A 144,179-nucleotide genomic window follows, 5' to 3' on the forward strand; every position below is an offset into this window, starting at 1 on the left:
ACCTAAAAACCTCCAGAGGACATAGTGAAACTAGGTCTCTGGGCTTCCAGATGCATTTAAAGGGGAAATAACACCAGACAAAATACAGACTAAAATAATAAGTAAAACACATTATCATGAATAACTATGTGGTAATAAAGCAGATAACAAGAATACATTTTTGTAAACATATAAAATCCCAAACTGGCACAATAAAAAATAGAATACTTACACAAAAAACCACAATAGAAATAGAAAGTAAAATTATCAGAGAATTACATATAAGCAATGAGTTTCTCCCTCTATCAACATGAAAAAATACAGTTCTCTATATAAAGTGACAAAAGAAAGTTGCAGAACTATTTAACATGATGCTAAAATATACGTGTGTGTATACACATATGCATGCTCACATGTTCTCAGAAAGAACAATCTGAAAAATTATACACCGTATTGTTAAAAGTAGTTTCTTCCTGGGTACTAATTGGAGCAGGAATTAGTTCAAGTTTATAGACCCTATATTTGTTTCAAATTCTTACTTTTATTAATTTTAAAAAGTCTAGATAAAAACAAAACTTGATGAAATATAAGGTCAAATTTAAAACAACACTGAAAATAATCAAGAATTTAGCCTTTCCAGATCCCAAGGAAAGCTTCTAGAACGTATAGAAGAAAATTGTCTGGATTCAGTCATATGTAGTGACAAATTCATGCTTTGATATCTAAAACAGGACTGCATAGTCAGCTGGGAAGTAGGCAGAAAAAAGATTTTGGTCCCTTTCTGTTACCTCCAAGTAGCTAAGGCACAGGATCTACACCAATTTTAAATCTGGGCAGCCAGTACCCTAATGGGTGAAGATGGCTTTTTTAGGTAGACAGAGGTATAGTCAGCTTCTTCTAGTCCGTCAACATCAGTCTTTCTATAATCATTCAGAAACAATTTCCAACTTACAGCATGAGCAGGGGTAAAAAGAAATGAGGAATGATACATTGTATATTGGCATGTATAGTTCCCTCAAATACAGCAATATAACTGAAGGTGGCCCAGAAAAAGCCTGCAAGTAGCGTGTTTCTCATTGCTACATCCAGATAAAGAATAATGGACTGTCTCAGATTTTTCTAAGACATACATTCTAAGAACAACACAGGGACAGCATGAGTTAATCCAGTAGTGTCTTAAAAAATGGATGCTGCAGAAAGTGGAAACTGAGGCTGAGTCTGTACAAAAACCTCTTTCTTAAATTTATGTAATTTAAAATCTGACAGGAAGATTCTATCAGTGTTTACAGAAAGGGGCAGGGATCAAATTGGGGCACAATGAACTACCATTTAGTTGTTGCTCCAGAAATAAAATTCTCCTAACTCTCTGGGTTCCGGATTAGCATAAAGTGCATACATCATCTCTAGATAAACACTAGGTGTTGATGGACTAATTCTTGCTAAAAACTGAAAAGTTTTTAAAAAAGACAAGGACAAAACCCCACAATAAACCAAAAGAAATCATGATAATGTGGATGTTTATTTAAAACAAAAATAAAAAGAGACATCGCCTATCATCACGAAGATTCATAGGAAGAGTTTTCCTTTGTTAATGTGGAGATCTTGCAGGCTCACAGTGTGAACCTATGGCACCTTTGGACCTCTACTCTTCTAGATTGAGTGCTTCCTGAAGGCAGAAAAAATGTTTATCTCACCTTTGTATCCTGAGCACATCATTAACACAAACACACCTGTTCAACTGCAAGGTTTTAAAATATTTTTCCTGAAAATGTTTTGAACCAGGAGTCTATATTCCTGAAAATAAAATCAGTCTTTCTCATTGTCTCAAACAAGCTGATAAGTCGATAATGGGGGACATTGGTAGTTAGGTATAGAGATGTGTTAATGTACTCAGGAACTAGAATTTAGAGTTATTACGAGCAAAGAATATCAGTTATCCAATCCTTTTTTGACAATAAATGTTAAAAGTATTTTGAAACTACAGAAGAACACACTGACTCCTCTTACAATCTATTTCCAATGTTATTTCAGATATTTAAGTCAAAGACTCGTTGCAGAAAACTGTTAGCTTCTGTTCCAGAATCCTTGAGTGGTTAACAGTACAGGCTCTGAATAGAGATTATGTGAATTAAGGCACAGACTCTAGCATTTAAAAACTGTATGAACTTAGTCAAGTCAGCTTATCAATCAAGCCTCAGATTTCTTATCAGAAAAACGGGTTGCTGTGAGGATCAAATACATGTTTAGTGCTTAGCACAGTACCTGGGATGTAGACAGCCCTAAACATCTGCTGTATTGCCACACCTGTTTCGATTCTTTGCCTCATGTCATTTTTCGGCTCAACTTAGGGCAAATAAATGAAACAGTTGAAATGTGTGCACTTATTTATTCTTCACTAATATTAAACCAGGTAATTTATATCTGTCTTTGGGAAATAACATACACAAATCTATACATATATATAAATGTTTGTATAAAATTGAATATTCATGATTTTAAATTTGACAAACACTGTCAGGTAAAAATCAAACTATTTTACTAAGTTAACATCTCATTCAATTAGTTGTAAGTTGTCATACCAGCATATTTTACATGAGACTATTAGAAAAGGATAATATTAAGTCATTAACATTATAAATCTGACTACTTTATTAGGTTGAGGTGAAATAGAGAAATCTCTAGTATCCTGGAGAGAAACAAGCAATAAAACCATGTATTACAAGTTTAAAGAAATGAATTTATCCTAAAATCATCAGTATCAGCACCCCAACAAAGCAACTTTGCCATTTCTACTTAAAGTACACTGTAGCTTGATCAGACAAACACTTATCTCAGCAGTACTTGTTTAAGCAGGTCTCTTTGTACAAAAGCAAAACAGAAAGCAAAACAAAATCCATAGCCATTATTTACCTTGCACCCAGTAAAAGCCAAGAGATTTAAAGTAAGGACATTTTCTAATCCCATACCCATGCTAACATCATCAACATTGCTGATATAAAACTCAGGGCAGGAAAAGAAGCTCAAACAGGGAAGGTGAGTGGCAACATTTTATGTATGCTAAATTGGATGGCAATATTAGATTACATCTTCTGCAACTGTGGTGTCAAAAATCTGATAGCAAATTTGATTATCCGTTCCATTTGTGACATTGTATGACTTGATGAAGCATTCCAACCACGGATATGCATCTACAAAAACAAAAACAAAAAAAGCTATTTAACCATTAAAACAAAATAAATAACTCTGAAATAGGTACCTAAGCTTACCACTGAGCTAGAAAAATCAACATTTATTTTGGCTTGAAAAGTAAGTAAATGTCCCTTCCAAATCTAACATTATTCTCTCTTCAAAATACATACTAGATTCATGTTATTGTTTTGGAGCAACTGTGACTAATTTGAATTTTTTGCCACAAGCAGGTAACAGTGATTACATCTTGGGTTTCAAAATGGTTGGTATATATTTTAAAAATCTAAAATAGTGGTTAAAGGCCCATGCTTTTGGATATAAAGATTTACTTCTAGAAATCTATACAAAAGAATCCAAACAGCTAATACAAATTAAAACTGACAACAAATAAAGGTATTCAAGTTAAACTTTGTTAGAGACCAACACAAATTCCTATCATTATGTAACTATTATAAGATGCAAAGATTGACCAGGGAGAGTAAAGTCTGATTAAAAATAATATATAAAAATTAAACCAGCTGCTAAATCTGCAGCTGGTAAAATTTCCTACAATAAAAAATTGTTAGAAAAATCAAATTGTCTTAATACGACTTAGATCTGCAAGTTTCAACATAAGTACCAATATGGTCACAGATGGAAAATTCAGTGGCAGCAGATATAAGCAGTACAGTTTGAAATGAGGAAGATCTGGTTTATTAATCAAATGTTTATGCAGGAAACAAAGCTCATAAAAAATCGGTAAAACAAAAGCTTGTAAAATCTGAAACTAGTTAACAATAAATAAAAAAATTCATCCATGAATTAAATTGGATAATTGGAGTTTGTTACAGAAAATGTTTACTGCCAACAATTTATCACTTTTGGTCTAATTTCAAGTAAAATGCTTGTAGCATGACAATGTCAAATGTGCTTGTGATCAAAACTAACTCCCTTTCCTATATTTAAAAATATTTTAAAAATCTTTTGACTGCAAGAACTATATTTAAAAATATTTTAAAAATCTTTCAACTGCAGGAATTATGATTCATAACTATTTTATCCCTGCCACTCTCTTCATCAAAGGTTGATCATACAGTAATCACTCACTACTTAGTAATTCATTTGGAAGCAAAGCTTTCAGACTTCTAAAAGTCCACAGAGTACATATATGTTAGTGCTATCTCAAGTAAAAGAAGTGTGGAATTGTTAAAATATTCTTGCCTACCAATTTTTATTCCTGGAGGACAAAACATATCCATGATCATATCCATACTTTTCTGAAGGTCATCATCCATTAGAACTTCTGATGCTGGAATCTGGAAGAATTTGTCCTTAAAAATGTTTCATGAGAGAAAAAAAAAGGAAATAATATTAATCCTTTTTAATGTTATTATTAACACATATTTCAATATTGTCCAATTAAAAGATAATCTAGACAGTTTCCTTCTATCAAGATTGTAGAATTCATAAACTAGAATGCTGGTCTCAACTCCAAAATCTTATTTACTATTTAATCTTAAAATAGCTTTGAGATACACATAATCAAGTAAATTGCTCTGATTTAATAATGACGATTGTAATAATGATTTAAAAACAATGAGGCTGACTATTCTGTTTGTGCATACAAAAAAACTTGTGCTAAACTTAAATGAATATAACATATATGTATTATATAGTTATTTAATTTTTCTCTTCCCTACTGTATTATAAGTTTCAAGAAGGAAGGAATTTTTACTTTGTTCATCGCTGTGTCTCCATCACATAGGATAGTACCTACTACACAGCAGGTGCTCATTAAATATTTAATGAAAAGTTAAATGAATTGTGCAGGTGGGAGAAAAATTCTCCTCTCAACTATACCTCAGATCTTTTCCAATCCACGTAGTAAACATTTTAACTTTACCCTAAGAGAGGTCTGGGCTTTGACCCTAGCTTGTGGAACGTAATCTCTAAGCCCTTTCCACGTCACACTTGACAGAAGTATTTTTGCTTGGAAGCCCTGGGTCACTATGAATAGTTTAACAATATGATGTAGGGTGGGAAGTTTGGAGCATGTGGTATCAGCTTGATCTCAAGAGGGGCTGAAGACTATGATCAGCCATATGGGCAGTCAACCATACCTACATGATAGAGTCCCACGAAAATCTTTTAGCAGAGCTTCCCTATCTGGCAATATATTATGTATATTGCTACACACTGTTGCAGGGAAATTAACAGTCCACAACTCTGTGGGGAGAGGACAACCATAAGCTCCATGTCTGGAACTTTCATGGACTCTGTCCTGTACATCTCTTTCATTATCTGATTTTAATGTACAACCTTTAGCTATAATAATCTGTAACTGTCAGTATAATAGTTTTCAGTGAGTTCTAGGAGTCTTGTGAATCATCAAATCTAAGAGTGGCCTTGGGGACTTCCAATTGCAATTAGTGTCAGAAATGAGGAAGGTTTTGTAGACTGCCTCAAAACTTTATACAATAATATCTATCTTCCCTGTTAAAGTAACTTCATTCCTCTAATATAAAATGTGGAGGTTTAAAAAATATGATCAAGGCTGGGCGCGGTGGCTCACGCCTGTAATCTCAGCACTTTGAGAGGCCAAGGGCGGGTGGATCATGAGGTCAGGAGTTCAAGACCAGCCTGGCCACGATGGTGAAACCCTGTCTCTACAAAAATACAAAAATTAGCCGGGTGTGGTGGCACATACCTGTAATCCCAGCTACTTGGGAGGCTGAGGCAGAGAACTGCTTGAACCCGGGAGGCGGAGGCTGCAGTAAGCCGAGATCATGCCACCGCACTCCAGCCCGGGCAACAGAGCAAGACTCCATCTCAAAAAACAAACAAACAAACAAAAGTACGATAAAATGTTTACTACAAATAATGCTTCCATAGTGTAGCCATATCTCTGCATTTTGGCCGTGGTATAAGGAATGGCTCTTTAAATCCCTGTTCCTTAATTTTTCACTATTCAAATGTTAAGATTTAGTGTCAAATAAAAAAAGAGATACATACACAGATGATTCAAGATTTATGTGCTCATATTTTACTTATATTTTTAAGTTGCCTTAAGTCCTTTTAGGAATAAAGCAGGTATGAATAAATGTATTCAATTTTTTAAATATTATTTTTTAATTAAAAATATCTTTACTACCTCTAATACTTACAGAATCCATGAGATAGGCTTCTAGTACTCCTGTTCCATCATCAAGTGTAAAGGTCATAACAAACACATATTGGAGGGGTACAATACCCAGTACTAGTGAAGGAAAAAAAGATCAAACCATATGAGTCTGCTATTCCTTATTATCAAGGTAAAGTTAAAATTGTTTTATGATAGTATAGACCTGTAAATTTTATTTACTAAAATAACTCAAGATATAAAGAAAAACTTGGCATTATCTCCAGGTAGATAGTGTTAGAATTGAATTAGTGGACACCCAGCTGGTGTCTGCTGAGGGATTGCCTGCTTGGTGTGTGGGTGAAAACCGCTATGCATTTGGTCACATAAGTCTTCTGTGGTGTCAGAGCAGAGAACAGTTTGTGTTTTTAACTCCACAGATACTCAACCTATAATTAAGCTCATTTAGCAGAGTCATTTTGGAATATTTCACTATACCTACATAGGGAGAATATCTTATGATAAGCAATTTCATCTTTTTGATTAAATATTAACGTATATTTAAAATGAGTTGACACCCTCACACCTGGATTCTCAGCACTTTGGGAGGCTGAGGTGGGTGGATCACCTGAAGTCAGGAGTTCAAGACCAGCCTGGCCAACATGATGAAACCCTGTCTCTACTAAAAATACCAAAAAAAATAGTTAGGCATGGTAACATACACCTGTAATCCCAGCTCCTCTGGAGGCTGAGGCATGAGAATTGCTTGAACCTGGGAGGCGGAGGTTGCAGTGAGCCGAGATTGCACCACTGAACTCCAGCCTGGGCGACAGAGTAAGACTCTGTCTCAAAATAAATAAATAAATAAAAATAAATAAAACAGTTGATAGCCTCCATAGAAACCATAAAAAATGATTCCTGAAATGTAACTCATTGCATGTTAGTTTTATGAAAGATAAAATTAAAATACAGAATATTCTAAAAAATAGCATGCAGTTAAATATCGTTTTAGCATGCCTCTCTACTATAAGCTAGGGGAATAATTTATAACTTTAAAAAAGAAAAAAGGGATATCATCTGGTTGAATGGACAAGAATGTCAGAATCTGAGATTTAATAATTTGGTAAGATGAGGAAGAAATAAGAAATTAGAGATACCGGGTAAAATGAAAATTCACAGGTTAAGATAAATATCTTCTTGTTTGGAATTGGAAGATACTCAATTTATAGAATGTTTTATTAGCTTCTATCTGTGGAACTCATATTTAAACAGTAGGACTAATTAAGAGGGCAAGTTAAGAATAAATTAGGACATACAGACATGCACTAGGGCATACAACAGACATTAATACAGGGCAACTGATTTTTAGGCTTCAAAAGGTCTCAATAGGTTAAAACTGTGAACTCAAACAAAGAAAGATGAACTTAGCACCTACTCCCAGGGACCATAAAAACAAAAATATTACATTAAGAATAGAACGAAGAGACCAAGTTCAAGAAGTTCATGTGACAGAAAAAAAAATTACATTCAGAATAGAATGAGGAGACCAAGTTCAAGAAGTTCATGTGACAGGAACCTAGGATTTCACTGGACCACAAATAAAACATGAGATGGCTGTATTAAAAAGGAAAGAAAACAAAACCAAATGTACAAATAAATAGCTATACAATGACATTTCAGGCTAGCAGAAGCTGAGTGTCCAGTTTTAGGTAAATAATAATTTCACTCTATTCTGAATTGGCCAAACAACATCTGCAGCACAACGTCCAGCTCTGAATGCCAAATTCTGAGAAGAGCACTGGTAAAGTGGAATGCTTACTGAGGAGGAAAAACAAAATAGTAAGGTATAGGGGAAAGTACAAACAAATGTGACAGTGCCTGCTTGAAGAAATACAGACTGAAGGAAGGCTTGGCAGATATCTTTAAATTTACAAAGTCTGTTTATCTTACAGAAGAAGGAATAGGTATACAAAGAATGAACAGGTATACTTTCAGGTATACTGAAATATAAGTAGGTGAATAACCTTGTATACAAACAGTTAAAATTGCAGGGCATGGAAATTTAGCTAACCTTCTGCCACAGAAGAAGGAATCCACGATGTTTTATCAACCAAGGAATTTAGATTTTGTATGGATCTCAAACTAGAACACTGTTTACATCTGAAATTTATAAAAGAAAGAACCATAAATATTTAAAAATAATTTAGCTTGTTTAATTGTTATAACTTTTTACTGCTCAAACATGTGTAGTTTTAAAATATAAATTATTAAACACAAGAATACCGCATCCCTATATTGTAATGTGCTTGCTTGTTTCACAAGAGAATTATGAAAGAGTAAGCTTATTACATAAAGCCAATAAAAAGACAGTATAAGATTCAGAATAAACAACTCTAAATTGAGAACAGGGTGCTCGGTTCCAGGTCCAAATCATTAATTAATTTTGCTCTCAATGTCCTTCTTTGTTAAAATGAAAAGTTGAAGAAAGTGATCATCTCTAAGAATTCTCTGATTCTATGATCTATCTATCTATCTATCTATCTATCTATCTATCTATCTATATATATATATATTTTTTTTAAGACAAGGTCTCACTCTGTCACCCAGGCACTGTCACCTCTGCCTCCTGGGCTCAAGTGAGCCTCCCACCTCAGCCTTCCAAGTAGCTAGAACCACAGTTGCACACCACCATGCCTGGGTAATTTTTGTAATTTTGTAGAGACTGGGTCTTGCCACAATGCCCAGGCTGGTCTCAACTCCTCAGCTCAAGCCATCTGCCTGCCTTGGCCTCCCAAAGTACTGGGATTACAGGTGTGAGCCACCATACCCGGCCTCTGTAAGTAATATCTCAACAAATTCAAAGTGTTAATAAATATGGCCAATAGAGAAAAATTACTAAACAGTCAGAACATGCAAGATTCTAGATAATTAATATTTTTAGTAAGCACATATCCAGAGGTTTGTAGTTTATGATGCCTAATTCCATAGTTAACTTTTGAAATGTATATATATCTAAGACTACACAATACACTAAAGTTGTGCACTGTGTAGTACAGGTATTCTGCTTTACTTGAATACCAACATATTTTAACTATGAGTAATTTATTTTTTATTATGCATCATCATAATGTTTATGAGATGTTGATAAGAAAACATACTTGAAAAGATATACTTGAATAAAAATAAAAGTTCAAAAGGTCCATGCAATTTGTTTTCATTTGCACTTTGAGGAAAACAAGAGGGTAACCACATTACATCTTATCCCTTTCTATTTATCAAATATATAGGTGTTTCTTTTCTAATAAAAGATGTTAATTTAACGAAAGAATATTATTGCCTAAGAAAAAGACTATGATATTGATTAGCGTTAGACATTATTAAAGTATAGTATAAAAATTAAAAATTAAGGATATTAAGTCAAAATTAAATACAGAACTACTTACTTCCAAAGCAGTGAAAGGGGAAACAGAAAAAATTAGAAGCATAAACTAAATATATCAATAACTTAAGAACATATTTAAACTCAACTATTAAAACTAAAATTTAGCCATAAGCTTTTATTTATGAGTGACATACAAAATAGAATGCCAGAAACTTTAAAGCAAAGGGATGAGAGTAACCTATAAAGCAAATACCAAACAAAAATTTTAAAAAAACCTACAAAACACAAAACCATAAAGTTAAAAAGGCATGGAATACACTAGAAGTATGGATGAAACTGACAAAAGATTAGTATCTCTAACATGGAAAGAAACCTTACAATCAATTACACGTATGTGCGCTCACATATGAACCAAAAAAGAAATCAGTAACCACATAGAAAAACAGGCAAAAGATGTGAACATGGAATTCATAGAGTAGGAAACCTATGTAGCTGATAAACACGGGGGCTGCTTAAACACACTAGACATCTAGGAAATACAAATAAAAACATCATGAATACCATCTGATGCTCACTGGCCTGACAAAATTACAAAATTAATGCCAAGTATCAGACAGAAATAGACTAATACCAAGTGTTGGAGTGAACTTGGTAGAAACTAAAATTTTATACATTACTGATGGGACCACACATTGTTAAAACCATGGGAAGAACAATTTGGTATTTCTTCCCATAAAGCAAAACTTATATATACCTTATAATCCAGTAATTCTAATTCTAGGTAAACACCTTAGGAGTAACTTTCAAGCACTTTTGTTAAGGACTCACAGTAAGAAATTCATTTAATATCATATCTTAGTAATACACACATACACATACAATTGAAATGAAAGTTTAGGGAACGACACTGACCCTTACTGTGTAAACTGTTCTCTGTTATCCATTCCCTCTCATTCCATTTGTTACTACAACCACATCATATAATTAAAAAAAAAAAAAACTGTTTATGACCCACTGAACTCATTTTATGACAAGGGAAATACACAAGAAAACATATAATGTGACTTCAGTATGGTCTGTAAATGAAACAAAAAATAACACATATCCATTAATAGGAAAATAGGCTAATAAATTCTGATATTTCATAACATACTCCATAGATGTTCAATAATCTAAATCTACATGCATCAATAGGGGTAAATCTTGAAAATTATAATGAATCAAAAAAAGCAAGCTGCAAAAGGCTTGGCATAGTACAAAACAGTTTATATAAATTTAAAAAACGAAAAACACGCCATACTGCTTAAGAGTTCACACATATAATGAAGGCATAAAAACATTGATGAGAAGGATTTAATTCAAGTTCGGAAAAGTAGCTACCTCTGAGAAAAAAGAGTTAGAGAAGGGATTGATATGGGGTTGTACTACTTCTCTGTAACATTTAATTTCTTAAAAATAAAAGTTTGGAGGCCAAGGCAAGCGGATTGCTTTAACTCCAGAGTTCAAGACCAGCCTGGGCAACATGGCAAAACCCCATCCCTACAAAAATTAGCCAGGTGTGGTGGTGTGCACCTGTAGTCCCAGCTAGTTGGGAGGCTGAGGTAGGAGGATTGCTTGAGCCCAGGATGTCAAGGTTACAATGAGCTGAAATCATGCCACTGCAGCCTGGGTGTCAGAATGACACTGTCTCAAAAAAAAAGAGTCTGAAATAATGTTAAAACGTTAAGACTTGTTAAATCTAAATGGTGGATACATAATTGTTGTGATGTTACTTTTTATATTTTTCTATAAGTTAAAATTATTTCATAACCCAAAAATAAAAAGAATCAATTAAAAGATATACTGGCTTTTGATGATGAAACTCAAGTAATAAAACATGTAAAAATGTCTTAAAATCTGGAGTGTGAACAGCATTTGCCTTAGTTTTGAAGCAACTAGTAAAAAGTCGACAGCCTTGGTTGGGCACAGTGGCTCACGCCTGTAATCCCAGCACTTTGGGAGGCCGAGGTGGGCAGATCACCTAAGGTCAGGAGGTCAAGACCAGCCTGGCCAACATGGTGAAACCCCGTTTCTAATAACAATACAAAACAATCAGCTGGGTGTCAGTGGTGCGTGCCTGTAGTCCCAGCTACTTGGGAGGTTGAGACAGGAGAATCACTTGAACCTGGGAGGCAGAGGCTGCAGTGAGCCGAGATCATGCCACTGTACTCCCACCTGGGCAATAGAGCAAGACTTCATCTCAAAAAAAAAAAAAAAAAAAATGGGGGCCTTAAGGTAATTTTTTTGAGACTTCTAGTAAAAGAAGAAGTAGTATTTCAGAGTTTAAAATGAATATGAATATTTCCTTTCCTGGTTTAGACTCGTCATGGTGCCCAGTACTGGCAAGGCAAAATAGAGAGAAAGGGGAAAGAACAAAAGCAAGTGAACGAGGATGAGCATGCAAAAAGAGAAAGCTCAGTGACTTATTATACAAGAAAAACAGAATTTTATGAGTTTTAATTTTTTAATTAATTGGCTTAATTAAAAATCATTTTATTTTCAAAAAAGATGGACTTTCAGATCATGAGTCTAATGAAAGGGGGAATTAGACACTGAGTATATCAGAGTAAAAACAGCTTTAACACAGAGATTTAAGTCAGTGGCATACAGTTTCGCTTTATGGCTAAAATTTTATGATATGTTGGAAGAACACAGGGCAATGCCTAACAGTGACTTTACCACACAATTAGGGAGGTATCATGCTTACAGTATAATATTTTTCAACCAGTACATAATTTTTCAATCAGGATTTACACATTATGACAATGACTACTAATTGCTACAAATGTAGAAGTCGGAAAGAAAGAGGAATAGGATGATAAAACATATACTATAATCCAAGGTTTCTCAAATCAGAATGTATCCAGGGTGATTGTTTCATCAAGCAGTAGAGGAGATTTTATCCCTACCCCCTCCTTCTAAACGTAGAAATCTGTTTATAGCTCCTAATGAATTCTTTTATATTCCAATTTTCAGTGGCAGCAAATTTGTAATTTAGTGGCTCAGAAATTCTGAAATTGAATCACTTAATTTTTACTAGGTTTGCAGCTCTGAATTTTTCTCTGTAACTGGTATCTAAATCCTCACTGTTGAAGAAAACAAGTAAGTACCAGCCTCTGGCTGAGGAATCAAAAGATGGCAGCCTTATGCCTCACACACTGTGTATACTCTCACTATATATGCTTATCAAAAGAACAGCTATATGCCAGAAAAACCTAGTACATATAAGTTGATACACTGTAAGTTTCTGTTGAACATAAAGTAACCAATGAAATAAACTAATAAAAATTACTCTTAAACAGTTTTTAATTCCAAAAGTTTTCTCAGTTGAACCATCTGATCTTTGACAAACCTGACAAAAACAAGCAATGGGGAAAGGATTCCCTATTTAATAAATGTTGGGAAAACTGGCTAGCCATATGCAGAAAACTGAAACTGGACCCCTTCCTTACACCTTATACAAAAATCAACTCAAGATGGATTAAAGACTTAAATGTAAGACCTAAAACCATAAAAATCCTAGAGGAAAACCTGGCCAATACCATTCAGGACATAGGCATGGGCAAAGACTTCATGTCTAAAACACCAAAAGCAATGGCAATAAAAGCCAAAATTGACAAATAGGACCTAATTAAACTAAAAAGCTTCTGCACGGCAAAAGAAACTATCATCAGAGTAAACAGGCAACCTACAGAATGGGAGGAAATTTTTGCAATCCATCTGACAAAGGGCTAATATCTAGACTCTACAAACAACTTAAATTTAAAAGAAAAAAACAACCCCATCAAAAAGTGGGCGAAGGATATGAACAGACACTTCTTAAAAGGAGACATTTACACAGCCAACAAACATATTAAAAAAAGCTCATCATCACTGATCATTAGAGAAATGCAAATCAAAACCACAATGAGATATCATCTCACGCCAGTTAGTATGGCAATCATTAAAAAGTCAGGAAAGAACAAATGCTGGAGAAAATGTGGAGAAACAGGAATGCTTTTACACTGTTGGTGGGAGTGTAAATTAGTTCAATCTTTGTGGAAGACAGTGTGGCAATTCCTCAAGGATCTAGAACTAGAAATACCATTTGATCCAGCAATCCCATTACTGGGTATATACCCAAAGGATTATAAATCATTCTACTATAAAGACATATGCACACGTACGTTTATTGCAACACTATTCACAATAGCAAAGACTTGGAACTAAACCAAATGTCCATCAGTGATAGACTGGATTAAGAAAATGTGGCACATATACACCATGGAATACTATGCAGCCAAAAAAAGGATGAGTTCATGTCCTTGCCAGGCATATGGATAAAGCCAGAAACCATCATTCTCAGCAAACTAACACAAGAACAGAAAACCAAACACCACATGTTCTCACTCATAAGTGGGAGTTGAACATTAAGAACACATGGAGACAGGGAGGGGAACATCACACACCAGGGCCTGTCAGGGGGTGGGAGGCTAGGGGAAGCATAGTATTAGGAGAAATGCCTAATGCAGGTGACGGGTTGATGGGTGCAGCAAACCACCATAGCACGTGTATATCTATGTAACAAACCTGCATGTTCTGCACATGACCCTAGAACTTAAAAGTATAATAAACAAAACAAAACAAAAAAACATACCCATAGTGATGTATTGTTCCTTGTATAAGAAATGGTGCTGAAAGGTCCAAAAGTTCCAGGTCTTCGTGGCCAGATCTCACAGGAATTACACTATTAAACTTGTTCGAGAGTTTGCAAATTTCACTGAGCGTACCTCCTGTTAAGAGAATAAATAAATCCTTCAAGTAGTGCAAATAAAATGTAGACAAAGTACAGTCCTATTAAATAACATGTGAGGTATAATAAAAGACTAAAGGAATTGACAGAAAAAGAAAATGAATGTATGTGAAAAATATTAATTTGTAAATGTACGATCCTATACATTGATTAAAAAAATCAATGCACAAAAATGCTGAGACTTGGGTAAAATATAAAGCTTGTGAAATTTTAACCAACTTCTTAAATTTAAACAAATTGCTCTTCATGCCAGGAACACTTTGGTTCAAATAACCAAAAGAGGGAATATAAGTTAAAAGCTAAGTTATGATCAGATTCTCACTAATTTGCTATATACTAATTAATATCTGGGCAAATTTAGAGTTTAAATCTCAATTTTCAGGTCAATATTTCATTTAAATATAGATATGAGTAGTTCATGTAATATGAACTCACATATAAAATTTGTTCATTTTTCCTGGGAAAATTATCACAGTTAATTCTATGACAGAGTAAGCATTCAAATGACCAAGCTGGCTGAGAAGTATTGCCCAATGGCATGCCATTATTAGAAGGCAGTGACCTTTTTACTTAGCTTATAATGCTTCCTCTCTCCAGGCAAAATGAATAGGATTTAAAAAATACCTCTGTGTATTTCCTAAAATTTGGGTAGAGTTTGTAATGTCAACATTCAATTATAAAGCAGAAGCACTTCTGGTATAACAGAGTGAGGACATCCAAAGACACACTTGACTATAACAGCAGTAAGAATATTGGCAAAAACTGTAAAACCTTTTTTAGAACTCTGGAAATTACCAGAGGCCTTCAACAATCCAAGGAGTGTTTGCTCCAGAAAAAGGGCTGAATTTTGGCAAGAACAGTGAGCTCTGTGGCATTTTAACTTGCCCTGTTCCCATCCTCCTTCCCCGGAGCTCTTTGTTATTGGAAGACACAGTTCTGCTATATCATATTGCAGTTAGATAGAAACTCTCATTATGCATACTTAAAAACTCAAAACAATATTCCCTAAGCACGCTACTTAAAAGTTTCACAGCCCAAAAGTCAGTCTATCTTTTGGAGATGGATACCTAGCCCTTATGAAGAGACTCCTGCCTACTGTTCAAAACTGCAATAGGTGACCATTCACTAACCCTTTTCTCAATTAGTTCCTCCCCAAAAATACTATTTCAAAGAATCTGGTGAGAGCTCATCTAGTCATTCACACTGGCCAGTCACACGAGTTTGGCTCTGGCACATAAGCTGGACAACCTTGGTCAAGTTACTTAACTCTGGTATAAGTTTCCCCATTTGTAAAACTGAGAATAATGTTACTCTGTAAGATCATTATAAAGATTAAATGAGTTAATATTTGTAAAGCACTTAGAGCTATGAGTGACTATTACTATCAATATTTTAGTGATTTCCTCTTAATATAAAGTCCATGAAAGGAAGTACTTTGTTGTGTTTGCTACATTACCACTAATGCCTAAATCAGTGTCTGGCACACAGTAGGCATTCAATAAACATGTGCTGAACAAATGAATGAGTAAAAAGACGGACATTTACGTGTATATATGTGCATACTACGTTTCTCAAGGTTTGTATCTGGAGACATCCTAACCGAGAGCAATTTATTTGCAATCAGTAGAAATATCTAACATGGACTATGGAGACAGAAAGGCCTAAGCTTGAATTTTTTTCTGACATTTATTGGGTCTTTAACCTTGAGTACTTCACCATTTTCTCTTGGTCTCAGTTTCCTCATCTGTTTACAAAGGGGATACATCTAGCTTACAAAAGAACTGTTATGAGAGTTAAAATACTAAACTAGTAAAGTGCCTGACACAGTCTATTCAGTAAATTATAGGTATTAATAATAAATATTATGATAAAACGATTCAGTGACATTAGAGTTCCATACAAATTATGTTTCAGAGGAAGTTAAATATTATGCAGTTTAAAATATAGTGTTAATAATAAATAAATATTATAAACAATTCTATACCCACAAGTTTGACACCTTAGATAAAATGGTTCCATTTCTTGAAAGGCATAATCTATCAAAACTCACACAGGAGAAATAGATAATCTGAATAGGTCTATGTCTATAGAGAAATTAAATCAATAATAATAATCTTGAAAAAAGTCACCAGGCTCAGATTGTTTCAATAGATAAGTCTACCCAAACACTGAAATGACACCAATTCTTTAATATGTATTCCAGAAAATGGAAGTAGAGGGAATGTTTCCTAACTCTCACGAGGCCAGCAATATTCCAATACATAACCAAATACATTACAAGAATGAAAACCTATAGATCTTCTCTTATGAAAACGCATACAAAAGTACTCAAAAAGTATTTAAAAATCGAATCAAAAAAGAAAATAATTATTCACCATGACCAAATGAGATTTATTTGAGGTATGCAAGGCTGGTTAAACACCTCAAAATCAATTAATGTAATTTATCACATTAATAGGGTAAAGAAGAAAAATTGATCGTATTAATAGATGCAATAGAAAAAGCATTTGATAAAATCCAACATCATTAATAATAAAAATTCTCAGCAAACTAGGAATATTGGGGAACTTCTGCAACTTGATAAAGAACATCAATAAAATAGCTACAGCTAAAATTACATTTAATGGTGACACTTTCCACCTAAGACTGGGATAAAAGCAAGAACATTTCCTCTCATTGCTCCTATTCAATATTGTACTGGAAGCCCTATCTAATGCAGTAAGAAAAGGAAACAAAAGGTATACATATTAGGAAGGAAGAAATAAACTGTCTTTGTTTACAGGAAATCACAATAAAAAAATTCCTGAAATAATAAGCAATTATAACAACGGTAGAGGATACAAGGTTAATTTAAAAAAAAAATCAATTGCTTCCCTATGTATAAGCAATAATCGGAGTTTGAATTTAACATTAAATAATTAGCACCAAAAAAGAAAATACTTAGATATAAAGCTAACAAAATGTGATGTATATTTTGTTGGATTTACAAGATTTATCTGAGTAAAACTATAAAACCCTAGTTAAAGAGATCTAAGAAGATCTACACAGAGAGATAGTCCATGTTCATCGTCAATAACATCAAGATGTTAGTTCTCCCTCTCCAGCTTGACTTATAGATTATGGCAATCTTTTTTTTTTTATTTGAGATGAAGTTTCGCTCTTATTGCCCAGGCTGGAGTGCAATGGCGTGATCTCGGCTCACCACAACCTCCGCCTCCCAGGTTCAAGCCATTCTACTGCCTCAGCCTCCCAAGTAGTTGGGATTACAGGTATGCACCACCACGCCTGGCTAATTTTGTATTTTTAGTAGAGACAGGGTTTCTCCATGTTGGTCAGGCTGGTCTCGAACTCCCGACCTCAGGTGATCTGCCTGCCTCGGCCTCCCAAAGTGCTAGGATTAATGGAGTGAGCCACTGCACCCAGTTGGCAATCTTAATAAAAATCCCAGCAAGTTATTTTTGGATATTGACAAACTGATTATAAAGTTTATATGGAAATGCAAAAGATTTACAATACCCAACACAATACTCGAGAAAAAGAAGAAAGTTGCAGGACCAACACTACACAATTTCAAGAATTACTATATAGCTTTAGAAATAAGGATGGTGTGATATTAGGAAAATAACAGACCAATAGATTAAAACAGAATAGAGAACAGAGAAACAAATTCACACAAATAAACTGGTTTGACAAAGAAGCAAAGACAATTCAATGGAGAAGGAACAGTCTTTTAACAAATGATACTGGAAAACTGGACATCTGTATGCAAAAAAAAATCTGGACACAGATCTTAGAGCTTTTACAGAAATTAACTGATACTGTTTTGTATGAGACTCTAATGGTGGGTACATGGTATTCTGCATTTGTCAAAGCATAAAGAACTGTAAAGCAGAACGAGTGAACCCTAATGTAAACTATGGTCACAATAAAATAGTATCAACTGCATTAACTTGGCATGAATATATCAGTGAATACTGCTGCAGGTCCTTAAAGTCTAAGAATGACTTTGTATTTATATCGTTTTCTTTGGTTCATCTCTAAGTCCAGGTCAGTTTTTGATTTTGTTACCTCCTAACCAGAACAGTGCCATACTGCATGCAGTAAGACCCTAGCCCTTGGTCCAGGTTATAATACTTGGAAACATAAAATAAAAATAGCTCACATTTCTTATATTCCTTTTACATTTCAAAGTGCTTTTACATACATTCTCATTTTTTTTTTTTACCTTTTTTTAAAAGCAGTTTTAGGTTCGCTGCAAAATTAAGCAAAAGTTACAAAGTTTCCCTATGTCCCCTAGCCTCTTCCCCATTATCAACATCTTGCACCAGAGTGGTAAATTTAGTCAATCAAGAAACCTATTTTAACAAACCATTATCACTCAAAGTCCACAGTTTACATTAGTAACAAACTATTATCACTCAAAGTTCACACTTTACTAACAAACCATTATCACTCAAAGTCCAGTCTATATTAGGGTTTACTCTCAGTGTTGTACATTCTATGTTTTGTTTTTAAGATTTTTTTTTTTTAAGGAGCAATTTTAGCTTCACAGCAAAATTAAGAGCAAAGTACAGAGATTTTCCGTGTCCTCTTCTACCATTCATGCTAGCCTCCTCCAGTATCAACATCCTCCACCAGAGTGGTACATTTGTTAAAAATGAACCTATAGTGACACATAATCACCCAAAGTCTATAATTTACATAGAATTCCCTCATTTATTAAAAATAAAGCTAAATATTACTCTAATGCAAATTAAAGAAGGTATTTTTCTTCTATTACAAAAGGTTTCAAGGGAAGGAAAGCCTTAAGAAAAACAATGAAAAGGTTTCAAGGGAAGGAAGGTCTTAAGAAAAACAATGAAAAGGTTATAAGGGAAGAAAAGCCTTAAGAAGAACTCTAAATTTGCCATGAAAAAAATCTACAGTACATATTTTAGATAAATATGAGATAAAAATTAGATGAAAATGAAAACGAAAAAACAAACATGATAAATTTCATTTAAAACTTGTCAAGTTATCTTTAGTTGTTTCAATGGTCTCTTCTGATTTTGATACAATACATGACTTTCACCCTATTTCTATGAAACAGTGATATCCACAGGCCAAGAAAACAGCAATGGTACATAAGCAATCAGCCTCTTTATTATTACTTAACTAGACAATCAGCTTAGCATTGACAAAATAAAATGCAATCCAACAATATAGTTAAATGTTAACACTTGAGTCTGAAGTACAATTTCAAATGTAATTAAATTTATGTACGTGTGCGTATATGTATTTGAACCTAGTTAACATATATATTCAATTTTGTAAAATTTAAATACTATTTTTACTTAATATATACTAGGTTGTCTGTAAAATGTATTAAACAATAATTAATTAGGAAAAATATGCAAAAGAAGTATTCTAACAAAACAGTGACTTAAATATCTTACCTTCTATCAAAAGTAGACATTCATTTGAAAGTGGGAGAATACCGTTATTTTTCACAAAATGAACTGCTACTTTTCGTCCTTTTTGATTTTTAGTGGTCCAGATTTTTGAATCATATAATGATGTATTTTGTAGCTTGACATCTGGGGTTTTAGTTGCACCATCCTGAAAAATTATGTCCAAATCGCCCTCATGTGGAACTTCTTGCCTAAAATTATTGACAATGAAATGATAGAAATCGATTTTGGTATAAGCGTGAAGATTTCAATTTAACAAGTTATCAAATTAAAAAGTATCATTCTTATATGTAGATGAGTCACTTTTTCTTAAATTATGTAAATTATGGAGATAATTCACTTTGCAGAACAAATAACTTTTATTCAATAGATAAATATTTGATATTTTGTGGGTAAGTATATCCAAATCATACTTACTTTAATTACCAGTGATTTCTATGCCTGGTTTTGTGATACAAACTTACTCATAATTATTTCTAGTATCAATTTTTTTCTCCTCTGTAAAGAATGCTAAATTTCTCAGTAGGAGAAAAAAAATGCAGTGGCCCCATCTTCACTCCAGTTAAATATCCACTTACCACACTTAGGGAAAAGGGCACTTCTAAACTAATAATATTTCCAATTCTGTTTAATAATTAATAATTTTAAGAAGTCATATGGTTAAGTATCATGTAGCAGAAATGGCATCATTTGGAATCAAAAGGTGTATGGCTTTATTCTGGTTCTGTTGCCAATTAACTGTGTAACTTTAGATAGTTTCTGTTAATTTCTGAGATAATATCCTTATTTGTTTAAAAAATGATCGCAGAGAGTGGTTTTATTTTACAAAGCTATATGATTTTACAAAATTTAATAAACAAAAATTTGATAATACTTGAAGAATTATCTAAAATCCTTATATATACATTTTAATCCCAACCACCATTTCAAGCTCAAATGGGTAAAAACAGTTCCCTCACATTTTATTTAAAGAGATTTTAAAATAAAAAATTTCTTCAAACAAACCCATATTTTGGATTGGAAAATATATGTATATTAATGAACACAGATACTCACAATTTATAAGCACACAAATACATGGCGATGTACATATATATTTACACATTGTAGCACATTTTAGTGAAAACTCAATTTAGGGCATTCAAATGCATATAACCATCAATTACCTACATTTTCCAAAACATTTTAGATATTCGGAGGAAAAGTAGGCAAATTGCAAAAAGATGAGGAGCTTTTAAAAGTGATTTTCAGAATACGTCTTGAGCCGATTATGTAGTAAAAGGATTACGAAACAGTTATATACATTTATTACATATTTATAAAATCACTGATGTTCAGAGTAAAGGCACTGAGAAATTCTCAATTAATAAAGAAAATTCAAATTATATTTATTATATTCTAGTTATTAAGCAGGACAGAAGTTTACCAACAAGGCTCTCTTTATCACTTAATTAGATATTTCAAGTAATTACAACTATTTTCAAAAATTTCAGTTAATAAAGGTTTACATTTAAGAAGATACTTCTGTGACAAATGAGTCTGCCCAAATATATTCATCATTTATTATTTCTCATTTGCCTTTATCAGAGTGACTAAGCTGAATCTTAGATCTGAAAATAGCATCCACTTTTATTACTATCAGAATAATTTATTCTCTAAGAATTTAGCATTTTACCTAAAAAATTTACCACTCTTGCAAAATATAATATATATATTAACCATTTACTTATTCCTAAGACACAAAATTATACATATGTGCACATATACACACAAATAATATGAAAACGTTTGTTTTATTATGGAAAATACTCACAGTAAATGACATTTAGGGCAATGAAGTTTAACAGACTGAAATAGTCTTCTGGGCTTATATGACCTCAATTTTGCTCGGATGCGGTATTGTTGCGGAGCTTTTTGTTTCAAAATGGCACATAGTGGTGTCCTCTCCAAATATTGATGATCTGTAAGTACTGTAAAGAATTTTTATATTAAATCAGAATAACAAGAATCATATTTATGACATGCATCCTCCTGAACCAAATACATACTATAAAATCTAATTAATTTAAGCTCCATTAAGTGTCACTCCATGAAAGCAAAGGTTATGTCTTTATTCCCTGATGTATACCCAAGGCCCACTAGCATAGTGCCAGGCACACAGTAGGTACTCAACAAATGTGTACTAAATAAACGCTGGATAATTTGGGGGAAGAAATAACTTAATTGCCTAGTAAGCATTCAAAAAAGCAAGGTTTATTTAGCTAAGAAAATATTATGCTAGGCAACCGTTTAAGTTCTAAGTGGTGTCTGCCACAAAAGAATGTAACAAAACACACTTGCAAAATATTATTTGCAAATATTATTTGCAGGCTCTTGGATGTTTCAAATCAGTTACTTTTTATGGAACCACCATTTATAAAATCAGATTAAGAATAGGAAGGGACATTAAGGGTGATCTAACTGTCACGGGAGTGGTGTAGTAGTGAAGAGGAAGTTTGGGGAGTTGGAAGGAGGGAGTGGAGGAGGAGGGAGAGGAAAAGTAAGAGGAAGTTGAATCAAACTGGAAAAAAAAAACTCAGACAAAAGCATGAGGAGCAATTGCCTGGGAAATAGGTACAATAGGTCTCCTCAGCTACTTGTGGAAAGATGGCCTGGGATTGTAGTGATCAGTTTTTACTGGGAAAAAGTATAAAATTGCTGGTGACCCTTAGCTTAAGGCAACAGCTTGCTATACACTCTAGCTTAACACTTTCATGTGTTTTAGAAAATGGAAATGATGTACAAATCTTATTAACCTCAATGGCGAAGACAATTCCTTTCAGTACTGAGCTTTAATCCAATGAAATTATTGTTGAATTAGTTTTCCTTCAAGGAGCAAATGGCCAAGAAGGACAGAAGTTTACCAACAAGGCTCTCTGTATCACTTAATTAGATATTTCAAGTAATTACAACTCTTTTCAAATATTTCAGTTAATAAAGGTTTATATTTAAGAAGATACTTCTGTGACAAATGAGTCTGCCCAAATATATTCATCATTTATTATTTCTCATTTGCCTTTATCAGAGTGGAACATTTATTACATCAGAGTGGAACATTTATTACAGTGGAACATTTTGCTGTGGTGGCGGTTGTGTTTTTTGTTTTTTTTTTTTGGAGACGGAGTTTCCCTCGATGCCCAGGCTGGTGGAGTGCAATGGTGCGATCTCTGCTCACCACAACCTCTACCTCCCAGGTTCAAGCGATTCTCCTGCCTCAGCCTCCTAAGTAGCTGGGATTACAGGCATGCGCCACTACACTCAGCTAATTTTTGTACTTCTAGTAGAAACGGGGTTTCTCCATGTTGGTCAGGCTGGCCTCGAACTCCCGTCCTCAGGTGATCTGCCCACCTCGGCCTCCCAAAGTGCTGGGATTACAGGCGTGAGCCACTGCACCCAGCTGGCGATGGTTTTAAAAAGGCCATTGGCAGACCTGATCAATTTAGTGTAAATTGCTACACAGTGATAAGAGCAATTGCTTCAAACTCATATTTTAACCTAAAGTTTTTAACTTTTCATTTTAAAATGCTTTCCAACTTAAGGAAAATTGCAAAAACAATACAAAGACCTTCTGTATAATCTTCACCAAGATTCACCAATTGTTAACATTTTTGCACATTTATCATTGTCACTGTGTCTGTCTTTATCTGTCTCTCACCACATAAATATTATTGAATCATTTGAGAATAACTACCAGACATTATGTCTCCTTTCCTCTAAATCCTCCAGTACGTATTTCAAAAGAAGACATTTTATTGACATAATTACAGGCAATTTTCAACATTAGAACATTTAACTGATTTATTACTATAATCAAATTAACAAACATTACTCAAATTTCTACAATTGTCCTCAAAATGTTCTTCTTAGCATTCATTTTATTTTCAAGTCTAAGATCCAATTCTGGATCATGTATTATATTTAATTCTCATGTCTCTTTAGACTTCTTTAATGTAAAGTAAGTCCTCGGCTTTTCTTTATCTTTCCTGACACTGATATATTTGAAGAGTACAGCCATTTATTCTATAGAATAAACACCAATTTGGGTGTTGTCTGGTTCTTCCTCAGGCTCAGATTTAGCTTATGCATTTTTGGCAGGAATAATGCATAAGTGATACTGTATGCTTCTCAGTGCATCACATCAAAGGGCATACAAAGTGAGTGTTTCTATTACTGTAGACCTAAACTTTATTCAGCTGGTAAAGGTAGTGTCCAATCACTTCTCTACTAAAAACTTACTGTTTCTCCCTTGTATTTAATAAGAATATACTAGAGAAAATGTAAATATCTTATTTTTCATCAAATATCCTGATAGTTGAAGCCACAGATTCACAACTAACTCAACCATGACTATCATGGTTACAAAATGGTGATTTTTTTTTCTAATTTCATTATCCCTTTTATATTTGTTATTTTGCTTTAAGAAAGATATTTCCACTTAACCCCATATATTTTATTTTTCCTTTATCATCATCAACATGGGCTCATGCATTCCTGTTTTACTTAATTAGTATTAATATTATTTGTTTTGATGCTCAAATTGTTCCTAGACATGTTCTATCCTAAGCCATTTGACGAGTTTCATCATTAACTGAGAACCGCCTTAACTTTCTAGTACTACAAGATTACTCCATACTAATCTTGTAATTCCCTTGTTCTAGTTCTGAAATCTGCTGTTTCACCAAGGAACTCTGATTCCTTTAGAGAGAAATATTGTTTATAAACCAAGATCTGAGCACTAGGTGGGCTTATGGCAACTGGAGTGCTGCTGCCTCTATGCCTTTTCATGGAAAGAGAGGGTACATATGAACACACATTCATACTGACACACACACACGCACACACACACACCCATAATATAAACAAATGTGTATATGTGTGAATACATATGTATCATACATACACATGGCTACATCGACTTCTGTATTTACCTAGAAAACATGAGTACATAATGGCACCTCCAATTACAACACAACATTAAAAGCTTTCATCAATCCTTCTCCCATTCATATTTGTATCTTCCTTCTCCAATTTGAGAAATTAAAATTTTTAAAATAGCAAATTTAATAAATTTGTGGTTAAAAATACTTTTCTGAAAAATATTTTTTAATCTTAGCTGATTTAACAGAAGGAGGGTACTTGATAGACACACTATCATTACTAACATTAAATTAAAATTTTGAGGCATATTGCAAGGAGCTCCTTTATGGTACACTGTTAAATGAATCATGTGACAAGATAACTCTTCATGTAATAGTTTAATGATACGTGTCTTTACATTGCATATTTTAAGTCATGTAACTCTAACAGAGATACATGACTTCAAATACATCATGTATTTAATGTTTAAAACATATATCTGTTTTAAACATTAAGTCTGTTAGAGATACATAATTTAAAATATGCAATGTAAAGACACGTATCTTTATGGGTTCCATTCTTTGCCAACAAGACACGGTAGAAGAAGAAAGTTAAATATGGACATATTTTAGCTTTAAAGGATATGTGTTCTACTATTAGAAAGAAATGGATTAGTTGGTAAGTGTAGAGGCAGACTTTATTATGCTCATTACTGTGCCCATCTCAAAACCGATACATAGTCTTACTTGTAGCAGATAGCTGTTGACATCTTTCTACCTCGTATAATGATACTGATCCAGAGCCTATAAAAAGGAAAAGGCAAAAAAATTAGGTCCATTACAACTTCAATGCAGCACTGAAAACAATGGAGCGTTGCTGACAGAAACTGAAGAAAATATAAATAAATGGTGAGATATGCCACATTCATGATTTAGAAGGCTCAATATTGTTAAGATATCAATTCTCTCCAAATTAATCTGTAAATTCAGCATAATCCTTCCAAAATAGCAGAGGCTGGGGTGGGCACAGTGGCTTACGCCTATAATTCCAACACTTCGAGAGACTGAGGTGGGCAGATCACCTGAGGTCAGGAGTTAGAGACCAGCCTGGCCAACATGGTGAAACCCCTTCTCTACTACAAATACAAAAATTAGCCAAGTGTGGTGCAGATGCCTGTAATCCCAGCTACTCAGGAGGCTGAGGCACGAGAATCACTTGAACCCAGGAGGCGGAGGCTGCAGTGAGCTGAGATTGTGCCATTGCACTCCAGCCTGGGCAACAGAACGGGACTCTGCCTCAAAACAACAACAAACAAACAAACAAACAAATAGCAGAGGCTTTATTGTAGAGATTGCAAAGCAGATGCTATCACTTATGTGGAAGTGCAGAAAATCTAGAATATTAAATAACATTTTATAAAATAACAAAGTTGGAGAACAATGTACATGACTTCGAGACTTACTATAAATTTACAGTAATCTAAGACAATATGGTACTGGCATGAGGATTGAAAAATAGGTCAACTGAATTAAATTAAATAGAGAGCCTGGAAATAAACCCACATTTACACTGTATTTTGATTTTTTACTAAAGCAGCAAAGCAATGTAAGGAGAATGCAAATGGTGCTGCAATAACTGAAAATTTAGTATGGGGAAAATGTATACTTCACACTATATTAGTAAGCACTGAATGGGAAGCCTAGACATAAGCCCACATTTATACTCGATTTTTGACAAAGATATTGAAGCCATCTAATAGGAAAAAGGAAACAAATGATGTCATAACTAGAAATTCCTATCTAAAGAAAAAATGTCTACTGCATATCATGTGACTACACATTAAAAAGGAAACAAACTAATGATATATGCAACAATGTGATTAAATCTCAAAAACATATCGTATGTACAAAAAGAGTACATATGATTCAATTTTTTCAAAGTTCTAGAACAGCAAATCTAGAGGGATTTGGGTTACACGTTTATGTATTAGTCAAAACTCATGGAGTGGTTCATAAAATGGAAGGTTGTCCATTTCACTGCTAATTTTACCTCAAAAATAAAAAACTCTAAATAACTACTAAACTCTAGCTAATTATGTTCATACCACAGTGTTTAGAAAATATACTTATGTCTGCAACTTACTTTGAAATGTATAAAAAATATAAATTAATGAATGAAGAGGCACATAGGCCAGGCACAGTGGCTCATACCTGTAATCCCGGCACTTTAGGAGGCCGAGGCGGGCAGATCACCTAAGGTCAGGAGTTCGAGACCAGCCTGGCCAACATGGTGAAACTGTGTCTCTACTAAAAATACAAAAATTAGCTGGGCATGGTGGGGGGCACCTGTAATCCCAGCTACTTGGGAGGCTGAGGCAGGAGAAGCTTGAACTCAGGAGGCGGAGGTTGCAGTGAGCCGAGATCGTGCCACTGAACTCCAGCCCGGAGGTTCCGAAGCGAGACTCCATCTCAAAAGAAAAAAAAAATGAGACATATAGAAATAAATACACGTGATGGAGCAAACAAAGTAAAATAGTTATTGGAGAGTCTAGCTGGTAGTTATTTGAGTATTCATTGTACAACTGTTTTAACTCTACCATGTATGAAAGTTGTTATTATGTTGAAAAAATACAGTGTAGAGGAAATAAAAGCGGAGATGGATAAAATAGTAAAACTTATGAAATTTAATAGAATGACCAAATGAACATCAAAAATAGGATTTTACTCTAACAAGAAAGCAAAAGTAGTAGTCATAGCATTAAGGTTACAAAATGCTTTCTAAAAAGAAGAATTTAAGACTTTAAAAACGTGTATTTTGTAATCACTTTAGCTTACAATCTATTATACATAACAGTACACTGTGTTTTTATAATTTATTTTATAAAGCATCATACACAAACATATCCTCAATATTGCTAATAAGTGGTATAAAAATCCAAGTCAAGAGGACTTGAATGGACATCTCAAGTTGGCATGGTATAATTTCAATAAATCTAATTTAGTAATTAATACTGGCCATTACAACATGAGATGGAAATAATGGCAGAAACCATAAAAGTAGTCAAATAGGAAAATGTGTAAAACATACATGGTTGCCCACAAACTGACAAAAATATAATTCAACAGAAAATCAGATAACAAGTAAGAGCAGAAAATCTGAGGAAGAGGGAATTAAAAACGTTCGTAAATATATAGTAAGATTTTCAAGTTTCCAAGTAGTCAGGAAAATTAAGTAAGAAACCCCTTTCACCTGCTGAACTGTGAAAAATTACATATAGTGTTAACTTCCAATACTGTGAAGGTGTGAGTAAAGTATATTCTCCTATACTGCTATTTGAATATAAATTCCTATGACCTTTGGTAAATAATCTGGCAGCATCTATTAAAAAATGTGCATAACCTTAGATACATCGACCTTACTTTTAGGAGTTTATTGTGGAGAAGTAAAAACATGGAAGTACATATATTCAAGGACGTTTATTAAAGTATTATTTGTAAGAGCAAAAAAACTGGTAACGATCTCAATGTCTATTAAATGAAAAATGAAAAAAGTGTAACATTATTATTACGCAGCTATAATGAATTTGAGTCACATGAATTAGCCCAGAAAAAAAGATCTATAATGTATTGTTGAAGAAAGCAACTATTTATTATAGTGTGATTTCATTTTGGTAAAAATTTAAGAGAAAGAGAAGAGTCATATTGTTTATATATAGGTATATATGTTTGTATAAAGATGAAGTGATTGAAGGAATCACACTAAACTGTTAAATCTTACCTCAGGGAGTAGGGAATAAAGGCATAGTGAAAACTATTCAACTACATATTATAACACATATTACAGTGTACTTTAAAATAATGAAACTATCATTTTAAAATGAAAAAAGATTGTAAAAAGTATGAAGTATAATTACAAATTATACTGTCTCCAAGTGATTTGTCATTTGAACTAAATTGGTTTCCTAATAGTAGTTCAAGTAATCATACACCAGGCCAAAATGTTATCACGAAGTTGTTAGCATTTTAAAATATGGAGAGTTTTAAAACAGAGAGAATGAAGAAAATAAATGTAAAGTATGTACAAAAACTCAAAAAGCCTGCATTTGAATCTGTCTTGATTTGTCATCAGTTAACAGCTAAGTAACTGTGGACAAATTATATGATATCCATCCACCAAAGCCTCAGTTTCCCACTGTTAAAAGGAGACAGAATAATTCATCTCATAGGAGTGTTGTTAGAATTAAATAATAATGCGGACAGGTGCAGTGGTCCACGCCTGTAATCCCAGTACTTTGAGAGGCTGAGGCGGGCAGATCACGAGGTCAGGAGATCGAGACAATACTGGCTAACACGGTGAAATCCCATCTCTACTAAAAATATATAAAAAAAAAAATTAGCCGGGTGTGGTGGCGGGTGCCTGTAGTCCCAGCTACTCGGGAGGCTGAGGCAGGAGAATGGCGTGAACCCAGGAGGCAGAGCTTGCAGTGAGCAGAGATCGTGCCACTGCACTCCAGCCTGGGCGACAGAGCAAGACTCTGTCTCAAAAAACAAACAAACAAACAAAAAAAACAAACAAACAAAAAAATAAAATAATAATGCCTGCAGGCACTTACATGCCTACCAAGAAATGTATGTTAATTTTCATGCTTATTATTGGGATGGAAAGAGAATAAATCTCATAAAATGATTGTTTGAATCATAGCAGGGTAGGAGTTAGGTAGGAAAAAAAAAAAAAAAACAGAGAAACATGACCTAGATTCTAGGTCCCAAAATGCAGAAGTAGAAATTAAGACAGGCCAGGTGGGATGGCTCATGCCTGTAATCCCAGAATTTTGGGAGGCTAAGGCAGGAGGATTGCTTGAGACCAGGAGACCAGGAGGTCGAGACCAATCTGGGCAACATACAGTAAGATCCCATTTCTACGAAAAAATAAAAAATTAAAAAATTAAGAGTAAAAAAAGCCAGGCACGTTGGCATGTGCAGGACTACAAGTCCTTGCTACTCAGGAGGCTGAGGTGGGAGGATATCGCTTGAGCCCAGGAGTTTGAAGCCACAATGAGCTATGATCCTGTCACTGCATTCCAGCCTGGTCGCCAGAGCAAGACACTGTCTCTTAAACAAACAAAAACCCAGAAATTAAGACAAAGTGGTAAAGGAAAAAACAATGCACATTGAAAGTGTTCAAGTTCAGATTTGACTAGTCACTTATTCAAGCAGACAATATTAGAAGGACATATCCCACTGTTTGTTAATATTTTGTATTTAGATACCTGATTAATTCAATAAAGACTAGAAACTATGTATACATCTAACATAACTATGAGCAAAAAGTATTTGGGTTATGTGAAATAAGTGACAAAAACAATCTTTGTTCCCTTTAAAAACTGACAAGCAAAATAGTTGTCTATGAAATCAGTACAGTTTTCTTGTGAATACACACATATGATATGTATAGATCATAATCAAGTAATCACTACCACCCAATTTGAAAACATAATTATATAATTCAGGAAGAAGCCATGTTTACTTTTTGGCATAGGGCACAGCTAAAGATTTTAATATGTTCCTCTACTACATGAAATTTTTAATGAGAGACAAAGAGAAGACATTAAAAAGAACTATGTTGACAAAACTATTTTATTTAGCAAGAACTAAACTGTCAATGTTAAAGATTATCCTTACTTGGAAAGCTGTCGTCGGGTTCTGATTGACAGATAACATCTGAATGCTGATTGGCTGTCAAATTTGCAGATTCCAAATCCCTATAATTGAAAGAATACAATTTCAAATTGCATAAAACAAAGTCAATATAGTAAATTTAGCTCTACCCACAAAATCCAGAAATTCATTGAAATTGTATGTAAAATTTTGTATGTATATGCATTCTTCACCAAAGGATCTATTGCTTTCATCAGATTTTCTGAGGGTTCAAATTAAAAACCTGAGTTTAGAAAGATACAAGTGAAACAGCAGAATGATGAAATAATACAAACAAAAATAAACTGGGAATTTAATGGATGGCATTCTGAGTCAGAACAATCTATGTCTAGATTCAAGAAGCTAGATATTAAAAATCAGTGAAATTGATATAAAAGTAATAAAACAGGAGCTAATTTAATGTCACACTGATTCCAATGAATTAAAATGTAGACAAAAGTTATTTAAATTTAATGAACAGTATGTTTTCTCTTTGAAGATATGAAGATTTTTAAAATTTCTAGAATATTGACCAAAATGCTTCTACACACAGTACTCACTAGGAATACCTTGGGAAAAGCAGATATAAATATATAGCAGGTCTAAGATACTATTTACTTTCTGGCACATGTAAAAGTTTTAAAAAGTTTAAAAGAGAGTGATACACCAAAACGTGTTATCTATTTAATCAGTGGCACTTCAGAAATATATTTTTTTCATGAAAGAATTAAATATTTTTGGAATCTTAGATATGTATCAAATTTTCCAAACTTTAGCTAAGGTTTAGTTTCCACTGTTTGTTGCTATACTTGGAGAGTGTGGTAAATGATAGAAGAGAAGCATGAGTGTAAAAGCCAGATTCTAACTCTTGGAAAACTTCAACTATAACCCTGGCTCTGCTACTACTTAGCTATATGAGCCTATAATCATTTGATTTGTTTCATTTGGCTCATCTATTTAAAAATATGGCGAATGGCACAAAAGGCTAGGGAACTATCAGAAGCCCCAGGAACAATATTATCTTAGAAATTGGCTTAATCAATACCTTATTTACATTTTCTAAATACTAAAAGCTTACTTTTTCAGTTGATCCACATCAGAGTTACTTTCTGGCAAGACCCTGATTCCCCGACCATAACTGGTACCTCCATGAAGATGAAACTCTAAACTTAACATTGTCTGATTCTCTGAATTCATTGATTGAAGTTTGGTATGAAGGCTATAGATTCTGAGAAAGCTTCCAACCTAGAAAATAGATCATTTGTTATTTAGAAAGTGGGGAAAAATTAAAATGCTTCTGATATTTAAAACTTTAATAACCAATATGGGGCCAATGAGGGCACTGACCAGTCAGGAAATATACTAAAGTATCTGCAAAGTATGCTATATGAGTGTGGCTGAGTATCAGCTGCATGGAGACTATATCAAAACTAAATATATGGACATGTGCATGCATATGCATGTGTGCACACATATACATATACACACACATTCAACTGTAAGAGATATATCCATTTCAGATATACTAAAATGTGAAAAAATATTGTCTTAGCATCAATAAAACATAATGGTTAAGAAACCCATTACCTAAACGGAATTCAAGCCCTCTATTTGACTAAGGTTTCTGAAAATGCCTTGCTTCAACTAGTTTAAGGATTAATTAAATATGATCCCGAAGATACTGTCATTACAAGAATACTAAGAAGAAATTTTAAATATGGTACTATCGAAAAATAATAAACATTTTCCATCTTACAAGTTCTATGGAAAGAAAACTTCTGCATCTGTGCCTGCACCACCACAGTGTGAAACACTCTTTGAGTTCAAACATAAGAGTTAACTAATTAGAGTTTTGAATTAAATGTTCTATAGTTAATCTTAGATGTTTTGCTAAACTTAGCCTACAAATGTCTTTAATTATAGACCACTGAGATTTTTCTTTTAATGGAGATTTCAAATGAGAGAGATGCAGAATGCTATTCAAAGATATTGACAACTACCTAAAAGAAGCCATATAACCTAAATCACATTTATATTTATGAAGAAAGATTTAGAAGCAAAAGGAGTCACAAACAAGGAAATTTAATTCATTTGTATAAATATAGCACTGCTGACTACTGGGTGACTATAGGGATACCACTTTTTTTCCCCCACAAGTTCAGGATTGAATAACATCTTACATAACAAAAAAGCTATATAGGTTAAATATTCTTTATCTGAAATACTTGAAACCAGAAGTGTTTCAGATTTCAGATGTTACAGATTTTGGAATATCTGCATATATATAATGAGCTATCTTAGGGATGAGACCCAAGTCTAAACATGAAATTCATTTATGTTTCACATACCTGTTATACACATAACCTGAAGGTAATTTTTTATAATATTTTCAATAATTTTGTGCATGACACAAAATTTTTGTACACTGAATAATCGGAAAGCAAAGGGGTCACTCTCATACTGGCACTCAAAAAGGTTTGCATTTAGGAGAATTCTGGACTTTTAGATTACAGAGGCTCAATCCTATAAAAGGAAACATCTAAAAAAAAAAAAAGATGAGTAGCAAATCAACTTTCCAATTCTGCTTATTGTAGCTTCTCTTAATTATATTTCCCCTCATTACTCATTACTCTTTTATTTCTGATGGAGGATATAAACAAAGGAGGTAAGGAGAAAACCCACACTCCCAGGTGCTACTCCTTCATTCCCAAGATCTTTTTTCCCATCCAATCATGGGTTTTATGAGGAGCAGGCAAGATATAAGCCTTTCCTTTGACCTCTTTCACTTACATCTATATCATAGCCAGCGAGTAGTATAAAGAAAGTTAAAGAAGAAAAGCACAAAAAGAAAAAAGAAAAAACTAATTTTCCTCATAGTCTTAAAAGTGAGATATTGGAAAAAACATAAAATTTTCCAGTTTTATCTCATTCTTTTTGACTTGATTATTTTGTGATTCTTTTAAAATACGTGTGTATATATGTAAATATATCAGTACAGCACACGTATGTATGATCTACAAAAGATTTGAAAGAAGGCCTAAACACATGGAGAAAGATATTCACATACAAAAAGCTTTGATATTACAAAAATGATAATTTCCTCCAAATTAAACTTTAAATTCTATGCAATTCAATCAAAATTCCCAGAAGCTTTCATGGAATCTGAAAACCTAATCCAAAAACTTATACAAAAGAGAACAGTCAAATCAATTTTAAAGAATATGAGAGGGGAGCTTTACCCTACCAAAAAATACATAAAGAGAAAAGATAATAAACATAGGTGTACATACAAACCTACATATGGAGACACAGAGAAAGAGAGCAAAAAAAAAACCAGAGCAGGCAGGGGCTCAAAGACGGTTCAATGTGCAGAGTTTTACTTCCTAAAATTTAAAAGTGTCTGAAATAAATGTTGCAAAACATTTAAAAATAAGGTGAACACACGGGTGTTTATTATACTATCTTGTCTACTACAGTATTTTTTAATATAACAAAATTTTGAGGCCAAGATATAAGTTATTCACATAAAGATAAGTTGTTATTATCAAAAATTCCTTATGGAGGCAGCATTGTATTTTTTCAAAAGCTTGACTAAAAATATTATGAAACGTGCCAGATGGTCTATTATAAAAAACAAGTATTGGTTAATTTTGTCAGTATTAAGATTCCAAAAATACAAATGAAACATCAACCAAAAAATTATATAAATATAGTTTAAAAAACAACTATAGAAGTCTATTTAAATACTAAAAAAAAACTAGAAACACTAAAAAAAAAAGCAAAGTAAATATGGCTAGTAAGAAATGACTATCCCTTTAGAAATAATCAAACGATTCCTCATAAACTGTCAAGAATTTCTCTTTAGGTTTATTATTTTTAATTCCCTGAATATGTCTCAAAATAGCCAACCAAATCACAGCTGTTGAACTATTGAAGGCCAAAACATAATTATGACCATGTATATTTTATAATTAACAACTGTGTCTGGATAAGAGTAGGGATTTAGAAAGTAAAGCTTTAGTTTCCAGACAAAAGATTTGAAATCTCAGTTTATGTGACTGGGTCTGTGTAAAATGTTTAGGGAATGATATAACAAAAAGTGAGATTCAGAAAATAGTTAAGGGCAATTTGGGCTCTAAAATATATTGCTTGTAGACATTGATTATATTACATTCTATAATTGCATTATACTGTCCTCTTTATTAAAATAAAAACACATTTTTTCCTGCTCCTATACAACAAAAGTCTTTCGCACTGGTTCCAGGTATTTTGACACAAAAACGTAATTTTAAACAGTTGTCTTGAAAGTACCAAGAAGAATTCATTTATATCAATGTCACATGAGTGAAGAGTTCCTAAATTAAGAAGAAATGTTACAGAGGTTGTCAGAAAACAAATAAATGTGATGTCAATGTGTATTAAATAAAAATCTAAAGTTATATTACTTACACAGAGAAAAATCATTTTCATTTTTATATTGCATTGCAGACAAATAATATAATGCCATGATATTTTCACAGAAAACAAAGTGCCATATATTTTCTTAATTATGTGTGCTCATATCACCCTCTAGTGGGCAAAATAAAGAAGAACATAAAAAAGGAGAAAAGAATCTGGAAAAAAAATCCACAGCATTCACTGATTCATTCATTCAGCAGCAGCTATTACTTACTTCATCCTCACTACAGTGAAAGCACTGTGATAGGTGCTGTTCAGGACTAAGACAAGAAAAGCAGGAAAAGCAGAAATAGAAAGACCTATGTCGGAAGACCTATGATTGGAAGCAGTATAGGGAAAGAGAAGAGAATAAAATGGAGAAGGAAGGTATGCAGAGTGTGGAACTGAGGTGAATCTAAAATGTAAATTCATTTTATTTATGAAAGAACTCTATGAAAAAACCTCCAGAACTGAACTTATCATTATATTTAATTTTGAAATAAACTAATCAATGTAGATAATAGCTTTCAGGGAAATAATGTCAAAAATATATCTTCAATAGTGTTTTCTGATGTCACAGATGTATGTGCATGCATATATAGACACAGAGGACAAGAGGACAAAAAAGTACAGTCACTATCTTCCTGGACCCTGGATTTAATCTAATTTATTGATCTGAGTTGGGTAAACTTACTTGTTTTGTTGTTGTTTTGTTTTTTAATTACTATTTTTTCTGTAACCCAGAACAGTGTTGATGGTGAACTTATTTGTAATACAATGTAGAATGGATATATTTGCTACTCCATGGCCACTGATTTATAAAGGGAAATTGGGCATTGAAATTCAGATCTTCACTCTTACTGTTTTCTTTTAACTTCCTATAAGTAGGCTAGAAGATATTTGTGATGTAGATCACTTCCATTTAATGCTTTAAAAGATTAGCTCTGCAAAGAGACATTGTGGATTCAAACACTGGCTTCATCCAGATAGGTACAGGAGGCAGGGAAATTCTATGCAGAAGAGGGCACGTCCCCAGCAAGGACCCTGCTCCCAAGCTGAAAAGCCTGATACCACAGCCCAAATTGAGAACTTACATCCCTGTTTTCCTGCTCAAATGTTGCCTTTTCTAAAACCACCCATGGCCCACCCCACCTGCCATCCTGTGCCCATAAAAACCCCAGGCTCAGCTGGCAGAGGAGAGAGGCAGCTGGCCATCAGACACTATGGCTGGATGTCAGAGAGAAGCAGCTTGACTTCAGAGGGACAGCTTGATGGTGTAACCTGGGAGAAGAATCTGGCCAGAGAGGGCCAGACTTCAAGGTAAGACTACCTTCCTGCTCCATCCCCTTTACACTTCCCCTTCCCACTGAGCCACTTTCATCAGTAATAAAATTCCCTGCATTTACCATCTTCAATTTATTCTTGAGACCTCATTCCTCCTGGATGATAGACAAGAGCTCAGGTGCCACAAGTGTGGTGTGAAAGTCAGTCACAGCTACCCTCCACTGAGCTGTTAACACTTAAGCTGTCCATGGACGACAGAGCTAAAACAGTACTGTAACACTTCCTCTGGGGCTTCAGGGGTCACTGGCACCCTCTCAGATGCTGCTGTGGGGCCAGTACAGTTTGCTTCTGCCCGTGCCCAAAAGCCTTTGCCCTGGCTCCTGCACCTGCTCACCTGCATGCTTCCACTCCTGTGGTCTGAGTGAGTGGAGCTCTCCCCTGCCAGCACTGAAGCGGCTGGCTAGTTCCAGCACCCGTGGAACTGGAGTCAGTTCCCGCCCATGAAGCGGTCAGGGAAATACCCTGCTTCAATCCAACTAGCTGTGGAATCTTGAACCACTGATTTAACCACTGAATGCCTCATTTCACATTTGTAGAACGAGATGACTATCATCACCTATCTTATAGGAGAGTACCAAATGCATATGAAGTGCCTAGCAAAGGTTACTCTTATTATTTATTGTATTATTATTTATCATTTTTTACTACAAAAAGTACTTTCAAATAAAAGATATAATAGAGAAAAAAATTCCCTACAATTTTTGTTAATAGTTAAGTACTGCCATATCTAAACTGTGCACCTTAACGTATTTCAGAAGACAGTATGCAAATTCTATAAATTACACAGTATACACACACACCTAATTTACAATATATATTAGAAGTAATTTAACAATTTGTTAAACTAATGAACAAAAAGTTATCAGCTACATTCTATCAAACCAGTTTACCAAGCTTAGCATTTAAGTTAGCAATATTTTATATAGCCTTTTTCACTCTAAAACAGTATTATCTCACACAATAAAATTTTTCTATACTATTTTCACAGTAAAATTATGTATACCTTTAAGATATTTAAGAAAGATTATTTTAAAAATTGCTCTAACCCATTAAGTTTATATTTTAATAATTTACTGTAACATACATTTTACAACTTAAAAATCAAAGAAATAAATATAATTTCTACACTGTATCACCTATACATGTAACCATATATAAAAAATTTACATGAGCAAAAATCACTATAATTTATAAAAACATAAAGTAACATTTTTTCCTACTCAACATCACCTTCAGAGATCTTGCCACATGAACATGGTTATCGTAGACTAAAATGTCTATTGTCAGATTTTGTAGCCGATGGATGTGACTTAAATCACCTTCAAGAACAAGGTCTTGTATTAAGACTCTCCAAGATGGAAATGGCGTCCTGGTGCCATCCCATACCTGCCATAAGAGAGTAGAGTAGTTTTATGACCCTTTCGAAAAAATGCTTGTGCTAAAAAGTTTTTTTCCTGGGAACAGTACTTAAAAGTAATTAAACTTATGACTCTGAATATTGGCACTATTTTAAATATGACATTATTTTCTGATTGTTAAAGAACTACATATGAAATACAGGTAATGTGGAAAATGTAGAAGAATGTAAAGGAGAAAGAGTCACACTGCCATAAGCTCAGAATAAATATTCCTGAGTCAAGCGCTTTATACAATAAAAACAAACCAAAATGGTCTTGAAAAACACTCGTATGTATTAAAATATTTTTGCATATAAACACAACTAGTAAAATTACGAATGCTCTAAAAATTATAATAGTAATACATTTCTTTGACATTAATCAAATTATTTTTATGAGATTCAGTCTCATTCTTAAATTAGTTGTAAAGCATTATTCTGATGTTTCCATACAAAGAAGTAAATGTTGCAAATTTGAATAATTTCCTTTATATGATGATTTTCTGGTTCATATTATGCTTTTTGTTCTCCAAACCATATTACAGATGAGACATACAAACTACCCACCAGCTCTGGCTATAAATGATGCCTGGTTATTTATATAAAAAAAAAAAAAACATAAAACAAAACACACAAAAGATAAGGCCGCACCAATACTGTAGATATTAAAACAAATAGAATATATACACTTAGAGAAAATTCAGTTTGAGAGTATTGCTCAGAAAAATAACATATAATATTAACAGAATAGAGAAAAATATGGAATGATGTCAGATCAACAAATTTATTAAATTATATTTAATGCAAATGATTGGTATACCATGGCTACTGAAAAATTAAAATAAATGCACTGTGGTTAGTAAAAAAGGTACCAATATTAATATTGTGCTCAGGTTGAGATGGAAAATGATTATACTGTTTTGTATGTAACCAGACGTTATATCGAGTAATGTCTAGCTCCTCTGTTATTAAAAAATATAATTTAAAAATTATTTCTGATACATAAGAAAATCACTGTCTGGAAAAAAAAAGTCACTCATAATTCTATTTTCCAGAGTTGAAAACAGTAAAATGTTGCTTTATAGGCCTCCCAATATATTTTTGCTATGTACATGTACATTTTTAGTGTGTAAATGAAACTACAGTAATCACTAAATAGACTATCATGAAATTCTATCTCAACAAGTGTATGTCTATAATGTCATTTTATGGTTACAAAGTATTTTATGGTGACATTTACAATGTTATTTTATGGTCATCCTACATAAATAGTGTAATAGTGTACACAATTCTCTATTGTTAGTATTTGTTTTTTTTCTAATTTTTCTACTGTATTCTCATTTTTTATACTGTAAGAAAGATATATTCTTTTAAATGCACTTTTGTAAATATTTTAAATTATTTCCTTAAGATAATGAAAATAAAATTGCTGAGTTGAAGGGTACAAAAAGACTTTTGAGGCTTACTTTTAAATTGTCATAAGAAAGGGTTTTACTAATTCTTTTCTTTTTTTTAAATTATACTTGAAATTTTGGGATACATGTGCAGAATGTGTAGGTTTGTTAGACAGGTATACATGTGCCATAGTGGTTTGCTGCACCCATCAACCCGTCATCTACATTAGGTATTTCTCCTAACCCTATCTCTCCCCTAGCCCCCTACTCCACAACAGGACCCAGTGTGTGATGTTCCCCTCCCTGTCTCCATGTGTTCTCACTGTTCAACTCCCACTTATGACTGAGAACATGAGGTCTTTGGTTTTCCGTTCTTGTGTTAGTTGGCTGAGAATGATGGTTTCTAGCTTCATCCATGTCCCTGCGAAGGATATGAACTCATCCTTTCTTTGGCTGCATAGTATTCCATGGTGTATATGTGCCACATTTTCTTAATCCAGTCTACCATTCATGGGCATTTGGGTTGGTTCCCAGTCTTTGCTAATGTGAATAGTGCTGCAATAAACATACGTGTGCATGTGTCTTTATAGGAGAATGATTTATAATCCTTTGGGTATATACCCAGTAATGGGATTGCAGTGTCAAATGGTATTTCTGGTTCTATATCCTTCATGAATTGCCACACTGTCTTCCACAATGGCTGAACTAATTTATACTCCTACCAACAGTGTAAAAGCGTTCCTTTTTCTCCACATCCTCTCCAGCATGTTGTTTCCTGACTTTTTAATGATTGCCATTCTAACTGGTGTGAGATGGTATCTCACTGTGGTTTTGATTTGCATTTCTGTAATGACAAGTGATTATGAACTTCTTTTCATATGTCTGTTAGCCGCATAAATGTCTTCTTTTGGGAAGTGTCTGTTCATATCCTTTGCCCACAATTTAATCGGGTTGTTTTTTTCTTGTAAATTAGTTTAAGTTCCTTGTAGATTCTGAATATTAGCCCTTTGTCAGATGGACGGATTGCAAAAATTTTCTCCCATTCTGTAGGTTGCCTGTTCACTCTGATGATAGTTTCTCTTGCTGTGCAGAAGCTCTTTAACTTAATTAGATCCATTTGTCAATTTTGGCTTTTGTTGCCATTGCTTTTGTTGTTTTAGTCATAAAGTCTTTGCCCATGCCTATGTCCTGAATGGTACTGCCTAGGTATTCTTCTAGGGTTTTTATGGTTTTAGGGCTTACGTTTAAGTCTTTAATCCATCTTGAATTAATTTTTGTATAAGGTGTAAGGAAGAGGTCCAGTTTCAGTTTACTGCATATGGCTAGCCATTTTCCCAACACCACTTATTAAATAGGGGATCCTTTCCCCATTGCTTGTTTTTGTCAGGTTTGTCAAAGATCAGATGACTGTAGATGTGTGGCGTTATTTCTGAGGCCTCTGTTCCATTCCACTGGTCCATATATCTGCTTTGGTAGCAGTACAATGCTTTTTTGGTTACTGTAGCCTTGTAGTATAGGTTGAAGTCAGGTAGCATGATGCCTCTAGCTTTGTTCTTTTCGCTTAGGATTATCTTGGCTATATGGGCTCTTTTTTGACTTTTCAATATTGTATTTTAAACTAACAGTTACATGACAGTTGTTTTCACTTGTCCAAAAAAGTTATCTGCTACAATGGGATGCAGGTATATGTTGTGTTTCTGTAGAGAGAAAAGGTAGACTCAACTATTTCAGCTAAAAGTTGGCACATTTTATCTTAGAATTTAAGAATTTTCTAAAAACATAGTCGAAAGACAGAATATGCCTCACTGCATAGTAGTACAGTCCTTGTCACAGGAAGTGTTCAGTTGTTGGCAAATGCTCATTTGTTAAGAACGTCACTTTTGCCAGAGAGTATGACTGGCTGACCTAAGATTCGTTCTAAGTTTGTTTGATTTTATATTGCTTTAGCTTCAGCTTTATCATATTTGACTTATTTAACTTTCTGCACAGCATGTATTTACGACTTTCTCATAATATTCCATGTGTATATGAATGTGCTATTTTCAACTGCTAGAACTTTGTATTTTATTCAATGATTTCTAACTTCTCTGTTTTTTAATATGGGCAAGGTGTAAATGATAATAATGCTAAACTCCAAGACTTGTCCAAGTGCCACTGCACTCCACTTCTTGCCCTATTATTCCAAAGAGAGTATAGAGAAATAACCATAGGAGCAGGCCTGAATAGGCATTTGTTCAAATGGATCCTCCATAGGATGTCCAGGCAAGAAAAACATCAGGCATCCAGCTTCTCCAGAAGATATTCTCTAAACTGGGATAGGTATATACAGAGATTTGATGGGTCTTAAGTTATTTGTTTATCTTGCTGATTTAAAAGCAAAACACAGTAATACAAAATGCTTCAAAACTATCCATGGTATGACTATGAAGTAGGCAGTGAAAGATATGAGGAGAGAACCCAACATCAATGGGACAAAAAAGTAAACAAATGAGAGGGAAGGTGACCTTGACAGGGAAACAGAAATATTCATGTATAGGACTACAAACTATGAAATAATAGAAAACAAGTCTACATCTTATTACTACTAAAATAAAAAAATGCATAAGTCATACTATATTTAACATGTAGATCTGATAACACTATATTTCTCTGGAAGGAAAGTGTAAAATTTTAGAGAGGTACAAGAGTAGAGCTGCATGAATATTGAGGCTCATCAAATATAGTAAAAATTTAAGTTCCTAGTATGATATACAGCATGCATATTTATCTCATCAGAATGCTGAAACATAAGCTCTTTATAGACACGTAAGTGGTGCTAACTTATAATTCCCATTATTAAAAAATATGTACCTTTAGAAGAAATGATGCTCCGTCCACTTCTGCTTTGCCCAAGAGCTGACAAGTCAGGTCAAAATACTGCATTGGCTGAACATCACACAATTTTAGTAATGTCCAAGACGGTGTCATATGAGTAGATGCCCAAACACGTAAGGCTTCTACCATTTTGTGGTCCTCAGTAGTGAAGTTAAAATACTTGCTTGAAGTGCGAGGTATGATAGGGGCTCCCAAAGTTCCCTCAAACGTCAAAGATGCAAAGCCAGAGCTGGTGATACCCTGAGTCTCCTTTTTATATACTTGAATCTAAGAAAGTAGGGCAAAGTAGAAAACATACAAATAAAATAGCTTACTGATGCAGAACCTACAAACCGAAGAAATTGGAAAGATTATCAATTGTGCCAGCATAATTAAGAGAGGGCATTTTTTAAAAACTATTTTTCATTTAATTAGCATGTAAATTCTACACTCAAGTGCTGGTGCTACACCAAGATACAGAAGTATCATGGAAACTGTGAACCTCCATGCAAAATTCACTTACATTTTTTAAAGAGCTAGGTGGTAGTCTCCCTAATCCTATCAAGCTTGCAGTTTTACATTTATTAGGTTTTTTATTAAGGTGTAATTTATACAACGAAAAAGGATCATAAATGACAGTGACTTATGAATATTATAGAAAAGACTAGAACACTTGAAATATGAGAATATAAAGTGAACAAAATGAAGCTCAGGCTAGAGTTTAATCAGCGTGACTGAGAGCACTGAGATATGCCATAAGCTCTTTTGCTTTCTGAATTCAGGGGCTGTTATCAGAGGCACATACACTTATATTGTTACATCTTCATGAAGTGACCCCTTTGTCCTTATGAAATGCTCCTTCCAAAACTCTCTTGTAGTAATATCGTTACTTCATTTCCCTTGTTTACTTTGTACATTTTTTTCCTACAGTTTTAGTTCTAACTTGTTTAGGTCTTCATATTTAAAGTGCATTTCTCGTAGGTAGCATATATTTGGTTCCTATTTTTGTTCAATCTTTTCCTTGCAATTGGAATTAGTCCATTCACAGAAATGCAGTTATTAACATGGCCATATTTGAGTCTACTATCTTATTTGTTTTCCTTTTTTTCATACTGCTTTTTTGCTTCTTTTCTTTTTTAAAACCATTTTTTTTTCCTATTATTCCTTTCTTGTTTTCCTTTTGGAATTCTTATTAGTGCTCCATTTCCTTCTTCTTAGCTATGAATAAATCTTCAACTTCTTAATGTCTACTTGGAATCAATATTGTTCCACTATGTACTTTCTACTTTCCATTTCATACTTGCCACTTCCTATTTTACGCGTTCTACTTCACAAATATCTTTTCAATGGTAGAATTCCATTTATTCATCCCACCCATCCTTTGTGTTACTGTTGTAGTATTTTTTCTACATATTTTATAATCTCTACCATGTAATATTACTGGTTTTGCTTTAAATAGGCATTTATCTTTTAATTAAATTATGGAAAGAAACAAAAACATCGTGTTTACATATTTGCTATTTTTTTCCATCATTTCTTGTATTTTTGTCACTTCTTAACTATCCAGCTTCTAGTTGCTAGCATTCCTCTTTGGCCTGAATATCATTCTTTAGCATTAATGCTATGCAGATATGCTCCCATGGACTATCTCGTTTTTCCTTTATATAAAATGTTTTTATTTTATTCTCATTCCTGAAGAATGTATTTGCTGGATATAAAATTCTGTGTGAATAAATTTTTTTCTATCACCATATAAAACTTATTTCTTTGTTCTCTGGGTGTCACTGTCTCTGGTAAGAAGTGAAAGATGACTGGTATTGTTCTCCGACAATGCATCATGTTTTTCTCCAGTTGACTTCAAGATTTTTCTCTTTTTCAAAGGTTTCACCATGTTTTGTCTGGATGTGCATTTCTTTGCACATACCCCGCATAAAGTACATTCAAGTCTTTGTTTTTCATCAAATTTGGGTAAATTCTGGTCCTTATTTCTATAAATATTTCCCTTCACCCTCTCTCCGCTTGCATCCTAAATTACATGTAACATTTGATACTGTTCCATAGGTCCTTAGGGTCTATCAATTTTTATTTAATCCTTGTTCTTCAGATTAGGTAGCTTCTAATGATTTGTCATCAATTTAACTTATATCTGATCTATTTAGCCCATCCAGTAGATTTTTCATTTCATTTGTTCTTTTCAGTTCCTGAATCTTTTTAATAGTTTCTACTTCTCTGATGAAATTTCTTATCTTTTCATTCATTTAACATCTTCCTCTAATTCAGTGAATGTTGTTTTGCTGCACCCATTAACTCGTACCCTAAAACCTAAAGTATAATAATAAAAAAAAAAAAAAAGAAGTTTTGCCAGCAGCTGGGAGAATATTTCCAAATAAGTCACTTCAGATTATATTAGAGCTCTAAAATAAAAAATGAATACACAATAAACAAGTGTTTGTCCATTAAAAAAAAATTCAGTGAATGTATTTTTGCTTAATTCCTTTTTTAAGTTATTTTATTTATTATTTTTTTTTTTTGAGAAGGGTCTCTTTCTGTCACTCAGGCTGGAATGCAGTGGTGTAATAATATTTCACTGCAGCCTCGACCACCCGGCCTCAAGGGATCCTCTCACCTCCACTTAATTCTTTGAAAGTCTGTATAATCTGTGCTTTAAAGTTTTTGTTTAATAAAGACAACATTTGGGCTACCATGGAGTTGGTTTGGAATGTGTATGTTTTTTTCTTTTTTCTTGACTAGGGGTAACACTTTCTTGTTTTCATGTCTAATATATCTTTTGTTCTTTACTAGACATCGTAGATGCTATACTGTAAAGACTCTGAATTATGTTGGCTTCTTCTGACAAACACTGATTTTTGTTCTTGTTGGCCACTGAGTTGTTGTCTGGTCATCTTAAACTCATGAATGCTTGTTTTTATGCTTTGTTAGGGTGATCTGTGGAAAGCCCATGATGTTTCCCAAAGTCTTCTACCTTGATGGGACTCACCCTGCAAACTCTCTGCGAAGTCTTCTCCGTAGAACTTGTTTTAGGCTTTGATAAAACATGTGTAGAACAGGCCTTACTATAAGATGTGGTCCTTCGTGAGGTGAGCTACTTTTGGGGGGCAAAACCTTTGTGCTGCCTCAGCTGCATGTCCAAGCTGTTAAGGAGGTATTAATAAGGTTATCTGTCCCTATCTTGGACTTCCAGCACCCCATTACTAGACCTCCAGTATCCGTTTCATGTTCAACCACAATGTTCAACCACACAGCAGCTTTTGTAATCCTTAAGTAGATCTACCCTGCCCTGTGCAGCCCGGCTTTCAACCAAGTATTCAAGCCCACCCCAACCCTGGTGGACTTTTAGACATCCCCTTCTGTATAGCTCTTTCCTCTCTGGTTTCTTGTTGTGAAAATTCCAGCTTTCAGCTGCTTGGAACTTTGACCACAGTTTGAACTTCAGCTTACTGTGCAGTGGTTGAGAAAATGTCCGTAGGCAGGAATGTGGTCATCATGGGGCTCACTGTATAAGTTTCTCTTCACTCTCTGTTCATAGCTACCCATTGCCCGATGCCTAAAAAACAGTTGCCTCATAACATTTTATGGGTCTTCGTGGCAGTAGGGCTAGTCCAGTACCAGTTAGTTTTTCGTAACACAGAAGTTCACTCTGCAGATTCTAACTATACTTGCCTACAACTGATCTATTACTTTTTAAATGGGTTCTACTTGATGTATATGCTGCTTCTCTTTTATACTCCAATGTCTGATTGATTCTTGGTTCTGTGATCATCATTTTTATCACCAATTCCATGCTCACTAGTGTATACTGTTGACTAAAGCTTTCCTCTGCTGATTAACATAGTAAACCAGAACAATCTTCCAGCTTAGGTGTGTTGGTAGCTTTCACATATCATTTATGAGCAGGTCCTCTTTGCTTGAGATTCAAAATATACCTTAATTAGTCTACTTCTATTTCCACCACCACTGTAGTCTAAGGCATCCTCATTTCATGTCTGTAAAACTGAAATAGCCTTCTAAAGAATATCTTTGCCTTCATGCTTGTTTTCAAGAACCCATCTGTTATCCACGTTAGTAAGAGTGACTTTTTTCAAAATTTGAACCAATAATTTCATGTTCACATTTAAAACCCTCTAATGACTTCTCATTATACCTACAGTAAAATCTAAATAACTTACCTACCACAATTTCATCTTGTAACACCTCCCCCACAGCTGACCATGCTGGTCTTCTTTCTGTTCTCCAATACCATGCTCATTCCTATCACAGGGCCTTGGCACCTATAGTGTCATCTGGTGGAAAACATTTTCCCTCATATCTCAGTAGGACTTCTCATTATCATTATTTGGGTCTCAATTCTTATGTCTCCTCATTAGAAAGGCCTTTCCTGATCTTGCTTTATTGTTTTTATTTATTTGTTTATTTATTTATTTTTTTGAGATGGAGTCTCGCTCTGTCGCCCAGGCTGGAGTGCAGTGGTACGATCTCGGCTCACTGCAACCTCTGCCTCCCGGGTTCAAGCAATTCTCCTGCTTCAGCCTCCTGAGTAGCTGTGACTACAAGCACCCACCACCACACCTGGCTAATATTTGTATTTTTAGTAGAGATGGGGTTTCACCATACTGGCCAGGCTGGTCTCGAACTCCTGACCTTCCAATCTTCCCGCCTAGACCTCCCAAAGTGCTGGGATTACAGGCGTGAGCCACTGCGCCCGGTCGCTTTATTTTCTTTATAGTAGCTATCACTACTTGAAATTACTTTGATTTATATGCTTACTTTTATATTGTCTGCTTCTTTGCATTAAAACAGATGCCAATAAATAAATAAATAAATATTTGCTGGAAAAAGGAAGAGTAGATCTTGACTCTTGTTTTATGTATATTTTTGCTATGAACTATGATCTTCAAATTGCAATAAGAAAAACAAGAAAAAATAAATTCTGATATCTAAAACAGATGTCTGTACTTAGAATGACATTGCTCAATGAAACACAACAGGGCTATTCAAAGCTAGTAGAACTGTCAACATAAAGAGTGTAAGGAAGCACTACTAGCCCTAAATATGAACATTTCATGAAAATAGAGAAACAACTTTATAGAGAAATATAGTAACCCTAAATCTATACAGCAGCCTCACAATATATAAAACATAACATTAAATAAGAAGGCTTAAACCCCATTAACATTGCCTTAAATTATTAAGCAAAATCGATAGAGCTAAAACAAACAGGCAAATCCTCTATCATAGTAGCCTTTAAAACAGTTTTCAATAGCTGATAAAATAGATAAGAAATAAAAAATTATATTGACCATATGTTAGAATATAAAGTAAGCATCCACAAATTTCAAAATACTAAACATTTCAGAGTATGTTTTCTGACCACAATAAACAATAGTAAAAAAAAAGGTAACTATTAAATGATTTAAATAAATATAAAAAAAAGTAATACTCCTATGGAATTGGATTGAATATAATTCAATATATATATTATTTGGATTATTTGAATATAATTCAATATATATGTTCAATATAATTCAATACATTATATTCAATAATTCAATATATATTCAATGCTAATTCAATATTTTTTGAATTTTCGTATTGATTTCCTCTCTGACTTATGGATTATTTAAAAATTATTTATAAACCCACAGATCAGAGATGAAATCTATGATCAATATAAAAATTCAATTATATATTGAACTGAATGGTAATGAAGTTATGACAAATTAAAACCTGCTGGATACAACTAAGGCAGTACTTAAAAAATTTACAGTCATAAATGAATATATTACAAAAGAGGTGGCTAAATTATTATAGTAGTACAGTTAATTTTATACAGTGATTTACTGCATCTTTACATTCATTCACATTTCTCTAGACTGTGAATGGAGCCATGTATGGTCTGTGTTTGTGCACACAAATTGTTGAAAATCTCCAAAAAGTTTTCCAAAGTACTTATTGAAAAATGTCTGCATGTAAGTGTATCCATGTAGTTCAAACCTGTGTTGTTCAAGGGGTAACTATATGCTGTTAGAGGTCATGAGACTCTTTACTCCTGTAGCAGGAGACACAATAATGACCTTCCTGGATGGGGATATGAGGGAAGTTTCTAGAGTGGTAGCTATATGAGTATGGTTATATTGTGAATGATGAGATGTTTATCTATTTGCTATTAAATAGTAACTTCCATAAACAATAACAACAACTAAATATGTTTATGAAGAAAGAGTGTAGTGTTTGAATACAGTATATAGGAAACAATACTGTGAAAAGTAAGCAATTTTTTGACGTTTAAATATGTATTACATTTCTATGATGATAATATTTCTTTGTATTTATTTATTTATTTATTTATTTGAGTCAGAGTTCTGCTCTTGTTGCCCAGACTGGAGTGCAGTAGCACAATCTTGGCTCCGCCCTCCGGGTTCAAGCAATTCTCCTGCCTCAGCCTCCTGAATAGCTGGGATTACAAGCATGTACCACCACGCCCAGCTAATTTTGTATTTTTAGTAGAGACAGGGTTTCTCCATGTTGGTCAGGCTGGTCTTGAACTCCCCACCTCAGGTGATCCGCCAGCATCAACCTCCCAAAGTGCTGGGATTACAGGTATGAGCCACCACGCCTGGCTATGATAATATTTCTATTTCTTTTTATCTTTACACAAATATTCTCTATTATCCTCCTATTCTCAAGGAAACAGCATTAATAGGTCATAAAAAGTGCCTCAGAGTAGAATACAGCTGAACACTGTCCTCGTTTATGAGCAGCAGACTGACCATGAAGGACAGAATTAAACTTAAGCATTAGAAGAAAAAGACAACCAAGATGATGAAGAGGTTACATGGAAACCCATGTAACAGAGGAAAAGATGAAGAAACAGAAATATTTAAAATCTAAGGGACTGAAAATATACAAAGTATTTAAAAGCTGTCCAAAGCATCATGTAGTAATTTCCAAAGAAAAGTTCCAAAAGTTCATTGAACAAAAAAGTTCAATTAAATAAATATTATAACAATAAAGATAATAATTTTGAGAAAATAATAATCCTTTGTATTTGTAAGTTCTAAATTTTTTTTTTAATTGTGCTATTTAATAACTCTACCCTTAAAGGCTTTCTTATATTTAGTTATTTAACTGCAGGCATAATTTTTAAAGTTCCTGTTCATATATTATTTCTTATAAATGAAAACCAACTTAATCTGATTTTATACTTAGTATCTCAATGTTTTCACTGAGCTTGAATTAATACAAGAAATGGGAAAGAATAATATAATCTCCTAATCTTTGTATACATTTTTTCTTGTTGACCTAAAGCTCTTTTTTAAAACATTAAAAAATAAATGTTCTTTATCAAAATCTACAGATAAAACTTCTATAGCATTAGTTTGTATTTAGAAACAGAAGACAGAATGGAATTAGTTTTAATCATGGCATGTAATAGATTTCTGGGGAATAAAAGCAAGTGGTTTGTTCAAATGAAGATGTTTCTTACTGTAAGTTATTTAAAGTCTGATAATATTTACATTACTTCTTATATCCTGAAAAGCTTGCTGTCATGTTCTAACAAAGCAACTATATAATTAGTGCTAACTAGTTTCAGTGAATAATACAGAGTTCTCTTCAAATAAATATAAGTTCTAGACAATATGAATTATACCTTCAGCCTGTGAAAGCGAACAATATCTCCATTTTTATAAATTATTGGAAGGGCTTCATAGTTTCCACTAAAGAGCAGGCAAGTTAATTTTACATTTGTCTGGTCCACAATTGTTACAACTGAGCAATAATCTGGAAAACACAAAAATATTTTACCTGACTTTCAATATTTTAAAGCATTTGATAAAATAAGAATATGCTTACTTCAAAACACCAAACTTTATTCTTCCTTTTAATTAAGTCTTCTAAGAGGATTAAAACAGAGACATTACAATACACACCGCAAAATTATTTTGCAGAAGTGATCTATAAATATTAATTTTAGAAAGTTTAGTAAAACAAAAAGAAAAATCTCATTCAGTGTAAATTGGAGAGAAAATAACTTTATTGCTTCAGGGTTTACAAATCATGAAACACAAATGTAGTCAAATAAGAAAAATGCAATTTATAAAATAAACGTAACTAAATTTAGAATGAAAACAAAGGCTAAGATATTTACAGCAGATATGAAGAGCTGTATCCATACTGCATAAAGAATTTATGAAAACCGTTACAAAAATCAGGATGATACAGTAAATATGTCATACAAATGAATAAACAATACATAGAAAACTATGTCATAACAAAAAACTCAAAAGAGGAAGTGGTAATTCTTGCTAGTCACCTATAAAAAATTATACATTATAACAAAAGAGAGGTATTTTATAAAATTTAAACTGGCAAAAAAATTTAATATTTGGGTTGCTATAAAACGGTAACTTCAAACACTGGTGGTAGTAAAAACTGTAATAGATCCTGCCTTTAAGTTTTTTTATAATTAACATATAAAAGATTGTATGTATTTATGGTGTGCTATACATGGTTCTGAAGTACACATACATTGTGAAATCACCAAATCTAGCTAATGAAAATACACACATTACCTTAGTTATTTTTGCAGTGAGAGCATTTATCCATTTTCTTAGCATTTTTCAAGAATGCAACATATTTTTCACTACAGTCACTATGTTATACAATAGAACCCCTGAACTTATTCTTCCTAACTGAAATATTGTATCCTTTGACCAACAGCTCCCCAAAACCTTCCCATAGCCACACAGGCCCCTGGCAACAACCCTTCTACTCTCTACTTCTATGAGATCAATTTTTTAAGATTCTGTGGCTGGCTTATTTTACTTAAGAATGTCCTCCAGGTTCACTCATGTTGTTGTAAATGGCAGAATTTCCTCCTTATGTCTAAATAGTATTCCACTGTGTATATAGACCACATTTTCTTTATTCACCCATTAATGGACGCTTAGGTTTATTCTATGCCTATTGTGAATAAGCCTGCAACGAACATGGGAGTGTAGATGTCTCTTCAATATACTGATTATTTCCTTTTGATATACATAGTAGTACTCCCTATCTGAAGTGTCACTTTCCACAGTTTCATTTACCTGCAGTCAACTGTGATCTATAAATATGTAATGGAAAACTACAGAAATAAACAATGTGAATCATATCTTCATGCAGGGTATCCACACTGTCTACGCTCCCTGCCTGTTTGTCACTTAGTAGCTGTCTCGGCTATCATATCAACTGTCGAGGTATCGCAGTGCTTGTGATCATGTAACCCTTATTTTACTTAATAATTGATGCATGAAAATGTTTCTAAAAACAGGGAGAAAATACAAAATATTTCTAAAAACAGAGGGGAAATATGGTATTCTTATCCAGTAAGTCATTCAACAAAAATGATTTCACCATACGATATTCTGGGACATGACTGAGGACCATTCCATTTTGCTAAAATGACTTGTGATGGCATTCTTTCATCTTACATGATATTTGCATGCCAAAATTTACATAAAATGGCATGTAAGTGGATATGCAGAAGGCAAATGTATAAATAAAGGTAGTGGAAAGAATAGGTGATATCAAAATGAAAGATCAATCTTTAATCATTTGAATTGATGTTCAGAAATCTAAAATAGAAACTGTTCTGTAATTATGGAGCAAAAACTGCTGCTCTCTCCAAAAAAATTTTTGAGTCGACAAAGTTTTCAAAAGTATTTTGATGATGCAAGTGCAAGAAGAAAAACCAAAAGCAGTAATAAGCTAGAACCATTTGTCTGTATATCTTTAAAACTAGGAAAATATGGGATTATGAAATAAAAATGACTTTGCTATGTTTATATCCTTTTTATGATTTTTAATGATTTTATTACCTCTTTATTCTCACTGCTGTATAATATTTGAAAAATGACTTAAAAATTCAAAAACTTTAAAAGCTTTGGACTCATATAGTAAAAGATAATGATTGTTTTTCCTATTATGCTTAGGTGCCAAAAAACTGATGATATCTCCTAGAACTTAAAGCAAAAGGAAAAAGAATGACAAAAGGACAGAAAATAGAGAAAACAAAATGAGAGAGAAAGCAAACTCAAAGAATTGGGCTTTCTGAACTCTACCTTCTGAGAAAGAGATCCTCTTTATAGATATCTGGATATGGTGCACCTGCTTCCCCACAATGAGGTTATATCCTCACTTACACAATTTGGTTCAAAACTCAGGGACACTGAACCATTACTTAAGTATATAGACTGTTTCTGTAAATTTTTCTGGAACATACATATTAAAGGAAATTCATGTGGCAAGAATGGCCATTGTTCTCAACTCCAGCACTTGTACACTTTTGTGGAACATTCCACAGCAAACACATACTCTGTAAAAAATACAGGAGCAAAAGAAAAGCCATACAAAAATATTCTACTAACTGTTCTACTCTACATAGACTTTGTTTCTGTTAAATTCTGTACACCAGGCAAAAAAGTCAGAACCGAAGAACAGCTGACGATCTTATTCCATAAAATCAACCTTAGCAGTACAATATCTGACCAAGAGAAGCCCCAAAAGTCAACTGTTCAAGAACAGAGGAAGAGCATTTACTAGAAATGAAGATGCAGTCTTCCAATTAAAAGGGCCCACTGAAGGCAAACAGGATAAATGATCACACCAAGTCACATAATTGTGAAATTAGGGAACACCAAATATTTTTTAAAATTCTAAAAACTTCTGTAGAGAGTAAAACAGGTCACCAATGCAAGACTGAGAAGCAGATTAACATCAGACTTTTCTATCAACATGACTGGGGTTACTAAAAAGACAACAAATCAATGGCTTCAAAAGTCTAAGGAGTAATTTTGATACTTCAACTTTATAAAACCTGACAAAACTATCAATCAAGCACAAAGACAGATGAAGAACATTTCCAGATTTTGGCCAATCAGATATTTTACCTCCACAGTATCTTTCTTAGGTAATTCTCCAGCAATACAATGGCAAAAACCATAAAATAGAAAAAAGCAGAGTACGGACAATAGTAATGGATCTCCCAGACAGATAGAGAGCAGGCCTAGCAAACAACTACTCTAGATTGGAGCAGAAGAAAGGGAGCTGATAAGAAAGGAGAGGACCATTAAAAAAAAAGAGTAATGGACCGGGCACGGGGGCTCACGCCTGTAATCCCAGCACTCAGGCCGAGGTGGGCAGATCACAAGGTCAGGAGATCAAGACCATCCTGGCTAACACAGTGAAACCCCATCTCTACTAAAAAATACAAAAAATGAGCCAGCCATGGTGGCGGGTGCCTGTAGTCCCAGCTACTCAGGAGGCTGAGGCAGGAGAATGGCGTGAACCTGGGAGGCAGAGCTTGCAGTGAGCTGAGATGGCGCCACTGCATTCCAGCACTCCAGCCTGGGTGAGAGAGAGAGATTCCGTCTCAAAAAAAAGTGATCATTTAGCATAATGTTCTCCAGATTCCTTCATGTTGTTTCAAGTGACGGAATTTCCTTCTTTTTTCCACATGATTTCATTTATACACGGAATCTAAAAGAGTCAAACTTACAGAAGTAGAAAGTGATTATCAATGCCTACGGGGGTGGCAGTGGTGAGAAATGGGGAGATGCTGGGGAGGCACGGTGGCTCACGCCTGTAATCCCAGCATTTTAGGAGGCCAAGGTGGGTGGATCACTAGAGGCCAGGAGTTTGAGACTAGCCTGGCCAACATGGCGAAATCTCATCTCTACTAAAAATATAAAAAATTAACCAGGTGTGGTGGTGTGTGCCTGTAATCCCAGCTATTCAGGAGGCTGAGGCATAAGAATCACTTGAATCCAGGAGGCAGAGGTTGTAGTAAGCTGAGATCATGCCACTGCACTCCAGCCTGGGCGACGGAGCAACTCTGTCTCAAAAAAGGCAGGGGGTCGGGGGGAAGATGCTCACCGAAGGATATACAAACTTTCAGTTCAACAGGAGGAATAAATTTTCAAGATTTGCACAGTATGGTGACCATAGTTAATAATAATGTATTGCATATTTCAAAATTGCTAATAGATTTTAAATGTTCTCACTACAAAAAGTAAATATGTGATGTAATGGATATGTTAATTAGCTTTATATAATCATTCCACAATGTATACACATATCTAAACATCACATTGTCCCCCACAATATATATTTGTTTGCCAATTTAAAATAAAAATTTAAATTAAAACGATAGATAATCCCATACACAACTACACATTTATATAAACTTGAGGGCATAGTGAAGGCACAGTTTTATTATTAATAACAACAGCAACAAAAAAGAAAAGGCATTAGAAATCCGACAAAATATAAAAGGCTATACAGGAATATCTGATCCAAATATGAAGAAAACTAAAATGTAGCATAGAGATAGCAAAAGAATGGAAGAAATATGTACGGTTACAGAAAAGAATATAAATGCTCATAATTATGACAAAAGATAAGTAAAGGTATACTTGACAGAAGACTAGAGAAGAAAGTAAACAACAACACTGAATAAAGTTGACGAATAAGAAATGAAAGACAAATATATTATTTAAAGTTAAAGAGAATCAGTAAGAAAAAAAGAATAAAAATTTAAAAGGAATTATATTTTCCATGGTATAAAATGTTTATATAATCTAAACTCTTCCGCTGAAAATACTAATTGTTTGATAAATTACAACCACATGGTAACACTTTTAAAAAATCATTTCTCAAATTGTTGTTAATCCCAGGATAAAAACAAATAATCCAGGAGGTGAACCAAGGTGGGAGGCAAATTCAAAAGCTAAAACACATCTGAAAGGGCTCTCACTAGAAATCTAGAGTTTTGGAAATTATATACCAAGTCTGAAAAAAGAAACTGCATCTTGGTCTATTGCAAGGTAGAAGCTGAAAGTGAGCTATCAGCATAAATCAGTGACCTTAAAAAATGGAAGCTAGGGGGAAAAAATCCACCTGCTAGCACAGGGAATCATGAAGAAAATCTGCCTGTCTGTGCCATGGTTTGGAAATGAGGGAAAATAATAATAGGCCAGTTTGTGGAGTAACTGGCATTAATACATTCAATGAAATTTCTGTAGATATCCTCTTAGTTTGTTTTTTTTTTTTGGTTTTTGTTAATGGCAAATGACATGCTGACTCTAAAGTTAAAATGGATGAGCAGGGGGCTACTGTTATTTAAGACATACTTGAAAAAGAAGAATGCAATGGGATATTTTTCCGTTGAATAGCAAGATTAAAAAGTAAAGAAATTAGGATAATGTAGTGTTTTCTGAGAGGGAAAATTCATTCTTTGGCAATATAAGATTTAAGTGATAAAGAGAAAAAAATCACTATCACTTCTCTATTTGTACTTCACCTATGTAAAAGTTAATTCCTACTATGTACATTAATGGTTTCATCTAAAAACAAATCCCACAATACAAAATACAACAACTGTTCTTCCACACAGTACATCATTTATGTTAATGTGACATCCAACTAACACCCTCTCACAGAGGATTTTTTGGTAATAGTTTATAGTGTTTCCCCAAACACTATACTGGCTATTAACTTTGCAGCTGGATTCATAAGCATATTCCCAATAGTATCACTTGAACCTGTTTATGCTGTAAGTAGAACTGTAAATAATGCCTGTATAGTTTTGATCCCCCTTTTCCCCACAAATGTGACACAATTAAGCAATTTCACAGTGAAACAAATGATTGGTTTGCCAATAAAAAAAAACACACAATGTACTTTGCATAAAACACAAATACTTTGAATGTTTGAAGTTTCTTAAAATTTCATGACAAACACAAGGGCAAAGAGATCACTAGTCTGACAAAATCCAATTCAGATTTTAAGCTGCAGTAATTCTGTATTACGCCTCTCACTTTAAATGCTCCAAATTGATCTACTTTTGTAAATTGTGAATATAAGACCAATACGAGAAAAAAACTGTGAATTTAACTAGGCATAAACAATAGTAAATAGTTTAATTTAATGTTAATGTTAGTTTAATTTAATGTTTCATTTAAATAGTTTAATGTTAGCCAAGATGAACTGACAAAGCTCAGTCCTTGTAGCACTTACATAATATTGAAGAATGTAATGACTACAGAAAACTATTGAGATTTTTGTAAAAATTTAGATTTAATCTAAATTTTAAAATACTGAAAATTGTTTCACATTTTGATTTTTCTATGAAAATGTCAACCTTCCAAAAGATGACCTAACAGACTGCAAAAGACTCCAGGTAACACTTTGAGAAACACTATTGTAGACCCACTATCGAGATCTTTACAAGGCCACCTCTTGCTTTTGCAGAATCTTTGTGCAAGTTAGAAAAAGACTCTCCTTTCTCAAATAAAAGTACTGCAAAAACCTAAACAATTTTACAGAAGAACTTGACTGAGTCCAAGAGAGCAGCACCCTTGGCTACACACACACACAATTCTATTAAATTACTGAATTGTAGGCTCAGATATACTTACAGTAGCAATACTTCCAAAATATCATCTACTTGCTACAATGCAAGCTCTCCAAAATGACATAACTACACGTTAGCATGTTCTTAGAATCTCCTAAGGTCATCTATAAAATAATGAGCAGTTTCAAAATAAAATACTGTTTAAATATACAGTCATGTATTGCTTAATGATGGGGATATCTTCTGAGAGATGTGTAGTTAGGCGATTTCATTGTTGTGCGATCACAGAGTGTACTTACACAAGCCCAGATGTTTATTTTTAAATTTATATATATATTTTCATATGAAAAAAACACAATGTCCCAGCATCATTACTGAACATCAGTCATTTCCCTTAACTGATCTGTTATGCCAATATTAAGTGCCACGTATCAGGTTTCTATATATGCTCCATATAGTCTTATGAGACCGCTGTCATGCATGCAGTCCGTTGTTGATCAAAATGTTACGTGGCACATGACTGTACTTTATTTTTAATTTAAATAAGTACATATTTGTAAAAAGAAACAAAATTCAGGTTAAGAGAACAAGTGGCATTTAAAAAATCTATTCAATAATCTCTCAAGAACAATAAGAAAAAAATAGCACGCTAAAAGAAATGTTAAACAGCTTTCAGGTTCCCTCAATTAGCATTAGATTCATGACATGGAGGGAACCGCACTACTTGTTTTAACAAATAGTAACAATGCAAACTGCTAAAATATGTCTTATTTAACTGCTCCAAGGAAGTGAAGTGTTTTACCAAATACATATGCAAAAATATCCTTCAATAATGACTTCACAAATAAAATATTTTCCCCATGCCTTATTTTTCGCTCTTTCCCAAACAAAGGTACAAAGCTAAAGGTAATTTAAGTCTATCTTCTTGTTAGCTAACATTAACAGGGAAAGTGGAAAGAGTAGAAAATCCTTTAATAAATCAGCATTCGTACTTTAAATAAATAGTACACAGTACTTATAATGTACATCTTTAATCCATTGATAAAGTATTGTCTTTAATGCTTTAGTAATACTTCATATTTAACTAGTTTAACACTTTGGTAATAATTCACATAGCTTGATATAAATCTGGAAAAGATAACAAATGATAAATTAAGTTCTCTATTTTGCAATCTTGAGCAATTCACCGAATTTACTCAGTATAATTAAGTGTAAATTGCCTTGGAGTTTTATTATAAGGGAAAGCTGGTAGTTCATCTAAGCAAGGTTTTTAATCAAAGAAGCATGCATGCATAAATTATACAATCCACAAAAAGTTCCACCATGAAAGTTGCTTCATCTCCTTTTTATCTACTAAAACACTGCTGTTTTCAAACCTATCAGTATTTGAGCAACACTATTCCATTGATAGAAAAGTATATCATTAAAACATTCAAGTAATACTTATGAAGGCAAAGCACTGAATCAAGCTACATTATGTGCTGTCATCTTACTTCTTTTACAAGGAAACTTACTGTACAATACAAAAATAAGAGCAATCTTTATTTTTCTGGTGTGAGCTTACATAATTTCCCCTTGTGCTTTTATTCTACTGCAAGAGCATGACAGCATGGAAGATGAAAGAAAGAAGAAAGAATATATGTTATGATATAATAAATATTATGATATATACAGTGACACAGATTAGATAGATGTTAGACATTGCACGCGTTCATAAACGTTATTCTGGTGGAGTTTTACTTCTATGTTTTACACTACACATAAGACTAGAGAAAAAGTCTTTTAATTGAATGAATAAAAGACTGTACCATAAGTTTTAAGAATTAAAAAACAGTACTAAATTTTATGATTCATTAAAACAATTCAAATTGTAAACTAATGAAGACAGGGATAATTCTCTAAATTAGTATGCTAATAATTTGGGAAAAAGTCGTGAAAGACAAAAAGCTAGTGCTAGTCTCATAAAAGTCAGATGGAGGCCTGAAGTCTCATCAAAAAAGTCATTCCTGAAAAGGAGAAAGAGCAAAAAATAAATACAAAGTGAAGTGATAGGGAGAGGAAAGTGTCTTTTCTCCATCTCCATTCTTTAGATGAAAATTGATAGAATAGCTGGAAAATAGCATGAGTAAGCTGAAGAGGGGAGGCTTGTCTCAACTACCCAAATCTTTAAAGAGGTAAGTGATAACCCGCCATGACCTGAATGAGTCCATTTCTGAAAGGCAGTTAAGCACCTGGGAAGAGTCTCCCCTCACTCACCTAGACATACCATAATATTTTTTTTTTTTTTGGCTCCTGATAAATGGAAAACTCAGTATCTGTCTGATCCACCAACTCCATTCATTATAATAGAGATAAGTCATCATTCAATCTGAAAATATATATTCAAAAAGCATGGTATCCTTCACAAATGAAGATTCTATCTTACATAGCCAAAAAACAGAAAAGTAGAGTTTTACCACTTGGGGAAAGACTAAAAAAATTTTATATAACTAGTAGTTATAGTAATTGTATTGTAATTATTCATTAATTTATCTGTCTTCACAAAACTTAATCCCTTGTCAGAAACAATGACATATATACTTTTGAATTTCCCATGTCATATTATCTGGCATATAGAAAATAAATAATCAGTTTGTTGAACAAACAAATGAGTGAACCAAAATACAAAACTATATATTTATTTATTTTATGTACCATGCATTAAATGAAGAGGGCATCCTTACGGTTTTAATATTATCTAAATATTCAGGTAAGTGAATATGAACATATCACAGGTCATGAGTTCACAACACGGAGTTCAAAGTGGGAGAAGCATGAACCATAGATAAGTCTGTATATGTGTATGTTGTATATTTTTCTAGGATAGGTTCTATAACTTGTCATCACATGTGTATGACTGCAAAAGGCTTGTTTTAAAATGCCAAAGGTGCATTTTCAATTTAAAAAAATTAAAAAATAGATTAAATAATTATTACATATAATTTTACATCATACTAGATTCTTTAATCTCTCTTTGATAAATCAGAAGGCTCCTAGGTCTTATGAAGTAACAATGAGTGATTAATTACTCAGTAATTAATACATTAATATCAATATGTATGTCAATAATACATAGATGACATTTTCAACTATGTCAATTCCGGATATGTGGAAGTACGTTGTTATACTTTAAAAAATTAAAAGGCAAAATATATATTCATTTAATATGCAACCAGTACTACTAATACAAAACCAAAATATTAAAACAATTATGCTACATGACACTACGTGTACATGACATGTCCTTCTCAGATGTGAAAATAATCAATATTACATAACAAAAAACAGCATTCTAGAGTTAGCTGGGATGTTTTTATAGAAGAGGAAAAGAAAAAAATGTTAGGGCCCCATATCCTAGCATCCTATCCCAAAATCTAAAAGCAAACAAAACTGACAGAGGCTCTCAGAATCCAATGTTTTGGATGCTACTCTGAGAAATTTGATTATACTGCTCAGTAAGTAGCTAAAACAGAAGGTGTCCTTGTAAGACAGTGAACAGGAAGAGACAAAGATCTGCTTCTAGAAACACTGTAACATCCAAGACTGCTAAACAAACTACTTTTCTAAAATGAGTTTTAATGGGAGGTAGGGTAAGAGAAACAAATAATTTTGGAACACAGACCATTCCTGAGGTAAGGTGGTGAGCCCACAGGTGATGTACCACATTATGTGGCACAAAAAGGATGAGAGATCTCTAGCGAATAAAAAAGGGACTCAAAATCTGAGGAAAGAACAAAAAGGAGGCTAACAATAAATACTTTGCCTCTCTCTTCCTCTAAATTCAAATATTAGGAGATTAAGCACAAACAAGGTTCCCTCTATTTTTCCTATTTGCTCACATTGTGAGTAGGAATTATGATATTGATCAAGCAAGGATGAGCTATACACTATTAACAAGTCTGGAAATGTTTTATGGTCTGAATACATTTATTTTGTAAGAGCAGATAATAAAAACAAAGTAAATGTGTCTCAAGTTTAAAATATAGCTATTTCTAAAAAACTGAAACACAGCTAAAATTAAATTGCCTTATATGTGTTATCTAAGATGATATGATGAATGGTATGTGTCCATGGCAAAAACTGCATACCTAATACTATCTAGCCAGCTCCCAAAGCAAAAGTATATGTAAGGCTTTCAGAGAAAATTATTGCTATAAAATCTCTAGTCTTAAAGAAGGCAATGACTTTGTTTCCCTATATGAAAGAAGCACAGCATGTATCACTGATAAGTCATTATCAAAATCAATTTTGGGCTTGGTATGATGGCTCACACCGGTAATCCCAGCACTTTGGGAGGCTGAGGCAGAAGGACTGCTTGAGACCAGGAGTTTCAGGCCAGCCTGGGCAACAATGCGAGACCTCCATCTCTACAAAAAAAAAAAAAGTTTTTAAATTAGCTGGACACGGTGGCACATGCTGCTCGTTCCAGCTACTAGGGAGGCTGAGGTGGGAGGATGGCTTGAGCCCAGGAGTTGAGGCTGAGGTGAGCTATGATCTCGGCAGTGCACTGCAGCCTAGTCAACAGAGTAAGACCCTGTCTCTCTTAAAAAAATAGGCCGGGCGTGGTGGCTCAAGCCTGTAATCCCAGCACTTTGGGAGGCCAAGGTGGGCAGATCACGAGGTCAGGAAATCGAGACCATCCTGGCTAACACAGTGAAACCCTGTGTCTACTGAAAATACGAAAAATTAGCCAGGCGTGGTGGCTGATGCCTGTAGTCCCAGCTACTCAGGAGACTGAGGCAGGAGAATGGCATGAACCCAGGAGGCGGAGCTTGCAGTGAGCCGAGATCATGCCACTGCACTCCAGCCTGGGTGACAGAGCAAGACTCTGTCTCAAAAATAAATAAATAAATAAATAAATAAAAATAAATAAAATAATATAAAATAGATTTTGACGATAAAAGCACATTTCAATATATGTTGATTCTATAATACTTGAGGAATTCTTTCTCAGTTTTCATCATTAATCTTACCAAAACTGAATAGGAATGTTAGTATCTATAGCATTATATGTTCTTTTAACTCTGATAGTTCTGATAGACTCTATGTAAAAATTAAAACTTTACTCCAAAGGTGAATTTAAACTTAGGAATAGAAGCATTTCTACCAGAATAAGATTTCTACCAGAAATAAGATAGCATGCTACAGGTCATATGTAATCTTTATTCAGGATAAGAGCAAAGTTTTCAAGAAAAATTTCTGTCAAGGAGTAAAGATGCCAAATTGCTAATTGCTTCTATCACATTGAATTAAACATTTATAAGATGAATTTTCACGAAAAATTCTAGCTAATGATATATAATAGAATACACTTTTTCCATCTACCTAAATTTGAATTGCATAAAGGTAATTTTCCACCACATAACTAGTTATATACATCTGGATATTATTTAGATTGTAGCCCTGTATTTGTGAAAAAATACTGCTTTAGGTAATATTTTAAAAGGCACAGCTGTGGACTGTTCCTGTACATCTATTCTTGTACTTCTCTGTGATAATACTAATGAAGGTGATCTTTTCTTGAACACAAATATCAGTGCTATTTGTCTAATATAACTGTAACTAAAGTTATTAGAGATAGTTTTAAAACTTTGTTGTCTGGCTAGTAGTCAAGACATCTTGCTATGTCTTAAGATTTATTTAAAAGCTTCAACGACCAGGTTCAGATAAAATTGATGACATTCATTTTAATTTAGTATCTTAGAAGAAACAAATATATTATCTTGGTAATAACAGATGGCTCATTACTAGCCATGAATTTTTTACTAGGGGACTTCAGTGATTGAAGTAAACATATCTGATAGAGATATAAGATACATATGCAAATATAATACATATCCTTGTTCCCCATGGCTTTCATTTTATATGCAAGATTTAATAACATTACCATGAGAAAATATGATTTTTCTAGTAACAACTGAAAATTAATGTTGTCATCAATGTTTTAACAGAGCTATCATTTCAGTCTATACTATCATATTTTAAGTTGTTTTTTAAAATGATGTATTTGCAGATCAATTTCTTAAAAAAACTTTTTAAATTATATCTTCTATAGATAGACATTATTAGCAACAATGTAGCTTATTCCTAAGTTTGGTGGGCCAATTAAATTCAACCACGTAAAACTTCAAATTTGAAGAGGATCATAGTGATGACATCTTTATGGCTAATTCCCAGAAGGGGCGGCACATGTAAGATTTGAAGAAAATTGATTGGGAGAGGAAACTACTAAGGAAAAAGTATGTGAGTTTATGTTGAACAGTATGATGTGGTGGGGAAATGAAGACTCTGGGAATAAGTTGAAATGAGAATATTTGAAAAATAGGTCTTTAAGCACAAATTTCTCTACTTCAACGTTAATGTTCCTCTTTCCTCTAAAACAACAGGTATTAAAAGGATTTTCCACAAAACATTCTTTGCAGTCTTCAGGCTTAGTATGAGGTCTATTTAAAACTTATCTCTGTATTTAATAGTCTTCACAATGTTCATTTACACACAGACTAGTTTTTTCATATTATATATTAATAAAATATGCTGACCACAAGAAAAAGATTTTCCCCCATCCACCTGACCAAAGAGTAGAATCCTAGTTCATTCCTCAACAATAAAATTTGTATATATGTATCTTTATTTTAAAAATGGTTTTGTAATATGAAGTCAATGAGAACATCTTTGTGTTTGCAACATGATCACAACTCCTGGCACGCAGAAGATAAAGTCTACATTTCATCAATAACATCCATGTTTCACTATTTAACATCTTTGAAATACGGCTCTATCTTAAAATTGACAGTTAAGCATAGTTTAATTAGCATTTTTCCCTTCTTAATGATATATAAAATGATAAAGCCTTTTACAAATAATCGTGTTTTAGAATAGATTAAATACAATAAACACTGTTAAATTTAGTAAAACTAAATTAAACACAGGTAAAGTGTGTGTTTCTGTTCACTTTATTACCTCACAATAAACTGAAATTCATGGCTTTTGATGCTTTCATTTACTTGTTTGTTAAAACCTTATATTATCATATAGCAATTAATAGGTTATATATTTTTACTTTACTTTTAAAACTATCCAAATATATATACATCTCTGTATCAGTTCATATATATGTATATATTTATATAAAATCATGGCCAGGGCCAATGCCAGGAAAGCTTTCCCCTATGTTTTATTCTAGAACATTCAGTTTCAGGTCATACTCTTAAGTCTTTAATCCACGTTGAGTTGATTTTTTATGTATGATCTAAGGATCCAATTTCATTCTTTGCATGTGGATATACAGTTTCCCCAACCCCATCTGGTGAAGAGACTACTTTCCCCATTATATATTCTTGCACCCTTGTCGAAAATCAGTTGACCATAATAAACGTGTGGGCTTATTTCTAGGCGCTCTATTCAATTCCATTAATCAGTATGTCTGGCTTCATGGCAGTACCATACTGTCTCAATACCGTTACTTTTTAACATATTTTGAAATTAGAAAGAGAGAAGCCTCCAGGTTTGATCTTTCTCAGGATTCTTTTGGCTATTCAGGTGTTCTTTGTGTTTCCATATGAATTTGATTTTTATTTTTCTATAAAAAATGCGACTTGGATTTTGATAGGGAATACATTGAATCTCAGATGACTGAGTAGTATGGCCATGTTAATAAAGGCATAACTCATGTAATTATACTTTATTGTACTTTGTAATACTGCAATTTTATAAATTAAAGGTTTGTGGTAACTCTGCATTGAGCAAGTCTACTGTCACCATTTTTGCAACAGTATGTGTGTCTATGTTACATTTTGGTAATCTTCACAATACTTCAGACTTTCCCATTTTCATTGTATCTGTTATGGTGATGTGTGATAAGTGATCTTTGGCGTTACTATTATAATTGTTTTGGGGTAGCACAAATCACACCCATATAAGACAGTGTACTTAACCAATAAATATGTGTATTCTAACTCCCCCATCAACCTGTCATTCCCCTCTCTCCCTCTCCTGAGGCTCCTTATTCTCTGAAACACAACGATATTGAAATTAGACGATTTGATAACCCTATAATGGCCTGTAAGTGTTCAAGTGAGAGAGTCACATGTCTCTCACTTTAAATCAAAAGTTACAAATGATGAAGCTTAGGAAGGCATATATCCAAAGCTGAGATACACTGAAAGCTAGGACACTTGTGCCCAGTTAGCCAAGTTGTGAATACAAAGAAAAAGCTCCTGAAGGAAATTAAAGGTGCTACTTTAGTGAACACATGAATGAGAAGAAAGTCAAAGAGCCTTATGGCTGATACAGAGAAAATTTTAGTCGTCTGCATAGATGATCAAACCAGTACAACATTCCCTTAAGCCAAAGCCTAAAGTAGAATGAGGCCCTAACTCTCTTCAATTCTTTAAAGGCCAAGAGAGGTGGGAAGGCTAGAGAAGATAAATCTGAAGCTATCACATTGGTTCATGGCATTTCAGAAAAGAAGCCATCTTCATAACATAAAGTACAAGGTGAAGCATCAAGTAGCAAGTGCTGATGAAGAACCTGGAGCAAGTTATCAGAAGACCTAACTAAGATCATCAACGAAGGTGGCTACACAAACCAACACATTTTCAATGTAAACAAAACAGTCTTCTCTTGGAACAAGGTGCCATTTAGGACCTTCACAACTATGGAGAAGTCAATGCCTGCCTTCAAAGCTTCAAAAAACAGGTTCACGCTCTTGTGAGAGTCTAATGCAGTTGATGACTTTCAGTTGAAGCCAATACTCACTTATTCTCAAAATCCTAGGGCCTTTCAAAATTAGGCAAAACCAACTCTGCCTGTGCTCTTTAATGAAACAACAAAGCCTGGATGACATTGCTCACAGCATGGCTTTCTGAATACTTTAAGCCCAATGTTGAGACGTACTGCCCAGCAAAAAAGATTCTTTTCAAAATATTACTGCTCATTGACAGTGCACCCAGTCACACAAGAGCTCTGATGGAGATGTTCAAGATCAATGTTATTTCCATGCCTGCTAATACAATATCCATTCTGCAGCCCACAAATCAAGTAATAATTTTTACTTTTAAGTGTCTTTATTTAAAAAAAATACCTTTTATAAGGCTATACCCACCACAGATAGCAATCCTTCTGATGGACTGGGGCAAAGTAAATTAAAAACCTGGAAAGTATTTATTCTAGATGACATCAAGAACATGCATGATTCATGTGGGGTCAAAATCCAACATCAGCAGGGGTTTGGAAAAAGTTAATTCCAACCCTCACAGATGACTTTGAGGGGTTCAAGACTTCGGTGGAGTTAAGTCACTGCAGATGTGGTGGAAACAGTAAGAAAAATAGAATTATAAATGGAGCCTGAAGGTGTGACTGAATTGGTGCAATCTCATAATAAAACTTCAACAGATGAAGAGTTGCTTCTTATGGATGAGGGAAGAAAGTAGTTTCTTAAGAAGTAATCTTAAGATTTTACCATAACACCTGGTAAAGGTGTTATGAATATTTTTGATATGACAACAAAAGACTTAGAATATTCCATAAACTTAGTTGATAATGCAGCAGCAGGATTGACAAGGACTGACTAAAATTTTTAAAGAAGTTCTACTGTGAATAAAATGCTATCAAACAGCATCTCATGTTACAAAGAAATCTTTTGTAAAAGGAAGACTCAACTGATATGAGAAACTTCAGTATTGTCTTATTTTAATAAACTGTCACAGCCACACCAGTCTTCAGAAAACACCATCCTGACCAATCAATCATCTCCACCAGCAAAACGATGATAACTCACTGAAGGCTCAACTTATCCTTAGCATTTTTTAGCAATACTGTATTTATCATCAAGGTGCATACATTTTTTAATGTAAACTAGTACAACCACTATAAAAAACAGCATGGAGATTCCTTAATTGTTCAACAAGTGTATTGTTTAACATCCACACATTTCTAAATTTGACAATTTTCCTCCTGCTATTGATTTCTAGTTTGATTTTATTGAAGTCAGAAAAGATACTTGCTATCTTAAATTTATTCACTTGTTTTGTGACCTAACAAGTTATCTATACTGGAGAATGTTCCATCTGCACTTGAGAAAAATGTATACTCTGCTCTAGCTGGGTAGAATATTCTGTACATGTCTGTTAGGTCCATTTGGTCTACAGTGTTGTTCAAGTTTTCTGTTTCCTTATTGATCTCTGTCTGGATGGTCTCTCCCATTACTGGAAGTGGTGAAATGAAACCTCCTACTATAATTGTGTTGCAGTCTATTTCTCCCTTCACTTCTGAAATGTCTGCTTCATGGATTAATCACTCTGATGTTAGCAGCATACATAATTGTTATATTTTCTTGGTGAATTAACCCTTTTATCATTATATGATATCTAAAAACTGCCTGTTGTGACAGTTTTTGACTTAAAGTCTCTTTTGTCTGATGTATGTATGGCCACTTCTCCTCTTTTGGTTACCATTTGCAAGAAATACCTTTCTCCATTCCTTCACTTTCATTTAGCCTATGTGTGTCCTTAAATCTAAAGTGAGTTTTTGTAGACAGCATATAGTTGTATCTCATTTTTTTAATGCACTCAACTACTCTATGATTTTTTATTATGGAATTTAATTCATTTATAATAATAGTAGTTATTCATTAGGAAGGTCTTACGATTGCCATTTAATTCATTGTTTTCTATCTGTCTTGTGACACTCAATTCCCTATTTTCTTCTCTTGCTATCTTCCTTTGTGTTTCATTTTTTTTGTAATGACATGCTTTGATTCCCTTCTCATTTTCTTTTGTATTTCTTTTATAGGTATTTTCTTTGTGGTTACCATGGGGTTTACATAAAGTACCTTATATTTATAGCACTCTACTTTAACCTGACAATTTAACTTTAATTGCATACAAAAACTCTAGACCTTTACTTATACCCCCCACCACACTTCATGTTACTGATGTCATAATTTGCATCTTTTTATACTATGTATCCATTAACATATTTCTATAGTTATACCTTTTATATATTTGCCTTTCAACTTCTATACCAGAATTAAACGTGATTTATGCATCAATGTTACAGAATTGCAGTATTCTGCATTTGTTTATATATTTACCTTTCCCAGTGAATTTTATATTTTCATATGGTTTCACATTGCTGGTTGGCATCCTTTGCTTCATTCTTTATCCTTACTGTCTTTAACTAGACTCTAGAATCTAAAGATCATGTTTATTTTACAAATTAAACTAGCCAAAGAATATGCATCAGTGTTGTTTGGCAATTACAGGTCAGAACTGAGCTTCTATTCTAGGACTTAGGGTACTGATGGAACTATGTTCCTAAATCAATAATGCATTTCTACTCCAAAACACTCCACCAGTTTTAATACCTACCAGTTCCTTTGCTTAGATATGGGGGCTTAAAGAACTTCACAACACCATAGACATTGACAATTGTACCACCCTTAAGTTGATTCAGGGGTGTATATATATAATTTGTTGCTGGAACCTAAAGAAAGAGAAGACAGTGAATACATTTATAGAAAGTATTTACATTGTAGAATCATGTTTTAATCATATTAGCAGCAAATCCATGTAACTGTATTTTATCCTTTTAAATGTCTAAAAGAAGTTATAACCTGAAATAAGGCAATGCACACAGCTTAGCTTATCCAACTAGTTTTCCTTAGAACTTTGTTTATAAATGGTACAATTTGTACACTAGCTCATAAAGGCATAACCTATAATCTAATTAAAACATTATACTTCTTCAATAAAAACATAGCAAACAGTATATACATATAGTCCCTGACTTATGATGGTTCAACTTACAATCTTCTGACTTTAGAATGGGTCTATTAGGCAATTTAATGCATTTTGTATTTATGAAATTTTTGACTTATGATGAGTATACTGGATGTAACTTCATTGTAAATGAAGGAGCATCTGTAGTGAAAAACAGCAATACATGTCAAAACCGAAGCAATAACACAAAACAAGAAATACTTTTTTAAAATATGTACAACTTCAACGTAAAAGGTCTAAGAAAAGAGAGTTTTATTAAAGGTAAATGACTAGGCATAATGAGATATTTTTAGAAGCCCTGAAAAGGCAACTAGACTACTAGTCTTAACAATACAAGTTACATCTCTTGTAAGTTTAGAAAACTTTTTTTTTTTAAGGACACTCTCAAGGAATCTTCTAGTAATTAAATCAACCTAGCTATCTTTAAGTTAGTATATCCCTAGGTTTTTTGGTCAAGAAACTGTAGCTGCGGGACAATAAAACAAATTGTTAACAGAGAGCAAATTCTAAAAAATGCAATTTAAGAGATTTTGGTTCTATTTTTTAACTAATATCACTTTGAAACTTGTGGTACAATTTCTCTCTTCCCCTTACCCCCATGCTATTATAGAGATTTTCCGTAGGCCTAAATTTTGACTCATAACTCAATCCAGGTTTTGAGTCATAAATGGTATAAAAAGATTTAAAATGCTAATAATGAAACCCTACCCCAAAGAATTAAAACTAACAATGCCTAAATTCTTGGGCTTACAGTATAGTAGATAAGAAATGAAAACTTATTGAGAAGTTGAAATCAGCAACTAACAAAAATTCTTGAGCTTGCAGAGTATCAGATAAGAAAAGAAACAACTTGCTGAGATACTACTGAAACTCCTACTGATTGTGAGAGCAGGAAAAAACTATCTGAAATCAGTTGAAACCAAGATGGCTGACTGGAATTTGAGAACAAGTTTGCTGACATCACAGTATGAATTTCCATCACATTCATCATACTAACTCCACCTCAATTTGTACATGCAACCCATGCATTAATGTGAAGAAATAACTATGCATGCCCAAGGACTTTCCAAACTTCCCCTTTCATCCAACTAATGACACTAATCCCAGTATCTACTCTCTAAAACTTTTCTAATAAAATTACTGCCTTAAAGACAGCACAGGGAGACATATTTGAGCTCAGCTCGTGTCTCCTTAGGTATTGACTTTCAGCTTTTCTTTTCTCAAAAATTTGATTTCACAGTATTGGCTTATAACACATGAGGTAGCGAGCTTCTTTTGTTCTATAATAATAAGAGAACCAAAAGATTATTTTTTGAAATAACTGTGAATAAGGTGGAAAAGAAAAGAGAAAGTGGTTTACAAGGATATGTTTGCATATTAACAGTGATACTAAATAAAGCCTTAAAGGGCTTTATATAGGTGGCACCAACATCAAATGGAAATAAGAACACCTATCACTCTGAGAGTTAAAATTTTAAAACTCAAATTAAAACATTAGTTTTTCCAAGGAGGCTTCTCAGTTTAAACAAAAGGGTAGAATTTGCTAATCTAATCAAACTTCAATATAAAGAAAGCTAGCTCATCAATGATTAAAAAAAGAATGATGGAATAATGGAATGGAAAGAGAAATAATGGAAGAGAAGCATACTGAACAGTAGGGAGAAAACATGTGCTTAGATACACTCAATATTCTATCTTAACATCTCATGGAGAGTTGAATGGGAAAGGCCAGCAAAACTCTATGACACTAACCATTATAATCAACCAAGTAACTGCCATTTGTTAATTCATTACCAATAAACAACTTCTTGTTTGGCTTTCCATGTAAATCAGCAAGTATTTATGTGTACAACAGCTAAGATATAATCCTCATTATAAATTCATAAATTGGTATTTTTGCTTCTTAATCATTCTCTAATGAGTTGGGTTAATATTCTTATAAGTTTGGTTAATGTACCCTTGAGTAAGCTCACACTTGAAAAAGATAATTAAATTTACATGATTCCCAATAAGCCCTATCTTAGTAGCCAATTTGCCTCCCTTGCTGACACAATAAAGTATTGTATTCCATAAAAAAGGACTGTAGAGGGACATCCAAATCAGTGTGAACAAATGTGTTAGCGGGAGAAATAGTGTAGTTAGCTTAGGAGAATGGTAAGCAAAGGCTTTCTGAAGGTGGCAACAAAATCTAAATTTTGAAGGACAAGTAACAAGGAGAAATGATAGCACATACTAGCATTATGTAATCGGGATCTGAAAATAGTTTTACACTGCTGGTGCAAAAGGCACATGGCTAATATCTAAAGCAATAGGCATATAATATTTATGACATCCTAACAACTCCTAGGTTAATAAAACTATTACTTATGAAAATACTTGTTGAGGATTTTTATTGCTCACTAAATAATCTAGAACAGTACTATCCAAGAGAAGCTTCTGTGATAATGAAAATATTCTATATCAATATTGTGGCTATTCAGGAATTTAAATATGACTAGAGCAAATCATGAACTGAATTTTTAATAGCCACACACAGCTAGTTGCTCAGTATTGCACAGCATAGGCACATGTGCATAAGAAAACCATGGGCTCATGATATACTAAAGATAACTTGATAGCATTATCATTAAGTACATCACTTGATCCACATTTCACACAGACATGAACAATTTTTTTTTTGACAGCTTAAGGGGCTGCCCATTATGGAATCAATCAGTCAAGAAAATGTGAGCACTGGGTTAAATGAAATGCAATTTACAGCATACGCAGAAAGTTAACTAGTGGACAAAAATCAAGCATAGCAGACAATAAAAGCCTGAAGAGAGAAAGACACCTAGCAGCATAATTCGATTCATTCATTCCTTTATTTCTGTCCTGCCTTCATTCATTCATTGATGGGCCATGTACTATACAGGGCACTCAAAATAAGTGTGAACAAAACACAAATAGCCCCTGCACCAATGTAAGAACAAACCATAAAAGCGGAGAGATGTCTTAGAAGGTCTATTTGAAAAGATATTTAAAGAAAGAACTAATTAAATGAAGTACAGAAGTTGGGAATGAGATAAGCAACAGTGTTCCAAGCAGAGAAAACACATTCAGTATATTTGAAAATCCAGGAGGTTTGGATGGCTGGAGAGTACTAGTCAAAGGTAATGACAAGATTAGGTTGAATAAAAATATAAGGGATAGTTTATATTGGGCCTTCAGATCACATAAGTGGGCTAGGAAAGCTTTTAAATCCTGAAGACAATACAAGATCAGATGATTACCCTGAGTCACTTGAAAAGCAAACTTTCTACCACTGAAAAACAGAAATTCTAAAAATACCCTGGTCCTCATAGACTACACTTTTAATACTATATTCTCGAAAAAATACACTTTTTCAGGAAAACAAGAAACTCAAAAACAATAACTCCGTTTTCTTGATATCAACTGCAAGATCCATGCTCAGTTTAAAAATGTAGAAATGTGCCAAATGAGCATCTTTTGATGAGTTAGGAAAATAAAGTGAAATAGATCTACACCCGATTTAACTTATAATACCTAGGCTTTGTGAAAAAACATTTTTGCAAAGTTCAGAGGCTTTTTCATTTATTCCCGCCTTATTTACAGGTTCACAGATATATCAAATATTTTAAATTAAACAATCTATAACAATTTTGGGAAATATTAATACCAGAGCTAACTCACATTTTGTAAAAAGTACATCAGTTCTTTCATTGGTAACAGTCCCCCCAAAAATACTAATTATACTAATACTCAGAATTTAGTATCTGTGTCCTACAGTCATTGTCAACTAGAAACAGTTCCTGAATTCTGTCCATTTAAAACTAAAGGTTCAAAAACATAAGTAGAACATAAACATCATATTAAACTATACCAATAAATTATTAATACCATCTTTCCAGTTTCACTCAGCTACAAGTAGACTATCTGTAAAAATGGGAATGGGTATCTTCCTATTGCTATGAGGAAGCTATAGCTATATCTATGCTATAAAATAGTGGGAAAAAATGGTTAAAAAAAGAGAAATGTATCATAAGTATAAGAAAACTACTTAAAATTATATAATTTGTTCAATTATATAATTCAGCACATAATTGTCTGGTTAAATACAAGCTAATGTAAAAAGAAATGAATTTGCCTATGGTTTAAAACAAAAATTTAAGGATCTTCATATGGTAAAAACTTATTTTATTTTTCTTGTGTATGTATAGCTTACACAAAATATCAGCAGATATTCCAGACAACAGAATATTCAGATATTGATTACTAGGTAAAATATATAACTCCAATATAACATTATCAGCTATAAAAAAGTAAAGATTATGTTTCTCCAGTGTATTGATACTATATCAATATCAGACTACAAAGTGGAAAAGTGGACTGAATATACATACACATGTATCTATGTGTGTGTGGCATATACAGGTATGGGTGTAATATTCTAAATTAAACTGAATATCATCTTACCAAAGACATTGATTCTGTAGAAAAATCTCTTACAGATTTGACATAAACCTGAAGGAAAAAAAGAAAGAACTTATTTGTATACAGATAACCTCCAATGTGATTACATGCTTTTAGTTGTAGTAAAAGTACACACTTACTTGTAAAATATTCAAATTCACTAGGATGACATAAAGTTATGGCTTACAAATTAAGAGTGAAATGTGCAAAGTTGTCTAAGCTACAGAAACTTAAAAAAAAGGCAAAGATATAAGGTCGAATGAAAATGTACTTTATTAAAATATTAGTGTTCTTACAGATTAAATCTGAAGCACAGCAATATTCAGTTCTCAGGATAGAATGTAAAAGAATGCAAACTTCTATCAGTCCAATAGAAGTGGAAAATCAGAGCTGATATTCAAAATTTTTCCTGCATAGAACCCTAAATGTTTTCAGGAAGAAAAAAAAAAATAAGGAAGTGTTTCAGTGATCACTCTAACTGCAAATTTTACCCATCTCCAGCCTAATTAATTTTAATATCAAGCAGAGCCACCGCCACTGCTTATAGTACCTTTGTGCATACTAGAAAAAAACAGGCAGATGTTGGCCTGCAGGCTCTTGGCTCAGCTCAATTCTACCTAATAGCCTTGACTAAAAAGGCAGTTTTCAAGTGTGTGTGTGTGGAAGATAGGGTATTAAAAGAGGAAAGGAGAGGAAGGCCATCTTCACAACGAATAAAACAGGAGAAGGAAAAAATCAGTTTTACCTAAAGAGGGGTAGTTGATTAATTTAAAGTGAAATCAAGTAGAACAAAATGCCTGATGGTATTATTACAAAGAAGATCCAGTCTAGAATGTCTGTGCAGTTTTATAAGTTTCATTAATAAGTATTTGTTAAATATAAAGGAATTCCCTTTTCTATCTTGTCATTCTAAAAATAAAACCAAGGAAAAAAACTTTTATTTTTTAAACTTAAAATATTCAATTAAAATAATTTAGTGAGACCAAGTAGTTTATCTGCAGATTTACAGAAATACTTTCAATCCCATCACTTTAGCTCATTAAATCTGCAATATAATTAGAGAATAAAAGCTGCATACTTACATAAACAGTTGATTTGAGGTCTTCAAATGCTTTCAAAAATATGCAAGGTTTACCATCTCTGCTTGTAGATGAAGAAGCTAAAAAAACAATAAATCTAGCCACTGCAATGGTGTCCTACATAGGAAAAAAAAAGTTTTTGAATCAATCACCAAAATATCTATAATTTGGAATGTCATATAAATCCTTATTTATATTATTATGTTTAGAATAAAAATTACCTCTATAAAGTAGAAAACTGGTTAACCTAAACTTAATACTTACCGAATACATTATTTAGACTACCACTTCCTCTAAAACATCTTCAACATCTACAGCTACAATATAGCCACAGATGACTATAACGTCCCACTTCATGGACTAGGAAAATGCTAAATCACTAAGAAAGTTTTATTTAGTGAAACTCAGATGTTCCAATAGTAATAAGGATGGAATTTAAATGAAACTAAATCTCAAAGTTGAGAAACTACATTGAGAAAGGCATGACAGTGCAAAAACTCCACATATTACAAAACTAATATATGTGCATACAAATACAGGGCATGGACATAATAAGAAATTTCTGTTAATATACTAATAAGAACAAAGGTATTTTCTTTCTACTTAGGTTTGTAACAGTAGTAAGAAGCCATTCTCCATTTATCCCTTCCTCTCTCATTCTTTAAATTTCGTTTTCTTATTTTCCAAATACTAAAACAGAAATACTCAAAGAGTTTTGCCTTGCTGCATATATATATATTTTATTGTCTTACTCTCTTAATTTTAACAACAAAACCTTAAGATACACCAAAATGTCTGGGCTTTTGGTCATCTTCCTTCAATAATTTAAAACTCTATCAAGTGGAAGTCTTCTGCATTACCACAGTTTGCTTTGCACATACAAGGGCCTGGTGTCAATTCCCACAATCCTCTATTCAGATTTAATAATTGGACTGACAGCATATTGAAGATAGTGGTCATTTCTAATTCTGCTCTGTATTTACAGGACTTGGCACAAAGCAGGCCCTCCCAAAACAAACTGTCTATGAATCAAACGAAAGACCTTATGTTGCCTTTTCTAAAAATCTCTTGCCCTAACCAGGTATTGTAGCTCTGCAAATTCCTGCGTTTTTTTCTTCACATGAGATTGCAAACATAACTGAGTGTATGCTGATAATGTCAAATTACCACAACTCTTCAAGTTAAATGGGAGAAAATTTTTCTTCTTACTGAAGATTTTATATCTCTCTAAAACCTTTTATGCAGTTTAAAAAAATAAAATGAACATGTTTCTGGAATAAAAATAACAACTGAGTTACTTTTTTTCAGTTTTACAAACTGAAATATACACTCTGCTTTCAAGTGACCTCAAACCAATACATTCTGATTAAATGAAAACTTAAGATTGTAGTCAAAGATTTAAAGTTGTTTATCAAACTAACACAGGAAGACAAACAGAAGTAGCGAAGCCAATAGTTTATCAGTTCTAAATTATCCAAGTAGAAAAAAAACCTACCTCTTGTTATTCTCTGTTCCACTTAAAAATGTTTTCAAAAGTAAATATTATACACCAAATGCAAATGTTGGAGTACAGATGACCATTTATTTTGTTTTCCTGTAGAACCTAAACTTTTTAAAAAGATTGAGTATGTATGTATTTCTTTTATCATGAAGAAAAATTTTGAAAAGAATAAATGACTAAAAGCTGGACATCAGCATTCACAAGAAAAATTTTTCTGAATTTAACAGTAGCTACACACAATTCAGTAAAAAGTTACAACCCTTCCTCTGGCATATATTCAACAGCATGGAAACAACAATCACAGTTTTTTTTTTAATTAAAATGAGCTTATTATATTCATAAACATGGATTTATATTTGAATATACATATAAAAACTGCATTGAAGGCCCTTCAGTGATCTCATCCCAACCAACTCTGCCTGTTTTATTTCCACATACTTCCCATTCAATTTTAGACAAATGGATCCTCTTATAAGTATAGTGCTTTTCCACATATATTCTTTATTTATTTTGAGCCACTGCTATAAATAAATAACATGCTTCCCATCTCTACATATCTGACCTAATCTAAATTTCAAAGTCTAGTGTTCTTCTTCCTGGTATAATCTATCACAGATTCTCTCTCAGAAACAAGTAATTCTACCTTCCTCTAAACTCTCCTATACAGCATTTTAGCATTTTTCACTTTGTATGTTATTTACAAACTTTTCTTAATGCCTTTAAAGCGCTTAAAGTCCTGTAAGTTCCTTGGACTAAAAGTAATGGAGATCATTCCAAGATGGCCAAATAGGAAGAGCTCCACTCTACAGCTCCCAGCGTGAGCCACACGGAAGACGGGTGATTTCTGCATTTCCAATTGAGGTACTGGGGTCATCTCATTAGGACTTGTTGGACAGTGGGTGCAGCCCACGGAGTGTGAGCTGAAGCAGGATGGGGCATCGCCTCACCGGGGAAGCGCAAGAGGTCAGGGAATTCCCTTTCCTAGCCAAGGGAAGCCAAGACAGTCGGTACCTGGAAAATCGGGACACTCCTGCCATAATACTGTGCTTTTCCAACGGTCTTAGCAAACTGCACACCAGGAGATTATATCCCATGCCTGGCTCATCAGGTCCCACACCCACAGAGTCTTGCTCATTGCTGGCACAGCAGTCCGACATCGAACTGCGAGGCTGCAGCAAGGCTGGGGGAGGGGCTTCCGCCATTGCTGAGGCTTGACTAGGTAAACAAAGGGGCTAGGAAGCTTGAACTGGGTGGAGCCCACTGCAGCTCAACGAGGGCTGCCTGCCTCTGTAGATTCCACCTCTGGGGGCAGGGCATAGCTGAACAAAAGGCAGCAGAAACTTCTGCAGACTTAAACATCCCTGTCTGACCGCTTTGAAGAGAGCAATGGTTCTCCCAGCACAGAGTTTGAGATCTGAGAATGGACAGATTGCCTCCTCAAGTGGGTCCCTGACCCCTGAGTAGACTAACTGGGAGACACCTCCCAGTAGGGGCCGACTGACACCTCACACAGCTGGGTGCCCCTCTGAGACAAAGCTTCCAGAGGAAGGATCAGGCAGCAACATTTGCTGTTCTGCAATATTTGCTGTTCTGCAGCCTCCGCTGGTGATACCCTGGCAAACAGGGTCTGGAGTTGACCTGCAGCAAACTCCAACAGACCTGCAGCTGAGGGTCCTGACTGTAAGAAGGAAAACTAACAAACAGAAAGGAATAGCATCAACATCAACAAAAAGGACATCCACACCAAAAACCCATCTGTAGGTCACCATCATCAAAGACCAAAGGTAGATAAAACCACAAAGGTCAGGAGAAACCAGAGCAGAAAAGCTGAAAATGCTAAAAATCAGAGCACCTCTTCTCCTCCAAAGGATCACAGCGCCTCACCAGCAACGGAACAAAGCTGGACAGAGAATAACTTTGATGAGTTGGCAGAAGTAGGCCAGAAGAAGATCAGTAATAACAAACTTCTCCAAGTTAAAGGAGGATGTTTGAACCCATCGCACATAAGCTAAAAACCTTGAAAACAGATTAGACGGATGGCTAACTAGAATAAACAGCGTAGAGAAGACCTTAAATAACCTGACGAAGTGAAAACCATGGCACAAGAACTACATGATGCATGCACAAGCTTCAGTAGTCGATTGGATCAAGTGGAAGAAAGGGTATCAGTGACTGAAGATCAAATGAATAAATGAAGTGAGAAGTTTACAGAAAAAAGAGTAAAAAGAAATGAACAAAGCCTCCAAGAAACATGGGACTATGAGAAAAGACCAAATCTACATTTGATTGGTGTACCTAAAAGTGATGGGGAGAATAGAACCAAATTAGAAAACACTCTCCAGGATATTATCCAGGAGAACTTCCCCAGTCTAGCAAGGCAGGCCAACATTCAAATTCAGGAAATACAGAGAATGCCACAAAGACACTCCTCAAGAAGAGCAACCTCAAGACACATAATTGTCAGATTCACCAAGGTGGAAATGAAGGAAAAAATGTTAAGGGCAGCCAGAGAAAAAGGTCGGGTTACCCACAAAGGGAAACCCATCAGACTAACAGCTGATCTCTCGGGAGAAACTCTACAAGCCAGAAGAGAGCGGGGGCCAATATTCAACATTCTTAAAGAATTTTCAACCCAGAGTTTCATATCCAGCCAAACTAAGCTTCTTCAGTGAAGGAGAAATAAAATCCTTTACAGACAAGCAAATGCGGAGAGATTTTGTCACCACCAGGCTTGCCTTACGAGAGCTTCCGAAGGAAGCACTAAACATGGAAAGGAACAACCGGTACCAGCCACTGCAAAAACATGCCAAATTGTAAAGACCATTGAGGCTAGGAAGAAACTGCATCAACTAATGAGCAAAATAACCAGCTAACATCATAATGGCAGGATCAAATTCACATATAGCAATATTAACCTTAAATGTAAATGGGCTAAATGCTCCAATTAAAAGACACAGACTGGCAAATTGGATAGAGTCAAGACTCCTCAGTGTGTTGTGTTCAGGAGACCTATCTCACGTGCAGAGACACACATAGGCTCAAATTAAAGGGATGGAGGAAGATCTACCAAGCAAATGGAAAACAAAAAAAAGCAGAAGTTGCAATCCTAGTCTCTGATAAAACAGACTTTAAACCAACAAAGATCAGAAGAGACAAAGGCCATTAAGTAATTGTAAAGGGATCAATTCCACAAGAAAAGCTAACTATCCTAAATATATATGCACCGAACACAGGAGCACCGAGATTCATAAAGCAAGTCCTTAGAGGCCTACAAAGAGACTTAGACTCCCACACAATAATAATGGGAGACTTTAACACGCCACTGTCAACATTAGACAGATCAAAGAGATAGAAAGTTAACAAGGATATCCAGGACTTCAACTCAGCTCTGCACCAAGCGGACCTAATAGACTTCTACAGAACTCTCCACTCCAAGTCAACAGAATATACATTCTTCTCAGCACCACATTGCACTTATTCCAAAACTGACCACATAGTTGGAAGTAAAGCACTCCTCAGAAAATATAAAAGAACAGAAATTATAACAAACTGTCTTTCAGACCACAGTGCAATCAAATTAGAACTCAGGATTAAGAAACTTGCTCAAAACTGCACAACTACATGGAAACTGAACAACCTGCTCCTGAATGGACTACTAGGTACATAACGAAATGAAGACAGAAATAAAGATGTTCTTTGAAACCAATGAGAACAAAGACACAACATACCAGCATCTCTGGGACACATTTAAAGCAGTGTTAGAGGGAAATTTATAGCACTAAATGCCCACAAGAGAAAGCAAGAAAGATCTAAAATGGACACCCTAACATCACAATTAAAAGAACTGGAGAAGCAAGAGCAAACAAATTCAAAAGCTAGCACAAGGCAAGAAATAATTATGATCAGAGCAGAACTGAAGGATATAGAGATACAAAAAACCCTTCAAAAAATCAATGAATCCAGGAGCTAGTTTTTTGAAATGATCAACAAAATTGACAGACTGCTAGCAAGGCTAATAAAGAAGGAAGGAATCAAACAAACGCAATAAAAAATGATAAAGGGGATATCACCACCGATTCCACAGAAATACAAACTGCCATCAGAGAATACTACAAACACTTCTATGCAAATAAACTACAAAATCTAGAGGAAATGGATAAATGACTGGACACACACACCCTCCCAAGACTAAACCAGGAAGAAGTTGAATCCCTGAATAGACCAATAACAGGTTCTGAAATTGAGGCAATAATAGCCTACCAACCAAAAAAAGTTCAGGACCAGATGTATCCACAGCCGAATTCTACCAAAGGTACAAAGAGGAGCTGGTACCATTCCTTCTGAAACTATTCCGGTCAATAGAAAAAGAGGGAATCCTCCCTAACTTATTTTACGAGGCCAGCATTATCCTTATAACAAAGCCTGGCAGAGACACAACAAAAAAAGAGAATTTTAGACCAATATCCCTGATGAACATCAATGCGAAAATCCTCAATAAAATATTGGCAAACCGAATCCAGCAGCACATCAAAAAGCTTACCCAACAGAATCAAGTTGGCTTCATCCCTGGGATGCAAGGCTGGTTCAACATACACAAATCAATAAACGTAATCCATCATATAAACAGAAACAAAGACAAAACACCACAAGATTATCTCAACAGATGCAGAAAAGGCCTTCGACAAAATTCAATAGCCCTTCATGCTAAAAACTCTCAATAAACTAGGTATTGATGGGATGTATCACAAAATAATAAGAGCCATTTATGACAAACCCACAGCCAATATCATACTGAATGGGCAAAAACTGGAAGCATTCCCTTTGAAAACTGGCACAAGATAGGGATGCCCTCTCTCATCACTCCCATTCAACATAGTGTTGGAAGTTCTGGCCAGGGCAATCAGGCAGGAGAAAGAAATAAAGGGTATTCAATTAGGAAAACAGGTAATTGAAGTCAAATTGTCCCTGTTTGCAGATGACATGATTGTATGTTTAGAAAACCCCATCGTCTCAGCCCAAAATCTCCTTAAGCTGATAAGCAACTTCAGCAAAGTCTCAGGATACAATGTCAATGGGCAAAAATCACAAGCATTCCTATGCACCAATAACAGACAAACAGAGAGCCAAATCATGAGTGAACTCCCATTCACAATTGCTTCAAAGAGAATAAAATACTTAGGAATCCAACTTACAAGGGATGTGAAGGACCTCTTCAAGGAGAACTACAAACCACTGCTCAATGAAATAAAAGAGGACACAAAAAAATGGAAGAATATTCCATGCTCATGGATAGGAAGAATCAGTATCATGAAAATGGCCATACTGCCCAAGGTAATTTATAGATTCAATGCCATCCCCATCAAGCTACCAATGACTTTCTTCACAGAATTGGAAAAAACTACTTTAAAGTTCATATGGAACCAAAAAAGAGCCCTCTTTGCCAAGACAATCCTAAGCAAAAAGAACAAAGCTGGACGCATCACACTACCTGACTTCAAACTATACTACAAGGCTACAGTAACCAAAACAGCATGGTACTGGTACCAAAACAGAGATATAGACCAATGGAACAGAACACAGCCCTCAGAAATAATACCACACATCTACAACCATCTGATCTTTGACAAACCTGACAATAACAAGAAATGGAGAAAGGATTCCCTATTTAACAAATGGTGCTGGGAAAACTGGCTAGCCATATGTAGAAAGCAGAAACTGGATCCCTTCCTTACACCTTATACAAAAATTAATTCAAGATGGATTAAAGACTTACATGTTAGACCTAAAACCATAAAAGAAACCCTAGAAGAAAACCTAGGCAATAGCATTCAGGACATAGGCATGGGCAAGAACTTCATGACTAAAACACCAACCTACAGAATGGGAGAAAATTTTTGCAATCTACCCATCTGACAAAGGGCTAATATCCAGAATCTACACAGAACTTAAACAAATTTATAAGAAAAAAATCAAACAACCCCACCAAAAAGCAGGTGAAGGATATGAACAGACATTTGTCAAAAGAAGACATTTATGCAGCCAAAAGACACACGAAAAAATGCTCATCATCACTGGCCATCAGAGAAATGCAAATCAAAACCACAATGAGATACCATCTCACAACAGTTGGAATGGCGATCATTAAAAAGCCAGGAAACAACAGGTGCTGGAGAGGATGTGGAGAAATAGGAACACTTTTACACTGTTGATGAGACTGTAAACTAGTTCAACCATTGTGGAAGACACTGTGGCGATTCCTCAAAGATCTAGAACTACAAAACACCATTTGACCCAGCCATCCCATTACTGGGTATATACCCAAAGGATTATAAATCATGCTACTATAAAGACACATGCACACATATGTTTACTGCAGCACTATTCACCATAGCAAAGACTTGGAACCAACCCAAATGTCCAACAATGATAGAATGGATTAAGAAAATGTGGCACATATACACCATGGAATATTATGCAGCCATAAAAAATGATGAGTTCATGTCCTTTGTAAGGACATGGATAAAGCTGGAAACTATCATTCTGAGGAAACTATTGCAAGGACAGAAAACCAAACACCGTATGTTCTCACCCATAGGTGAGAACTGAACAATCAGAACACTTGGACACAGGGTTGGGAACATCACACACCGGGGCCTGTCATAGGGTGGGGGGAGGGGGGAGGGATAGCATTAGGAGAAATACCTAATGTAAATGAAACTTAATGGGTGCAGCACACCAACGTAGCACATGTACTAAAACTGCACGTTGTGCACATGTACCCTAGAACTTAAAAGTATAATAAAAAAATAAAATAAAATAATGTCTTATTCATGTGTATATTTCATATAAATGGCTGCCAGAGGCTTCTGTTCATAGTGTTCAACAAATATCTGGTGAATTAATGAATTAACACTGGAAAAAACTAAAGCACAGAACTAAACGAAGAGGGAAAAAATAAATGGCTCTTAGGATCCAGTTTCCATGAATCATAATGGCTTTTAAAACATTCAAGTACACAGAGGATAAGAAAAATATATAACAGGTAATACTTTGTATAAACACTCATTAGACCGAATTGAAAATGGTATTTTATATGGGGTGTTCTAAGCTTCTGAGAAGAGCATACTGAAGCCATTCAAACAAGAATTGGAATTACCTAGTTCTGTGCCAAGAGTATATTCTGACATGCCACAGTAGATGTTTAACTCAATTGGGTGAAAAAAGTTAGGAGACCAGCCTGGAGAAAAAATACTATGCTACAAAAAGTGAGAAGGCTTTATCAATGCATATACGAGTTATAAAACTAAAAACACATTTGGAATCACTGAAATCTTTAAACTAATTTAAGATACTTAAATATTAGCAAATGGGTCATTTCCCTTTTGTGTCTGTACTACCTGTCATCCCTGTCACACTGCCTTACAAAGAGTACGCTCCCTTGTCATTAAACAATTCCCTGTTTAGTATAGCCAAATAGAATATTTACTGCAAACTAGTCTCAGAGAAGAAAAATGAAGTCAGTTAAGGTCTTAACAATAAGAAGTGTTCTTCAAAAAATCAACAATGAACTTAACTGCTTCACCCTCCGCAAAATTAAGGCCACATACTGTATGATTCTACCTAAAAGATCGGAGGTTGCCAGAGGTTAGGGAAAGGGAGGGATGAATAGGCAGAGCACAGAGGATTTATAGGGCAGTGGAAAATAGTCTATAAGGTACTATAATGACAGATATATGTCAAAATACATTTTTCAAAACTCATAGAATGTACAACACCAAGAGTAAACCCTAATGTAAACCATGGACTCTGAGTGATAATGATGTCATTGCAGGTTCACCAACTGTAATACCACTCTGGTGAGGGAATGTTGACAGCAGAAGAGGCTATGCATAACTGCAGGTAGAGAGTGTGAGGGAAATCTCTCTACCTTTCTCTCAATTTTGCTGTGAACTTAAAACTTTTTTTAAAAAAGTATTTTTTAAAAAACCAAAGCTTTAAACATGTATTTTAAAAAGTGTATCAGATTATTTATTTGCGTATTAACAAATATGGTTTTTATATGTTAGTACCTCCTAATAAAGGAAACAGTCAGTGGTGAAATAAGCAAATCAACAGGCAAATAATAGCATAAACTACAGGACTCGTGTATTAGTGTGCTAATTTTTAATAAACAATACATCAGAAATTCTCAAGTCGTTACACTTAGTGGGCAAGAAAAGGGCATGGAAAATATAAAATAACTGATAATCCAAAATGAAAAACACTTATTGGATTTTAACAAGCATTAAATAATTTTTCTACATTGACCTTACAAATCTTGTTAGGTTATCATATTTTAAAACATTTTTCAAGAGCAAGGGTACAGGCAGAAACCAGGGACCTGACAGCATTGACAGTGCAGTGACTGACAGACAATGTTTCTCTACAGAAACGTATTTCATGAGCATTTGCATGTACTGGGTTGAGTAGTACCAAGGTCATAATTGGAAGTAATGTATGTGAATAATATTAGCATTAAAAACCAAAATTCTTAAATTGCCTACAAATCACTGTATGATTTGACCCCTACCCACCTCACCAGCCACATCAGCCACATATTGTGTGACTCACTCTGGTATTCTGTCTTCTCAAAATTCATTAAATATTCCAGGATGCTTGCTCAAGGCCTCTGTATATGCTATTCTCTCTTTGCAATCTATAACCCAAGTATCCCGTGATCGTTTTTCCATTACTCTTCTCATTCTACTATTCAATATTCATAGTTACATATCATATCTGGATAAAATAATTATGTAATAATTGTTTAATTCTTCTCCGTGGGACACTATGCTCTATGAGGGCAAGGTCCATGACTGTCTTATTCACTGCTATATCTCCAACATCTATCATCGAATACAAAAACACTTAACAAATGTTTGGACAACTAAATAAATAATCAAAGATATTAATATTCATACATAAGTAGATAGTATACCTTCACGAATCTTAAAATAAAATAAACTGTACAACTACTACAAAACTTACTTCCTAGACTGTTAGCATTTTAGAACTTAAAAGGACCTTAGAGACCATGTAACCAAACATCTTCATCTTTCAGATAAGAAAATAAGGGCCAGAGAGAATAAATAAATGGTCTAAGATCACATACAGTTAAACAGCTATGAACCAAAACAAGAATCCAAATCTCCTGACTTTCAAAACAGGCACCACTCTAATTCCTCCTTCAGAACTAACTCTAACAGGCATTCAGGGAGAAAAAAAGGTATTAATAAGTGTCTTTATTTTTGACAGTTTTGTGGTAATTTTTTTTAACTTTCAGAATACTTTGGAAAAGTCTTTCCTCATATTTTATGTCCACGTATTAAATGTTAAAACTGACTTTAAAATATGAAAACTAAAACAGAAAATGTCTCATACAGAGGAAGGCTTAATTACAGCATGTGTATTTCTGCAAAATATATCACATTAGTCTACCAAAGCAAGGATTAAAATCTTGTTAAAATTCATTTTAGTGTTTTAGGATTATTGTATTCAAATACAACCCTACCCTTAAGGGAACAAGCAAATGGCAAAGAAGGGTTTAAGAATCAAATTGGAGAAAACTCATTCCTTTAAGCAAAAAGTTTTACCTTTGGGTTGGAACAATCTTCAACCTTGATACTTTAATAAATGGGTATATTAGACCCTCAAATAATCAGCATTTCTGGGTTTTAAATCCAGAAATAATTTAAAGTAAATGTGACCTCAGTCTTTACATCATATTTTAAAAGCAAGAAACCTTGACTTACCATTATTAACAACCTCTGTTATCTGACAGGTACTAATTAACTAGTATAGTTCTATTCTATTTTAATGAATACCTATTTAAAATGTATTTCAATAGCAGAAAACACTTCACATGTCAGGTAAAACACTAATACCTAATGTAATGTACATGTTTTGTAGATGTACTATACATGTTTTGTTAATTCATATCATAACCCTTTTATACTGTTTCTCAAATAAACATTTAATGTAAAAATCTTAAAGGATAAAGGTGAAATATATTTAAAATATAAACAAATTGATCTCTGATATTCAATAGCACGTATTTATTTTTAAAACACATCTCTAAAATATCCAAGATATATTAGGTAAAAATAAAGCAACTTGCAAAACAGATAGTTACTTGGTGAAAAATATGCACATACAGGCTTATCCATGCCCACAGACACACATAAAAGCATGTGCACATATATATACACACACATATAAAAAACCTGGAAGGGTACTAAAAAAAGCATAGCAGTGTTTTTTAACCTGAAGAATGGGACTGGGAAATGGCAGGGGATTCAGTGGGAATGAGGGGACTTTTGCTTTTCAGTTTATAGCCTGCCATACTGTCTGAATGTTTTTAAATCATGACTACACAAAAACAACAAAATCTTCTCAGACAAATATTTGCAAGATTGTCAAGTCCATAATACCACCATGAGGTAAGAAAAAAAAGGTGTGGAGATAGAGTGGTTTCTCTACTTATTCTAAGCCCTTTAACAACTGTTAGCCTTAGAGGGTTATCTTCATAATAAAAGTGCTAATCACCATCATCACAGAGGGTTAATAGTTAATACTTAAATGAAAAACATATACGAAGACACTTTGCAATCTGTAAGATTTCATACAAATATAGTATTATTAGTAAAATTTTAATTCTGAAAAAACTGGTTAAATGTTAAAAATTGGCTTTAATAAACGTTTGAAAAAGAAACAGTGGTTTTTACTATCTAACGGCTCTTTAAATATAGACCTTATTTGCTACTGAACTATGTAAAATAAACAAAGGATAGGAAAAGAAACAGAAAAATAAGTTCTCTAATCTCCTTACCTCACAAGAAATTAGAATTTGCATCTCTTTACATCATACCTCAAAACATCTAAAATGTTAACTAGAAAAACCCTTTAAGTTATGAATTCCCAACAAACGTAAACACACATAGGTGTGTAACAGACAGGTACACAATCAGACACACCCTAAGAGTAATGAGAAAAAGCATAACATTTATACACTCAGATAAATTTTTAAATATATTCATACAAATATAATGTACACACACCTCTCTCAGAGCAACTCTACCTACATTTACCCCAACATTATTTTCTGTATTGTTAAAACAAATGTTTCAAAAATTCTTTAGTGAATGAGATTTTGTATTCCTATTAGCACCTGACATTTATTTAACATTCATAAATGCAAAATTTTTATAAGATACCAACACTGAATTCTTAATAATTTAGAAATGTCATCTCAAATATTAATTATTTTAACTAAGCTGAAATAAAGTCTTGCCTTCAAGGGAAAGAATAATACAAATAGCAGTAATGACAGCAGACCTTTACTGGGGCCACCAACTAACAAAAGCACCTTATCAAAATAGATATTTACAAAGGGATTCGTTTGGAGCAATTAATTCCTATCTGACATCGCCTCAAGCAGGCATGATTATGTGTATATGCACTCATGCTTTTTTTCTATTTTATTTCCTAGTGTCCTTCTCTGATGACTGTCAAAAGACTTCTTTGTAGTATATTTTTCTCTAGAATTTTTGTGCTACATCAACTAGGTTAGAACTATATTTCAATCAGTATTTTAAAAATTTTATCAGCAATCAATCTCAGAGAAATGGTCCGATGATTTGTACTATGAGCTTTAGGACATGAACTGTATGGCAAATGTGTTACTTCCCTAAATGCTAAAGCAAGATTTTAAGATATACCGCTGATTAGTAACAGCACTGCACGTGGAAAACTAACACAACACTGATTTTCCCTTTCTTTGTTCAAAGTAGAAGAGAGAAAAAAATTAACTGATTTAACAGTTCTTCAGAGCAACTTGAGCAAAAAAGATAAAATCTGAGTTTGACAATGTATCACAAAATTCTTGTAACAAGAAAATAAAAGCAGATGTTCTAACAGTTTGCTTGAAATGGATCTTTATTCCAGACCCCATAGGTTTTACAAAAATGGTACCATTTCTCAAGGGCACTGAATTATTTATAAACCACCACAATTTCTGCAACTACTGTATGTCATAGCTATTCAGAATTCTCAGCTAATCCAAAACCCTTACTTTATATTTGATTAAATTTGAATCTGGCAACATTCAATGTTACTCAAGGGCCAATAATTAACTGAAGAAAAGCAGGGATGAGAAAATAAACTACTGGGCTCAGGGTTCAGATGTCCTCACTCTACTCTCTTCTTCCTCACTGAGGCTGTATCTAATTACAATAATAGTAATGACAATAATAATAGTTGCTATGTACTGAGTTCCCACTATGTGCTAGTAGTGGCTATATTCTGTCTTGAGTCCTTTCAACAATCCAGAAAGGCAGGTATCATTACCTCCATCTTTAAAATTGGGGGAAAAAAAAGAGCTCAATGGAATTAAGGGTTTTACTCCAAGTCACACCTGCTGGATTTTAGATACCCTGAGCCTCCCCTTGCCATATATGAAACATACACTCACACTGCAGAGCCTTTGTACTTGCTAAGTTCTGTTCTAGAACACTTTTACTTCAAATATCTGAAGGATCACTTCATATCACTTCTTTTAAGTCTCTCATCAAATGTTACTTGTCAGTCTTTTCTTCACCACCAGATAAATATATACCTTCCCTCCCCTTCTCACATTTACAGTTCTGCCTTATATTCTCCATAGCACTGTTTCCAACTAGAAAAGGTATATATTTACTTTTTTTGGTTTATTGTCTTTCTTCCCTAGAACGTATGCTGTATAATGACAACTTTGTTTGGCTCATCGGTGTCTAGGAATAGGGCCTGGCTCCTCATAGGTATTCAATATATTGTTTAATAAATGTGTGAATGGCTTAATGAATACATGCAAATTCTCCTATTTCCTTTAGGAAGCACAGATGTATTCAGAGTAATATTTCAAATACAAAAGACTAGCAAGGTATACTGCAGAGGCTCCAGTTCCAGAAAGCCAACAGATGACCACAGCCTCAAAAGATAAGATACTCCCCAGAATGCCAGGACCACTGTATTAGTCCGTTTTCAAGCTGCTAAGACATACCCGAGACTGGGCAATTTACAAAAGAAAGAGGTTTATTGGTCTTACAGTTCCACATAGCTGGGGAGGCCTCATAATCAAGGCGGAAGGCAAGGAAGAGCAAGTCACATCTCATGTGGATGGCAGTAGGCAAAGAGAGAGCTTGCGCAGAAAAACTCTCGTTTATAAAATCATCTGATCCCGTGAGACTCCTTCACTATAATGAGAACAGCCGAGGAAAGACCCGCCTCCATAATTCAATCACCTCCCACCAGGTTCCTCCCATGACACATGGGAAGTGTGGGAGTTACAATTCAAGATGAGATTTGGGTGGGGACACAGCCAAACCATATCAACAACCATCAGTATTGTATTTCTTCTTTGAGGATACCCTAAATCAAATCACCTATTTTTTTAATTGAATTGCTTATCTTTTTGTTGTTGAATTTAAGAAGTCCTTTATGTATCCCGGATAGCAAATCCTCATTAGATATATGATTTGCAAATATTTTCTCCCACTCTAAAAAAATTTTTACAAAAAATTTTTACATTTTTATGAAGCTTAATTTATCAATTTTTCCTTCATTGCTCATCCCTTTTGTATCATATCTAATAATCCACTGCCAAATCCAAGCTCATGAAGATTTGCCTCTGTATCTCTAAAGGATTTTATGGATTTAGCTCTTATATATAGATGCTTAATCCATTTTAGTTAAATTTTGTATATAATGTAAGATAAGAATCTAATTTCGTTCTTTTGCATGTGGAAATCCAGTTGTCTTATTATTGTTTGCTGAAAAGACAAATGGTCATTTTTAAATAGAGATAGTTTTACTCCTTCCCTTCTAATTTGAATGTCTTTTATTTCTTCTTCTTAATTTAACTGTTTTTGCCATTGACTGAACATGTGATACTTGTCAAAAAATTACTTAGCCATAGAAGGATGGGTTTACTGTAATCCCAGCACTTTGGGAAGCCGAGGTGGGTGAATCATGAGGTCAGGAGATCGAGACCATCCTGGCTAACACGGTGAAACCCCGTCTCTACTGAAAATACAAAAAATTAGCAAGACATGGTGGCACGTGCCTGTGGTCCCAGCTACTAGGGAGGCTGAGGCAGGAGAATTGCTTGAACCCAGGAGGCAGAGGTTGCAGTGAGCCACTGCACTCCAGCCTGGGTGACAGAACGAGACTCTGTCTCAGGAAAAAAAAAAAAAAAAAAAGAGTATGGGTTTATTTCTGGACTCAATTGTACTCCACTGATCTCTGTCTATCCTTATGCCAGTACCACTGTTTTGATTACTGTAGCTCTGTGATAAGTTTTGAAACTGGGAAGCCTGAGTACTCAGACTTTGTTGTTCTTTTTTAAGGTTGTTTTCGCAATTTGAAGCCCCTTGAAATTTCATACAAATTTGGGGATTGGTCTTTACATTTCTGCAGCAAAGTTTTATAATTCTGATGGGGACTGTCTTGAATCTATAGATTATCTTAGGTAGTACTGACAGCTTAATATATCAAGTCTTTCTACACAAGTTTCTGCTATGTACAAGGCACTAACCATGGAATGTACCAAAAAAAAAGAAAAAAGAATAAAAGCCCTTCTTCTGACACATAGTTAGCCCTGTATCTGTAAGTTTTGCATCTGTGAATTCAACCAACTCAGATTGAAAAATATTCAGAAAAAAGTTTTTTAAAAAATTATACTACAACAATAAATAACACAAATTTAAAAATATATAGTCTAGCTATTTAGATAGCATGGACATTGCATTAGGCATTATAAATAATCTAGAGATGATTTAATGTCAATGGTAGGAAGAATACACATGGGTTATATGCAAATATTCTGCCATTTTATATAAGACTTGAGCATCCACAGATTTTTATATCCATAGGGGGCTCCTGGAACTAATTTCACGCATATACAGAGAAACAACTGTAACTCAATTTTCTACAAGTATCTGTTACTTAATAAATGTATTTATATTTAATTTATTCAGAAAATTAATTTATTTCTCATAACTCCCTTTATGCTCTACCACCTTAACTTGCTTTTTCTCCAGACCACATTTCTACCTAATATTACTTTATGTAATTATTCATTGCATTTCCTCATTCCCCTAAAATGTAAATTCAATAAGGCAAGAACTAAGTTTTGTTCACAGCTATAACCCCAGTACCTAGAACAGTGTCTGATATATACTTAGTAGTCAGTAGTTGTAGAATTTTGTAGTTTGTTTCCCATTTATTGCTCCAGACTGTTCTAACCAACCACAGGCTTCAGATGAGATCTACTTTTGTCCCTAAGTGTTACAAAGTAGCCCTTCCTAGCTTACCATGATTACTGGAGGACTATATGGAGAAAGAATTCTCCCTGTGTAAGAACAACACCTAGGTAATAAGTACATCTATGTAACGAGTATATCTATGTAACATGTTAAAAGCCAAGTTTTAAGACAGTTAAGCTGTTAAGATGTTTAAGTCACATAAGTGAAACTAGAAGCAGTTAGCTACTGCAATGGTCTAGATATAAGAGTAAAGGGCTATGAAGTAGAATAGAAGAAATGGGAGGGAAAGGGAAGGGATATTTGGGAAAAACTTTGCTAGAGGAAAGACTAATTTTTCATTCTATAGATTTTCGTACTACTATTAATGTACCACCTGTCAGAAATCATTTATATGTATGTGTGTGTATGTAGGTACATGCACATATATATATATATATATATATATATATATATATATGAAGTCACATATTTATATATTACAGGCAAAAAGTAGAAATAGTTTGCTTATACTATATACCTTGTAGTCCAATCTGCAAAACAGCTGTTTTATTTCCACGATAAGTTAAAGAAGAGATAAGTGAAAGTTTTCCCTGAAATGAGAAAAAAAAATAGTTACAAAGAGGAGTCAAAGGAGTTTATAATAAAACCAAGACAGAAATAAAAATTAGAATTTTTTATAGCAACAGTTTTATCTTTCAAGAAGTCAAAGTACTGTGTTCAAGTAACTATTTTAAGACAAGAAACAGTGCTGAATTCGTTTCTCTAGAGAAAAATCAGGTCTACAAATACTTCAAGGTTTATAATATAATTTCTTAAGTAATCCTGTTAGTTAAGTACTATCAGTTCCTTATTTTGCAGATAACTAGATCAACTTTCCCTAGCTTTGTTTTAATCTGTAAATTGTTCTCTACAAAACAATAAATGATGTTTGCTCCTAGAAAGAAATGAAAACTTAATAAAGAAAGATTTAGAAATGCAAATCAAAACCACAGTGAGATACCATCTCACACCAGTTAGAATGGCCATCATTAAAAAATCAGGAAACAACAGGTGCTGGAGAGGATGTGGAGAAATAGGAACACTTATACACTGTTGATGGAACTGTAAACTAGTTCAACCATTGTGGAAGTCAGTGTGGCGATTCCTCAGGGATCTAGAACTAGAAATACCATTTGACCCAGCCATCCCATGACTGGGTATATACCCAAAAGACTATAAATCATGCTGCTATAAAGACACATGCACACGTATGCTTATTGCGGCACTATTCACAATAGCAAAGAGTTGGAACCAAGCCAAGTGTCCAACAATGATAGACTGGATTAAGAAAATGTGGCACATATACACCATGGAATACTATGCAGCCATAAAAAATGATGAGTTCGTGTCCTTTGTAGGGACATGGATGAAACTGGAAAACATCATTCTCAGTAAACTATCGCAAGGACAAAAAACCAAACACCGCATGTTCTCACTCATAGGTGGGAATTGAACAATGAGAACTCATGGACATAGGAAGGAGAACATCACACTCCGGGGACTGTTGTGGGGTGGGGGGAGGGGGGAGGGACAGCATTAGGAGATATACCTAATGCTAAATGACGAGTTAATGGGTGCAGGAAATCAACATGGCACATGGATACATATGTAACAAACCTGCACATTGTGCACATGTACCCTAAAACCTAAAGTATAATTAAAAAAAAAAAAAAAAGAAATGCAAAATGGAAATCTCATAAATATAGTGTGGACAAATCAACAGATTAAGACACAAGTACAGTTTAGTCTTTGTTCAGCTTCTGTAACTAACCAGCTCTGTCAGTTTAAAAAAAGTTACTTAATTAGAGTCTCAGATAAAATAAAGTGTTTAATCTAGATGGTTTATGTAAATAAAGTTTAAAAATAGATCCTATTAGCCTCCCAGGCTAATATTCCAGACTTTGATATAGCTAATAAAAAACACATCAATTTTACTTATAAAATAGGACTCAATTTTACTTATAGGAACATAAATAAAAATATAGTTATCAACAATGCATGATTCATAGTCAAAAGTAAAAGTAGTTACACTTAGAAGATAGAAAGCTGAAAAAAAGTGTCAACAATAAAAAGTTAAACAATCTGTAAATCTCAAAACTTTTCTTGACCCATCAGAGAGTTGAGGTCACAGGGCAACCAACTAAGCAGAAATCTGAGGAAAGCAAGGTACTTCTAATAAGAATAAAAAAGTTAAAGAAGAGATAAGTGAAAGATTTCCCTGAAATGAGAAAAAAAAAATAGTTACAAAGAAGAGCCAAAGTTTATAATCACACCAAGATACAAATAAAATTTTTATAGCAACTTGCTTACCTAAGGTAAATGACAAATGTTCCCAGACATCTCTAAGAAAAATTCATCTAACACTTTTAATGAATTGCTAGAGGCCAAGTACGGGGCAATGAAAACACATGGAGCCCCCAAGCTGCAAACACAGGGGAATTCATTCATTTACATGCGCTTCTCCACAGACCTAACAAGGTTCAGGACAGAAGTAGGGCAATGGCAGCAGCAGTTACTGCACGAAAGGCAGGAAACTCTGCTTGGCTCTTTCTCCTCTTTCTTTCAGAACAAAGGCCTTAAAATGCTGGGAGAAGGGCAAAAAAAACCGTGTCAATCCAAGACCATTGGTGAAACCCACTGCAGCTGAAAGGCAAGAAAAGAAAAAAACACCTTCTATCCCTGTTAGGGATGGGCAGGAACGGGTACACAGGTGTAAGGCCCAGACCTATACAGCTAGAGGCAAAGCAGGACCATTGAGAAGGCCCCACTCACAAGACCCAGGACCTACTGCTACCAAGACAGGCTTCATCAGAACAGAGAACATCTACCTATTAAAGGCTAAGCAGTACCTCGTAAAAAGTAACATGGTCTACTACTGGAAGAGAAGCCCTCGAGCAGGGAGGAGATCTTATTTGAGGCAAAGCACAATGGAAAGACCTAAAACTAAGGATGAGGAAGACAAGAAAAAAATCCTCTTGTCAACCATCTCCGATCCTACATACAAAGTAACTTTGAAGGAATATGAAGCCTCTAGTGCACTGAAGCACCAAAAACAACAACAAATCCCAAACCTAACTCTAACCCGACTAGATTAACTCAATGCACCAAACTAAAGGCCTAGCACAAAGAAAGACCTACACAAGCCCAGATATAAAAACCACCCCAGTTTCCACTGTCCTACACAAGACGTATAGCTTTGAACAATAACAACATGAGGCATACAAAAGAGGCAAGAAAAAATGCAAAGCAATCGAGAACCATAATCAATCAGATTAAATGGCATTAATCAAATTAAACTCAAAGCAGGTGCTTTTGTTCCTCTTGTATGTGATCCGACTAGAAGAAAAGTCTCAGAGTAGAGGGGATAATCAGAAAAAATATAAAGTTATAGTTATTGGAATGAGACACACTGGTTTTAGAACAATGAAAAGAGAGCAAAAAACACCTAGGCATGTAAGAAGACACTCCTAGCACCTGCGAAGGGGCCCTAGCACCTGGAGAAGAAAACTCTAGAACTTGGAAAGAGAATCCCTTAGGTCCCAAGAGGTGTAGGGGAGGGGAGGCATTAATCATCTTTGTCTTTCAGAACTCCAGGAACCTCCTTTCCCAAAGAAAAATGTTCTGGTGCTACTCTCAGAAACTACTGGGAAATTTGAAAGTAAATCAACTGCTAAGCCTACCTACCATGCCTCACCCAACTGCTCTAACCATGAGCCCGCAGGGCATGGCCCAGCTCCTGCAGCTTGGATGCTGATTACTTCCAAATGCCATCCATAACTAGGACAAATGGATTACTAAATTAAGACAAATTTAACGAACTGCCCTCAGACAGTCTCTCTGAAAACCAGACCAAACCAAATTACCAGGACTAAACTAGGGGCCTTAGGAGACTACTAGCTAACTAACAACACAAGAGGCATTGTCAACCCATGCTGCCCGCCTATCTATTAACACATACTTCCTGGAGGGGGGACCAACAATTATAAACTGTTTGTTTTCAGGGTTGGCATGTGTGCCACTGGGACTGCGTTTCTTGTGTGAAAGGCAGAAACTAACCAAATAAACAGTGTGACTTGCACCCAGAGGTAGTAATAAGAAACATAAGAAACATTCAAGTCTTCAGTAAAAGACCTTTTTAGGTGATCATGCTATACGTTATGTCAACAGTTTTACCTACAATGGAAGTTATTCTATTAGAAAGGTGGCAGGAAATTTGTCCCTGCCCTTGTTGAAGTGAGCAAAGAAATCTGGAACCTGAGTTAAAAGACAAGCTTTGAAAATTAAAGGACACTGAGAGACTTCTAGAGAGACTGATGTCCCAGAATTACATGTTTACAATTCAAGAGATGAAATCTATAGCTATTCCCTTAAATTCCAAATGACATATTTACATTAAGGAAATTAGGTTTCTCTCCCTCTCTCGGGAGGGGTAAAGCTGAACAGCTGCCCTATATAAACTCCTAGATGCATCATTTCAGCCTTCCTCTCTGAGAGTACAAGAAGTCCCCTTCACACAGCAGGAAGACATCTGGCCCTCACTGCAACGATCTGAATGGGGAGGATGGGCAGGGAGCTATTGCTGAGAATAATATAATTATGTGGTGCTTAACAATAGGGATACATTCTGAAAAATGTGTTATCAGGCAATTTCGTCTTTGTGTGAACATCAGAGTACGCCTAAACCAACCTGGATTGTATAGCCTACTATACACCGAGGCTATACAATATAGCTTATTGCTTTTAAGCTATAAACCTGTACAACATATATGGTATTGAATACTGTAGGCAATTATAAGACAATGGTAAGTATGTATGTATCTAAACATATACAAACCTAGAAAAGGTAGAGTAAAAATACAATACTATGATGTTATGGGATGGACCACCATCATATGTATGCAGTGCAGTGTTGACTGAGATGTTGTATATAGTGCATAACTGTAATGAGTCTGCCTGTATTCTAGAAATCCTGTTTGCTTTTAGGACAAAAATGAGTTAGTATAGATATAAAAAATGTAACACATCCTGTTATGGACTGAATTGTGTTCTCCCAAATTTCAGGTTGAAGCTCTAACCCTCAACAACTCTGAATTTGACTGTATTTGGAGACAGGGCCATTAAAGACGTAGTTTGGTTAAAAAGAGGCCATTAGAATGTGCCCTAATCCAGTCTGACTGGTGTCCCCAAAAGACAATGGCACACACAGAAAGACAACAGAGTCTCAGGTATGCACAGAGAAAAGGCCAGGTGAAGACACAGCGAGAAGGTGAGCATCTGCAAGCCAAGGAGAGAGACCTCAGAAGAAATCAATCCTGCGGCCACTTTGATACTGATCTTCTAGCCTTCGAACTATGAGAAAAGAAATGTTTAAGCCACCCAGTCTGTGGTACTTAGTTATGGCTGACCTGACAAACTAATACATCCTCTATAAAAACTGGGGATTTTCTAAGCTCAGTGCCCCTCAGATGTGCTACCAACTCCGTGTGCACATTATGTACCTGGCCCTGCCCCCATGGGACTTGGGAAGGAAAGAAGAACCAGTGCAAACATAAAGTTCATGTTCCCTGCTGTGCCAATAAGTAATATACTACCTAAATCTATTTGGGTGCCTTGCCTCCTTAACAGCTGAATCTAGAGAAGTGTAGCATGCCAACCTATGAGCTATATCACATACTGTTGCTTAGGAACTATTTGAACACTTGACATTTACTCAAATGAAATAAAAACCTATGTTCAGATAAAAATCTGTACATATATATTTACAGTTGCATTATTTACCATCACAAAAACTGGAAAGAATCCAAATATTCCTACATTGGGCAATGGATGAATAGGCTGCAACAAAATTCTAATCACCAAAAGAAATACTAATGAAAAAAACAACCTGAAAGAATGTCATATGTATCATAGTAAGTGAAAGAAGCCAGATGCAAAAGGCTACATGCTGTATAATGCCATTTATATGAAATTCTTGAAAAACAAAAAAACAAGTGTCAGGAAATTAGTAAGCGGTCATGAGTGGTTAGAGTTGGCAAAACAGCTAACTATAAAATTTTGGAAGGTGATGAACTACTTGATTGTGATTGTGGTTACATACACATTTGCATGTATTCGTCAAAACTCGCAGAAGTGTATGCAAAAAACAGAATGTAGCACTAAAATCCATTTAATAAAATTCAAAAAACATAGATATCTGCAGGCTAGAAAGGGTACGTAAGTACACAATAGAGCTGAAAAATTATTCAGATATGTAAAAGAACACAAATACTTCAATCTTTTTTTTTAAAAAGTGAGCATTCTACATAACAATCTGTTAACCATAAAAAATACATAAAAGCTATTTCCTAGTTTTAACCCTACTAGATACTAATGTGTTCACTTATAGCTAAAAGAATTCATTAATAAAAATGTTAAATTGGACAGGGGCGATGGCTCATGCCTGTAATCCCAGCACTTTGAGAGGTCAAGGTGGGAGGATTGCTTGAGGCTGGGAGTTTGAGACCAGCCTGGGCAACACAGAAAGATCCTGCCTCTATAAAAAAAATTTTTTTTTTAATTAGCTGGGTGTGGTGGCATGTGCCTATAATCCCAGCTACTTGGGAGGCTGAGGTAGGAGGATTCCTTGAGCCCAGGAGTTTGAGGTTACAATGAGCTACAATCATACCACAGCACTCCAGCCTGGATGACAGAGCAAGATCTATCTCTTAAGCAAACAAATAAGAAAATGTTGAAATTGAAAAAATATTTCACTAATGTAAGTAGGAACAAAAATAAAATAAGAACTTAGCAAACTGTCATAGTATTTAACATTTCTATATCAAGCACACAAAACAATAAAAGTATGTCAAAACTAGATGCAGCTCAGAAATAATCAGTATTAATGATATGTCAAAAAGAAATCAAATCATAGCACTTTATTAATAAATACAAGTATACAAGAAATATCACACTGACCAAACGTAAAATAAGTTGAGAATGCTAACAAGCATCTGATAATCATTTAAATGCAATTAAGTAGAAAAGACCAACTGTAATTCATAAAACTTTATTTAATAAGAAAGAAAATTCCAGGAAATAGAAATAAAACTTGAGAAGAAATAAAAAGGTGAGTAAAATGTGTAACAAACAAATGTCTATACGAAGAATACAGACAAGCAAAACTGAAATGTAGATTTCTCTCTATTTATTATCAGATGCATTCTGTCCCTCACCCCCTCAACTAAAATTTAAAAACTCACTAAAAATGCATCCAGAATATTGGATATGGCAGACAAAAGGTTCAGTGAACTCAAAGAGAGAGCAACAGAAATTACTCAACTGAAAATCCTCTCTGCCACACAAATAAAACACAAAATAAAGGAGAAAGGAACAGAATCTCAGAGATCTGTGTTACAGTATCAAACAGCCTAACACATGAACATACACACGTAATTGGCATCCCAAAAAAGAGAAAAGGGTAATAATGTGGCAGAAAAAAAAAACTTCAAGAAATATTATACAATAATTTCCCAAATTTGATGAAAAACACTGAATGAATCCAAGAAGCTCAGTTACCCACAGAGAAGAAATTCAAAGAAAAAGCTTACTTAAGCACATGCCAGTCCAACTGCTAAAACTAAAAGATAAAACAGAAAGGGCGCAGGAAAAAAATGCAAATCACATACGAAACAATAGAATCCAGAAAGCAGTGAACCGGTATCTCTATAGTCCTAAAAGAAAAAAAAAGTCAACACAGAATTCTATATCCAGTAAATATATCCTTGAAAACAAACATGAAATAAAGGCATTTTCAAATGAATGAAAGCTAAGAGAAGTTATCTCCAGCTGAAATATATGAAATAGTAGATGTTTTTCACAATGAAGGGAAATAATGCCCAGGTAAAAATGGATCTACAGGTAAAAATGAAGAACACTAGAAATGGTAAATATGTCAGTAAATATAAAGACTATATTTTTTCCTTCTTTTAATTTCCTTAAAAGATGACTCATTGTTTAAAGCAAAAGTAGTAATATAACGTAGAGTTTATAATACATGTACACGTAAAAGATATAATGAGAATGAGTAAATGTAATTTCACTATTATAAGATTCTTATATTTGTCAAGTGGGAAGAAAAAGCAGGACATGAGAAATAACAAATGTAACATGGGGAGTGGTACAATAGTAGCTGTAAGTATACCTTAGTAAGGATGTATATTGTTAGTACTAGCATAACCACTAAAGGAACAAAACAGGTGTTGCTCGAAGCCAATGGTGAAAATAAAATAGAATAAAAAATATTTAACCCAAAAGAACTCAGGAAGGAGAACAAAAAACAGGAAAAACAAAGGGAACTCAAATTGTTTAACAGACAAACAAAACCATATCAATAATTATTTTACATAAATTGACTATGCTGATTAAATAGTGAGACTGTCAGGCTGGATCAAAAAAGCATGATCCCATTATATGCTAAGAGATACTTAAAATACTAAACCATAAATAAGTTGAAAAAGAAAGGAAATGTTGATACACTCTTAACATAAAGGCCACACTACCACAGGCACCCAAAATCAAAGCCAAAGTATCTTAACCAACAACATATATACAACTTCAGAAAACATTTCTTCGCTACAAATGCAATTTCAAAAGAAACGGAACAAGCAATTGCTACACTAGATGCACAGATATCAAAGGAAGGGCATAGGAAACATGAAAAAGCAGGGAAATATGATATCACCAAAAGACCACAACAATTATCTAGCAATATATATCAATTAAAAAAATTCCTCGAAATGCCAGATCAAGAATCCAAAATAGTGATTTTAAAGAAGTTTAATGAGATGCAAGAGAAATCTGAAAACCAATACAAAGAAATCAGAAAATGAATTCAGGTCATGAATGAGAGATTTACCAATGAGACAGACATCTTTAAAAAAAGAAAAGAAAAGAAAACGGAAACCATGAATTAAAAAATTGAAGAAAATACAAAATATATTCAAAAGATTCAATAGCAGATTAGATCAAGCAAAAGAAAGAATCTCAGAACCTGAAGACAGAACGAAATTTTGAAATAATGCAGTCAGGCAAAAATAGGAAAAAGTATAAAAATGAATGAGCAAAGCCTTTTGAGATGTCCAGGACTACATAAAGCAAACAAATGTAAGAATTATCAGTATTCCTAAGGGGGAAGAGAGATTGGAAAGTTTAAAAAACCTATTTAAGGAAATAATCAACGAAAACTTCCGAAGGCTAGCAAGAGAGTTAGACATCCAGATACAGGAGGCCCAGCTATCCCCAGGAAAATACACTGCAAAGGACTTCATCAAAGCATATTATATTCAGAATGTATAAAGTCAAAGTTAAAAAATAAAAATCTTAAAATTACCAAGAGAAAAGCATCTATCTAGTCACCTATAAAGAAAACATTATAAAACTAATGACTTTTCAGCAGAAATCTTACAGTCCAGAAGAGAAAGAATGACATTCTCCAAGTGCTCAAAACAAACCAAAAAAAACAGTAAGCCAAAATTTTATATCCTGCCAGAATAAGCTTAATAAATAAAAGAGATATAAAAAATTTCCCAGACAAGCAAACAATGCGGGACTCAGTAGAGAAAAAAAGTAGAAAGATCACAAATTAACACACTTAACACACTAGCATCACACCTCAATGAAACTAGAAAAACAAGAACAAACGAAACTCAAGAGTTAGCAGAAGCAAAGAAATAACAAAGATCAGAGCAGAACTAAATGAACAAGAATCCAAAAAAAAAAAAAAAAAAACCCAAAGGATCAATGAAAAAAAAGTTGGTTATTTAAACAGAGAAACAAAATTGATGAACTACCAGCTAGACTAACCAAGAAAAGGAGAGAAAAGATCCAAATAAAATCAGAGAGGAAAAAGGAGACATTACAACTGATACCACAGAAATTCTAAAGGTAATCAGAGACTACTATGTATAACTACATGTCCATAAACTAGAAAATCAACAGAAAATGGATAAATTGCTGGAAACATACAACCTCCCAAGATTGACCCAGGAAGAAAGAGAATTCCTGAACAGATCAATGATGATAGCAAGATTGTATCAGTAATAAAAAAAAATCCCAATAAAAGAAAGTCCAGGACCAGATGGATTCACAGCCTAGATGTACAAAACACAAAAAGCACTAACAGCAAACCACCTGAAACTATTCCAAAACTACTGAGGAGGGAATTCTCCCTAACTCATTCTACAAGGTCAGTATCATCCTGATATCAAAACCAGACAAAGACACACAAAAACAAAAACTACAGACTAGTATCTCTGACGACATCGATGCAAAATTATTAACAAAATACTAGCAAATTGAATCCAACAGCATGTCAAAAAGATCATACACCATGATCAAGTGAGATTTATCTCAGGGATGCAAGGATAGTTCAACATATGTAAATCAATAAGTGTTATACATCACATAAACAGAATTAAGGACAAAAACCAGACGATCATCCCAACAGATGAAGAAAAAGCATTTGATAAAATTCATCTTCCATTCATGACAAAATTCCTCAACAAACTAGACAGAGAAGGAACATCCCTCAACATAATAAAGGCCATATATGACAAATCTACAGCCAACATAATACTGAATTGGGGAAAAGTTGAAAAGACTCCCTCTAAGAACTGGAACAAGATAAGGATATCCTCTTTCACCACTCTTATTCAATATAGTATTGCAAGTCCTAGCAAGAACAATCAGGCAAGAGAAAAAAACAAAAGGCATCCAAATTGGGAAAGAAGTAGTTAAATTACCATAGTTGGCTAATGATATGCTCTTGTATACAGAAAGCCCTTAAGACTCCACAAAAAATCTCTTAGGTTGGTAAATTAAGTAAAGCTTCAGGATACAAAATCAATGTACAAAAATCAGTAGTGTTTCTATACACCAATAAAAATCTAGCTGAGGACCAAATCAAGAATGCAATCCCATTTACAATAGCTACAAAAATAAAATAAAATACCTAGGAATATATTTAATTAACAAGGTGAAAGATCTCTGCAAGGAAAACGACAAAGGACGGATGAAAGAAATTGTAAACAACATAAAAAAATGGAAAAACATCCCATGCTCGTGGATCAGAAGAATTAATATTATTAAAACGAACATACTTCCCAAAGCTACAGGTTCAATGCAATCCTTGTCAAATTACTGATGTCATTCTTCACAGAATTAGAAAAAACAATTCTAAAGTTCATATGGAACCAAAAAAGAACCCAAATTGCCAAAGCAATCCTAATCAAAAAGAACAACGCTGGAGGTACACATTGCCTCACTTCAAAATGTATTACAAGGCTATAGCAACCAAAATAGCATGGTACTAGTATAAAAGTAGACACACAGATAAATGGAACAAAATAGAGAAACCAGAAATAAAGTCAAATACTTACAGCCAACTGATCTATGACAAAGATGGCAAGAACACTACACTGGGGAGAAGACACACTTTTCAATTAATGGTGCTGGGAAAACTGGATTGCCACCTGCAGAAGAGTGAAACTGGAACGTATATGTCACCATACACGAAAATAAACTTAAGATGGATTAAAGATTTGAATGTAAGACCCAAAACTATAAAAATACTAGAAGAAAACCTAGGAAAAACTCTTCGAGATATTGGTTTAGGCAAACAATTCATGACTAAGACCTCAAAAGCGCAGGCAATAAAAACACAAATAGACAAATGAAACTTAATTAAGCTAAAAAGCTTCTGTGCTACAAAAGAAATAATCAACAGAATGAACAATCTCAGGAATGAGAGAAAATATTTGCAAACTATACATTCAACAGGGGACTAATATCCAGAATTTACAAGGTACTCAACCAAAAAACCCCCAAATAAGCCCATTAAAAAGTGGGCTAAGGACATGAACATTTTTCAGAAGATAAACAAATAGCCAAAAAGCACATGATAAAATGTTCAATATAACTAATCATCAGTAAAATGCAGATTAAAACCACAATGAAATATCACCTTACACCAATCAGAATGGGTATTAAAAAGACAAAGAAAAAACAGACATTGGGGTGCAAAGAAAAAGGAACTGTTATACACCGTCGGTGAGAATGTACATTAGTACAACCTCTATGGAAAACAGTATAATGAGTTTTCAAATAACTAAAAATAGAACTACCATTTGATCCAGCAATCCCACTACTGGGTATGTACCCAAAGGAAAAGAAATCATTAAATAAAAAAGAGACCTGCACTCATACGTATACCACAGCAGTATTCAAAATCACAAAGATATGAAATCAACCAAAGGGTACATCGATGGAGGACTGCATTTAAAAAGTCATATATGTACACAATACTATTTAGACATTAAAAAGAATGAAATTATGTCTTTCGCAGCAACATGGATAGAAATGGAGACCGTTATCTTAAGTGAAACAACTGAGACACAGAAAGAGAAATACTGCATGTTCTCACTCAAAAATGTGAGCTAAGTAATGTGTACACACGGAAGCAGAGTGTACAGAGATGCACAATGGAAACTTGGAGGGGTAGGGGATTAGGAGTGGAGTGGATGATGGGAGGTTGCTTCGTGGGTACAAGCTGCATTGCTCCAGTGACAGATGCACTGAAGTCCCTTACTTTACCACAGTGTTATAGATCAACATATCAAAACTGCACTTGTTTCCCACACCTATTTACAAAACAAATTTTACAAAATTTGTTTAAATTATCAAAAGTATCACAACTCATTTCTTGAAAGACATTTTCTGCTTTCATTTTTTCACCTGACATTCAATCCTCAAACTACTGAAAAATGAATTTGCCTCTTAGTGTTTAAGCAAAACTAATTTTTCCAAGTGATCAATAATTTCTTGGTTATTAGAATGAACAGATACTTTTCAGACCTTTGAGCATCTAACAGCAACATAATGCTCTGGTTAGTAGCAAAGACAATGGGAATGCAAATCACTGCTCAGCCACTTACCGGCTATCAGACCTTGAATAAATCACTTAACCTGTGTTTGTTTTCCAGCTATAAAACGAGAATAATACTGAGAGTTCTTAGGATTAAGAGATTACATATGCAAAGCATTTAGGAGAGTGCCTACTAGACAACAATCGTATACAAGTGTTATTGAAACTTGCATTCTTACGTATCAAAAACTCCTGAGTTTCTTCCTCCTTTTCTACACCATCTCTGCTTCTTATTCATGCTACTTTCTTTCACTGACTCCTTCAACATGGTTCTCTTCTCTTCTACGCTTTGGCTCAAACCCATCTAAATCAGAGTCCCTTTGGGCTTCAAACTCCCCAATCCACTTGCATACTGGACACTACTATTTATATACCTCTAAAGACCTTTCAAATATGACCAAAATTGAACTCATCATGTTTCTCCCTAAGTATGTACCCCCTATTTTCTTCTCCTTGCTGGCTAGGAATTAGAAACAGAAGTTTCCTGAATTTCTCTTTGCCACTCTAGTCTAATTGTTCTCTAAGACCTACTGATTCTGCTTCTTTATCCTGTCAAATCTAAAGGAAATCATCTATATTCAAATTCCTGCTCTACTACATATCATCAATATGATCTCAGGCAAATTGCTTAACCTTTCTGAAACACAGTGTCTTTAGTAACAGTACCTATGTCATAGGTCTTTGTGGTGATTAAATAATATATGTAAAGCACTTAAAACACTACCTAACGCATGAAAAAAATGCAATGAATGTTAACTTTAGTTATTATTATTACTATCTTTTTTCAATCTCCTTCCCATCATCCCCTCTGCCACTGGCCCAGATCACCAACTCTCACCTGAACTACTGTAATTGCCTCTTAACTAAACATCTTTCCTCTAATCTTGCATTTGCCAATATATTCTCTACCTAGAAGCAAAGTTTTTTGAACTCAAAGTAAATCATCTCTTTCTCCTGCTAAAACCTACTAAAGACTTCCCATAGCTTTTAGAGTAATATCCAAATTCCTCAACATGCACATAAGGACTGCTTTTTACCCCAAAGGAAGGTACAGCACAGTCTGTTATCCCGTAAGTTCCAGCTCAACTTTCCTGACCTGTCAGAACCAAAAGCTCTCTCATGTTCACATATCACAATGCTAGTATCACACCTACTAATTTTAATTGGAGATCAGGTGATTGATCTGTCAGACCCCCACAGAAATGTGATTACCTTTAGTTCCGGGACTATATTTATTCATCTTTGTACCTCAGAAACGTACTCCAATGTTTTACACACGAATTTGATAATTGTTCGCTAAATAAGTACTGAATAAGAATAACTTATTGAAATATTCAATCTCAAATGTTATGATAAAGATAAAAACCATACCTAAACCAGTTCTCATAAATAAACTCAACATTTAAAAACTGCATTCCTTTTAGTAGGAAAAAGCATTCTGAGTTGCAGAAATTCTTACCTGAATGTATTTCTTGCTATAATTGTAACCTGGCTGCAGGGATCCGAAATCTACTTTATGTAATTTACTCAGCGGCTGAACTTCAGGCACCCCATTGACTTCCTTTATTAATTCAAGTGGCATATCAGTTCTGCTTCACACTGATGTCCAAAGCAAATTCAACTAGGGAATTTGACAACTTGCTGCTGAAGATACAAAACCAGTGTTTTACCCAAAATGCAGTCAATAATTTGCTTTAAGTCTCTTTGACTTAGTAATGCTTTTCCTTATTATAGTTAACACGGTTCAGGGTTGGGGGTGACAGGAGCATGGATTATTTTACAATTTTATTGCAAAGATCAATACAAAACATTCTCCCAAGGAACTGAAACTTAACCATTTTCTACTAAGCTGCGTAAAGTACCTCTAAAAAGCCAGTTTTAAGATCTGTAACGTCACTAACAACCGCCTTTAACATTGTGCTTTAAAATGTAAAATTTATTGGGGAAGAGGGAGGCCGAAAAATCGTGTTTTTTTTAACCCCCACAGGAGTTGTAATATAGTATAGGCAAATTGTGCACCAAAAGCTTCGTACTCCAAGATGTTTCTGTGCCCCCCTCCACCCGCTAAATAAACGAAAAAACAAAAATTACTAAACTGAAATTAACTTCTGCATCCTAGGCTCAACCTTATTTCACAGATCTCTTGACGGGGACACTCACTAGTGTCGATATCTAATTTTAATGTTTGCGCACCAACCTTCCCCCAAGCCACCTGAGCTCTGTGAGGGCGGGGACTTGGACTTAACTCCTGTCTGCTTCTCCCAAAACACCAAGAAAGATGCTGAACACAGCAGGCTCGACATAAACACTCGTAAGAAAGCGTTTCTCTGCGATAATTACATCAAATTTTGATCTAAACTAATTCAATCCCGGGCCCGTTCCGTCTGGTACCCACTCAAATGAACACACCAAACCTTACAAATTTCACTCACCCGCACTCTACAGAGAACCCTAGGAAGAGTTTAGGCGGGCGCGCACGTGACGTCACACGCACGCTGACGGTCCAGCTCCACGCATGCGTGCAGGATCCCTGGGCATAGCCGCTTGTTCGCCCGCGGTGGACTAGCTGCGTAAAGGTTCACACGCTGATAGCGCCTGGAGGTTTGGCGAAATACTGACAGGATGCGGCGCCAACGGGAGCTTAGGGCCAAGTTACAGGCCCCGCCCAGTCCGGTCACATCCCCCGGAATTCTCGGCGCTCGCCTTAGCTCCGCCCCCAGTCACTTTCCAGCTTTCGTGGCGGGAGGCAAACTCAGGGTCAGCTGGACGGGATTTGAGCTTCCCTTTGGTAGATTGGAAGCTCCTGCAGGCAAAGCCTTTCTTTTAATGTCCAATTCTCTTCCCCCAAGAAATAGGCACCTACTGCAGTCTTTACAATGAAGCATTTACAAGGATAACAATGTTATTTGAGAGTTTTTATAGTAATTTCGGGCATTGGCATAATGCCACCATTGAGTCTTGCTATTTACAGACAGATTTGATTAACCTTGTCATTGTTTTATAGGGCTATGATTTTGTGGTATAATTAATATTATAAATTATTTTATAGGTTTATTATAGTTTAATATTTATTATAACATAATTGATAAATATTAAAATTTATCATTTATAATGATAAATTGTTAAACATGAATTGTCTGCTAATTTCAGATATATGCCTTCAGTCATTTAAGTGAAACCATCCTAGTGTGAAACTAAATGTAATAAAGAATTACATGAATATTTCCAAGGCTAATTTGAACTAAAATATCTTCTTTATATACATATTTGCAGGAGGATATAGCTAACTTTTTTTTTTTTTTTGAGACGGAATCTCACTCTGTCGCCAGGCTGGAGTGCAATGGTGCGATCTCGGCTAACTGCAACCTCCACCTCCCGGGTTCAAGCAATTCTCCTGCCTCAGCCTCCCGAGTAACTGGGATTACAGGAGCAGGCCACCACACCTGGCTAATTTTTGTATTTGTTTACTAGGGACAGGGTTTCCCATTTTGGCCAGGCTGGTCTCGAACTCCTGACCTTGTGATCCGCCCACCTTGGCCTCCCAAAGTGCTGGGATTACAGACATGAGCCACCGTGCCCAGCCAGTTAACTATGTTTAAAGTGCCTTTTTTTTTTATCAACAGGAAGCACTCAGTATTAGCCCATCTCCTGTTTCCCCTCCCCATCTCTGTAGTTATATCCCATGCAGAAGCCAGGGTGACAAGTGCATGAACTCAGGAGCTGTCCATTTGGGGAAAACTATAGGGGAGGTTTAGATGCTATCCTCCTTCCACTCTGGCTGCATCCGGCTGAGAAATACTCCTTTTATGTATTTCTTTTTATGTGAAGCCCTCCACATGGGCTTTGGACCCTGACCAATTTCATCTCCCTTCCGTCATCAGCAATATATTTTCTCTTAATGTATTTTAAGCTTTCCTTCTTTATTCATTCTTTGCTGTCACCATTTAAACACATTCTCCCAGGCTCTTGCTCTGTGGCCCAGGCTGGAGTGCAGTGGCGAGAGCATAGCTCACTGCAGCCTGGAACTCCTGGGCTCAAGCGATCGTCTGGCCTCAGCCTTCTAAGTAGCTAGGATTACAGGCACAGGCCACCACACCCGGCTAATTTTTTAAAAAAATTTCGTGGAGACGAATTCTCACTATGTTGCCCAGTCAGTCTCACACTCCTCTGTGGGTACTAAATATTTGTTGAATGAACAAATGCTGAGGAAAACTGTTTATCTTACTTCTGACTTCCACCCCTCCATCCCACCCCTGCCCCCCACCACCCCATTACACTTAAACTGCCCTTAGAAAAAACACTGAAGAACTCTTTGTTGCTAACCCAAAAGGACATTTTTAGTCTCATATTTTTGAAAACATTCTTTGTGCTACAATATGGTCCTAGTTTTCCTCTTACCTTCTACCAACTGAATCTTTTAAAATTTCTCATAATCTGTTTAGCCTGTAAGTATCCATGTTCTATAGAATGTGATGAAGATATCTAATAGAGGTATATGTAGGGACCAGCCCCACAGGGTCGGTGGGTCTCTCCCCGTGTGCAGCGACGAGAGAGTGTAGAAATAAAGACACAAGACAAAGAGATAAAAGAAAAGGCAGCTGGGCCCGGGGGACCACTACCACCAATGCGCGGAGACCAGTAGTGGCCCCAAACGTCTGGCTTCGCTGTTATTTATTGTATACAAAGCAAAAGGGGCAGGGTAAAGAATGTGAGTCTTCTCCAATGATAGGTAAAGTCACGTGGGTCACGTGTCCACTGGACAGGGGGCCCTTCCCTGCCTGGCAGCCTAGGCAGAGAGAGAGAGAAGACAAAGAGAAAGACAGCTTACGCCATTATTTCTACATATCAGAGACTTTTAGTACTTTCACTGATTTACTACTGCTATCTAGAAAGCAGAGCCAGGTGTACAGGATGGAACATGAAGGTGGACTAAGAGCGTGACCACTGAAGCACAGCATCACAGGGAGACGGTTAGGCCTCTGGATAACTGTGGGAAAGCCTGACTGGTGTCAGGCCCTCCACAAGAGGTGGAGAAGCAGAGTCTTCTCTAAACTCCCCTGGGGAAAAGGTGACTCCCTTTCCCGGTCTGCTAAGTAGCGGGTGTTGTTCCTTGACACCTTTTGCTACCGCTAGACCACGGTCCGCCTGGCAACGGGCATCTTCCCAGATGCTGGCATCACCGCTAGACCAAGGAGCCCTCTGGTGGCCCTGTCCAGGCATAACAGAAGGCTCGCACTCCTGTCTTCTGGTCACACCTCACTATGTCCCCTCAGCTCCTATCTCTGTATGGCCTGGTTTTTCCTAGGTTATGATTATAGAGCAGGGATTATTATAATATTGGGACAAAGAGTAATTACTACCAACTAATGATTAATAATATTCATATATAATCATATCTAAGATCTATATCTGGTATGACTATTATTGTTTTATATTTTATTATACTGGAACAGCTCGTGTCCTCGGTCTCTTGCCTCAGCGCCTGGGTGGCTTGCCGCCTACAGGTATACATAAGTCCTTTTATTTTGTTAAAGTGGTTGTTCTCAGTTCCTGTGGGACATAACACTTCCTACACGTCTAAATAACTTCCAATCTTATTTCTTCTGCATAATCTCCCAATTAGTGGCAGAGGCTCCAGAGCCTGTAATGCTTTCCCTCACATTAGCAATTAGTTTCCACAAATGAAGAAAATTGCTCATGAATATACAGTACAATTTAAGATAATAAGAGAGGAAAAAAAGAGATTGAATCAACTGAATAAGGCAATGAAGACATATTAATGCCAAAACAATCCATTACTATTGTTCTATGCTTGTTGAAGCAGCATAAAAAAGCTACTCTAAGGCTAACAATTAATGTAATTGTTATTAGAAGTTATGACTTTTAAAGGTGCAATGAAAAAAGCTTTTATATAAAATCTACAATGTAAAAATGTTCAATTTTAAGAAAAGTTAAAATTAAATTTTCATTAATAAATAATGAAGACCAAAAGCAGAATGGGTAATTTTTTAAGTGATGTATAAATATAAGGATTCAGTCTAGTTATTATAAATAAATCAAACGTGAAAGAAATTAGTCTGCAAATTTCTGACACATCTTCCCTCTCATAGCATTTTCATATTATCCTTTACTATTTACTTGTTAATGTCTACATGTAAAATTGAATTGCCTAACATGTACAGCACTTCAAATTCATTTCCTTTGCATTAATTGTGGGGTGATTAACCCATTCCTGTTTGCAGTCCATCTGTCCTGCAAGCTGTTATCATCAGGTTGCATCTCTAGAGCCTGACAATATCATCCTCTTACTCCTGAGATTTTCTAGCAATAATATCTAGGCTACATTAGTTGGAGTTCATTTCCTTGTATCTAATATTCTTCCTGCCCAATCCTAATGAACATCTAAATGGATTTGTAAAATCCTATTTCAATAAAGCATCAAATTTTTATATTATGTAGCTGAGCCAGGAGATAAACATAATTTTTTCTCAAATGTATGTTTAAGTTACAAATTTAAATGGTAAAGCATGTAATCATTCAGTGCATACTAGGAAGCAAAGATATTTTTAAAACATAATATTAGGTACTACAAATTGAGAAAACATTATTGTCCATTGAAGAGGTCTCTCAAAACTTTTGTACTTTAATAATAAATCTTTTTGATTTATTATTTTAAAATATCCTAGGCCAGGCACAGTGGCTCACACCTGTAATCCCAGCACTTTGGGAGGCCTAACCAGGCAGATCACGAGATCAGGAGTTTGAGACCAGCCTGGACAACATAGTGAAAACCTGTCTCTACTGAAAATACAAAAAATTAGCCAAGTGTGGTGGCGGGCACCTGTAATCCCAGCTACTCGGGAGGCTGAGACAGAACAATCACTTGAACCCGGGAGGTGGAGGTTGCAGTGAGCTGAGATCACACCATTGCACTCCAGCCTGGGAAACAGTGCGAGACTCCGTCTCAAAAAAAAAAAAAAAATCCTCATCAGTTAAAAAATTGTCTTTCCTTCAATTGCTACTCATTTTAAGAATTGTTGGGCCAGGCATGGTGGCTCACACCTATAATCTCAGCACTTTGGGTGGCCGAGGTGGGTGGATTACCTGAGGTCAGGAGTTCAAGACCAGCCTGGCCAACATGGTGAATCCCCGTCTCTACTAAAAATATGAAAAAAATTAGCCGGGCCTGGTGGCACATCCCTGTAATCCCAGCTACTCTGGAGGCTGAGGCAGGAGAATTGGTTAAGCCCGGGAGGCAGAGGTTGCAGTGAGTCGAGATCCTGCCACTGCACTCCAGCCTGGCCGACAGAGCAAGATTCTGTCTCAAAAAAAAAAAAAAAAGAAAAAAGAATTGTCCAAGAAAAAAATAACCTATATTCAAATTTTAATTATAAACCATAAGTAGGTCAATATATTATAGTATATTGATCCATATGAATGAATTACAAATATGAACTTTCTCTTGTTGAAAGACTATAAGAAATGTATGACTTCCCAAAAAATATAAATGTTTCCTCATATACCTCATGTATAAGATTTTCTCTTTCTTTTTTTTTTGTTTTTTGGGACAGGGTCTCACTCTGTTGCCCTGGCTGGCATACAGTGGGAAGATCCTAGCTCTCACTGTATCCTCAGTCTCCCAGACTCAAGCGATCCTCCCACTTCAGCCTCTTGAGTAGCTGGGACTATAGGCAGGCAACACTGTGCTCTGCTAATTATTTTTAGCAGACGTGAAGTCTCACTATGCTTCGCAGGCTGGTCACAAACTCCGGGTTCAAGTGACCCTCCCACCTTGGCCTCCCAAAATGCTGGGATTACAGACGTGAGCCACCATTTCTGATAACATGTTTTTAATATGTTTTAAAAATGGCATTATGTAAACTTAATGAATATTCAGGGAACATTTACCAAGTACCTGAAATTGAGCAGGGCCATCTAACAATAAGTTAAACACAACCAGGCATGGCCCTGGCTGATTTGGATATTGCAGTGGAGACAGAATATCTTTTCAAAATTTGGATAAACCAATGCAAAATTTTGATTATGATGTGAGATACAAAGAATAGTCATGGTACTAGGAAAGTATGTAATGGAAGAAACTGACCTAGATAGAAAGGTCATATTAGGCCTTCCTGAGAAGTAAGAATTAAGCAGAGATGAAAATACAGCAATACAATCAAGGCAAATTTTAGTTATCTGTAGTACATTTCAGTACTATAAAAATATATGGCTTCAAGCATAAAAAACTGTGGACTAATCGAAACATATATTTTTTCTTAAATACGCTCTAAACCCTGTATTCAACCTTAATTTTGGTCTTCAGGTGAAACTCATCACTTCTTTTGCTATCCCTAGACTGCCACAGATATAACCCTCATACAGGCAATGATTTTATGTGATCATGCTCAGATATTAGACACAAAAAAAATACTCAGACTGTGACTCTGGTGAAACTGGCTCATATTAAACAAACTCACATTGATATTTAAAAAAAAACCTGGTAATACAAATGTATTAAATTCCAAACAAATGTTTTAAATTATTAGCTATATATCTGGAATATGGCATTATCTTAATATCAGTACTTATGAGGAACCAAATTATAAACACTTAGTTGTTGGGAAAGCATGGAATTTGAACATAGAAAATTTTTTGGATGATCCTACAACCTAACATAATCAAGTCATGTGAGTTCGATGTCATAGTCTACTGAAGAAATATATATGGATGTTCACATTTGTGGTCAGGGCACCATCTCCCCTGAATGTTTGCCTCTCAGATGGTCTCTTTTCTAGGCATGTAATTAACCTTCTTCAGATGTGTCCTGTTTTCTTTTTTATTTTCTTTCGGTGCCTTGATTTGGATTAGAAATAAATTACAGCTCTGGCTTCGGTAATATTTACAAGTGTTTGGCTATGCCATGTTCTTTCCCTTAGTTGTCCAGCAATTTGTAAAATTCAAGACTCTGTATAATCACTGTAATCTTTCTATTGATTCTGAAAAGACAGGGATCTCTTTCTTTAAATTTTCTCATCTATGGCATATAATTTTATTTTTATAGATGTATATTCACCTCTTTCTAAGCACAGAGTAAGGCTTCAAGGCTTGTCAGTGAATTTGATGTTCTGCTGCTAAAAGTCAACCTGAGCACCCTTAAGACTCAGAGTTGGCTGTTTCCTGAGAATAAATAAAAGGCCATGGCTCATCTCAAAGCTATAACACTAATGGGCACTTTCTTCTTCCAGCTCGCTTTCTTCCAGATCAGAGGATTCTTATAAGAATTTATGTGTTTTGTTGGGGAAAAAATCATTTAGCCAAAGTTTAATCATCCCTTCAGTTTTACTTAAACTGTTTTCTCTTTTGATTAATTCAAATAAAATTTAAATTAATACTTTTAATTTAAAATATCATCTATGATTCTTTTATTTTAAATTAATTCTGTCTTCCTGGCTAGTAGCTTAATTCTAATTCTATGTATTATACAGAGATATCTGAAATGATATTCATAAAATGTTCACACTGGTTATTGTTGAATGAAGAATTTAAATGACTAGCTGCTTTATTTTTTTAATTAAAGTTTTTTTTCACTACTTTTATCACTTAGCCACATGACTAAAAATAACTAAACGAAAAGTTTTTTGAAAGACTCGTATTTAAGCATCCTCTAGTGGTAAAATTATCTGATAACCATATATACAACATTTTGCATGTTTATGCAGTTCACACTCCACTAACAGCTGCCTTCCAAATACAGAAGTCTGTATATGTAACCATGTTGGTATTGTGCACTTGATCCTGTTCCATTCTGACTATAGGCTGGACAGAGATAATCACCTGATCACTTGACTCCAGAGGCAGCCAATCTATTACCTTGGATGGAGCCAGTTAGAATCTGTCTCTTAAGAACCCAGTAAATTGGGCCAGGCACAATGTCTCACACCTGTAATCCCAGCACTTTGGGAGGCCGAGGTGGGTGGATCACGAGGTCAAGAGATCAAGACCATCTTGGCCCAAATGGTGAAACCCCTGTCTCTACTAAAAATACAAAAATTAGCCGGGCGTGGTGGTGCATGCCTGTAGTCCCAGTTACTCAAGAGGCTGAGGCAGAAGAATCGCTTGAAGCTGGGAGGCAGAGGTTGCAGTGAGCCGAGATGGTGCCACTGCAATCCAGCCTGGTGGCAGAGTGAGACTCCGTCTCAAAAAATTAAAAAAAAATAAATAAAAAATAATCCAGTAAATGACTTTGGTCATTTGTGTACAAGTGAGTTGGCCTTGACACTTGATTTGCAAGGGCAAATAGGAGGCTAGGGTGACCATTGTCCATAACAGCATGAAGAGGCAGAAAAAAAAAACCGCAAAGAAGGATGAATCAGATATATACAGAGAAGCAAAACCAGACACCATGCAACCCCAGAGAAAAAGATGGAGTAGTTTGCTGGGTTCTTAGTATCTTTAGTATATTTGACATACTTCTTTAAAAGGAGTTAAATGTTCTTCAAAAGGAGTTAAAACTCTAGCTTCCATGTGATACTTTTGAATTCCACCAGTATTTATTGGTTTTTGTTAAATTTCTGTTACTTGCAGCCAATAGCATTGTAACAGATAACACTCAGGAATTTCTATTGGCTTTCTTCTTAAAATGTGTACAGAATCAGACTGATGCATATCACCTCCACCACTACCACTGTGATCCAAGTCACCATACCCTCTGGACTGGATTTCTGCAATAGCATTCTAGAGGGTCCCCCCGATTCTTTACTCTTCACTTCCTGCCCACACACAATTATTGCTCCATTCTCATCAAGAACAGCAGGTCAGATCATTTGCTCCTCTGCTCAGAACACTACAAGGGTTCTGCAGTACTGTCAGGGTCAAAGTCAAAGTCCTTTAAGTGATCTAATCCCTCTGCTATCCTTCTGAATTTACCCCTTATGTTCACTCACTTGAGATAGACTGGCTTCCTTGCTCTTTTTCTGGAGTCTTAGGGTGGAATGCTAGAATACTCTTCCCTTACTAAGTCCCTCAATTACTTCAAGAATTTTCCTCAAATATAACCTTGTCAAAGCAGCCAAACTGACCACTGTATTTAAATTTGCACACACATCCCTCCAGAGTTTTGCTACCCTTTTCTTTTTCCCCAGAGCGCTAGTCATCTTCTAACATACTGTAAAACTGACCCTTTTAATTGTGTTCCACACTAAAAGGTAAGCTCCACAGTAGTAGGGATTTCCGCCTGTTTTGTTCGTTTTGCAAGCAATAAATACTTGATTAATGAATGGTTAAGACACCATGCCTAATGATTCACTAACCAGTTCTGTCTCCAGTGGTCCACAGGCCAATAGACAAACACATTTCATTAACTTCAATATAGCAACGCTTGGAAATCATCAGTAGGATTGTTATGAAGAAAGACTGATTTTGGATCGACACCAGTGAGGTTGTCTATGATGATGAAAAGCAGGCAAATTTCTTATTTATGCCAGAAAAGTAGAGAAGCTACATTATAAACATGAGCATTATATATCTTTATTCCATGAATAACACGGAGAATCTGTATGGCCTACCGGTGGTTCAAAGACCATGTTTTGTAAATTACAAGTAAAATGAAAAAACTTTTGAGTGTAATGTAATGTCATACATTAGTCAAGATTCAAATTTTTTAAGTTTACATAGGCTAATAAAGGCAAGTGATTTTTGAATTAGATAGTTTCTAATTAGAATGTTTAAACAAGAGGTCTATCTCCAGCACTCTTTGGAGATTAAGATCCCTCATGCCATCTTTTCTCTCAGCAACAGAGGATATTTTTTAATCAGGTTGGGTTACTTTTAAGCTCCCTTCTCACTGCATCTGATGGGGTAATGACTTAGAGTGAATGAAAACAAATACAATGAAAAGCGCTGTCTGAGAAATGCTGAGACAAGCCATGCACTAAGGGAAAAATGAATGACTGGAAAGAAAATAAAAGCCTCAAAGTCAAATTAGCATAACAGAGGATCGAAGGACATGCAACAAGGCACAGATTAAGCAAGGAGAGGCAAAATTTTCATAGTGGAGAGAAATGGGTCATTTTCTAATTTTGAGCCATGCCATGTGGCACCTAGGTGACTCAGTGTGTAAAAGGCACAAGGTTAAAATAGACTATCTCAACAGAGATAAGTTTTGGTTAAATTACACCAAAGATATTTATTGAATTTTTTTTTAAAAAACTGCATTTAGGAAAATTACTTTGAGTGATAATTCTGAGTGCTTATTCAGAAACATATTCTTTGACAAATCTGCTTATAGTAACAGCCAAGACCCTCCAGGTGCCTATGTGTGAGAAGAACTATGTTGCCTAACAAATGATTGGTTCTTCAGGTTTCTCTGTAAAGATGGGGAAGCAAGAGAAAAAGAAAAGAAATTGAACCAGAAAAACCAAGAGAGTATGTATGTTTCCCAGAAGAGATGCCACTCTTTGATGCCTGTGCTGTACCCACATTCAATCCAAAGAAAAAATCTTTAGAAAAGTTATTGAGCTCGCAGAATGCTTAAGAATGAGTGAAATTTTTGAGAAAACCAGTGAGGAGCTTGGTTTATGTCAGATTGCTGCATTTCTAATTCAGGCAGCACACACAAAAGGCACATGAAGAAAAAGAAAAAGAAAAGAATTGCTGGAAATTAATAGACAGAAAATAGATTAGTCAAAGAGGATCTTTCAACTCCTTTACACTGTGGAAGTAGGGGTTTATGTCTTGAGTTTAACGTCCCCTTCATCTACGTATCTTACATTTTGTATCATGAAGATATGTCCTGGGAAAATCTGTAGTAATGCCCACGTCTACAGCCTCTTTTCTGTGTAATCTTAGATTTTTAAAAAAGCATTGATAGTTAATTTGTTTTGAAAAATAATGGACCAACTCTAAGCTGGAGAGCACAGAAGCAGACAGCAATTTGTTAGCCTGATATTTTTCTTTGTCTTCCTCTTGTTTTTTGAATGATCAAAAATTGGCACAATTTTGGAAACTTTATAATGAATAGTTTTAAATAATGGAAAGCTAATTAAGAGTTTGCATGTTTTTTAGGTTCATTATGCTTATTTGAAGTAATTGAGAACCATTTGTTTTAGAATGAAAATGCACTTTTAACACAGAAAGACATTTTGTAACTTTGTTCAAACCTTCTTATTAATTTAAATTAAATTTGCCTCTATTCATTACATTCATACACTTCTATGGGAAATGGGAAAGTCAATATATAGTCTCCTTGATGAAAATTGTGGATAGTTTATTTATTTTTCACTTGTGTGCAATAAGATTGAGACTTTCTATAGCTAAATGTGAGTTTACCTTTCCTCCCCACAATTTGCCCATCAAAGGCTATGTATTGTTAGAAGGATAAGTTTACAGCTATTGTATTAATTAGATAATCAAATCTCATTTGTGTTGTCCCTCTTACCTAATTCTCAATAGTGAAAAATTATTCCAAGATATCTTTTCTATGATTAGAGCAGAATAGAAGTGATTACTATACAATTGCATTTGAAAAACTTCAGTTTAATTAGGATATATTCAACCCGGAACTTGGCATCAGAGTCTGGCACAGCCAAAGGAACAGAACAGATGGAGAAAAAGAAATACTTTGGTACTCTTACTTATTTTCACATGAGGATGGTGTAAACCAGTCCTAAGTATAGAGGCGTGTTTGTTTAATAGACTTGTAAGTCTAGTAGACTGAAAGGAAATATTAAAACAGAAATGTATTCCTTTTGTCTCGTTATTTATATCTGACCATCGATAATTTTCTACCACTTCTAGAAAATCTGCTAATTCTATCCATATTATACATCCAAATACTAATGATATTAATCTTGATCAATCTCCTCCTTAATTTCCCTCGTAGTAAAAATGCTTCTTTTCTTTCCATTTTGGCCAAATACCCTTTATATCAAACCATCTATCCAGGAGCAGAAAAATCCTGTCTTCATTGCTATAGCTACAGATTCAGAAATGAGCATGTAACAAATTCAGGCCAAAGAGATGTAAGGAAATACCTTCTGGAATTTCTAGGACTTTTTTTTTCTTTCTCTCTGGAGAAATATGGGAAATCAGCCTCTCCTCTTCCTGATGCTGTGTGAGGAAATGTGTAATCCGATTATTCCTGGCAGCCATTCCACAACCAAAAGGGAGCCCAACTTAAGATGAAGCCAATCCTGTGGTTGAGTGAACAGAATGTCACATAAATTAAAAAAAAAAAAAAAAATCTGCAACTTTCATGGTAGTGTTAAGCCCTTATATGAGCTAACCCTGAAATCTCATGTGTCTCTTAATTTCTACTTACAGGAACTAGAAAATTTCCTTATTATTTTAAGTCAGTTTGAGTTTTTGGTTTTCTGTTACTGGCAGTAAAATAACAGTCTCTTTTCAGTCAAACATCAGGAAATTCACAGGCATATGACATCTAAAATCACTAATAATCTTTGCACTTAGTAAAAACTGGTACCAGGTGGGAGAATACAGTTAATAAATGTATAGCACCTAAGTGTTCTGTACTTAACTTCTCATCCTTCCACTATCCAACAACAGCTTGACATTCCTTTGGTAAATCACTCCCTTTCCACTCTTAGTGCAGTTTATATGCTTATGACTTGCCAATTTTATATCTTCAGTTCTAGATGTATACACCCCAAATTTGTATTTTTCCATAAATTGCAGACTTGTGTTTTCAACTGTGTATGAACTATTTCCACTTGATGTCTAGAAGATATGTCCAACTCTCAGTCTTCCTACAGACTTGCTGAGTGGCTTTGACCAAAATGCTGATAGTGATATGGACAATAAAGTCCAGGCTGGGGTGGTCACAGATGGAGATGATGAACTGGAGTAAATCTCACTCGCTATGCAAAGAGACTGGTAGCATTTTGTCCCTGCCCTAGAGATCTGTGGAACTTTGAACTCTAGAGAGATGATTTAGGGTATCTGGCAAAAGAAATTGTAACCACCCAAGGAGTTCACCTTGCCCACTGCCTAGACAGAGCCGATTCATCAAGACGGGAATTGCAATAGAGAAAGAGTAATTCACGCAGAGCTGGCTGTGTGGGAGACCGGAGTTTTACTATTACTCAAATCAGTCTCCCTGAGCATTCAGAGGGCACAGTTTTTAAGGATAACTTGGTGGGTGGCAGAGAAGCCAGTGAGCCAGGAGTGCTCATTGGTCAGAGATGAAATCATAGGGAGTAGAAGCTGTCTTCTTGCACTGAGTCAGTTCCTGGGTGGGGGCCACAAGATCAAAGGAGCCAGTTTATCTATCTGGGTGGTGCAAGCAGATCCATCAAGTGCAGGGTCTGCAAAATATCTCAAGCACTGATCTTAGGAGCAGTGTAGGGAGGGTCAGAATGTTATAACCTCCAGTTGCATGACTCCTTTTTTTTTTTTTTGGGACAGAGTCTCGCTATGTCGCCCAGGCTAGAGTGCAGTGGTGTGATCTCGGCTCACTGCAACCTCCATCTCCTGGGTTCAAGCGATTATCCTGCCTTAGCCTCCCACGCAGCTGGGACTACAGGCATGTACCATCATGCCCAGCTAATAATTTGTTTGTATTTTTAGTAGAGATGAGGTTTCACCATATTGGCCAAGTTGGTCTTGAATTCCTGACCTCATGATCCACCCACCTCAGCCTCCCAAAGTGCTGGGATTACAGGCGTGAGCCACTTCGCTCATTTGACTCCTAAACCATAATTTCTAATCCTGTGGCTAATGTTAGTTTAGTCACCAGGCAAGAAGGAGGTCTGCTTTGGGAAAGGGCTATTACCATTTTTGTTTAAACTAAAAACAACAAACTAAGTTTCTCCCAAAGTTAGTTCAGCCTATGCCCAGGAATAAACAAAGACAGCTTGGAGGTTAGAACAAGATGGAATCGTTTAAGTTAGATCTCTTTCACTGTTTCAGTCATAATTTTATGAAGGCGGTTTCAAAATTCCTAAGCATCAAACACTCAAGAGGTGACAGAGCATAAAAGTTTGGAAAATTTGCAGCCTGACTATGCAGTAGAAAAGAAAATCCTATTTTCTGGGAAGAAATTCAAGTGGGCTGCAGAAATTTGCATAACTAATAAGGAGCCAAATGCTAATCACCAAGACAATAGGGAAAATGTCTCCAGGGCATGTCAGAGACTTTCCTGGCAGCCCCTCCCATCACAGACCCAGAGGCCTAGAAGGAAAAAATAGTTTTCTGGGCTGGGCCCCGGGCCCCTCTGCTGTAAGCAGCCTGGGGACTTGGCATCCTGCTTCCTATCCACTCCAGGCATGGCTAAAAGGAGCCAATGTACAGCTCAGGCTGTTGCTTCAGAGGGTGCAAGCCCCAAACCTTGGTAGCTCCCACATGGTTTTGGGCCTGCAGGTTCACAGAAGTCAAGAATTGAGGTTTGGGAACCTCCACCTAGATTTCAGAGGATGTATGGAAATGCCTGGAGGTCCAGGAAGAAGTTTGCTGCAGGGGCAGAATCCTCATGGATAACCTCCGCCAGGGCAGTATGGAAGGGAAACGTGGGGTCAGAGCCCCCACACAGAGTCTCTACCAGGGTACTGCCTAGTAGAGGTGTGAGAAAAGGGCCACCATCCTCCAGACCCCAGAATGGTAGATCCACCAACAGCTTGCACTGTGCTGTAGGCACTCAATGCCATAGGTACTTGCACAGCCATGTGCACTAAATGCCAGCCTGTGAAAGCAGCCTGCAGGGGGTCTGTACTCTGCAAAGCCATAGGGACAGAGCTGCCCAAGGCCATGGGAGCCCACCTCTTGGATCAGCTTGACCTAGATGTGAGACATGGAGTCAAAGGAGATAATTTTAGAGCTTTAAGATTTGACTGCCCCACTGGATTTTGGACTTGCATGGGGCCTGTATCCCCTTTGCTTTGGCCAATTTTTCCCATTTAGAATGGGTGTATTTACCCGATGTCTATACCACCATTATATTTAAGAAGTAACTAATTCGCTTTTGATTTTACAGGCTTATAGGTGGAAGGGACTTGCCTTGTCTCAGATGAGACTTTGGAATGTGGCTCTTGAGTTAATGCTGGAATAAGTTAAGACTTTGGGGGATGGTTGGGAAGGCATGATTGGTTTTGAAAACTTGTCTTACCTCAGATGAGACTTTAAACTGTTGACTTTTGGGTTAATGCTGGAATAAATTAAGACTTTGGGGGACTGTTGGGAAGGCATGATTATGTTTCGAAGTGTGAGGACGTGAGATTTGGGAGGGGCCAGAGTGGAATGTTATGGTTTGGCTGTGTTCCCACCCAAATCTCATCTGGAATTGTAATGGGAGGAACCCAGTGGGGGGTTACTGAATCATGAGGGCAGTTCCCCTGTGGTGTTTTCATGATAGTGAGTAATTTCTCACAAGAGCTGATGGTTTTATAAGCATCTGACATTTTCCCCACTGGCACTCATTCTCTCTCCTGCTGCCCCTTGAAGAGGTGTCTTCTGCCATGATTGTAAGTTTCCTGAGGCCTCCCTAGCCATGCAGAACTCAGCCAATTAAACCCCTTTTCCTTATAAATTACTCAGTCTCAGGTATTTCTTCATCGCACCATGAGAACAGACTAATACACTATATATTTCTAGTTTATTTATTTTTACCATTTATAATTGTGACTAGAAGTTAAGTTTCATTATGACAGAGATTTTATTACAGACTATATCCCTATCACTTAGGAAAGTGCCATAGGGTATAGACACTCTCCTAAGTGATAGGGATATAGTCTATAATATTAATTGATTGATTGAATAAATATTTTGATGGGTAACCCCACTCCCATCCTCATGATCATAGGCATTCATTTGCTGCAAGCCTGGTCAGTTAACAAATTCCATCCCCCCAGCCACCCTAATTGATGTTTAGAAACAATCACACAGCCAATTACTTTGGTAACTTTAGGGAATTTTGCTGTAATAACTAGAAAAACAGAAGCTCTCCTTACATTGGGCTTTCCAGACACTAAGATATTGTAAGATCGTAAGTAAGTTCAACTTTGATAAACATAGAGCTTGCTGAGAATAAAATCCCTTAAAACAAAAGTAGAGCTAAGAAAGAGTAAAGGGAGAAGTTGGAGAAAAGAGGCTGAGGAATATAAGAATGAAGGGATATGCACAAGTGTCCAAAGGCAGGGTTACAACCCCCCCCCCACCGCCAATCTGTTGTAATCTGGTTATCTACTTTTAGACTTTCCAGGTGTAAGAGTCAATCCATTTTTACTTATAAAAATTCGATGAGTTTCTTTCACTTAAAATAATTAATGCAAGTTCTTATTGTCCATAAGCCAAAAATAGATCTTATCTACATTATGTGAACCCTGCTATTGAAACTATTGCCATCTCTTTTTCTTTACTAGTGATATTAATCTTTCCATTTTGAGACTTGATGCCATCTATGTCAACATGTAAAGCTGTAGGACCACTTATATCAATAGCAAGGAGAGCTAGCAGATTGTAGATCTCAGAAGCAGAAAGTCATATAGAGAGCACGGCTTTGAGCAGGTGTGTGGCCTTCAATATACTGATATAGCCAGCCTCAGGAAACCCTACACACCTATACACCCTCAGTAACACTGTCAAGGTTCCTCACTGGCCAAGGCCAATCAAAAGCCAGAGGGCATCTTGCCTTCCCTGCCCCACCAGTGCATGTGTGTGCATGAAAGCTGGCCTCCCACTGCTGCCAGCAAAGTGTACTCTGCCAACCCCAACATCTTACTGTCATTGTAGTTGGAGCCTTGGTGGGCCCTATGCCCACCAGCTCTGCTGCCACCAGTGTCCCTCCACTGTGCCAACACTGCCACTACAGTGAAACTATGCATGGAGGACAGCAAACTCTCCCTACCTTCAGTGGCCACCTCCACCTGTGTGAATGCGCAGAGGGTGCACCCAGTCCTGTGCCCACCAACACCCCACCCCACATGCTAAAACTATCACCAGTGCAACTGCTCACAGTCACCAGCAGGGCACCCACCTTCCTCAAGCTGTGCTGCCTCTGCTGCTGCTGCAAACACCTGCAGGAAGGCTGGCACCCTGGCACTTGCTGGCACTCTACTGCAGTGGATGATCATGCATCCTGCCACACTGCCACTGTTGCTGCTGTGGGCACATGTGAATGAGGATGGATCCTGCTCCCATCACCCTGTGAAACACTTTGGCTGGCACCACCTATTGGAGTGCTATGAACAGTGATTTGAGAGCAACTCAGCCTCCATAGTGCAGTGGGTTCCTAATCTCAAAGAGCCAGAGAACAAAGTCAGGGCCTGATACCAGTCCCCCAGAGTTAGGGCACACAATCCAGGAATTGTGAGTGGAGCATTGGCCCCCTAAAATCTTCCAGAAATAAAGCCAGTTGATTGAACCTACCTTATACCACAATCAAACCCTCAAGGTCATCAAATAGGATAAAAGAAAAAAAAATCCAAGCAACAGCAACTTTAAAGATTGAAGGAACATCAGCCCACACAGATGAGAATGAACCAGTGCAAAAACTCTGACAATTTAAAAAGCTAGAGTGCCTTCTTTCCTTCAAACAACGGCACTAGCTCTCTAGCAAGGGTTTTGAACTGGGCTGAAATGGCTAAAATGACAGAAATAGAATTCAGAAAATGGATAGGAACATGGATCATGGAAATGCAGAAGTATATTGAAACCCAATCCAAAGAAGCTAAGAATCACAATAAAATGATACAGAAGCTGACAGACAAAATTGCCAGTATAAAAAAAGAATGTAACCAATCAGAGCTAAAAAACATACTACAAGAATTTCATAATGCAATCACAGTAATAATGGCAGAATAGACCAAGTGGAGGAAAGACTGTCAGAGCTTTAGGACTGACTTCCTAAAATAAGACAGTCAGATGAGAATGGACAAACAAAATGAAAAGGAATAAATAAAACCTCTGAAAAATATAGGATTATGCAGACCAAATCTATGACTCATTGGTGTCCTTGAAAGAGATGGGAAGAATGGAAGCAACTTGGAAAACACATTTCAGGAAATTATCCATGAGACCTTTCCCAACCTAGCTAGAGAGGCCAACATGCAAATTCAGGATATGCAGAGAACACCAGTAAAATACTTCACAAGAAAATCATCTCTCAGCCACATAGCCATCAGATTCTCCAAGGTTGAAATGAAAGAAAAAATGTTACAGGCAGCTAGAGAGAAAGGTCAAGCCACCTACAACAGGAAGCCCATCAGACTAGCAGTAGACTTCTCAGCAGAAACCCTACAAGCCAGAAGAGATTGAGGGCCAATATTCAACATTCTTAAAGGAAAGGAAATTTCAACAAAGAATTTCATATCCAGCCAAAATAAGCTTCTTAGGCAAATGAGAAATAAGATTTTTTTCAGACAAGCAAATGTCAAGGGAATTTGTTACCACTAGACTGGCATTACAAGAGTTCCTGAATAAACCACTAAATATGGAAAGAAAAGACCATTACTAGCCACTACAAAAACACACTTAAGTACGCAGACCAGTGACACTATAAAGCAACCACACAAACAAGTCTGCATAACAACAAGCTAACATCATTATGACAGGATCAAATTCACACATATCAATACTAACCTAGAATGTACATGGGCTAAATGCCCCCAATTAAAAAGCAGAGTAGCAAACTGGACAGAGAACCAAGACCCAGTGGTTTTTTGTCTTCAAGAGACCCATCTCACATGCAATGAAACCCACAGACTCAGAAGGAATGCAGAAAAATCTACCAAGCAAATGGAAAACAGAAAAAAGTAGGAGGTGCAATCCTAATTTGCAAAACAAACAAAAAAAACCTTAAATCATCAAAGACCAAAAGAGACATAGAAGGAGATTACATAATAGTAAAACATTCAATTCAACAAGAAGACCAAACTATCTCTAATATATTTGCACCCAACACAGGAGCATCTAGATTTATAGAGCAAGTTCTTGGAAACCTACAAAGAGACTTAGACTCCCAAAAATAATAGTGGGAGACTTCAACACCCCACTGACAGTATTAGACAGATCATTGAGGCAGAAAATTAACAAAGAAAGTCAAGACATGAACTCAACACTGGATCAAATGGATCTGATAGACATCTACAGAACTCTTCATCCAAACACAACAGGATATACATTCTTCTCATGGCCACATGGCACATACTCTAACATCAACCACAATTAAGACATGAAACAATGCTTAGCAAAAGCAAAAGGATTGAAATCATAACAACCACTCTCTCAGACCACGGCACAATAAAATTAGAAATCTAGACCAAGACAATAACTCAAAACCACAAAATTACATGGAAATTAAATAATCTGCTCCTGAATGACTTTTGTGTAAATAACAAAATAAAGGCAGAAATCAAGAAGTTATTTAAAACTAATGAGAACAAGGATACAACATACCAGAATCTCTGGAATACAGCTTAGGCAACGTTAAGAGGAAAATTTATAGCACTAAACACCCACATCGGCAAGTTAGAAAGATTTCAATTTAAACAACCTAACAAAACAACTAAGAAAACTAGAGAACAAAGAGCAAACCAACCACAAAACTAGCAGAAGACAAGAAATAACCAAAATCAGAGCTGAACTGAAGGAGACTGAAACATGAAAAACCATTCAAAAGATCAATGAATTCAGGAGTTGGTTATTTGAAATAGTTAATAAGATAGATAGACTGCTAGCTAGAATAATAAAGAGAAAAAGGAGATCCAAATAAACACAATTAGAAATGACAAAGGGTAAATTACAACTGATGCCACACAAATACAAATACCTATCAGAAAATATTATGAAGAGCTTTATGCACACAAACTAGAAAACCTAGAAAAAAGGAGTAAATTCCTGGAGATACACACTCTTCCAAGACTGAACAAGGAAGAAATTGAATCTTTGTACAGACCAATAACAAGTTCTGAAATTGAATCAGTAATAAATAGCCTACAAACCAAAAAGAGCCCAGGACCAGACAGATTCACAGCTGAATTCTATCAGATATATGAGGGAGAGCTGGTACTGTTCCTACAGAAACTATTCCAAAACATTGTGGGGGAGGAAATCCTCCCTAACTCATTATCTGAGGCCAGCATCATCCTGATACCAAAACCTGGCAGAGATACAACAAAAAAAGAAAACTTCAGGCCAATATCCTGGATGAATATCAATGCAAAAATCTTCACAAAAATACTGGCAAACTGTATCCAGCAGTGCATCAAAAAGCTTATTCACCATGGTCAATTAAGCTTTACCCCTGGGATGTAAGGTTGGTTTGACATATGCACACCAATAAATGTGATTCATCACATAAACAGAAGTAAAGACAAAAATCACATAATTATCTCAAGAGATGCAAAAAAACTGCTTTTGACAAATTTTAACACCCTTTATGTTAAAAACTCTCAATAAACTAGATATTGAAGGAGCAAACCTCAAAATAAGAATAACCATCTATTCTATACAAACCCACAGATAACATCATACTGAATGGCAAAAGCTGGAAGCATTCCCCTTGAAAACTGGCACAAGACAAGGATTCCCTCTCTCACCACTCCTGTTCACCATGGTAATGGAAGTCCTGGCCAGAGCAATCAGGCAAGAGAAAGAAATAAAGGGCATTGAAATAGAAATAGAGGAAATCAGACTATCTTTGTTTGCAGACAATGTGATTCTATATGTAGAAAACCTAAGAGTCTTGGCCCAAAAGCTCCTTACACTGATTAACAACTTCAGCAACATCTCAGGATACAAAACCAACGTACAAAAATCACTAGAATTCCTGTACACCAACAACAGCCAAGCTGAGAGCCAAATCAGGAATGCAATCCCATTCACAATGGCCACAAAAAGAATAAAACACCTAGGAATACAGCTAACCAGGGAGGTGAAAGATCTTTACAATGAGAACTAGAAAACACTGTTCAAAGAAATCAGAGGTGACACAAATTAATGGAAAAATATTCCATGCTTATACATAAGAAGAATCAATATCATTAAAATGGCCATACTGCCCCAAACAATTTACAGATTCAATGCTATGCTTATCAAACTACCAATGACATTCTTTACAGAACTAGTAAAAACTATTTTAAAATTCTTATGGAACCAAAAAGCACCTGAATATCTAAGGCAATCCTAAGCAAAAAGAATAAAGTTGGAGGCATCAAACTACCAGACTTCAAATTTTACTATGGGACTACAATATCCAAATCAGCATAGTACGGAACAAAAACAGACACACAAAACAAAGGAACAGAAGAGAAAGCCCAGAAATAAAACTACACACCTACAACTGTCTGATCTTTGACAAGGCTGTCAAAAACAAGTAATGAAGAAAGGACTCTCTATTCAATAAATGGTGCTGGGATAACTGGCTGGCCCTATGCAGAAGATTGGAACTGGACACCTTGCTTACACCATATACAAAAATCAACTCAACATAAATCAAAGACTTAAATGTAAAACTCAAAACTATAAAAATCCTGGGAGACAACCTAGGCAATACCACGCTGGACATAGGAACAGGTGAAGACTTCATGATGAAGACACCAAAAGCAATTGCAACAAAAGCAAAAATTGACAAATGGAATCTAAACTGAAGAGGTTCTGCACAGCAAAAGAAACTATCAACAGAGTAAACAGACAACCTACAGAATGGGAGAAGATTTTTGCTAACTGTGCATCTGATAAAGGTCTAATATCCAGCATCTATAAGGAACTTAAACAGATTTACAAGAATAAAACAAACAACCCAATTAAAATGTGGGCGAAGAACATAAACAGATACTTTTCAAAAGAAGATATATATGCAGCCAATAAGCATATGAAAGAAAGCTCAGTGTCACCGATCATTAGAGAAATGCAAATCAAAACCACAATGAGATACCATCTCACACTAGTCAGAATGGCTATTACTAAAAAGTCAAAAAATAATGGATGCTGGCTAGGTTGTGGAGAAAAAGGAATGCTTATACACTGTTGGTGGGAGTGTAAAGTAGTTCAATCATTGTGTAAAGTACTGTGGCAATTTCTCAAAGACCTAAAAGCAGAACTACCATTTGACCCAGCAATCCCATTACCAGGTGTGTACCCAAAGGAATATAAATCATTCTATCATAAAGACACATGCAGGTGTATGTTCATTGCTGCACTATTCGCAATAGGAAAGTCATGGAATCAGCCTAAATGCCCATCAGTTGTAGACTGGATAAAGAAATATGATACATATACACAGTGGAATACTATGCAGCCATAAAAATTGTGATCATGTCCTTTGCAGCAATATGGATGGAGCTGGAGGCCACTATCCTTAGCAATTTAACACAGGAACAGAAAATCAAATACAGCATGTTCCCACTTATAAATGGAAGCTAAATGATCAGAATACTTGGACACATAGAAGGGAATAGACACTGAGGCCTACCTGCGGATGGAGGGTGGGAGGAGAAAGAGGATCAGAGAAAAAACAACTAATGGATTATAGGCTTAGTACCTGTGTAACAAAATAATCTGTATAACAAACTCCTGTGACATGAGTTTACGTACATAACAAATCTGCACATGTACCCCTGAACTTAAAAAAAAAAAAAAAGCCAGAGGGTATGGGGTAGCGGTAGGGAGATCTATACATATCAGCCTCTTCTGGTAGAAAGTAGGTCAAAGGAGACTGTTGAGAAGGCATAGAGGGCCAAGGAAAGGATATATGGCATAACCTTACAGGAATTTTATTTCACTTTTTGAAGACTAGTTTATAACTATTTTTCAGGACACTGAATTAGGAGGTAAAGCACTTATCTCTTAGAAATTGCTGAATTAAAAGGGAAGTACACATGGTGGGTGCCTCAAGGCCATGCTAATCTCGTTCAAAATGTTTATTTTTGAAGATAAAAAGAAATCCTGGAGAAAACAGTGACAAAGACACTTTTCAGGACAAACAATCTGTGATAAATTGTTAATCTAAATCCTGTTTCTCAGAGGCCTTTTGGTAAATACAGCTATCTATTATCCTAGTTTAACACTTTTGTAAATCCCAGAAAGCCTGAGAAAAGTCATAAAAAATTAACATGAAGATGAAATATTAAAATCATAAGACTCTTCCCAGAAATTTTATATGTGGCAATTTCTATATGCCCATATAAAATTTACAATTTTCTAGCTTTCTCCAGACTCAAATAACAAAATACATACTCAAGCTAGAGTCATTTTTGTAAAATGATGGTTTTGGCATTTTTTAATTATAATTGTATGTTTACTTACATTCATATAGTTCCAAGTTTTAATATGAGTTTTCATGTTATCGTCAACAGATCCCCCTAATATTTCAAGAAAAACAGACATAAAACACAGAATGTTAGAGTCATTTAGCTGAGTGCAAATACTTTTATTTTTGCATAGATTCATTTGTGCTCTGTCTACACCCCATTATTTCCATTTTATGGTGATGACTGCCACGAAGATGAAAAACATAGGTTTTGAAAATATAAGTATTTAACCTCCACATAAACTAATCCACGAGTTTTTTTAAACCAATTTCAATTTAGTATCATTAGATAACAAAATATGTAATGATATTATTCTGATCTTTGTACCACGGATTATTGTATTTTAATGTGTCAGCTATAACTAAACCATTTTTTTCTACTATTACAACTTTTAGAATTTGTTTCCTTCCTTAAGCACATATGGAGAAAACATTCTGCAAGGGAAAGTGTCCCTTGCAAAAACGCCTCTTAAACAAATAAATGCTCAAATTTCTAGAAAAAAGAAATCTACTCAGATAATACAGGTCAGAGTAAAAAACAGGCTTCAAATCAGATTATCATAGAATGTGCCGAACGTGGATACTGGATAAAGTTGTCTGACTGAAAACATGGTCATCCTCTCCAGTGCAAATTCTGTTTGAAATGGCCATATATATTTTGCAAAATAATAAATCTCAAGTGGTACTGAAAACCCAGAATATCTATTTTATCTATTAACCATGTAATTTGAGAAATTCACTAAATACAGGAAACAGAGATAAAAGTTTCATCTAAACCACAGCCAAAAAGATATACTGAAGAGGATTCTGAGACAGATGTGGAATGGTACCAAAGGATGCTTCAAGCCCAGAGTCAACACAGACAAACAGTTGGGGAGAGCCCCAGAGAAAGGATTTTTTGGGTGAGTGCCTGTGGAATAGGTGGACAGAGTTCTTTCCTTCCCTGTGCCTCCGCTTCATTTGCGCTCAGAGTAACATTGCGAGGGTGAGTGCCTAGATCACTGAAGCCGGACATAATCAGACAGAAATTTCTGGCACAATCTACCAGCAGTTTTTTTTCCCACTATCTCCTGAGTCCAGCTCTGATGTCAGAACATACATCCGCATCCAGGCAAGCAGAAATAATAAAAAATATGAGAAGCTATCAAAATAAAATCACCAAAATTGTGAGGCAAATGTGGTTTATTAACAGAAGTCATCAATTTGACAAGAAGTTAATCCTAGTATTTTAGAAAATAAACAGAAGACTCTTAGATGAATATAATTAATATCTTAAGAGTGAGCCAAAATATTACAAAAATTTTAGAAATAAAGGGACTTATTACAGATATAGAAGGTTAAACAAGTATAAACTAATGCTGTGTAAAAATTTATGTCAATAAAATTAAAGGCTAAATGAAATAGATAATTTTCTAGGAAAATATAAATTACCTGTATTGGCTCTAGAATAATAGAAAATAGGAATTAATGAGAATAGACACAGTGGAAAAGACAGTAAAAGACCTACTCTTTAAAAAATGGAACCATGCAGACCTGCAGTTTTAAGCTGGAGGAAGAACAAAATCTGCCTACTCCTAACAAAGAAAATGAGAAATAGAAATGGGAAATTTATCTTAGATGATATTAGCAGCAATAATTTCAGACTTTATAAAGGATGACAAGTCCATTAAATATTGGAACATTTTGATAGAGAAGACTGAAAGAGATCATCACCCACTACAGATAATGAGCAGATCTGTCATTGTAGTAGATTTCCAAAGTGACTAGTACCATCCAGTGGAAATTTAACCAATCTTGTGTTAGACATTCAAGGTCTAGTGTGTAGGATGACTGAAGAAGCCCTCTTTTTCCTCTTGTAGTGGCAAGGGAGTTGGGATTGAAGAAAATAAAACTATATGTATTCAATTTTTGTAACAAGGCAGCTTACCACCCTCTTCTTTATGTTAGCCTAAAGTATTCACCTGACCTCTTTCCACATTAAATTCTGTAAATAACTGGGGCCAGAAAGAACTTCTCATATTCAAGGGTGTGCGACAAAGTTAAAGAACATGGTGCAATTAAAAAAAAAAATTGAAGCATTTATACCACTGAAAACAAACCTATTTAAATGCAGAGCAGTTTTCAGAATATTGAATTAAATGTAATAGAAAATAATAAAAGCATTTAAGTAATTGGAGAGAAAGAGGTAGATGTGGAAGTTTGCCAAAAAATCCACTACATTCTTTCTTGGGGTTCATGTAGAGGACAATAGAACAAATAGAACAGAAACTATATTTAAAGACATAGCCATGAAAAAGATTCTTGAAATGAAAGAATACTTGGTTCAATTCAATGGATATTGTATTCCATTTAAAATTGCCTCCAATTCATTAATACTAAGACCTTTTCACATAAATTTCCTATGATTAAAACTAAAGCAAGATTTTTATGGCATAGAAACTACCAAAACTATATAAAATAAAATGTTAACTCACCTTAAGAGGTACTTGTTAGGTTGATTTTAGCCTTCTCTACAGCGTTTTTCAGTGTAATAAGGAAGTAAAGCAATTCTCGGAAGACCAAGTAGAGAAAGTATGACTCAAACTTTTTGTACCATTCTACATTTTTTAATATCTCTAAAGGTAGCAGATATTTTCAGCCAGGTAAGAATTCAGGCAAGATAATTTCTAAAATCTCTTCTTTAAGAAATTATTGGAGGATACATTTCAACCAACCTAGAAATAAACGCAAAGACTGTGGTTAAGCCTAATGTCATTTAAATGAAGTAAGACTTTCATATCTAGGAAAACTGTGGTTACAGAACAAGTTCTGTGACAAGGCAGAAATAACACTATTAATATCAAATGTTAAATGATAGAGGGAAAAAGAAGGGAGGTTTATAAAAATCCTGATTTCATAGTTTCAAAATGTAGTGGTAAAGTTTGCAGACACCAAAATGCTGATTAAACCAGGTAATAGTGGCATAAGAATATATGAGGTAAAAATAATTACTAGAAAAACAGTAAAATAACTCACGTAAATTAGGTGGTACATGGAAGGAACTAGAGTCAGAGGGAGTGAAGTAAGCTGATATTCTAATTGCTTATAGTGGTAAGTCAATAAATATTGTATAATAAAAGGAAATTAAGATTGTTATAAAAAGTTGTGACCATAAAAACTCAATCTTCTCAGAAGTAAACCACATAAGCACTTACAGAAAGAGCATGAGAAAACACATATTTCATACTAAAGAATAAAAACATTTGAAGCATCTCGCAACTGTTAGGATGGCTATTATCAGAATGACTAAGGGATAGGAAGTGTGGGAGAAAAGGAATTCTTGCATACTGTTAGTGGGAATGCAAATTGGCAGAGCTATTATGGAAAAGCTATTAGGGATGTTCCTCAGAAAATTAAAAATAGAACTATCATATGACCTAGAAATTTCACTACTGTGTATGTCTCCAAAGGAAATGAAATCAATATTTTAAAGAGTATATGCACAAACACACACAAAGAAATGTTAGCCTTAAAAGAGAATAAAATTCTGTCGTTCGCTACATCATAGATAAATCTGGAGTACATTATGCTTAATGAAATAAGCCAGACACAGACAATTACTGTATGATCTCACTGATATGTAGAATCTAAAAGTTTAACTTACAGAATCAAAGAGAGTGCAAGGGGCTCAAGTGGAGTCAGGATTGAGAGATGTTGATTACAGGGTAAAAAGTTTTAGTTAGACTGGGCGCGGTGGCTCATGCCTGTAATCCCAGCACTTTGGGAGGCCAAGGCAGGCAGATCATCTGAGGTCAGGAGTTCAAGCCCAGCCTTGTCAACATGGCAAAACTCCATCTCTACTAAAAATACAAAAATTACTCGGGTGTGGTGGCGGGTGCCTCTAATCCCAGCTACTCAGGCAGCTGAGGCAGGAGAATCACTTGAACCCAGGAGGCGGAGGTTGCAGTGAGCTGAGATCATGCCACTCCACTCCAGTCTGGGTGACAGAGGGAGACTCTGTCTCAAAAGAAAAAAAAAAGTTTTAGTTAGGCAGGATAAGTTCTGGGAGTCTAATGTACAAGGATGGTGATTATAGATGATAATACTGTATTATATATCTTAAATTTGCTAGAGAGTAGATTGTAAATATTCTCACCCTCCCCCTGCACACAAGGTCACTATGTGAGGTTATAGGTGTGTCAATTAACTTAATTATGGTAATAATTTCACAGTGTATACATATATCAAATAATCACTGTATACCTTAAATAAGTGTAATTTTTATTTATTGATTATACATCAATAAAGCTGGGAAAAATTCATAAAAACATTTAAAATAAGAAGCCAAACATAAAATAGAAATTAGAAGACACAGGAAGAACTATCACAGGGCAAATCCCAAAACTGGGGTTCAGCCCTGGAGGCCATGTGGCTTCTTGATTTCTCACAGAAAGGAATTGAAGAGCCAGCTGACAGAATAAAGTGAAAGCAAGTTTATTAAGAACGTAAAGGAATAAAAGGGTGGCTATTCCGTAGTCAGAATGGCCCTGAGGGGTGCCGATTGGTTACTTTTATGGTTATTTCTTGATCATACTCTAAATATGGGGTAGATTATTCATAAGTTTTCCAGAAAAGGGTGGGGAATTCCTGGAACTAAGGGTTCCCCCCGCTTTCAGACTACATTAGATAGTTTCTAGATGTTGCCATGGCATTTGTAAATTGTCATGGCACTAGTGTCTTTTAACATGCTAATGCATTTTAATTGGCATATAATGAGCGATGAGGACGACAGGAGGTTGTTTTTATTGCAATCTTGGTTTTGGGGGGTTTTGGCTGGCTTCTTTACCACATCTTATTTTATCAGTGGAACCTTTGTTACCTGTGTCTTGTGAAGCCAGTCCTGCAGAACTTCTATCTCAGAATATTTTGCCATGAGAAATTGTACTACTAAGAATGCACTCACTCATTTTTTATTTCCTGGGGACAGTGTAGCTAAAGTAGTGAAAAACCCATACATATGATCCATCTCTGATCTCATATCTTGTGAGCCACAGATAAATAGTAGGTAACCAAACAAATACATTATATATTTTGTGAAAATATTAAATAGCATAAAGAAAAATAAATAGCAATAAGAGACAAGAAAGTGATTGAGATAGAGGATGGGGGAGAATTTTTAGATAAAGTACTCAAATAAGAAAGTGTAAACCAAAAGTATCTGAGACAGATCTCAATCTATTTAGAGATTTATTTGCTAAGGTTAAAGACATGGCTGGAAAAAAGGAACACAAAATCATAAAAACAGACTGTGGTCTCTGCCTTTTTTCCAAAGCTGATTTTGAGGTCTTCAATATTTAAAGGGCAAAAGATGGCTGGAGGGGAAGGAGGGAGCTGTGGTCACATTACTGAGTCCACATGTTGTGATATAGTTTGGCTGTGTCCCCACCCAAATATCATATTGAGTTGTAGGTCCCATAATCTCCTGGTGTCATTGGTGGGACCCAATGGGAGAGATAATTGAATCATGGGGGTGGGTTTTCCCATGCTATTCTTATGATAGTGAATAAGTCTCACAAGATCTTATGGTTTTATAAAGGGCAGTTCCCCTGCACACACTGTCTTGCTGCCACTATGTAAGATGTGCCTTTGCTCCTCCTTCACCTTTCACCATGATTGTGAAGCCTCCCCAGCCATGTGGAACTGTGAGTCCATTAAACCTCTTTTTGTTTATAAATTAACCAGTTTCGAGTATTTCTTCATAGCAGTATGAAAATGGACTAATACAGTAAATTGGTACCAGTAGAGTAGAGTACTCTATTAAGATACCTGAAAATGTGGAAGCAATTTTGGAACTGGGTAACAGGCAGAAATTGGAACAGTTTGGAGGCCTCAGAAGAAGACAGGAAGATGTGGGAAAGTTTGAAGCTTCCTAGAGACTTGTTGAATGGTTTTGACCAAAATGCTGATAGTGATATGGACAATGAAGTCCAGGTTGAGGTGGTCTCAGATGGAGATGAGGAACTTACTGGGTACTGGAGCAAAGGTGATTCTTGCTATGCTTTGGCAAAGAGACTGGTAGCATTTTGCCCTGCTCTAGAGATCTGTAGAACTTTGAACTTGAGAGAGATGATTTAGGGTATCTGGCTGAAGAAATTTCTAAGCAGCAAAGTGTTCAAGATGTGACTTGGATGCTCTTAAATGCATTCAGTTTTATTCATTCACAAAGATATGGTTTGGAATTGGAACTTATGTTTAAAAGGGAAGCAAAGCATAAAAGTTTAGAAAATTTGCAGCCTGATGCTGTGATAGAAAAGAAAAACCCATTTTCTGAGGAGAAATTCAAGCTTGCTGCAGAAATCTGCATAAGCAATGGGGCACCAAATGCTAATTGCCAAGACAATGGGGAAAATGTCTCCAGGGCATGTCAGAGGTCTTCATGGCAGCCCCTCCCATCACAAACCCAGAGGCCTAGGAGGAAAAAATGGTTTTGTGTGCTGGGCCCAGGGCCTTGCTGCTTTATGCAGTCTTGGGATATGAATCTCAGCCATGGCTAAAAGGGCTCAATGTATAGTTCAGGCTGTTGCTTCAGAGGGTGCAAGCCCCAAGCCTTGGTGACTTACATGTGGTGTTGGGCCTGTGGGTGGACAGAAGAACTGAGGTTTGGCAACCTCTGCCTAGATTTCAGAGGATGTATGGAAAAGCCTGTATGTCCAGGCAGAGGTGTGCTTCAGGGGTTGAGCCCTCATAAAGAACCTCTGCTAGGGCAGTGTGAAAGAGAAATATGGGGTCAGAGCCCCCACACAGAGTCCCCACTTAGGCACTACTGCCTTGGAGGTGTGAGAAGAGGGCCACCATCCTCCAGACCCCAGAATGGTAGATCCACTGACAGCTTGTACCATGCACCTGGAAAAGCCAGAGATACTCAATGCCAACTCATGAAAGCAGCCATGAGGGTGGCTGTACCCTGCAAAGCCACAGGGGCAGAGTTGCCCTAGATCATGGGAAACCCCTTCTTGCATCAGCATGACCTGAATGCGAGACATGGAGTCAAAGGAGATCATTTCAGAACATCTAAGACTCTCCTGCTGGATTCTGGAATTTCATGGGGCCTGTAGTCCCTTTGTTTTGGCCAATTTCTCCCATTTGGAATGGGTGTATTCACCCAATACCTATATCCCCATTGCAGGAAGTAGCTAACTTGCTTTTGATTTTACAAGCTCATAGGCCTTATCTCAGATGAGACTTTGGACTGTGGACTTTTGAGTTAATGATGAAATGAGTTGAGATTTTGGGGGGATTGTTTGGGAAGGCATAATTGGTTTTGAAATGTGAGGACACGAGATTTGGGAAGGGGTGGGCCAGAATGATACTGCTTGTTTGTGTCTCTACCCAAATCTCATTTTGAATTGCAGCTCCTATAATCCCCATGTGCCATGGATGGAACCCAGTGAGAGGAAATCATATCATGGGTCGAGGGGGGCTTCCTGTGTTGTTCTCATGATAGCAACACCTTATGGTTTTATAAAGGGCAGTTCCCCAGCACATACTCTCTTGCCTCCCACCATGCAATATGTGCCTTTGTTCCTCCTTTGCCTTCCACCATGATTGTGAGGCCTCCCCAGCCATGTGGAACTGTGAGTCCATTAAACCTTGTTTTCCTTATAAATTATCCAGTCTTGGATATTTCTTCATAGCAGTATGAAAAGGGACTAATATATGCTGCAAGAGAAGCAGGTAGAGGAATAGTCAATTATGTATTTTTCTCCCACTCAGTAAATCAGCATTTCCAGCATTTCACATAAGATAAAGTGAACGCTGAATAGCTACCTGTGGAGATATGTGGCATTCCTCCCCCTTTCAGACCATATTGGGTAAATTCTATTGTTTAGGAACAAAAGGAAAGGCAGTTTCTTGCAGGCCTCAGCTTTTAGCTTTTTTTTTTTTCCTACTGGCCTAGTGAGGTGTGGTCCTGAGATTTTATTTTATTTTTTTTCACAAAAGTGATACCACAGCAGAGACCTGAATGAAATGAGAAAGGAAGGCACCCAAAGCTCTCCTGGAAGACATTTCCAGGTGAAAGGTACAGCTAATGCCAAGGCATTGAGGGGAAACTACAAGGCTACTGCAGTTAGAGTGTGGTAAGAGCATCAGGGTGGATAGAAACAGAAAGGAAATTGCAGTCTCCAGTCTAAACAAGGGCCAATAATAAGTCTTTTTATGTGTTATTTGCTGCATGGGATGCTGTGACCAAAGTATTCATTTATTACTGTAGCTGCCAGGAGTATTGGCTGCTGATGGCTTATGAATGACCCTTAGAAGAATGGATATGGCTCACTCAAAGTGCTACCCATTTCTGAGGGCCACAGCATCAAATTAATGGTTGATGTAGTTGTACAAAGGCCCTTGAAAAACCATGGGATGACTTTGAAAGTATAGTCTAGCTTCAGTGCTCCCCATGGAATGGATACAGGCCTTCTTTGCAATTGTGTCACCGTACAATTTCTCTACTTAATCTTGCTTTCCACATTTCTTTATAGATGTTTTCCCCAGTGCATTCTCCAATAAGCCACTAGCAAACAAAGCTTCATCACTGAGTTTGCTTCTAGGAAACCTAATCTAAGATATATGCTATGGTATGAAGAAATTATTTCTTGACAGTAAAACCCACTGAACACTTTTGACAAGGGGGATAACATGATCTGCTACATATATTAAAATTTCACATGTGATGTTGTGTGGAGAAAAGACCACAGGGAGGCAAGCATGAAAACAGAGAGGCAAATTAGGGAGTCTGCAATGAAGTGGCTGTGACTGCCTGAGGAGTTCTTCCTGCCTGCTGGAAAATGAAAGACCATAGCATTACAGTAGAGAAAGAGTTTAACAGATATGAGAGCAGCCATGCCATGTGGGAGATGGAGTTCATCCTCAAATTATCTCCTCCAAAGCTCCTATGTTAGCTTTCTTTCTTTCTTTCTTTCTTTCTTTCTTTCTTTCTTTCTTTCTTTCTTTCTTTCTTTCTTTCTTCCCTTCTTCTTTCTTTCTTTCTTTCTTTCTTTCTTTCTTTCTTTCTTTCTTTCTTTCTTTCTTTTTTTTGTGAGCAACAAGGCTGTTTATTTCACCTGGGTGCAGGCAGGCTGAGTCCAAAAAGACAGTCAGCAAACGGTGGTGGATTATCATTAGTTCTTACAGGTTTTGGGATAGGCGGCGGAGTTAGGAGCAATGTTTTGCCAGCAGGGGATGGATCTCACAAAGTACATTCTCAAGGGAGGGGAGAATTACAAAGAACCTTCTTAAGGGTGGGGGAGATTACAAAGTACATTGATCACTTATGGTGGGGCAGAAACAAATTACAATGGTGGAATGACATCATTTAAGGTTATTTTCACTTCTTTTGTGCATCTTCAGTTGCTTCAGGCCACCTGGATGTATATGTGCAGGTCACAGGGGATTTGATGGTTTAGCTTGGGCTCAGAGGCCTGACATTCCTGTCTTCTTATATTAATAAGAAAAGCAAAAAAAAAAAAAAAAAAATAGTGGTGAAGTGTTGGAGGACCAAAATTTTTGGGGGTGGTATGGAGAGATAATGGACGATGTTTCTCAGGGCTGCTTTGAGCGGGATTGGGGCGGCATAGGAACCTACAGCAGGAGAGATTCAACTGAAGAAAGATTTGTGGGGTTGTTAGAAGGAGGATTTGTCGTATAGAATTATTGGTGATGGCCTGGATGCTGTTTTGTATGAATTGAGAAACTAAACAAAAGACACAAGGTCCGAATAAGAGAAGGAGAAAAACAGGTATTAAATGACTAACATTTGGGAGGACCCAGGACATCCAATTAGAGAGTGCCCAAGGGGGTTCAGCATAATTACTTGTTTGGTTGGTGAGTTTTGGGGCTCTATCCTTGACAGAGTCCTCCTTTTTAAGTTGGAGGCTGAGCTTGGTGAGGTGTGTTTTTAAAAGACCATTAGTCCGTTCTACCTTTCCTGAAGATTGAGGACGGTAAGGGGCATGAAGCTTTCACTGAATACCAAGAGCCTGAGAAACTGCTTGGGTGATTTGACTAGTAAAGGACTGTCAGTTATCAGACTATATAGAAGCAGGAAGTCCAAACCGAGGAATTATGTCTGACAGAAGAGAAGAAATGACCGCGGTGGCCTTCTCAGACCCTGTGGGAAAGGCGTCTACCCATCCAGTGAAATTGTCTACCCAGACCAAGAGGTTTTTTAGTTTCCTGACTCGGGGCATGTGAGTAAAGTCAATTTGCCAGTCCTGGGCGGGTGCAAATCCCTGAGCTTGGTGTGCAGGGAAGGAAGGGGGCCTGAACACTCCTTGAGGAGCAGTAGAATAGCGGATGGAACACTGAGAAGTGATTTCCTTGAGGATGGATTTCCACAATGGAAAGGAAATGAGAGGTTCTAAGAGGCAGGCTAGTGGCTTGTACTACAGCATAGCCTGCCTTTGCTGGTGTGTGGCCATTAGGCCTGGTGGAACTGCCATCAATAAACCAAGTGTGATCAGGGTGAGGAACAGGAAAGAAGGAAATATAGGGAAATGGAGTGAATGTCAGGTGGATCAGAGGGATACAGTCATGGGGGTCAGGTGTGGTATCAGGAATTATGTGGGAAGCCGGTTTGAAGTCCGGGCCAGGAACAATGGTAACTGTGGGAGACTCAACAAAGAGTGAGTACAGCTGAAGGAGCCGTGGAGCAGAAAGTATATGTGTCAGGTGTGTGAGGAAGAAAATAGATTTTGGAAGTTATGAGAACTGTAGAGAGTGATTTGAGCATAGTTTGTGATTTTGAGAGCCTCTAAACGTATTAGGGCGGCGGCAGCTGCGGCACAGAGACATGATGGCCAGCCTAAAAGAGTAAGGTCAAGTTGTTTGGACGAAAAGGCTACAGGGTGCGGTCCTGGTCCTTGTGTAAGAATTCTGACTGCACAACCGCTAAGGGATGTTATGAAGTTTAAGAAGAGCAAAGTGCTATTCTTTGTAAGAAGGAAGAAAGGAATGTATATGTATATGTATATGATGTGTATATGTATGTAAGGACGTACAAATCTGTTTTGAGAGTTTGCCTCTGGGGAGGCAAGATGGGGAACTAGTTTTCACTGTGTATCCTTTGAGCTCTTGGAAGTTAACTTATTTATGTTATCTTTAAAGATAATTCAGAAAATATGAAGGCAGCAGATTTATAGTTAAGTTCTCTTAAACTTTCAAAAAGTACATATCATTTCTGATATTATAAATTGTTCCAGAGTACATAGAAACCTGGAAAGTTTTTCATCTCATTATAAAAAGCCAGCATAATAAAGTTTGAGAATGTTGGGTTAAAAAAAGTGAGATACTATAACATACAAATGGACAATGGCCAGACTATATACGACTATAGAACACTGACCCACAACCTCTGCAGCAACCAGCCCAGAATGGTCAGAATTTGTTCAGCTCAAGTCAATGACTGCCAGCTTCTCCATTTTTACCCTGCTACCAACTCAGGACAAACCAAAAAAGCCAAATACATTCTGTGATCCAATCACATGAGATTCTCCAGTTCTAGTTGTCACACTTTCATCTTTTCCATGCCAACATCTTCCAATTAGAGCCTACCTGAAAGCCTTCCTCTTTTTCACTATGATTCAGCTTTCAAATTCCCCTGCCTGCCTTTAAATCTCTGCTAAATACAAGTGATGATGGCTGACTCTCTTGCTATAGCAAGATCCAAATAAATAGTCTCTGTTTCTTCTCATTTAGATGGTCTTTGTTATTTTCACAGCAGTTAAACAGGTCTCTTAAATGCTGGACTTCACAGAGGCTTTAACATGGGAATGTGTCCCATACACCTCTAATCCTGGGAGGCAAATGTAATTTTTCTTATATTTATTCTACCACGCATTCTTCTTTTTCTTGGAGCACATTCTGGAAAATGTGTTCATGCAAATTGTTCCCAGTGCAATTCGTTTTAGTTTCTTACCTTTCTGGAACAATAAATAACGGAGCCTGGGCAAATATCAAGAAATTTGTGTTTTTTTCCCACATTCATTTGTAAGTCTAATTGTATTGGGCTGAACTTACATTAGATATAAGTGATACTATAATTTTAAATTAAATCATGACATACACTGTATTTCCTTTTTTAATAAAAGGAGGGATGATTGCCTTGCCATCATCACTCATTTATAAGCAGTTATAAAACAAATATCCTTGATTTCTCTCTTTAGCCACTTGTATTTTCTGCATTTGAATGCTGATGCATGGCAAAGACTCTTTGCCTTTTCCTTTGTCATTTTCAATTCCTCCCTTCTCCTGAAGGGGAAATACAGATAAATAAGAGGCTTAATTCTCCACGTTGAAAATAGGGAAGAAACTCCCTCTATGCCTTTTTTTTTTTTTTAAAGAAAATTCACTTTAGAAACTGTAATTGTAAACTCTTTCTCTGTGACTTTGAAATGTACAAAAATACTTTTAAAAGCTATGTAAGTCTCTTGCTACCTTCACGACCCAGGAAGATCTCTTTCAAAAACCTGAGAGCCATATCTTGGAAATGCAATCATCAAGGAAGATAGCATCCCTATGTCTCAGTTTCTGTGGGAGAGCTAAGCCTAACTTGAATGGGTGCTTGCACCTTATGACTATCTTCTGTCATAATGATATGGGAAGTTTGTTATTCCTTTGGATAAAACCAATTAACTAACACAAATGGTCACGTCAATTAGCACGTAAATTTAGAATAAACTGTTACAGAAAGGGGTCCGGATCCAGACCCCAAGAGAGGTGGATCTTGTGCAAGAAAGAATTTAGACCAAGGCCGTAGAGTAAAGCAAAACAAATTTATTAGGAAAGTGAAGGCATAAAAGAATGGCTACTCCAAACAGCAACAGTGAGGGCTGCTGGTTGCCTGTTTTTATGGTTATTTCTTGATTGCATGCTAAACAAGGGACTGATGATTTATGCCTCTGCATTTTAGATCATATAGGGTAAATTTTCGATGTTACCATGGCATTCGTGAACTGTCATGTTGTGGAGTGTAACAGTGAGGACAACAAGAGGTCACTCTTGTCGGCATCTTGGTTTTGGTTGGTTTTAGCCGGCTTCTTTATGGCCAACTGTTTCATGAGCAAGGTCTTTATGACCTGTAGCTTGTGCTGATCTCCTATCTCATTGGTGACTGAAGAATGCCTTAACTGTCTGGGAATGCAGCCCAACAGGCCTTATTTTACCTAGCCCCTATTCAAGATGGAGTTGCAGTGGCTCAAATGCCTCTGACAAAACTATGTGCGACAAATGGTGCAGTCAAGTTCTCTTACCTGAGAACTAATTGTTTATCTTAGGACCACATATATAATGGGTTGAAACTGCATGGCTCTATAAATGTTGGTGAGACACCTTTCTGTCTGCAATCCCTTAGCAGATTGCCTGGGATGCACACCACATTCTGGTTTAATGCTTCTTCAATAATAAATAAAACTGTTCTTTTTTCTCCTCTATTTTTGTGGAGTAGTTTTCTGGGTTGGGAGAGGATTTTGTTTTTAATTATTCTTCCCCAACACTACCTTTCCCTGAAAGTAGTATTTCTAGATGGCTTGGATGGTAACAGAAACTCTGGGTTACCAGGCTGTAGATGGGTATGCCAAGACAGAGCTGAGGAACTTAATAAGGTAGTCCTTTGGAAATAATCAGTAGATGGTGCCTGAGAGAGCTTAAGTGCAGTTCCAGTTGTATTATTTGCGGATATATAGAGAAGGTTGTTATGACTGAGAGACTAATATAGAGAAAAAAAATCTTGCTGAACTCCTAGTTAAGGAAATGGAAGAAGGAAGGAGAGCCTGACAAAGAGGAAACAAGGGAAGAAAAAAACCTGGAAGGTGCAGGTTAGTGGAGAAAGGTCTGCAAGACACAACAGTTTCAGATAGTTGTTAGTTTTAGTTACTTCTGTAAAGAGGATGAGAATGAGGAGAACAGAGAAATCTGTCACTTGTATGTCAAGTAGAAAGTTTTTTGTAGACAAAAATTTTGTTAAAGTAGTGGGTATTTTAGCATTTTGAAACTACTTCTGTTTTCAAGCTTAACAGGAATGAGGTAGAATTCCTTTCAAGAATTTTATAGAGCTTATTGAAGACAGTTATCCTGTACCTTTGTATTCTCTTGTTTAGACTAAACCATATAATTCACTTCAGTTCTGCTTTTGCTGAGGTTTCTATTATTCAGTTTTCCTGACACCTTCCGTACATACTTCAGCTAGTCAATACCCATCTTAAAAATACTCTCTGGTCTTTTCTAATATTCTGGTAATGTTAAGACCTGTCCAGATTACATTCTAACTCTTTAAAAAAATAACTGACATTACATATTTATTGATTCAGGCAAAGTTAATAGTTACTTGGGGCAACTATAACATGGTTGGTTAATTTTGAACTTGCCATTTCATAGAACATGGAACCTTTGTTAAACTAAATTCTTCCATTCTAGACTTGGCAATTTAAAAAATCTAAACATTAGAATTTTATTTTTTCATATCCACTTTTATTTGGCTAGAATCACCTTATTAGTTCTAGCAGAACTTTTTGAATATCAATGTTATTGAAACTATCAGCTGTGCTCTCAATTCTGTATTATTAACAAATTTAATAAGTATGTCTTTTATTTTTCCTCTAGATGAGACATTGACTTTCATTTGCTATTCTCCAGAACAATCCACTCTTCAGAAAGAAAGCAGGCATTACAAAATTCAAAATGTTATTCAATACATGATATTATAGTATATTATTAGGTAAAGTATTTTTTCAATTCATATGTATATTATTTATATTAAAGTATTTTTTCAACTCATATGTATATTATTTACATATGCCAGGCACTGCTCTAAATAGAAATACTAGTCCAGTTAACTTTTATCATAGCCCTATGAAGTAATGCCATTATTATCCCCATTTACAGATGACTAAACTGAGGCAGAAAGTGGTTACATAATTTGTCCAAAATTAGTCTTAGATAATAAAGAGCAGAGCCAGGATCGGAACCTAGAAATTCTCACTCCAGACAAGTGCTATATAACCAGGCTCGATCTCCATTCCATGTAAATGTATAACTCTGCAGCAATACCACACTTTTATTACAAATTCTATATTACTGTTAGTAATGATAGACAATCAATGTTATTGTTAGTATTGATAAAACCTTTGGAAGTATGATTAAATGTTTTTTATGTTTATGTTCAAAAATTTAGTTTGTCAAATATTGTCATTAGTCCTAGAAAACCCATTTTTAAAATAGTAGTAGTTAAATAACAGAGCATAAGCAAGACATTGTGAAACGAAAAGTGATTTAATTTCCATAACTGGATTTGAGCCTTTTTATTTTGGAAAAAAACTGTAAGCACTTAAATAT

The 144,179-nt window shown here is 35.4% G+C and overlaps 1 protein-coding gene across 5 annotated transcripts; it reads right to left on the reverse strand.

Moving 5' to 3' along the window:
• Positions 1–2,604: 2,604 nt before the first annotated feature.
• On the reverse strand, positions 2,605–106,068 carry POT1 (protection of telomeres 1). 5 transcript variants are annotated; one of them, XM_032761615.2, is made up of 19 exons: positions 105,994–106,068; positions 105,021–105,202; positions 91,082–91,154; positions 73,732–73,845; positions 72,653–72,700; positions 67,766–67,880; positions 49,614–49,744; positions 41,942–42,232; positions 37,532–37,687; positions 31,599–31,765; positions 30,506–30,585; positions 25,571–25,627; positions 21,742–21,898; positions 19,914–20,119; positions 14,323–14,458; positions 8,337–8,425; positions 6,312–6,403; positions 4,373–4,478; positions 2,605–3,167 (listed from the first exon to the last, which is right to left on the reverse strand). In XM_032761615.2, exons 5-19 carry the CDS (start codon positions 72,659–72,661, stop codon positions 3,055–3,057), a joined length of 1,905 nt encoding a protein of 634 aa, XP_032617506.1. In that variant the 5' UTR covers positions 72,662–72,700; positions 73,732–73,845; positions 91,082–91,154; positions 105,021–105,202; positions 105,994–106,068; the 3' UTR covers positions 2,605–3,054. The 5 variants fall into 5 exon arrangements, with proteins under 5 accessions (XP_032617506.1, XP_032617505.1, XP_032617507.1 ...); XM_032761614.2 differs by having other exon boundaries at positions 105,021–105,205; positions 105,994–106,046; XM_032761616.2 differs by lacking the exon at positions 73,732–73,845 and having other exon boundaries at positions 105,021–105,205; positions 105,994–106,046.
• Between the last annotated feature and the right edge of the window lie 38,111 nt (positions 106,069–144,179).

This window comes from Hylobates moloch, unplaced genomic scaffold (genome assembly GCF_009828535.3).
Source record: "Hylobates moloch isolate HMO894 unplaced genomic scaffold, HMol_V3 SCAFFOLD_1, whole genome shotgun sequence".
Lineage (NCBI taxonomy): Eukaryota > Metazoa > Chordata > Mammalia > Primates > Hylobatidae > Hylobates > Hylobates moloch.

Bases quoted from the DNA above. Each gene is read 5' to 3' on its own strand.
- POT1 (XM_032761615.2), bottom strand. The intron at 21,899-25,570 runs GTAAGACTATGT...AATTCTTTACAG, and splicing joins TCAACAGCTATCTGCTACAA to TACTTACAGATCATCAATAT. The intron at 14,459-19,913 runs GTAAGATATTTA...TTCTCTTAACAG, and splicing joins ATGTCTACTTTTGATAGAAG to GAGGTACGCTCAGTGAAATT.